This window comes from Sus scrofa, chromosome 18, assembly GCF_000003025.6.
Source record: "Sus scrofa isolate TJ Tabasco breed Duroc chromosome 18, Sscrofa11.1, whole genome shotgun sequence".
NCBI classification, from domain to species: Eukaryota; Metazoa; Chordata; class Mammalia; order Artiodactyla; family Suidae; genus Sus; species Sus scrofa.
This window is the reverse complement of record NC_010460.4, coordinates 50601452-50726653: the sequence shown is the minus strand read 5'-3', so window position 1 is coordinate 50726653 and position 125202 is coordinate 50601452. Positions and strand designations below refer to the sequence as shown.

The 125202-nt window shown below is 52.1% G+C and overlaps 3 protein-coding genes across 12 annotated transcripts; 1 reads left to right on the top strand and 2 right to left on the bottom strand.

Moving 5' to 3' along the window:
* DDX56 (DEAD-box helicase 56) lies at window positions 11687-21041 on the bottom strand. Its single transcript, NM_001244543.1, is given in 14 exon segments — window positions 11687-11953; window positions 12355-12428; window positions 14086-14191; window positions 15309-15398; window positions 15516-15589; window positions 16593-16687; window positions 16777-16890; window positions 17478-17603; window positions 17914-18158; window positions 18758-18848; window positions 18967-19137; window positions 19405-19565; window positions 20695-20856; window positions 20947-21041. Coding segments are annotated over 14 exon segments (1641 nt in total). The 5' UTR covers window positions 21007-21041; the 3' UTR covers window positions 11687-11881.
* On the bottom strand, window positions 24321-27835 carry TMED4 (transmembrane p24 trafficking protein 4). 2 transcript variants are annotated; one of them, XM_013985830.1, is made up of 5 exons: window positions 27337-27835; window positions 26685-26785; window positions 26397-26522; window positions 26041-26187; window positions 24321-25338 (listed from the first exon to the last, which is right to left on the bottom strand). In XM_013985830.1, the coding sequence occupies exons 2-5, from the start codon at window positions 26766-26768 to the stop codon at window positions 25189-25191; spliced, it is 507 nt and encodes a 168-aa protein (XP_013841284.1). In that variant the 5' UTR covers window positions 26769-26785; window positions 27337-27835; the 3' UTR covers window positions 24321-25188. The 2 variants fall into 2 exon arrangements, with proteins under 2 accessions (XP_013841284.1, XP_005673406.2); XM_005673349.3 differs by lacking the exon at window positions 27337-27835 and adding an exon at window positions 26962-27179.
* OGDH (oxoglutarate dehydrogenase) lies at window positions 41664-117239 on the top strand. Of its 9 annotated transcripts, XM_021079058.1 has the most exons (25): window positions 41710-41774; window positions 50343-50461; window positions 61339-61587; window positions 76798-76989; window positions 78929-79031; window positions 84857-84901; window positions 93555-93670; window positions 97245-97399; window positions 97530-97676; window positions 98077-98167; window positions 98503-98682; window positions 101550-101678; window positions 106709-106888; window positions 107201-107353; window positions 108199-108301; window positions 108454-108582; window positions 108863-109013; window positions 109261-109388; window positions 109527-109705; window positions 110130-110201; window positions 111067-111195; window positions 111790-111862; window positions 115575-115738; window positions 115875-116029; window positions 116127-117239. In XM_021079058.1, the coding sequence occupies exons 3-25, from the start codon at window positions 61366-61368 to the stop codon at window positions 116245-116247; spliced, it is 3117 nt and encodes a 1038-aa protein (XP_020934717.1). In that variant the 5' UTR covers window positions 41710-41774; window positions 50343-50461; window positions 61339-61365; the 3' UTR covers window positions 116248-117239. The 9 variants fall into 9 exon arrangements, with proteins under 9 accessions (XP_003134939.5, XP_020934719.1, XP_020934720.1 ...); XM_003134891.6 differs by lacking the exon at window positions 50343-50461 and having other exon boundaries at window positions 41664-41774; XM_021079060.1 differs by lacking the exons at window positions 50343-50461; window positions 78929-79031 and adding an exon at window positions 78716-78806 and having other exon boundaries at window positions 41664-41774.

The following is a 125202-nucleotide window of genomic DNA, read 5'->3' as shown; positions in this document are numbered from 1 at the left end:
CTCCGAGCCCCCCACTCTCCCCAGTGCTCTCTTGGGTCCAGGCCAGCTCTGGTTGGGACACACCCTCGCTCTGTCATCCTAGCAACTGTTGTTAATTAATATTAACAACCTGATAACAGAGGGGACAGGTGGGGTGGGGTGACAGTGACAGCAGTTTCCTCCTCTGGGCAGGAAAACTCAGGTCTCATCCAGGTCTGACAGTGCACAGAGACCCCACGCATGAGAGCCACGGCCTCGCTCTTCAGCCCCCTCCCCTCCCACACATCCTTTGCCCAGGTCGGCTGGCAGCCACAGGTGGGCAGCCCCACCCCACCCTACCCCCACCCCCACCCCCCGGGGCCCTGAACTCACCTTCTGCTCCCTCCAGATAGGGATCTCTGAGGCCTCCGTTGGGCTCTCGCTATCACCAGAATGGGCCAGACCTTGGCCCCCAAGTCAAGGCTGAGCTGATAAGGGCAGCCGTCGGGACAATCTGCCGGTGGCCGCCTGCCAGAGGCAGCTGCGGGAAGGAACCTGCAATCTCCCTGGTCCAGTGTTTGTGTCACGGACCCTGCCTGACTCAGAGGGAGCCACCCAACACGTATGGGGAAGACAGAGACGCGAGGAGGGGAACCAGATGCCAAGGGGGGGGGGTGGCAGGGCAGGGGCAGGGGACCCCTAAGCCCTGAATCAGCCACGGTGGAGAGGAGAGCCAATGGCCAGGGCCTGCCTGCACTGACCTCCATCCCGCACCTCCAAGGCCCCGCCCTGGAGACTCAGGAGCAGATGCTGAGCCCCCGGCCCCAACTCGGAGTCTCTGTTTTCTCTCCTGGATGTCCTCCCCCAGAAGCAGACCCCGAGACAAGGATCGCAGTGCCACTCCTTTGTTTGGAAGGTGACCCCTAGCAGGCAGCAGGGATGAGCCGGAGGATGAAAGGGTGCAATCAGAGGGCACAGAAGTCCGGGCTCCTTCTTGGGCAGCTGCAGGCTCACGAGGAACCTCCGAGAGATGGTGGGGAGCCTGCTCCCTAGGGTCCCCTCCAGGAAAGAAGGGCACATGTGATGTTCTCGCCACAACGGCGGCTGAGGACACCACCCACAGCTTCAGCCCCAGGCCGCCCCCGGTGGGCACGGAGCCAGGCCCCAAGGCACACAGACTCCCTTGATGGAGTTTGTCGGGGGGTGGGGGTGCATAGAGACGGAGCCCGGATGTGTCGTCTGTGGGGTCGTCTCTGACACATGCTCAAGATGAGAATGGCCCCATCCACCTCTGAGCAAAACGCAGCCACCGTCTGACCACCAGGCTGCTGGCACACGTGGGGTCGCGAAGGCCACGCCCCTGGCACAGACTTCAACTGTGAGCACAGGACGTGTACACGCCTGTATCCTGCTTTATCCCCTGACTTCTAACACAGATGCAGCACTGCCTTCACCGTCGGACTGGCACGCTTGTGCCCGGGCTGCGTCCCTCAGAATGACGGGTCATCCACTCTCCCGGTGCAACGCCAAAGGTCAGACGGGTTCGCATATTTCGTTATTAGAAAAAAGTTTGGGGGAATGTCTTTGTGCCTAACTCTATTTCCTCTATTTTGTGTTTCTCCCCTTTAATCCAGCATCCAGGGATGAGACTGGAGGGTTAAAGGGTGTCTCACGTTTACAACCCTAAGCGCATACTTCATCAGCTCTTCCCTGGGGCTAATCGACTCCAGGGCGTATTGAGCCATTATCTGAGTCTTGCTTATTGGTGTCTGGTGAAGGACTCAGAGAGTGGACACACATGGGTTCCCCAAGGGTTTTGACCTTTTTCACTGACACCAGCAATAACCCAAAGTGCAAAGTCACCAGCCTCACCTGCACTGTGGGTTCTATCTGTAATCAATGCAAAAGGATGTCGCATTTTCAATTTTTCCTTGTTACTAGTGGGATGGACTGAAGGTGCCTGAGCCGTCCCAGAGAAGGGACTGGGATTGAACACAGCCACTAAGCTAGGGAGGCGGCAAGGGGGGGCCAGCCGCCAGCGTGGGAGCCTCCTAGAATCAGGTCAGGTGGCTGTCTGACACTCAGGACCCCTCACTGGCTGGCCACACTGCCCCCCAGGAGCAGGCAGAGAGTGTGCAGTCTCGGGGGAGAGGTCAGGGTAAGGCGGCGATGCTCTGCCAGTCACTGGCCCAGGTCATGGCACCTGCTAGGTGTGTGTGCCATGCTCTGAGCACCAGGGATATGAAGAGTCTATGGTCATTTCCAGCTCGTTGGGTTAGACCTACAGGTTGAGATTTGGAGCCTGGTCTCCTAGTGGCACCCTTCATCTTCCTTGTCACCAGACCTTGCTCCTATTTGGCGAAAGACAGTGTCCACTGTCCAAGAGAGAGAGGCTGTTCCTTGCTTTCCCAGCCGCCTTTGCAGTCGGCAGCGGCCCTGTGATCCTGTTCTGGCCAATGAGAAATCTTCTTTTAAAAAAAAAAAAAGAAGAAGAAGAAACTTTATTTATTTATTTATTTATTTATTTTGCTTTTTAGGGCTGCACCCTCGACATATGGAGGTCCCCAGGCTAGGGGTCGAATCCGAACCACAGCTGCCGCTACCGCCACCGCCACGTTTGCAACCTACACCACAGCTCAGAGCAACACCGGATCCTTAACCCACTGAGCGAAGCCAGGGAGCAAACCCACATCCTCGTGGATTCTAGTCAGGTTCATTAACTGCCGAGCCACGAAGGGAACTCCAGAATGGGCTTCCTTTTTGAGCAGTCTCACGTCTACAGAAAAACTGCGCAGGAAGTGTAGTGTCCCTCGTGCCCCTTCGTCCCCCCAACAGTTTCATCTGTTATGAACATCTCCCGTGAATGTGACGCATTTGTTGCAATCAATGAACCAATGTTGACACGCTATTACTCACTAAAGTCCATAGTTCACATTAGAGTTCCCGCTTGGTGTTGTGCCTTCTTTGGGATTTGAGAAATACGTGATGACATATACCCACCATTATATGACCCAGAAGAGTGACTCTTCCTAAAAATCCCCTGTGCCCCACCAAGTCCCCCCTTCCCTTCTCCCAGACCCAAAGGACAGAAAACCACATCTCTTCGTGCATACGTTGTTTGTGTTTGTAAAATACACATAACAAAATTTTTAAAAGCATAGTTCGGTGGTATTAAACACAGTCACATTTTTGTGCTACCATCACCAGCATCCATCCTCCTACCTCGTCTTGTGAACCGGAAATTCTAGACCATGAAACATTGACTCCCACCCTCTGGCTACTGCCATTCTACTTTCTGTCTCTGTGAGTTTGACTGCTCCATGTTGCTCCCGTAAACAGAGCCACGCAGTATTTGTCTTTTTACTACTGGCTTATTTCACTTAGCATAATATCCTCAAGATTCATCTGCGTTGCAAAATTCCCTCCTTTTACAAGGCAGACCGACACTCCATTGTGTGTATACACCACACTTAGCTCATCCATCCTTCTGTCAATGGGCCCTGGGGTTGCTCCCACTATTCGACCACTGTGAACAATGCCGTCATGAGCGCGGGTGTTCCCTGTCTCGTCTGGACCTGCTCTCGTTCTTTGGTGTATAAACCTCAATGTGGAATTATGGGACCATAAAGCAACTCAGCTTTTAATTCTTTGAGGAACCCCTAAATTATTTGCCACAGCAGCTGTTCCATCTTACGTCGCTCCAGCGTCTCCATGTCCTTGCCAACACACGCGTGGCTGGTCTTTGACAGGAGCCACTGTAATGAGTGTGAAGTGGTAGGTATCTCCCACTGCAGTTTTGATTTTCCCTAATGATCAGTGACGTCAAGCATCTTTTCATGCTCATATTAGTCATTCATGTCTTCTTTGGAGAAATGTCTATTCAAGTCTCCCGCCCTTTTGTTTTTTGTTTGTTTGGTTTTGGTCTTTCTGTCTTTTCGAGGGCCACACCTGCAGCACATGGAGGTTCCCAGGCCAGGGGTCCAATTGGAGCTACAGCCGCCAGCCTATGCCAGAGCCACAGCAATGTGAGATCCAAGCTTCGTATGTGACCTACACCACAGCTCATGGCAAAGCCAGATCCTTAACCCACTGAGCAAGGCCAGGGATCGAAGCCATGGCCTCATGGTTCCTGGTTGGATTTGTTAATCACTGAGCCACAACAGGAACTCCTCCCACCCATTTTTTAATTAGTTGGGTTTTTTTGGGGTTTTTTTTAAATGACTTTTATTTTTTCCATCATAGCTGGTTTACAGTGTTCTGCCAGTTTTCTCCCGTACAGCGAGGTGACCCAGGCACACACATATATACATTCTTTTTCTCACATTATCCTGCTCCATCATAAGTGACTAGATATGGTTCCCAGTGCTATACAGCGGGATCTCATTGCTTATCCATTTTTGTGTTGAGTTTTGGGAGTTCTCTTTAGATTCTTTTTTTTTTTTTTTTAGGGCCACACTTGCGGCATGTTGAAGTTCCCAGTCTAGGGGGATGAATTGGAGAGACTACAGCCAGCCTACGCCACAGCCACAACAACACAGGATCCGAGCCATGTCTGTGACCTACACCCAGCTCATGGCAACGTCGGATCCTTAACCTGCTGAGTGAGGCCAGGGATCAAACCCACATCCTCATGGATACCAGTCGGATTCATTTCTGCTGCGCCACAACAGGAACTCCCTGGATATTAATTGTCAGATATGTGGTTTGCAAATATTTTCTCCCAGTCTGTGGATTGTCTTTTTACTATATTGACAGTAACTATTTTTTTTTTAAGTTCCTGGGAAAGGGACTGAATTTGAGCTGCAGCTGAGATCTATGCCACAAAAGTGGCAACACTGGATCATTTTAACCCACAGCGCCAAGTTGGGGATCAAATCCGTGACTCCACAGCGACGCAAGCTGCTGCAGTCAGATTCTTAACCCATCGTGCCGCAGCAGAACTCCAACGGTGACTTTTGATGCAAAAAATTTAATTTTTGTGACATCAAATTTGTCTATTTTTCAGAGTTCCCGTCGTGGCTCAGCGGTTAATGAATCCAATTAGGAACTATGAGGTTGCCGGTTCTATCCCTGGCCTCGCTCAGTGGGCTAAGGATCCAGTGTTGCCGTGAGCTGTGGTGTAGGTCAAAGACGCAGCTGGGATCCCGTGTTGCTGTGGTTGTAGTGTAGGCTGGCAGCTACAGCTCCGATTCAAGCCCTAGGCTGGGAACCTCCATTTGCCATGGGTATGGCCCTAAAAAGACAAAACACCAAAAAAAAATTGTCTATTTTTCCTCTTGCTTACTCTGCTTTTGGTGCCATATCCAAGGAATCATTGCCAAATCCAATGTCATAAAAATTTGTCCTGTTTTCTCCTAAGAGTTTTACAGTTTAAGCTTTTAAATTTAGGTCTTTGATCCATTGTGAGTTGACTTTTGCACGTGGTGCTAGTAAGGGCCCAAATTTATCACTCTAAGTGAACATCCAATTTTTCCAACATTTGTTGAAAAGACTGTTCTTTCCCCCTTGATGGTTTTGGTACACTTATCAAAAATCATTTGAGGGAGTTCCCGTTGTGGCTCACTGGGTTAAGAGCCCAGCTTGTATCCATGAGGATGCAGGTTTGATCCCTGGCCTTGCTCAGTGGGTTAAGGATCCAGTGTTGCCACAAGTTGTGGTGTAGGTCACGGATGCTGCTCGGATCTAGAACTTCCATATGCTGCAGGTATGGCCCTAAGAGGAAAAAAAAATTCATTTGACCATATATGCAAGTGTTTATTTCTCAACTTTCCATTCTGTTCATTTAGTCTACATCTCTGTCTTTATGCCAGTACTACACTATCACAGCTTTGTGATAATTTTTTTTTTTTGTCTTTTTGTCTTTTTAGGGCCACACCCATGGCAAATGGAGGTTCCTAGGTTAGGGGTCCAATCAGAGCTGAAGCCGCTGGCCTACGCCACAACCACAGCAATGCAGGATCCAGGCCGTGTCTGCCACCTACACCACAGCTCATGGCAACACCGGATCCTTAACCCACTGAGCCGGGCCAGGGATCAAACCCTCGTCCTCATGGATGCTAATTGGGTTCACTAACCCTGAGCCACAAAGGAACTCCTGTGATAACTTTTGAAATCAAGAAGTGTGAGTGCTCTAACTTTGTTTTCTGTCAAGATTGTTTTGGCTATTGAGAGTCCAATTTAAATTTTAGGGTGTATTTCTCTGTTTCTGAAAAAGTGTCATTGCACTTTTGTTAAGAATTGCAGGGGAGTTCCCGTCGTGGTGCAGTGGTTAACGAATCTGACTAGGAACCATGAGGTTGCCGGTTCGGTCCCTGCCCTTGCTCAGTGGGTTAACAATCCGGCGTTGCCATGAGCTGTGGTGTAGGTCGCAGACGAGGCTCGGATCCCGTGTTGCTGTGGCTCTGGCGTAGGCTGGCGGCTACAGCTCCGATTCGAGCCCTAGCCTGGGAACATCCATATGCCACGGGAGTGGCCCAAGAAATAGCAAAAAGACAAAAAAAAAAAAAAAGAATTGCAGGGAGTTCCCATCGTGGCTCAGTAGTTAATTAATCTGACTAGGAACCATGAGGTTTCAGGTTCCATCCCTCGCCTTGCTTAGCGGGTTAAGGATCCGGCATTGCCGTGAGCTGTGGTGTAAGTTGCAGACGTGGCTCGGATCCCGTGTTGCTGTGGCTCTGGCGTAGACCGACGGGTACAGCTCTGGTTAGACCCCTGGCCTGGGAACCTCCATATGCTGCGGGAGCAGCCCTAGAAAAGGCAAAAAGACCGAAAAAAAAAGAAGAAGAATTGCATTGAGGAATTCCTGTTGTGGCACAGCAGAAACGAATCCGACTCTGGGAACCATGAGGTTGCAGGTTCAATCCCTGGCCCCGCTCAGTGGGTTGATGATCCGGTGTTGCCATGAACGGTGGTGTAAGTCGAAGACGTGGCCTGGATCACGCATTGCTGTGGCTGTGGTGTAGGCTGGCAGCTGTAGCTGTGATTTGACCCCTAGCCTGGGAACTTCCATATGCCGTGGGCGGCCCTAAAAAGCAAAAAAAAAAAAAAAAAAAAAAAAAGATTGTCTTTCCTTGGAGCTAAGCCACAGCCAGGATGTCCTGGTGAGGAAAACTGAAAGCTCAGCGCTCTCTGGCCTTTGTCCCTCCCCACTGTGGGGCAGCCACCAGTGTCTCAGAAGTCTGCTCCCCCAACTCACTGCTCAAGTGGGGAAGGGCCTGCAGGCCCACAGAGAGGACAGCCCAGGCGCATCACCCAGTCTCTGCCCTGAGTCACAGAGGTGACAGGGAGGGCGTGTCTGGCCCATCACGTCGGGGGCAGAGGCCGCCTGCTGGGCACATCATTTTTCCCTTCACTTTTACCTGGAAACAGTGCTCAAGAGCCTCGGGCAGCAGAGGCGGTGGTGAAAATGAATTGCCCCCAAGGTATCAGGGACACCGGGCAAGAAACTCTTCCCTTTTAGTTTTACTGAAGTAGTTGATTTGCAAGTTGTGATCATTTCTGCTGTGCAACAAAGTCAGTCAGTTAAACACATACGCACATCCACTCTCTTTCAGATCCTTTTCCCACCCAGAGGGTCACGGAACATTGGGTAGAGTTCTCTGGCTATACAGCAGGTCTCTGTTGGCCAATCACTCCGCATACCTCAGTGTGCATGTGCCAACCCAAACCCCCCCAGCACATCCTTCAGAAGTTTTCATGAACACCAGCGAGTCCCGGTCAGGCCCAGGGACACACCAAGAACTCAGCACGGTGCCTGCCACCAAGAGCTCCCAGGCCAGGTGTAGACCAGGCCCCAGAGATGAGCTTGATGAGGTCAAGGCAGTGACAGAGATACACAGAGAGAAAGATGCCCAGCTCAGCCAGCGGGTCGGGAAATCTTCCTGGAAAAGAGGCAAGAAGGGTTCCACACGCGAAGTTTTTGCCAAATTCAGTAAATAAGAAAGAGGACAGCCAGCTAGACTGAAATTTCAGAGAAACCCATGGCATATGGAAGTTCCCAGGCCAGGGATCGAATCCAAGCCATGTCTGCAATGTACACCACAGCTGCAGCAACACCAGATCCTTATCCCACCGTGCCAAGCCTAACATCAAAACAACGTCACAGGGACAAGCCGGATCATTAACCCACTGTGCCACAGCGGGAACTCCTAGAAAGTTACACCCTTTATCACTGCATCTCACACATGAGGTTGGACTCAGAAAGGAAGGACTGGGCTGGACCTTGATCCAGAGCAGAACCCAACAATCTGAACACCTTCCTACTCTGCCACTCAGCCAGGTAGCACTGGGTTGGCTACTTATTCTCTCCAAGCTGCAGGGTTTTTTTTTTTGGGGGGGGTGCTTTTTAGAGTTGCACCCGCCACATATGGAAGCTCCCAGGCCAGGGGTCAAATTGGAGCTGCTGCCGCCAGCCTACACCACAGCAATGCAGGATCCAAGCCATGTCCTCAACCTACACCACAGCTCACAGCGTCAGATCTTCAACCTGCCGAGTAAGGCCAGGGATCAAACCCACATCCTCATGGATACTAATCAAGTCCTTTACTGCTGAGACACAGCGGAACACCCAAGCCGCAGTTAACCAATCTGTAAAATGGGATGGTTGTGGAGACATTAAAGCTTTTGCCTCTCAAAGGCCAGTCTGAGGTCCAGCAGCACTGGCTCCCTCAGGAGGGGAACTTGTTAGAAATCTCAGACCCTGCCCCAGACCTGCCTTCTAAAAAGCCTCTGCCAGAGAGTTCCTGCAGTGGCACTGTGGGTTAAGAATCCAACTGCCCCAGCTTGGGTTGCTAAGAGGTGTGAGTTCAATCCCAGCGCAGTGCAGTGAGTTAAAGGATCCAGTTGCCACATCTGCGGCTGGGATTCAATCCCTGGCCTGGGAACTTCCATATGCAGCGGATGAGGCCATAAACATTTTTTAAAAAGAAGCTTCTACCCTCCAGTGTGCATCACAGTTTGAAGGGCACAGTAGCAAAGCCACCCCGACAGGATTGAGGGGCCAGCACAGGGCTGGGCACAGGCCCCCGCATGAATTCCGCTTGGTCTGCAGTGCTTCCCTGAGACACTGGCCCTGAAGACCAAAGTCCCAAGAACAATTAATTCCCCAAATGCTGAGTCACCAATCCTCAGCAGATGGAGGAGAGAATTAGCTGGGATGGGAAACGCACTTCAACTGGCCCATGATCTGGGTCCAGAGGTTTTTAGGGGCTCTGTTCTGTGTTTACCAGCATGGCGCTCAACTATCTAATCAGGGTGCTCCCCACTTAAAATCCACCGGCACCTCTTTGTAGCCTTTGAATTGTATTCTCTCTTCTAAGTGATTTAGTTTCTCAGCTTTTGCCGACTATGGTGACAACCGCTTTGGTTTCCGTTTCGCTCCAGGATCCCTCCCGCCCAGAGGACTCACACATGCTGTCCCCTCTCAGGACTGCTCTTCCCGCCCAGCGTTCGGCTCCCCCGATTCCTTCCGTCGGGGGAGGCCCCAAGTGCCTGGTACCCTCGATGTCCCAGGAAGGTGATGGCTAGCCATCAGTGCGCTGGCTGGAGGGCACTGCCCCCTTCCTTCTGCCCCAGCCCAACGTCTACACCTGGCAGCCCGAACAAGTGTTGGCAGAGCACACAGAGGCTTCATGGAGTCTGCAGCTTGCGGGGGTCGGGATGCATTGAAAGCATGATCCCTGACCCCTCGAAAGCCCCTGGCATGCAAGGGGACGCTCTGTCCATCTCCCCTAGGTCCCAGCACACAGCTGGGACACAGCGGTCCCACCCAGGCCTACGTGTGCGTGAGACTGACAGCCAGGGGCAGAGATGGTCAGCACTTTACTGACCCCTTGCCAGGAGCCCTGTGCGTCAGCCAGCCTGGAAACCGCCGCAAACAGGCCAAGTTTATCTGTTGCTTGGTGAAGCTGAGTTTATGGCACGCTAACCCCACCTCTTAGCTGCCAGGCCCAGGTCACTGATCCTGTGTCCCAGGGCCTGTCCAGTTGTTCCAGACATGCTTGTCAAGGACAGAGGTTTTGGTGTCAGTTAGACAAGTCCAGCTCCTGGGCCTGTTTCCCACCCAGAAGTGGACAGCAGCGCCTGCACCCAGGGCTGTGTGGGGACTGAGTGGGACACGTGGGTCCCTCTGCGCATCCAGGACATGGGGACACACTGATCTCTAACCCACGCAGCTCAGATTCCACTGCCAGGGCCCATCCCGGCTCAGGGAAGGTTACATATACACAGCTCAGCTCCCAGTGCCTGGTGGGGGAACCTGCCCCGTGTTGAGAGCGCACAGGCAGCATCCCTACCCCTCTGTGGGTCACTGGAGCAAGCCTGTGACGATGTCCGAGTCCTGCCCAGCCTTCCCCTGCCCTGTGACTGATGCCAGCTACGTTCTCTGAGCCTCGGCCCCCTGCCAAGAAATCGGCATGGCCTTATGTCAGTACAATGCTCAGCACAGGTCTCAGCACTCGGTCCCCAGCTCTGTCCCCAGGGGAGGACACAGCCCGAAGTCCTCTTTGACAAGGGACACCACTGGGGAAACACAGGGCGCCCACTCTGTGGCATCAGGGCTGATTCTGGATAGAAGCGCATTGGCCAGGATGCCTGGGGGGCGACAGGGTCAGAGGGACAAGGAGGTTACAGCAAGAGGCTGGCACACCACCTTAGAACAGGCGGCCTCCCAGCATCCAGGGCTCTCAGGTCCCCAGAGCCAGGTCTCAGCTCCTCATCCTCCTGGCAGAAGGTCTGACAGGAACTGAAGCCAGCCGCCAGGCAGGGGAGCGGGGAGCTCTCCGTGCCGGCTCCTTCCACAGCCCGGCGCCGTGCATGCCGCCCCGATGCGGTGCAGGGCCCACAGGCGCCCACACAGCTGCCATCTGCGCAGCTCTGATGCCCCGAGGCACAGCCCAGGGATCCTGGCGGCGTCATGCTCTCACCCTCGCTGCTGATCCCACCTGAGCCAAGCCCCTGGCTCCCTGACACCCTCGGAGCAGGGGCAGGAAACGTGGCGACGCGCCACCTGACACCCAAGCCCGGGTCCGGCCACACCCTAACAGCCCCGGGCCCTCCCGCCCTAGGGACCAGGACCCGGGGTGCCGACCCCACCGCCTATTTTTCTTCCTGAGGGAAACATCGAGCACTCCTGACCTTCTCCCCAGCTCCCCCACCCGCACCCCAGGTACCCTCACCGCCCGGCCTGGCGAGGCCTGCTAAGCAGGTGATGGTGGCACTGTGATTCACGGGCACAGTCAAGGGCACTGAGTCATCAGTGTCCCCCTCCTGCAGACAGCCCCCTCCTCCTGCGGGCTGGGACCCTCTCCCGTCAGCCTGGCAGCTGAGCGGAGGGCAAAGAACAGGGCAGGGGCATGTCACGCTGTCGCCAGGGCATCACAGCACACACAGGTGCACCGAGCAGCCTGAGGGAGGGCAAGGCCGACCTGCCAGCACCCCGCCATGTAGGTCTCATCAGGAGAGCCCGCCTTCCCCGCTGATGAACTTGTTTCCAGGCCTCAGGGAAGGGAGGTGGTCAGCGCAGCCCCAGACAGAAGGCCACGGAGCAGCCAGGCCAGGGACCCAGGCCAGGGCTAAGAGGCACCAGGTCGCAGCACGGCACGGCTGACCCCTTCTGACCAAGGAGGCACTGTGCAGAACGGGCAGAGAGCCAGGCACGGCTTCCAGGAAGCAGCTTCAGACTCCCACGGTTTCCAGGGATGGTCCCTTCCTCCAGGCAGGAGGCACAAACCAGGGCAGCTAGAACCTTTATTCTGTTAAAGGCAAGGCGCCATCGGGCCGGGATGTGGGAGGCCACAGTTCTGCCTGCCCCGAATGCAGTCCGCCCAGGCTGGGAGTCAAGCGCCCTCCAGGCTCGGGAACCTGCTCCACCCTGTCCTCCGCCCCGGGAGAGGCCCGAGATGGTAGCTGAGGCCGCCCGACCACCTCAGGAGGGCTCGGCTCTGCGTTTCTCTCCTCGGTGCTTGAAGCTGCGCAGTGGGTTCTGGGTCTTCACCTTCTGCAGGGGGAAGGGGTAGCTTAGCTGGGGGGCCAGTCCATCCACACAAGACAAGACAGACTCGGATGAGCAGGTGGTGCTGCCACCTGGCACGTTCTACGGGCCCCACGCCAGGGACAGACGCTGCTTCGGGCGCTGCAGAGGCCCACCTTCCTCCTCCTGCAGCCTGGAGGGTCAGGAGGGCAGTAGGGACGGGCCAGCAGGTCCTCCTTCGCTCCTGAAGCTGCCCATGGGTGGCCAAGGGAGACCCTCAGGCCCCACGACTCTGATCTGTGGCCAGGAGCTGGGGGCCGGTTCTTGGGACCTCACTCCTCCCTCCCGGGGGCGAGCACACCCTGGTGACAATGGAATGAGGTGGGAAGAGAGCCCTGCAGCCATTGCCAAGGCCCCCGGAGACATACCTTGGCCTTCTTAGCGGACAGGGGCTTCTTCCGCTTCTTGTGTGGGCGGACGAGGCCGCGAAGAGCAGGAGGAACTGGAAGAGACGTTGGGCTCAGCTTTCGGCCTGGTCCCCCTACCCCTCAGCCTGCCTGTGGCAAAGCCCACCAGCGCCACCCTGCGGTGGCCCCCAGCGCACGCTCCCACTCTGACCCGGTGCCCAGCTCTCCAGTCCTCGCTCAAAACACCTAAGGACACACAGCTGGCCCCAGGGGTGGGATTATGGGGACGTCAGTTGTCTGTTTTAATTTTTTTTAAGTCTTTTTGCCTTTTCTAGGGCTGTTCCCGTGGCATATGGAGGTTCTCAGGCTAGGGGTCAAATCGGAGCTGTAGCCCCTGGCCTACATCACAGCCACAGCAATGCCAGATCCGAGCCACTTCTGGGACCCACACCACAGCTCACGGCAACGCCGGATCCTTAACCCACTGAGCAAGGCCAGGGATCGAACCTGAAACCTCATGGTTCCTAGTCGAATTCGTTAGCCACTGAGCCACGACGGGAACTCTATGACGTCAGTTGTCTATAACACTTTTCTACAGGGTTTAAATCTGTCACAATAAGTGTGTAACAGGAGAAAGAAAATAACATTCAAGAAAGAAAATGCTGCTAAAAAAAGCCTACGTGTAATTTCCTCCTCTGCAGCCCCTCCCCCTCCCCCTTCTCCGCTTGCCGGGCGCCACCATCAGCAGGCGCCACCATCACTGCTTATGACCTGCACAGGGTCCTTGGCCTCTGCCCCCTCACCCGCCCGGGGCACAGGGTCCCATCTGGCCAGGCCGAGGTCCTGACAGGCCTCCCGGCACCACACCAACGGACCCTCCCACCTCACCTTGACCCCTTCAGGCCTTCCGGCCACTCGCTCTTGGCAACGACTTTGCTCCCAGGGAGATGGAGGTCCCTCCCACCCCCCTTCCCCGTCTCCCTCCTCAGACCCGGACCCCCGCGGCTGTGCAGCTGTCCCCTCCAGCTCACTGTCCTGGGGGGAACTGGCACCCCCGCCAAGCCCTCTGGCATTTTCCTATCTCTTCGGGATCCCTCCCTTCCGCTTACTCAGGCCTCTCCTGCCACACCTGCCAGCTATGCCAGCCCGAGGGGATGCGGGGAAGGAGGTTGGCACTCACCACCCTTCTCCCTTAACCCACTTTCAGCATCTTCAGCATCAAAGTCACAAGCGTCGCACAAGGGACATGGATACCCAGGTGTAAAGCGGGCCAGGCTCCTGAACACCCCAGTTGGCTTTGGCCTCGTCCACACCACAGAAACCATCCTCTGGGCCATTCTTGACCCCACAGCTGCAACCAGGACATCCCATGCCCACAAGGCGCAGGCAGGCCCGCTCTCTAGCCCCATGGCCAGCTGTTCTAGAGACTCCAGCCACCCCACCCCAGCGTGGCCTGGTCACAGCCCGTGTCTCCTCCAGCGCGAGCAGCACTGCCTCCCCCGTGTGACCCCCCCACACCGTCCGCACAGGCAGCTGCTTGGCCAGGGACTGGCTCTCTTCCATCGGGCCGGGCTCTGGGGCGAGACCCCCCCGGCCTCCAGTGCTGGGTCTGCCGCCCCGCGAGGCCCAGGCCTCCATACGTGCCCAGGTTTCCTGTCTCCTAGTTTAAGCAAGTGCGTGCCGCCTCGTCCCCGTGGTCCTGTCTGGCGACAGCCAAGGAACAAAAGCCACCCTGCCCCGGGCGCTGCTCACCCAGGTAGTCGGGGACGTTGCCCAGGTGAGGCTTCACCACGGCCGGGTGCAGGGGCAGGTCGTGCCGCAGCAGCTGGAGGTCCCGCGGGTTGTCCTCAAAGTACGTCTGCGGGGGGGAGAAGCGGGCCCTGCACAGTCAGTGTCCTCGTGTGGCTTCCCAGGGCAGTTTGGTTTTTCAGTTTGTTTGTTTTTCTGTTAGGGCCGTTCCAGCAGCACATGGAAGTTCCAGGCTAGGGGTTCAATTGGAGCTGCATCTGTGACCTACACCACAGCTCACGGCAACGCCAGATCCCCAACCCGCTGAGCGAGACTAGGGACTGAACCCGCGTCCTCAGGGATACTAGTCGGGTCTATAACCCACTGAGCCACACACGACAGGAACTGCTCACAGGGCAGTGTTTGACCGGGTGGCTGAGCTTTCCTGCCACTGCCTTCATCTGGGGTCACCCAGGCCCCTCCCAGGGTGGATCCCGTTCTGGTTTCCCTGCAGGTGCTCGGTGCACGTCTGAGGGGGTGACCTGGTCCCACTGCCCTTGCTGTGAGGGGGACAGGAGCAGGCCGCACCCTCCTCCCTGGGTGTCCACCCCATGGGCCACTCTGCACTGACACACAACAGCCGCATCTCCTTTTTCATGTAACATGCGCTGCACGGATGCACCCCTCTGGGGTTCGCCACGTTCCTGGAACAGACGCGCAGGCATTTCCACCTTTGGAATCACAAGGAACACGCGCGTGAGCCATCATGCACCTCAGAAGTGCATCAAGAGAAAAAACGCCAGGAGTTCCCTTCGTGGCGCAGCAGAAACGAATCCGACTAGGAACCGTGAAGTTGAGGGTCCAATCCTTGGCCTCCTCAGTGGGTTAAGGATCCAGTGTTGCCGCGAGCTGTGGGGTAGGTCACAGGTGCAGCTCTCATCTGGCGTTGCTGTGGCTTTGGTGTGGGCCAGTAGCAACAGCTCCGATTAAATCAACCCCTGGCCTGGGAACCTCCATATGCCGCGGGTGTGGCCCTAAAAAGACAAAAGATGAAAAAAAGAAAAGACAGAGAATAAACTCTGACCGCAGCCGCTGTCCACCTCCCAGCGGGACAGCTGGCTTCCTGCACCTGCTCCTGGCTGTCCTCCCCGCCCGGCTGCTGAAGGCAGAGCTCACCTCCCAGGCCACACTCAGCGTGGCCGGCCTCTGGGAAGGGCGCCGCGCTCCCGCCCTCCCACGGCCCTCACCTTGAGCTTCTCTGAGTGCAGCAGCTCCTCCTTGATCTCCTTCAGCCGCGCCTCGCGGATGGCTTGTTTGGTCACAGAGCGCATGGCGTCCTGGGGGCAGACGGCGAGGGTCAAGCACCCGCTCTGGCCTGGGTGCTCAGCGGCAAAGGCCTGACCCCGGGTCCAGGAGGAGCCGCAGGTCTCCCGTCCCCGTGGCGCCCCACTCACCCTGCAGCGGTAGCGGAAGCCCTCGATCTCCTCCATGCGGAACTGGTAGGGAAGCAGGGCGGGCGCCCCGTTCTCTGTGGAGAAGGCGGCACTGAGGGCCCCTTGGCTGAGGCTTAGGTGGGGTCTACGCCCGGTGCCTCCTGGGCCCACCGCCCAGGTGAAGCAGCCAGGGGCCCAGCGCTCCTGCCCCACAATGCACACGAGCAGCTGAAAACCTGGCTCTCATGGACAGCTCACGGTAGGCGATCCACTGGGCTGTGGCTGGGGCGGCTTGGTGTCCCCAAGTCCTGGATTCCTGTCACAGCTCTCGGAGGACCTGTCCACTCGCCCACTTTCCTCCTCTGAGGCCACTGTGGCCTCGAGGTACCCGGGACGACATCTGCGGGGCAGTGGGGAGCACCAGCCCCTCGCAGACTCGGGTACTGGTCTAGGCACCGTCATGGCAACACACCGGGTCACTCAACGTGCACGACAAGCAGTGACGGGGTCATCACCCGTTTCAAGTAAGGAAACCAGGGCACACAGACGTGAAGCCCAGAGTTGCTCCCTCACTCCCCTGCCAGGCAGTGCCCCGCGCCCCCTTCCGCATGAGCCTAGAGATTGCAGGCTACACAGGGAACACATGCTTTCACACCCGCCTGGCGTGCAGGAGTGGGGCCCCGGGGGAGCCCTGCCTGGACCCTCCGCCCACATCCTCCTGGCGGAGCAGGCCTGCACCCCTCACTGTCCTCTTCTCGCAGCTGCAATGCAGCCTGGCTGCCCCACGACAGCATAAGCTCCTGAAGGCGCCGGGCAGAAGCCCTCCCTTGGCCCTTCTGCCCCATGAGGGAGAGAGTAAATGTGACTCTGGCCGACTACCTGACAGCTCCGGGCCTCAGCTGGCTTGGCTGTGATAAGGGACAGTGCCTGCCACCCAGGGCAGGACAGGGACAGGCGGGGGGACATGGTGCCCAGCGGTGCTCAGCATGCAGGTGGCTGCTGCTTGTGTTCGTGTCCCCGCTGCCATCACCTCCACTGCATCTAAGCGCCACAGCCGCAGCCTGGCCCTGCCCCGGCCACTGAGAGCTGGGCTCTTACCTCCGCTGAGAAGCTCCTCGATCTTGCCCAGGTGGGACTGCTCTGTGGGCAGCACGAAGGTCAAGACTATGCCTGGGTTGTTGGCACGTGCCGTCCTGCAAGGGGAGACGGGCCGGCCGATGTCTCCAGCTGCGCATTCGGCCGCGTGCCCGCAACCCAGGTACCCAGCCTGCCCCAGTCCTACCTGCCGGCGCGGTGTATGTAGGCCTCGGGGGTCGGGGGGAGATCAAAGTTGAGCACAGCACACACGTGGTGGAAGTCTATGCCACGGGCCACGCCTGCTTCCGGATCAGAAGCCCTGCAGGAAATCGCCCCACCGCAGACTGACCTCCCCTCTTCCAAGGTGATGCCCTCGTGTTTAGTTCATCCGCAAGGTCTCTAAACAAAGCCTTGTGTGGAACTACCCGGCCCTGGTACGTACAAGCCTCTTAAACATGGAAAGCCTTCCAGGGGTCAGGGTGGTGCGGGCAGCCCCGCCTTGCCCTGACCTCAGCTCGGGGGCAACAGCAGAACCCACTGGCCACAGGGCACTCTGAGAACCACTCCTGGCCAGACAACCTGTCAGGCAAATGGAGACGGGGCTACGCTCTCCCCCTAAGAAATATCCTCCTGCAAGTCACAGGGGCACGCCCGTCTGTGGGCCACCTCCCCTCACAGACGGCCCGCCACCCGACCAAGTTGTCCTGCTCTTCATGCTGCTCGTGGAACACATGACCGCATGCCCTTCACTCCCCTTCTCCAGACCAAGGCGGCCAAGGGCCCCGCGGGCATGGCAAGCTCTGGGGGCCCAGCTTGCCGCCCCTGCACCCTAGTTTCAGAGTCTTCTGAAAGGCGGAAAGACATGTCTCCCTGAGGAGGACCGGGAGGAGAGAAACGTGGACTTGCCTCTCTCCCTTGGGTCCTTTGCCCCGCTGCTTGCCCTTCCCCTTGACCGGAGGCCCCAGGACTTCAGCATCTGTCGCTATGACACAGTCATAGAGGCCTTGGTTGAACTGGGAGATGATGTGGCACCTGTGGTCCAAGAGAAGATGGCAAGTCAGCCCCAAGGGCAAGTGGGAAGCCCCGTCCCATCCCCTGCTCGGTCGTAACCACCACTGTTCCAAAGCCTTCCCTCCTCAACGCTTCCCGTGCTCAATCCATGCACCTCAACCTCCTCAGGGAAGATGGAATTACAAGAGGGACCACAGGGTGGTGAGAAACAAAGTCAGCAAGACTCAGCCAAGCCCACGGCCCAGCCTCGACCAAGCGCTTGAGACACCGGAAGAGCAGCTGTGTCACCTCTGTTCCACCCCATCTGCGACCAAGACACGGGGTGGCACACCTCGAGCGCAGTGGGAGCTCTCCGTTGAGCACGCAGGCGGGGATGCTGAACTGCTCCAGGAAGAGGCGCAGCCGGTAGCTCCGCTCCAGAGTGTTGACGAAGAGCAGAGACTTTCCCCGAATCAAAGACAGCTTGAGCAGGGCGTACAGCAGCAGAAATTTGTCTTCCTCGGTCTCACAGACCACCTGAAACTGCTGCAGCTGGTCTGGCCCTGGCAGCTGGGACTCCTGTAACTTGAGGGTAACCTAGGGGAGGACAGGCCTGTGGTCAGGAAAGAAAAGAAGACAGAAATGCTACTGCAAGCCGCTGGCTGGCCAACCACGGCGCAAACGCGTTCGTGCAGGGCAAGCCGGATCCCCTCGGACTGCGTCATCTACAAGCGCAAAGCACACCAACTGTTGTAGGGCCGGCGGTGGACATGAAACTACACACAGAGCATTTGGGGCACAGAACCCAGAAAAACAGGAAATAAATGGCTGCAGGGAAGAGAGACCCTCTGAACAGCAACCTTTCTAAAGAGTAACGTTCACATGTGGTGAGAGCTTTGGCCTGAGAACTTTGGCACTGCTGTTCCAAGCAGCCTTTCTGCCCCTTGGGGGTCACTGCTTGGGCCTTTGGGCAAAGATGGTTTGAACCCCCCACCAGGGGACATCTGGAACTGCAGAGCAATTTTAGATGGCAGAGTGTGGGGGGTGGTCAATGACTATCGGCTTCTAGGGCCTCAGAACCAGGAATGGCAAACCCATAACTTCCCACCCAAAAAAACCAAAGCATTCCTTTGAGACGGGAGAAGGGATCCATGGCGTATCACCTCACTGACACGAGGCTTCCACAGGGCCCTTACCGGGTTATGCAGCACCAGCTCCTTGAGTGCCTGTACATCCTCGTTAAACGTGGCGGACATCAGAAAAGCCTGGTAAATCCGGGGCAAGTGGCTAAAATGAAGCAGAGCCCCATGAGACTCCAGCTCCAAAGGCCTCTACTAGGGGCAGCTGAACGGGCTGGCCCCCTCGCTCCAGGCCCTGGTGTCTGTTCACAGCCCCTCTTCCTTACCAGAGAAGACTCTTGAGCTCTTCCTCAAAGCCAAAGGAGAAAAGGAGATCAGCCTCATCCACCACCAGCAGCTCCAGGGAGTCGCGCAGTTTTAAGTTGTCTTGCTGCAAGTGGTTTAATATCCGAGATGGGGTCCCCACCACTATATCAGGCTTCTCCATCAGCACAGCTCTGCAGGTGGGCAACACCTCAGTATTGGGAAGAGGGTAGCAGCTGGGACCTCACCACGCATTAGCCTTTTTTTGGCGGGGAGCAGGGAGCGGCACTCCCAGGCCAGAGACTGAACCTGCGCCACAGCAGCAACACAAGCCACTGTGGTGACAATGCTGGATCCTTAACCTGCTGCACCACAAGGGAACTCCTAGCCCTCTTTCTTGCTGCGCACAAACCCAATCCCACATCTCAGGGCAGATTCACTCCCCCACGGCTTTCACTCACCTCTGAGAAGCTGAGTCTTCAGCCGCTGAGACGTTGGCCACCCGGATATCTCGAGCACAATAGGCAGCCAGCTGCTGAATCATGGACTGGGCCTGCCGAGCCAGGTCCTTGGTCGGCACAAGGACAAGGCCTCTCACAGCCTGCTCGACCGCAGGGCCTATCTGCGAAAGAAGAATTCAAGGCTTCAGTCAGTTCGTGTCACCATGGCAACTGGATGCTTTTCCTCTACCTCCTCCAGGCAATTTGACACAACTGCTATGACTTCAACACAACAATCTTTTTTTTTTTTTTTTGCCATTTCTTGGGCCTCTCCCGCGGCATATGGAGGTTCCCAGGCTAGGGGTCTAATCGGAGCTGTAGCTGCCACCCTACGCCAGAGCCACAGCAACGCGGGATCCGAGCCGCGTCTGCAACCTACACCACAGCTCACGGCAACGCCGGATCGTTAACCCACTGAGCAAGGCCAGGGATCGAACCCACAATCTCATGGTTCCTAGTCAGATTCGTTAATCACTGCGCCACGACGGGAACTCCAACACAACAATCTAGTTGTGCTTTTTTTTTTTTTTTTTGTCTTTTTAGAGCCACATCTGTGGCTTATGGAAATTCCCAGGCTAGAGGTCCAACAGGAGCTATACAGCTGCCAGCCGCAGCCGCAGCCTCGGCAACACCAGATCCTAGCTGTGTCTGTGACCTACTCCACAGCTCATGGCAACGATGGATCCTTAACCCACTGAGTGAGGCCTGGGATAGAATCCACTTCCTCATGGATATTAGGTTTGTTACCGCTGAGCCACGACAGGAACTCCCTAGTTGTCCTCTGACCAACCCCCCACCTGCTTCTAGGCACTTCAGAATGTAGACCAGAGGACTCTTCTCCCAGACACTCACCACAAAAAGGATAACTCTCTTTACAGCTACAAAGTTACAAAAAATGTATCCGTTAGGAAACCAGAGTTTCACAATAATCTATAAGTAGGAAGGGAAGAGGTGCCCCCTTTTAAAGTAGGAAAAAGAGAAACCCCATTTACTCAGGATTGTACAAAGAGTGGTGGTCGGAGGGCCTTGACTAGAACCCAAGTGACCTGAATTCCACCCCAGAGCGTTTACAGCAAGAGCACCAGTTTCTTTCAGACCAACCTTCACGTGTAAGAGGCCATAAGGAAACCCGGTACTTGGGAAAGACTTCGGTGGGTGGCGATGGGGGACACAGTCTTCCAAGGGGGCACAACGGAACTCAAACGCCTGCATCTCCCTTCCCGGCCTTTAAAGGCCCCTCCCCCGACTCACCGCCTTCCTGTGGAGCAGCAGCTGCAGCATCGGAATGGCATAAGCAGCGGTCTTCCCTGACCCCGTGCGGGCCCGAGCCAGGAGGTCCTTCCCCTCAAGGGCCAAAGGAATGGCTTTTTCCTGGATCAGCGTGGGTCGCGACCAGCCCAGGTCGGTAACGGCCTAGGAGAGACAAGGGACGGCTCAGGCGGCGCGCTGCCCTGCTGCCACCTCCCCTCCACCTCGGACCGGCTCCTCAGCCCTCCCCAGTACCTGTAGGAGCCGGGGGTCTAGGCCCATGTGTTCAAAACCCAATAGCTCTGGATCCTCCATGCTGCTGTTCTGTAGTGACAGCGCGCATGCGCGACAGGAAGTGCACGCGGGGCCGCGTAGGCGGGTCACAGCAGCAGCCAATCATCTTAAAGGATACGTCACCTCCCGGAAGTATCGGAGCCCCGGCTTCCGATGTTCTGACGGAGGACCGCTGCCGCGGCGGCGGCGCGCAGAACCCGGTGTCTCCGGGGAGAGGGGACGGGCGAGGGGCCAGGGTCGGCTGGGAGCTGTCTGGTCCTCGCTGGTCCGCTGACACTGCCTCCTAAAGGCGTGCTGCGCTGGGATTGCCTGCGGCGGGGGCGGGGCTGCGTGGAGGCGGGTGAGATTCCCTCCTGTGCCCGCCTCCGCCGACCCACAACGGGTCAAACAACCAGCAGGACTGTCCCCCGGTTACATGCTTAGGGCTTTCCCTTCACCTCGAGGTTGGTTTTAACAGCCTCACCCTAGTATTTATTCGGCGTTAGTTATACTTGCATTGACAAATACATCAGTGTTCAAGCGTGCTCGCCTGTGTTCTATTTAAGAACAGGCGTGCGGCGGATGGTAGCTCACCACGTACGAGAAACACTGGTGAGTCCCGCGCCCTTTCTTATGCATCTGGGGAATCTGTCGGATTTGTGTGTAAGCACTAATTTCTCTGCCACTTACGGTGCTCAGGAAAAGTGCACCAACATATGTTTTACAGGGCTGTTTGGCTGTAGCACTGCGGGGAACTTGGGAATCTGAACCGGGGCAACAGCTTTGAGTAGAAAGACACTTGGTGTACCAACACATGATAGAGGCAACCGAGGCTGGCTAAGATTCAGGGTCACAAGCAGTCCAAAGGACAGGCTAGAGCGATTGGACTGTACAAGAATGATGTTTGGGAGAAGGAGATGAGGAAGGTAGGTTGGTCTGGGGTTCCCAAACCTGGCTGCCCCGATGTTGCCTGCACAGCTTGATTAAAAATAAGGATTCGGAGTTCCCATCGTGGCGCAGTGGTTAACGAATCCGACTAGGAACCATGAGGTTGCGGGTTCGGTCCCCAGCGTTGCCGTGAGCTGTGGTGTAGGTTGCAGACTTGGCTCGGATCCCGCGTTGCTGTGGCTCTGGCGTAGGCCGGTGGCTACAGCTCCGATTTGACCCCTAGCCTGGGAAACTCCATATGCCGCAGCCCTAAAAAGACGAAAGACAAAATAAATACATACATACATACATAAAAATAAGGATTCTTGGTCCCCACCAATTGCTGCTGTTAACAAATTCCCATAATCTTGGTGGTTTAATGCAAGTTTATTATCTTTGAGTTCTGTAGGTCAGAAGTTTCATGAGCTCTCACTAGGCTGAAATCACAATGCTGGCGGGGCTCACTGGAGGTTCTAGAAGAATAATTCGGATTTTGCCTTTCCCAGCTTGGCTTGAGGTCCCCTTCCTCTATTTTCAGAGCTATTAACAGAGGGTTGAGGCCTCACATGTCATTACAGCCTTCTTTTGCCTCCCTCTTCCATGTTTAAAGACCCCTGTTACCATAGTGGGGCCCACTCAGATAATCCAGGTACTTCTCCACTTAATGTCAGATGATAGCAGCCCTAATCCCTCTTTGCCATGTTTGGTAACAGTCACAAGTATCCAGAATTAGTACATTGAATTGGACATTTTTGGGGGGCTTATTCTGTCTACCACACTACCCCAAATGTAAACCTACATAATCAGACTGGAACTGAGCATTTGCCAAGGATCCATGTCGATGAGTTTCTCGGTTGACCCCGTGCACCTGCTCTGTCATAGACCCAGCTTGGGTGCCTTGGGTTAGGCTTTCGCTGTTGTTAGGGTGAGAACAGAGAGCAGTTCATGCACCACAGATAAAGTGGGGCTGGGACCAAAAGATGGGAGATGGGGACTGCCAGTCCTACTGAGAGCTGGGGACTAGGCCAGGGATGCTGGGATGAGTAAAATGGCTCCTACCCCCACCCCCTTTTTTATGGTAAGGAGGTAGAAGGCTATTTGGTAAGAATGTTATATGATCTAAGAAAGCAAGAATTTCGGAATGGAATTAGGGTGTCACTGGATGGGAAATCACTAGAATTCCTTGGATGTAGCTGAACTGTTGCTTCTCCTTTCTTTTTAGGGCTGTACCTACAGCATATGGAAGTTCCCAGGCTAGGGGCCAGATCTGAACTGCAGCTGCTGGCCCGCACTACAGCCACAGCAACATCAGCTCCTTAACCCACTGAGCGAGGCCAGGGATCGGACCCACAACCTCATGGTTACTCGTCAGATTTGTTTCCACTGTGCCACAATGGGAACTCCTGAACTTTTTTCTTTAAACTTTCCTAGGCCATAGCGTATCTGTGAACACCACACACAGCCACCACCTGTCAACCTGTCCTCTGGTGATGGAGCTTCCAACTGCCCGTCAGTGGAAAAGTGTGATATTTTTCCACCTTTGTCCTTACTCCAACCCCCTTCCTATCAAACTGATAAGAAAGCGAGGAGATTCTGGCCTCCGAGCCTGAGTTGCACAGCTGGACATACCGGAGGCCATCCCAGCACTTCCCTGCATCTCCTGTATTCCTTCATTCCAGGCTCCAGTGTGGGCTCTGCTGGATAGGTTTCTAGGGACAGCCACAGAGCAGAACGTGTCCCCTCCCTTACACGTCCCATACTCCCCGAGAGCCCAAGCCAGAGGTCCACACAGCTAATGCCAAGCCATCTGACGCTCCTTGTGTTAATTCTTATATGAAGAAAACTGAGAACCACTTTAAACAGCCGAAGAATTTTGGCATTTCACCTCACTATTAACATGGCCATCTAGAACTTAAAATTTTTAAATAGTTATAAAAATATGAAATGGCAAAGCCTATAAAACTAAATGGCATGAACTTTTCTAAGTAAAAATAGGTACATATATGGAATAGTGGGGAACACAAAGAGAAAAACAAAAGGGGAGAATTTAGTTTTGTACATCAATTAAATAATGTATTTTTAAATAATAAGTAAAACTGTGAAACAAAATGTCACGAATGGGCAACTAACAGTATTAAGTTTTACACAGCGGAAGAGTATGAGGGACACATACCAAGACATGTTTATATTGATTTCCGGGAGCTTAGACGCAGACACTTACTGTCCTCGCAGGGTTCCTTGCCGACAGGGCTAACGGCGGACCTCTGAATGGCTGAGCCATCACCCTGTGTGTTCCCACACCCCGAGACCCCGTCGGGCCAAGCCCTGGCACACCACGCCCACATGAGGGCCATTCTAGGTCGGCCGCCAGGGAGTCCAGAGCAGGAGCCTTTCTGCCACTTCCCTTCTGATTTCATTTCAAACACAACTACTACAACACATTTTTATTTCACTGGCAAAATCTGTAGAAAGAACCAAATCTGGTTCCCATGAAGAAAACATGTACAACAGCTTAAATAAGGGCAAGGGAAGGGGGGTGAGCGTGGCCTGCCTTGGGCTAGCTCTGTCACTACCTCAGTCTGCCGAGGGCCTGAGCGATGGAAATCCCAGGCGTCCCAGGGAGGTCCTGCCTGGCCCTCTGATGAGGCCCTGAGAGCCGAAATGCTGAGCGCTGCCGCCCTACTTATCAAAAATGGGTGGATGACGCAGTGCAGAAGGGGCTGCTCTGGTGTTTTCAGCTAGTCACACAAAGGCAGTAACACTTCAACTAGCAAGGAAAATATATAATTTTATCAAAAAATAGTTCTAATATATAGAAAAACATTTCGATCCTCTGGGGCCCCTGCCCCTTATTTACATTCACAAAGCCACTGAGTGAACCAGGACTGACAGGGCAGCAGGGACGTGGGGCCTCCGCGGTGAGGCATCTGGGTCGCCTGCGGCAGGAGCAGACGGAGAGAGAGGTTAAAGAAGGAGGAGAGATTTTTCATTGGCTCATTTTGTGATATGATGGAGGGGAATCACTGGAGGCGAAAGAAGCAAGACTCCGTCCTAGGCCAGTTCTGACTCTGCATGAACCCCAAGACAGATCTGTGAGAGCCTGGACCCATGTCCTGTGTCCTCCAAAACCAGTGGGAACAAGTGGCTGATCTGAATGCTTTGTTGCCATGGAACCAACGTGGCTTATATTCTTTTTTCATTTTTTTTTTTTTCCCTCGAAATTCAGGTGGAGAAGGTAGTGGGTGGGGAAAGTACCAAATAACTGAGGTGAGCGGAGAGGGCCGTATGGAGAGGACACTACACCAGCTTCTTGGCCTCGAAGAAGCTCTTGAGGTGACGCATCTGCCAGATGCCCGTGAGGATGAGGATGACGGTCTGCGCGATGGACCACCACAGGACTCTCTGGTTGGTGCTCTCGCTGGTCAGACGGAAGCGCTCTTCACGATACTGCGTCCAACAGTGGACCCAGGATTAATTGTGCAGGAGAGACAGTCCCAGCTGTTTCGAGGCCCCCTCCCTCCTGTGTGACTACTCGACTGTGGGATCAAATGCTCTTTTTTTTTTTTTAAGGGCTGCACCTGCAGCATATGGAAGTTCCCAGGCTAGGGGTCTAATAATCGGAGCTGTAGCTGCCCCCTACGGCAGAGCCACAGCAACCTGGGATCCGAGCCATGTCTGCGACCTCCACCACAGCTCACGGCAACGCCAGATTCTTAACCTACTGACTGAGGCCAGAGATTGAACCTGTGGCCTCATGGATACTAATCAGGTTCGTTATGGCTGAGCCCTGACAGGTACGCCATCAAATGCTTTTTGAAACACCGCCTCTGATTCCACTGGGAGTACCCCAAGAAAGTGACATGCTGCCCCTGAGAGTTGGCGGTTAGGACAGAAACCATGCTCTTACCATTTCAAACATGATCCCAAGGTAAAGAGGTAAGCAGTGGCTACTGCCAGAGGGTGAACTGTTGTCTCTCCGTTTTATCCTACCGAGCTGAAAGACGCCTAGCTAAGACTGATACCCTTCATCTCTCTCCCAACAGCTTATCTCCCAAGTAGGGAAGGCCCTGAGCAGAAACTTCCAGCTTACCCAGGGATAACGGGTATGAAGGTCAACTGCCATGTCCAAATACAATGACATGCCCTTACCCTTTGGTAATCCTGCTCCTTCTGGATCTGTTCCACCTGATCAAGCAACTGGCGGGCTCGGAGCTGCAACTCGGTCAGTTTATCCTTGGCAGCAATCTCAGGGTAGTTGTTGGCATGTTCTCCAACCTGGATGTCTAGGTGCACACGCTGGGAGGAAACAGGGTTAGACCCTAAGGTCATGAGGTCAGAGACACTGAGGGGTCGAAACTCTGTTCCAGACTAAGGAGCCCACTCTTGTCCCTGGCTGTGGGACACAAGGGCAGCATCTAATTCTTAACTGTGACTGTGCCACAAAGACAAAACTTTGAAACCAAGTGAGAGATTCTGAGCCGCGGCTAAAGAGAAAACACTCTTACCAGTCTGCCACCAGCAAAGAGTGTCATCCTGGTAGAGTTGGAGTGCAGGCAGATCTGATGGTCACCCGGAGTGTGGGAAGTGAAGGTGAAGCGGCCCTCTGAGCCATACTGCCGGGACAGCACCACCTGCAACACAGCAGTGAGAGGTTCTCCTTCTACTCTGACCTCTCCAAGTGCAAGCGCACGTCTTCAGAACTCTGTACCCCCCAGAGAGCTGGTGAAAGACGGCCTGATGCGGTCTGCAATGCGCCTGTGCCACGGCCTAAGCGCGGCCAGCGGTAGCCCTACCTTGCCTTCGGGGTCCTTCACCTCCACGTGCATGCCCAGGCCGGGGGTCGAGGGCAAGAAGACCTCCTTCTGCTTATCCCACATCTGTGTGCGGTAGTTCCCTGCGGAGCAGACAGAGCTGTCACAACCCGCCTAGTCCGCCGGGTTCCCACACCCCACACTCCGCTGGGGCACTACTCGCCAGGCAAGGCCTGGCGCCTTCGGGGCAGTGCTAGAGTGGGGAGCCCAACCGGGTGTGGGGACAAACAGGGCCCAGTCCACCCTCGCCCCGCCTGACCGATGACCATGGTCTCGTCGGGGATTTCCTCGATGAAGCAACGCTTTTCGGTCTCGCCGATGTGGAAGTAGAGCCCCCGAGCGCCCGCCGCGCAAAGCGCAAGCAGCAGCAGCGCCGGCAGCCCCATCGCCCGCCGACGCCCGACCCAGACACCTGCCAACGCGCGCCCGCTAAGCAGTGCGCATGCGTGCACCTGCGTCGCGCTCCCAGACGACGCAACGAGACCAGGCACGGAGCGCGCGTGCGCAGTGACGCCCGCCCCGCCTCCGCCGAACTCCTGCTTTTCCGGCCCCGCGGCGCGGCCGAAGGGCGAGGGCGCACGCGCGAGACGCGCAGGCGTGGTCTCCTCTTCCGCGGCGCTGTCGGCTCGCTCACCCGCCCTCGAGGGCTTTCTGTCCGGGCGCGTTTGCGCCCCGCTCGCCGTATACACTGGACGGCCGATCGGGCACGACGCACGCGCTAATCCGCTCGGCCACCCTCCCCTTCGCCCCCCACATCCGGCGTTGCGCCCCGCTCGTCTGGGCTCCGGGTCCACCTCCCTCGCTGAGTGGAGGGTTGGTTAGTGGAAGGTTGGGTCCACGCGGGCGGCCGGACTCGGGGTCCGCCCGAGGTGGGAAGGGCGGAGTCCAGGCGCCAGCGGACCCTTCGGAGATCCCGCCGGGCAGGTGCCTGTGTGAGAGAGCCCGTTTGGGGTGCAGGAGTGCCTGGAGCGGCCTGCCCGGGCTTTGGGGGCCGGGACTCGGCGAAGATGCAAACCAGCCGACCGGAGACGACATTCCGAGCCAGTGGGAATTCTCGCAGGCCGAGGTGTTCCTGATTTTAGGAGTTTGTCGGTTTTGTTGCTTATGATGACGGTGTTGCCGTGGTTGTTTCTCTGACACTCCCCTACTCGGGGTACACACTAAAGTATTCACAAGTAGTCACCCTGGGGTGTGATTCAGGGAAGCGGAGGCGGAGATTGAGTCCGAGCGAGGGATGTGTGGCAGGAGGGAAGATGCGAGAAGGTCTAATTGTCACTAGACTGTGCTCCCAAAGTGCGGGGCTCGGCGGCGTCTCGTGTGTGTACTCCAGCCCTATGGTTCTCTCTCAACTTGTCGGACACTGACTGTCCCCTGGGTGAAGATTTGGGACCTGCGGTCGCTTGGGCTGTGGGTCTCGTCCGCTGGCCCGCAGTGATTTAGGTCTCAGAGTGGAGAGCGATGTGGAGTAGAACGAAACCTGGCCTCGTGGCTGCGATGGGCCTGTGCCAAGTGCACGTGGGGTCCAGTGCTTGCTTTGCTACCTGCCTTCCTTGCTAAACACAAAGAAACCCTACAGAAGCTCTCTTAGAGGGCTTGGTGGTGTGTGTGCTGCTCTTAATCTCTTAAGAAGGCAGGTGGACCAAGGCAAACATGCTTGTACTTTTAAGGAAATTTTATGAGGCAAGCCTCCCTGAGTAGCAGCAGTTCAAAAAAAGCCTCTTTTAAGATCTCTTTTCAGGAGTTCCCTGATGTTGCATAGCGGAGACAAATCCAACAAGTATCAATGAGGATGCGGGTTCGATCCCTGGCCTCGTTCAGTGGGTTAAGGACCTGGCGTTGCAGTGAGCTGCGATGTAGGTCAGAGATTGAGCTCAGATTCCACGTTGCTGTGGTGTAAGCTGGCAGCTGTAGCTCCGATTTGACCCCAGCCCAGGAATTTCCATATGCCGGGGATGCAGCCCTAAAAAGCAAAAAAAAAAAATCTCTTTTCAGAAGCTGGAAATGTGGGTTTTGTTATGACATCTTTTCTTTTTTCTTTATTTTATTTTTTTTTTTCCTTTTTAGGGCTGCACCTGCAGCATATGGAGGTTCCCAGCCTAGGTGTCCAATCCAAGCTGTAGCTACTGGCCTACACCACAGCTCACAGCAAGGCTGCATCCTTAACCCACTGAGCAGGGCCAGAGATGTAACCCTAGTCCTCATGGATACAGGCCGGTTTGTTACCGCTGAGTCACAACGGGAACGCCTGAACTCTGACTTTTAAATATTGATGTACGGCTCAGCATTTCTGTTACAGTCTGGCCACATTCATCAGTCAGTCATGATGACAACCTGTGATCTCACCCAAATCCAATGGGGGACAGGCTTCCCATTTCAGTGACTTAACCGGTTTGCTGTTGACAGCTCCTCCTTTCTCCAAGATTCTCTGTCTCCTTCTCCTCCCTACGGACTTTGAACTGGTGCAAGGTGAAACTGAGGACCTGGGCTTGGGAAACTGAGGAAAACTCGGAGTGAGGCAGGCCATGAGGCCTGTTTAGCTCTTCTGGTTATAGCACCCCTCTTGGTGGACAGAGAAAGGTGAAAACCAAACCCGAAATTTTCTTACTGGGCATGGAACTAGAGCAAAAGAAGGTTGCAACTTTGTTTTAAATTCTTTTTTAGAATTGCCTGAGTTCCCACTGTGGTTCATTGCTAAGAACCCAACTAGTAACCATATGCGGGTTCCATCCCTGGCCTTGCTCAGTGGGTTAAGTATCCCACCTTGCCACGGGCTGTGATGTAGGTTGCAGAGGAAGCTGGGATCTGGCATGGCTGTGGCTGTGGCATAGGCGGGCAGCTGTAGCTCTGATTCATCTCCTAGCCTGGGAACTTCCATATGCTGCAGGTGTAGCCCTAAAAAGAAAAAAAAAATCATTACACTGGGTTTTTGACATAATTCCGTTAGTCGTTAGGGGCCACCTTGCATTCCATTTTGTACATTTCCTGCCCTAGACGCAGAATCAGCCATTTATCCAAGGAATCCTAATTGACAACAGAAGCAAGGTTTTTGCATCCCCCCCCCCTTTTTTTTTTTTTTTTTTTTTTTTTTGCTTTTTAGGGCCACATTTGTGGCATATGAAAGTTCACAGGCTAGGGGTCAAATCGGAGCTACAGCTGCTGGCCAGAGACATAGCAACCTGGGATACAAGCCACATCTGCAACCTACCACCAGAGCACACAGCAACCCAGGATCCTTAACCCACAGAGCAAGGCCAGGGATTGAACCTGTATCCTCATGGATACTAATCGGATTCCTTTCAGCTGTGCCACAAGGAGAAATCCTTGTATTTCTAATTTTTTTTTCCGTTAAAGAGAACCCTGAAGTGTGTCCTCATTGATGGGTAATCTTAAGGAGATTGCATTCCTACAGGAAGAAACCTGCTGTAGGTAATCTAATACCCCACATCCAACCTTTTCCCCTCAAAGGAGGGAGAGGGAATTTCTGCCAGTATTTACCTAGGCTAGCCACCCCTTCATTTAACCAATATCCGCTGAATAGCCATTTATGCCAGACAGTGGTTTTTTTTGTTGTTTTGTTTTGTTTTTGTCTTTTTGCCATTTCTTGGGCCGCCGTGGCATGTCGAGGTTCCCAGGCTAGGGGTCGAATCGGAGCTATAGCCACCAGCCTATGCCAGAGCCATAGCAACGCAGGATCCGAGCTGTGTTTGCAACCTACACCACAGCTCACGGCAACACTGGATCGTTAACCCACTGAGCAAGGGCAGGGACCGAACCCGCAACCTTATGGTTCTTAGTCGGATTCGTTAACCACTGAGCCACGATGGGAACTCCATCCAGACAGTATTCTAAACCCTGGAAACAAAGCAGGCAAAAATGCTTGTCCTCATGGATATATTTTGATTATTGTCTGTCAATAAACAAGATAATAAATGAGTAAATATACGTCAGATGGAATAGGTATCAAGCAGGAAAATAAAGGGAGAATAATGGGTTGAAGGGTGGTCTCCCAAAAGATACGTCAATGTTTGAGTCCCTGGAACCTGTGAATGTGACCTTACTTGGAGAACTGGTCTTGCAAATGTAATTAAGGATCTTGATGAAATAATCCTGGATTATCTATGTGGGCCCTAAATCAGTGACAGGTATCTTTGTGAGAGACACGAAGATAACCTTACAGCCATCAGGATGGCTACTATTAAAAAATTAAAAAAAGGAAAAAAAGAAAATAAGTTGAATTGCCACTATAAACACACACACACCCACACCCACACCCAGAAACTGGAACCTTTGTGAACTGTTGGTGGAAATGTAAAATGATGCAACCACTGTGGAAAACTCTGTGGAAGTTCTTCGAAAACTTAAAAACAGAATTGCCATATATCCCAGCATTCCACTTCCGGGTAGATCTCTAAAAGAATTGAAAGCAAGATCTTGAAAAGATACCTGCACCTCCATATTCACAGCACTCTTTTTTTTTTTTTTTTGTCTTTTTGTCTTTTTAGGGCTGCACCCGCGGCATATAGAGGTTCCTAGGCTAGGGGTCCAATCAGAGCTACAGCTGCCAGCCTACACCACAGCCATAGCAATGCCAGATCTGAGCCACGTCTGCAACCTACACCACAGCTCATGGCAGCGCCGGATCCTCAACCCGCTGAGTGAGGCCAGGGACCAAACCGGCAACTTCATAGTTCCTAGTTGGATTCATTTCCACTGCACCATGACGGGAACTCCTACAGCACTCTTAACAGTACCCGAGAAGTAGAAGCAACCCAAATGTCCATTGATGGATAGACAAGAGAGAAACGAAATATGATATATATGTACTGTGGAATGTTATTCAGCCTTAAAAAGGAAATTCTGCAATATGCTACAATATGGACGACATTGGGGACATTACGCTAAGTAAAATAACCCAGTCTCAAAGGACAAATACTCTATGATTCCAATTATATGAGTTATTTAGAGTAGTCCAATTCAGAGAAAGTAGAAGGGTGGTTACAAAAAGCTGGGGTAGGGGAAGAGGAGTTGCCTAATGGGTACATAGTTTCAGATTTGTAAGATGGGAACTGTTCTGGAGAACTCATTTCGCAACACTCTTAAGTGCACTTAAGGCCACATGCCTGTACACTTCAAAAAAGAGATACACAGAGAAAAATAGGTGACCATGTGACCACAGAGGCAGGCATTGCAGTAATGCAGCCATAAGCCAAGGAACACCTGGAAGCTCCAGACACTGAAAAAGAGGAGCAACGAAATCGCTGCTAGAACCTGTGGAGGGAGCACCGCCCAGCTGACACCTCGATTTCAGACTTTTGCCTTCTCTGATGGTGGCAGATTCAATTTCTCCTGTTTTAATCCACCATGTTTGTGGTCATTGTTATGGCAACCACAGGAAACGAATAGAGGGAGTGTCTGGTCAGAGGTGGGGTGCGGGACAGTAGGGTGAGCAAGTAAGGCCCACCGAGAAAGCGGCCTGTGAGAGAGGCCCTTAAGGAACAGGTCCCGTGGATACCGGAGGAACAGTGAAAGCCCCAAGGTTGGCGTGTGCCTGGCGATTTGAGGAAGGGCAAGAAGGCCAGTGTGGCAGGAAGGAGAGTGAGGGGAAGGGAAGCGGAAGCAAGGTCCGGATGGGAGTGGGGGCCGGGCAGGGCTCTTCGACCACTTTGAGGACCCTGACAAGTAAATGAGAACCCCACAGGGGATTTGTGAGCGAGGGATGACTTGAACTCACTTAGACTTTTTTTTTTTTAATCTTAAACTTGTAGTTTTATTCAGGTTTGATTCTTAGCAAATGTGTTGGGGAGAGAGCCCACAGGAAAGGGTGAAACCTATGGGGGGCAGGGCCCTCCCAGATGCCTGAGGAGGGGGCAGGGCCCCTTGAACTAACTTAAAACTTTTAAATGATCCTGTTCGGAGTTCCTGTTGTGGCTCAGCAGAAACGAATCTGCCTAGCATCCATGAGGACGCAGGTTTGATCCCTGGCCTCACTCAGTGGATTAAGGATCCAGCATTGCCGAGAGCTGTGGTGTAGGTCATATCCACGGCTTGGATCCTGTGTTACTGTGGCTGTGGTGTAGGCCAGCGGCTACAGCTCCAATCGGACCCCTAGCCTGGGAAGCTCCATATGCCGTGGGTATGGCCCTAAAAAGACAAAAAAATAAAATAAAAAGCAAAAAAAAAAATAAATAAATGATCCTTGTAAAACATAAGGATGATCAATGAATAAAAAATATTTTTGTTGGGAGTTCCCATTGTGGCACAGTGGAAACAAACCTGACTAGCATCCATGAAGATGCGGGTTCAATCCTTGGCCTCGCTCAGTGGATTAAGGATCCAGAGTTGCTGTGAGCTGTGCTGTGGGTTGCAGACTTGGCTCAGATCTGGTGTTGCTGTGGCTGTGGTAGGCTGGCAGCTACAGCTCTGATTCAACCCCTAGCCTGGGAACCTCCATATGCCATAGGTGTGGTGCCTAAAAGACAAAAGACTATACACACACACACACACACACACATATACATATATATATATATATATACATAAATATATATATATTTCTTGGGAGTGGCCCAAGAAATGGCAAAAAGACCAAAAAATATATATATATACATATATATATGTGTGTGTATATATTTTTATATATATATATATATATATATATATATATACATATATATATACATATAGTCTTTTGTCTTTTAGGCACCACACCTACGGCATATGGAGGTTCCCAGGCTAGGGGTCGAATCGGAGCTACAGCTGCCGGCCTACACCACAGCCACAGCAACGTGGGATCTGAGCTGCATCTGCGACCTATACCTCAGCTCACGGCAACGCTTGATCCTTAACCCCCTGAGTGAGGCCAGGGATCAAACCCGCAACCTCATGGTTCCTAGTCTGATTCATTTCTGCTGCGCCATGACAGGAACTACCTGGAAAGTAAAAATCAATTTGAAAAGATCAACAAAATCAACAAGACTTTAGCTAGACTGACAAAGAAAAAAAAGAGAAGACACGAATCACTAAAAATCGTAAATTAAAAGTAGACACATTACTACTAAACAGAAATAAAAATAAAAAGAAACTACTGTGAAGAGCTGAACACCAACAAATAAGATAATTTAAATGAAATGGGCAAGTTCCCAGAAATGCACAAATAACCTAAACTGCCACAATAAGGAAAAGTCCAAGAATTCTACCAAGTATTTAAAGAAGAATTAATAGTAATCCTACTTAAACTCTTCCAACAAATTGAAAAGAACACTTCCCAACTCATTCTATGAGGCTAGCATTATACTAAAGCCGGACAAAGATATCATAAGAAAATTAAACTAACATCCCTTATGAATATAGATGCAAAAATCCTCAACTAAATACAACAAACCAAATCCAAGAGTATATTAAGATTACACCACATGACCGAATGGGGTTTAACCCATGCATGCAAGAGTGGGTCCACATACGAAAAATCAACCCATGTAATATATCAGATTAATAGAATGACGGGGGGAAAACACATGATTACCTCAACTGATGCAGAAAAGGGACTCAACAAAATCCAACACTGTATTATCACCAAAAAAGAACCCCTCGGAAAACTAGGAATAAAAAAGAACTTCCTCAGCACGATCACGAGCACGTGTGAAAGTCCCACCGCGAACATCATACTGGATGATGAAAAGACTGAAAGCTTTTCCCCTAAGATCAGCGATAAGACAAGGACGGCTGCTTTCACCATCGCTATTCAATTCTGTACTGGATGTTCTAGCCAGGTCAGTTAGGCAAGAGGGCATCCAAACTGGAAAGGAAGAAACATATCTACTTACTGACGACACCATCTTAGACATGGGGGAAAACCCCAAAGGACCTAAAATAAAGCTACCAGTGCTAATAAATGAATTCACTGAAGTTGCAGGACCCAATATCAATACACAAAAATCAGTATACAAGTAATGAACAATCGGAAAAAGGAATGGGGGCTCCCATCGTAGCTCAGTGGTTAACGAACCTGACTAGCATCCTTGAAGATGCGGGTTCCATCCCTGGCCTCACTCAGTGAGTTAAGGATCCAGCATTGCCGTAAGCTGTGGTATAGGCACAGATGTGGCTCGGATCTGGCAATACCGTGGCCAGAAGCTGTAGCTCTGATTCAACCCCTTGCCTGGGAACCTCCATATGCCACAATTGTGGCCCTAAAAAGCAAGCAAGCAAGCAAGCAAGGAGGGAGGGAGGGAAGAAAGGAAGAAAAGGAATGAAGAGAGCAATTCTACTTACAAAGGCATTTTTATTTTTTTATTTTTTTGTCTTTTCTAGGGCTGCACCTATGGCATATGGCGGGTCCCAGGCCAGGGGTCGAATCGGAGCTGTTGCTGCCAGCCTATGCCACAGCCACAGCAACACCGGATCCTTAATCCATTGAGCAAGGCCTGGGATCGAACCCGAAACCTCATGGTTCCTAGTTGAATTCATTAACCACTGAGCCATGATGGGAACTCCCACAAATGCATTTTTTAAAACCTAAGAATCACTTAACCAAGGTAAAAGACTTGTGCACTGAAAACTAAAAACATTCCTGAAGGAAATTAAAGAAGAGAGAAATAAATGGAAAGACATCCTGTGTTGCATGGACTGGAGGACTTACTATCATTAAGATATTTTTACTCAACCAAACCAGGTTCATCTGCTCAACAAGTAGCAAGCCAAGTGCCAGTACTCGGAGCTGTGCAGTAAAGGGATTATTCACAAGGCAGCCAGGTGAGGAGATGGGAGAACAAATCTCAAATCCACCTGTCTGAAGCCAAGGGGCTCAGGATATTTATAGGAGAAAGTTGAGGCATGGGGAGTGTGGGGAAAGCTGCCTGGAAATCAGAAGGTGAGAGAGGCTGCTTCACAGGATACATTCAGAAAATGCCAATGTCAGCAGGTTCTGAAGGTGGAATTTGGGGTCAAAAGCTCCCTGGAACTCACCTGGTGGCCTTAACCAGTCTTTACCAGCTCAAGATCAAATTGGACATAGCTGACTCAAAGTTCCTGAAAGATAACAGGCAAAAAACATCTTACTGTTTGGGCCACGTGACAGTTGTTGGACATGGAAGTTTTTTTGTAGCCATGATTAAAGTGAGCTTGATAAGTGAAGGCAGGTTGCCCATCTAATGGATTTGACTGATGAATACCCTTGGTTTCGATGTCAATACTACCCAAAGAGATTTGCAGATTCAATAAAAACCCCTATGGAAATTCCATCATTGCCACACGCGCTGCCCTAAAAAAAAAGACACAAAAAAATTCCAACAGGCTTTTTTGCAGAAAAGGAAAAGCCAATGCTTAAATTTCTACAGCAATTGTAATGGGCCCAGAATAGCCAAAACAATCTTGAAAAAGAACTGAGTTGTACAAATCGCTCTTCTGGATTTAAAAACTTACTCCAAAATTAAAGTAATCAGGACAGTGTAGTACTGGCAAAAAGATAGCATATACACCAATGGAATTGGATTGAGAATAGAGAAATAAACCCAATGTATAATGGCCCATAGATTTTCAAAAAGAGTACCAAATCCATTCAATGGAGAGAGAATCATCTCTTCAACAGACAGCACAAGGACAACTGGAGTTCCACATGCAAAAAGATGAACTTGGACTCCTACTGCACATCATATACAGAAATTAACTCGAAACGGGATATCGACCTGGATATAAAAGCTCATGCCATAAAATTCTTAGAAGAAACACACAGGTAAATCTTCATGATCTTAGATTTAGCAATGGATTCTGGACTATGACACGTAACAACACCCTATGCAACAATAACAACAAACAGGGATAAAATGGACTTCAAAATTTAAACATTTGGGGAGTTCTGTGGTGCCATGGGTTAAGGGTCCAGCGTTGTCACTGCAGCACCTCAGTTCCCTGCGTGGTGTGGGTTCGATCCCTGGCCTGGGAACTTCTGCACACAGCGGGTGTGGCCAAAAAAGAAAACACAAAAAACAAAATTTTTAATTTTTGTTCATTGAAGAATACTATACAGTAAAAAGACAACCCATAGAATGAGAGAAAATATTTGCAAATCACATATCTGATAAGGGATTCATATGTAAAGAACTCCTCCAAACTCAATAAAGATACAAAACCCAATTCAAAAAAGCCCAAATAACTTCAATAGACTTTCTCCAAAGAAGAGATACAAATGGCCATTAAGCACGTGGAAAACTCCTCGGCATCAGTAGTCATTAGGGGTATATGCAAAACAAGACAACAATGAGATCGCCTCACAGATATTAAAATGGCTATAATAAGTTTTTTTAAAAAATAAGAAGTATTGGAGTTCTTGCTGTGGGGCAGTGGGTTAAGAATCCAACTCCAGCAGCATAGGTCACTGTGGGTTCAATCCACAGTCTGGTGTATTGGGTTAAGGATCCAGTGTTGCTGCAGCTGTGGTATAGGTCGCATTGGTGGCTCGGATTCAGTCCCTGGCCTGGGAACTTCCATATGCCTCAGGTGTGGCAAAACTTAGCAAAAATAAGTACTGAAGAGGATGTGGCAAAACTGGAATCCTAATTCATTGCTGGTGGGAACGTAAAACCGTGTAGCCACTGTAGGAAACAGTTTAGCCATTTCCTCCAAAAGCTAGACATAGAATTACTAACTGCTTCCACTCCTAGGAAATACACAAAAGAATTGTAAACAAGGAGTTCCCATCGTGGCTCACAGGTAACAAAACTGACTAGTATCCATGAGGGTGTGGATTCGATCTGTGGCCTCACTCAGCAGATTAAGGATCCGGCATTGCTGAGATCTGTGGTGTAGGTCGCAGACATGGCTCAGATCCCAAGTTGCTGTGGCTGGGGTATAGGCTGGCAGCTACAGTTCTCATCCGACCCCTGGCCTGGGAACTTTCATATGCTACAGGTGCAGCCCTAAAAAGACCAAAAACAAAAAAACCCCCACAAAACCCCAAAATAGAATTGTTGAAAAGTACTCGACAGATAGTTGTAAGGCAATGGTCATTGTAGTGAAACCAAGCAGGACTCGGGGACAGACCCCAGTGTCCCCTGCCTCTAGTTTATAGAAAAACTTTAGCCTCTTAGGCCTTCTCCAAGTTTCAAAGAGCAAATTAATTCAGAGATGTGAGAAAATGCAGGAACAAAGGAAAAGAGTTAAGCAAGACAAAATAGTAATAGTTTAGCTATAAAACTAAGTCAAGGATCTTTAGTTCCTCCTCGAGGAACAAGACCCTTCCGTTGTTTTACAGATACTAAAACCTCCACTAAGTGGAAGAAGTTAACTGCACTCTGCCCACAAGTACACAGATCCCAGACCAGCTGAAACCAAAAGGTTGATGTTGTTGGCTCTCGAAATGCCACCTGGTTATCTCACCACCAGCCAATCAGAAGACTGTCCATTAGGTAATCAGGTACACTGCGACCCTCTCCCCTAATGTTGCCTTTAAAAACCCTTCACTTGGAGTTCCCATCATGGCTCAGTGGTTAACTAATCCGACTAGGAGCCATGAGGTTGTGGGTTCGATCCCTGGCCTTGCTCAGTGGGTTAAGGATGCAGCGTTGCTGTGAGTTGTGGTGTAGGTCGCAGATGTGGCTCAGATCCTGCATTGCTGTGGCTCTGGCGAAGCCCGGCAGCTACAGCTCCGATTCAACCCCTAGCCTGGGAACGTCCATATGCCCCGGGTGCAGACCTACAAAAGCAAAAAAATAAATAAATAAATAATAAAAAAAAAGGAGTTCCCGTCGTGGCGCAGTGGTTAACGAATCCGACTAGGAACCATGAGGTTGCGGGTTCGGTCCCTGCCCTTGCTCAGTGGGTTAATGATCCGGCGTTGCCGTGAGCTGTGGTGTAGGTTGCAGACACGGCTCAGATCCAGTGTTGCTGTGGCTCTGGCGTAGGCCGGTGGCTACAGCTCCGATTCGACCCCTAGCCTGGGAACCTCCATATGCCGCGGGAGCGGCCCAAGAAATAGCAACAACAACAACAACAAAAGACCAAAAAAAAAAAAAAAAAAAAACCTTTATTGACATAACACCGTAAATCAACTAAATTCCAAAATAAAATTAAAATTAAGGAGTTCCCTGGTGGCTCAGTGGTTAAGGATCCAGCATTGTCACTGCTGTGGCTTGGGTCAGTACTGTGGTGTGGGTTTGATCCCTGGCCCAGGAACTTCTTCATACCATGGGCCAAAAAATTAAATTAAATTAAAAAAAATTTTTAATCTCTGAAAGCCATTGGGGAGTTCTAATTTTTGAGCATGAGCTGCCTGCTCACCTGGCTTAACCTTGCAAAAATTACTGTACTTTGTTACACCATAACCCGGTGTCTGTAGATTGGTTTTGCTGTGAGTCAGGTGAGTGGACCCAAGTTTGGTTCAGGAACAAGTAGCACTATTCGCAAAAGCCAAAATGTGCAAACAACACAAATGTCTATCCAAGGTGCCCATACAACAGAAATTCATTTAGCCATGAAAAGGAAGGAAATTCTGACACATGCTACAACATGGCTAAACCTTGAAAACATGCTAAGTGAAATAAGCGAGACATAAAAGGACAGACAAATACCATATGATTTCACTTGTATGAAATAGCTAGAGTCATCAAATTTATAGAGACACAAGGTATGATGGATGTTAAGAAGAAGGGAGGGGAACAGGAAGTTATTGCTTAATGGTTACAGAGTTTCTGTTTGGAGTCCTAAAACAGTGGTTATGGTTTCACAACATTGTGAATGTGATTAAGGCTACTAAATTGTCTTTTTAAATGGTTAAAATGATACATTTTCTTCTTTTATATATTTTACCCCACCACCACAAGAAAGAGAGAAAGAAAGAGGGGGAGGGGAAAAAAAAAGACATACTGAGGTTTGTTCCTTGGTTCCTTCACTTTCTCCCAGACTTCAGGTCCTCATCCCATATTTCAGACCAACTTTGTTCTTATAAGCCCTTATATTTCCTACTTAAAAAACAAAAAAGAGGATTTCCCATCATGGCTTAGTGGCTAATGAAAACGACCAGCATCCTTAAGGATGCAGGTTCGATCCCTGGCCTTGCTCAGTGGGATGAGGATCCAGTGTTTCGATGATCTGTGGTGTAGGTTGCAGACGTAGCTTTGATCCTGCATTGCTGTGGCATAGGCTCACAGCTACAGCTCAGATTCAGCCCCTAGCCTGAGAACCTCCATATGCTATGGTGTGGCCCTAAAAAGCAAAAAAATAAAAATTAAAAAAACCCAAATTGCAAAAAATCAGGAAGGAAAAAAGTGGCATCACTACCAACCCTACAAAAATGAAAGGATTATAAGAAAAATGAAAAAACACCTCCCACTTTGCCTTTCCCTTTCAGAAACTGCTCTAAGTCTGTATCACACTTGTGAGCAGGTGGCAAACTCCTCAGTCTGATTCCCATCTCAGATTCCTACACTTGTGTTCTCTATGTAACTCTCATGGTCAGATTGCAGCCCTTTGTCACCCCAGTATCTTCTGCTACACCACATGACTCAGCCCTGGTCTTCAAGTTGTTGGGAATAAACACTGAAGAACAATTCAAGACAGTGTGGAACAGCATTTCCCAAACATCAGCCATTTGACTACCACTTTTCGATACTAATATCTAGTTATTACAGATTTGGGTCACAGATGCTGCTCGGATCAGATCTTGTATTGCTAGGCTGGCAGCTACAGCTCTGATTCAACTCCTAGCTGGAGAATTCCATATGATGCATTGCAGCCATTAAAAAAAAAAAAAAAAAGGAAGGAATAAAAAGTAGAGTTAAAGATATGTTATCATGATATGAAGCTTTCTTCTTGCTGTAATGAAAACTGAAGAAATCTTGAATAAGGACTGAAGTAAGGGCTTCCTCAGTATGTGATTGAATACAGCCTACCATGCTTCATCAGTTCTGAGTTGCTTTTTCTCGTTGTGAACTACAGTTGCCTCTGACTGTGAACTGGAGATTGGCACTTGCCATCTGCCTCTGCAGAGCTTGACTCATGAGCCACTGCAGCTGCTGACCCTCCACAGCCCCTTCGAGGAGCTCAGGGGGGAGCTCAGGAATGAGGCACTTTGTGCTCTGGAAAAACTGGCAGAACAGGTCTTCAGATGGTTAGATACTTTCAGAAAAAGATTTTATGAGCCCGGTTCGTGCATCTCCTCATAGCTAGAAAAGCACTGAAATCCTTCATGGTGACGTCTGCTCCTCCTGTCGAGCAGTAACCCTCAGACTTCTGTAAAACGTGTGCTGGGTAGCATGTACCTCCCTCCTCACCAAAACCACATGTATGCTGACATTTCCCTCCCTCCTTGCAGCGGTATCTCAGAGCTAACTGCAACAGCTGCCTCCCCAGTTGTAGCCCTCATTTCGTCCGCAATAAAACTTAACACTCAACCTTCAGGTTGTGCGTATTTTTCAGGTCAACTTTAAGATGGAGCTATCCTAACCCTTTTTTTTTTCTCTCTTTCTTATCAGGTCGGTATCACACTTGTGAGCAGGTGGCAAAGTAATATAACCTCTTAAAGCAGACGACCGCTTTTAGTCCATGAAATGATACACCCGTCCATGCACCAAGTGAAGACCCAGGAGTCCCACTTGGGAAACCCTTAGGTCAGCGCTGGGCCCCCCTGATTCTCACTCCGCCCGGCCGCTGCCCCGCAGCGCTCAGTCATGCAGTGCTGACCAAGGTTCCTCTCAGTCTGACAATACAGGCCAGGTCAGCTTAGCTCTGATCAGAGGACGCCTAAAAGCCCACTGCAGGAGGCATTACTAGGCAACGCGAAGACCCTCTTTTTCAAAAGACCCGGCATTCAGGCCGGTGGGGACCAATCCAGGCACCGCTTAGCTGTGGCCCCGGACGCACAGCCAGGCCCAGCGAGGTGCCCGAACCGAGCACAAGAGCGCCGCGGGCGCAACTCTGTGACGTCAAGCCCCGGCCCGCCCTGCTCACTGGGCAGAGGCGGCCCCTTTCTTCCCAGGGCGGGGCGGCGTGCTGACGCCACACGCCGGGGCGTGGCCGAGAGTTTAGTACCCCGGAGTGGGGTGTCGGCGCCTCATTCGGGTGGAGCTGAGCCGAAGACAGGTAGGCGCGCGCTGCCGCCGGGCCTCGCTGGGTTTGGGAGGTTCCGTGCTGGTGGGGCAGGAGGCGGGGGTCACGGCTGAGGACAAGGCCGCTGCGCTCTCGTTGTCGCTGGCTCCCTGATGACAGGGAGTGAAGCTGGCTGGAGCAGGGCGTACTGGGGGAGGTGGGTGGGACGGGGCCTGACGGACGGGCGTGGCAGCCAATGGTGCGCTGGGCGCCTGCAGGCGGGCGGAGATTGGCGGGTGCGGGCGTGCGCGGAAGTTGCGCGGGGCGCGGAGCGGCGCCCCATTGGTGGAGGCGGAGGCGGGGGTGGGCCGCGCGGCGGATGTGAGAGAACGGGCGCCGCTGCCGGGGTGACCCCCAAGGTCGAGGAGGCGTCACGTGGGAGTCACCCGGCAGTGTCCTCTGCCCGCCTGGACGGATGGAAGGGTGGCGCGCCCTTGAAGAAGCGGCTGCGAATTGTGGGCAGTACGCCTTTCCCACAGCGTGGACGGCACGGGTCGGCTTCTGATCGGACTGTCCCTACGCTCCTGGGGTGAACCCTTGAGGGACGGATTACCCCGCAGGCCCCCCACTCTCCCCTGTAAGCCTCCCTGTATTCTTTGGGGTGACGCCGTACTCAGTAGCCTACAATACTCAGCACCCCTTCTTACTCTCCTCCCTGCACTCCTGGGGTGAGGTCTTAAGTGGATCACCCTGCAGTATCCGCAGTATTCAATACTCCACCGTACCCATCCTCTCTGCTCACTCTTGGGGTGGACCCTTGAGTGATTACCCGCAGCACCCACTGTATTCGTCACCTCCACGGTACTCAGTAAGTACCGCACTGTTGAGCACCACACCACACCTTCTTTCTCTGTGCTCCTCAGGTTGATGCCCTGGATGAGTGGATTGTTCTGCAACACACTGCTGTACTCGGTATCCCTCCTTACTCATGTTTGTACCAGACCTCCCTGTGAGCTCTTTAGGGTGGTACCCTTGAGTAGACTACCCTGCAGTACCCTACCGTACTCAGTACCCCCACCATACTCCTCCTTCCAGGTGTTTGATAGCTCATGTTGCAATGAAGGATATCTCTTGGAGGAACATACTAATCCGTGCACCCTTCCCCTTTGGCAAAGCTCCCTGACCTCAGTGCAGATTGTGTACTGAGACAGTAGAAAAGACTGCGTAGATAAGAACCTGCTATCTCTGCCCTTTGCCCAGAACAGGGGAGCGGTGACTCAGGCCCAAGGAATGAACAATGTCTTGGGGTTTCTTGTGCCTTGTTTTGCAGTCCTGTACTTTGAAGCGAGGGCCAGAGACCCACTTCCAGGTATAGTGCTCTGAGCAGTGTTAGGATGAACGGCCTAGGTTGAAGCCTTGTTGGCACTGTGGCAGGAGGTGAAACAGTCAAACCACAGTTTTTTGTGGAAGACCTTCGCTGTGTGATGATACATAATACTGTTCTACCTTTGCAAGTTAGCCCTGGACTAGATCTTGGAAAGATGGAGAAAGATCGGAGTATCCTGATGATTATTTTGAGAGCATTTTCTTGATGGCTAGTGATATTGAGTGTCTTTTCATGTGTTTATTTGCAGTCCCTATACCTTCTTCAGTCAAATGTCTGTTCTGATCGTGTGTGTGTGTGTGTGTGTGTGTGTGTTTTAGCCACCTCTGGGCCGGGGATTGAACCCAAACCACAGCAGTGACAATGCTGAGTCCTTACATGCTAGGCCACTGAGGAACTCCATCTTTTGCCCATTTTGTAATTGGATCCTTTGCCTTTTTAAAATTTTTTTTTTTTTGAGGCGTTCCCGTCAGGGCGCAGTGGAACCGAATCCGACTAGGAACCATGAGGTTGCGAGTTCTATCCCTGGCCTCGCTTAGTGGGTTAAGGATCCAGCGTTGCCTTGAGCTGTGGTGTAGGTCACAGACATGGCTCGGATCCGGAGTTGCTGTGGCTGTGGTGTAGGCTGGCAGCTGTAGCTCCTATTGGACCTCTAGCCTGGGAACCTCCGATGCCGCAAGTGCGACCCTAAAAAAAAAAAAAAGCAAAGAAAAAAATTTTTTTTTCTTTTGAGAATTTCTTAAACATTCTAGTCCTTGGTTGGGTATGTGGTTTGCAGATATTTTCTACAGTCTGTAGCTTGTCTTTTCATCGTAACAGGGTCTTTTGCAGAGCAAAAGTTCTTAATTTTGGCAAAGTCCTGTTTATGAATTTTGTCTTTTATACTTTGTGCTTTTAGCATCAAGTTAAGGACTCTGCCTAGCTCTAGTTCCTGAGATTTTTTTTTTTTATCTTACATATTTTTCTAACAGTTTTATAGTTTTGTGTTGTACATTTAAATTTATAATCCATTTCAGTTGATTCCTCTATAAGGTATGAAGTCTAGTTTGAGTGGTCTCTTTCTTTTTCTTTCATTCTTTTTCTTTCCTTTTTTTTATTTTTTATTTATAAGCAAATTTATTTATAAATAAATACAAATTTGTTTGTAAATAAATATAAGTTTATTTATTTTTATCGCTACGCCTGTGGTATATGGATATTCTTGGGCCAGGGATCAAATCCGAGTCACAATAGTGACCTATGACACAGCTGTGGCCATGCTGGACCCTTTAACTCACTGGACTGGGCTGGGGAATGAGCCCACACCTCCACAGCAACCTGAGCCACTGCAGTTGGATCCTTAACCTAGTGCGTCACAGCAGGGACTCCTCTTTTTCTTTTCTTTCCTCTTTTTTTTTTTTTTAACCGTCTGTGGATGTCCAGCTGGCAGCATTTGTTGAAAAACTGTTCCTCCTCCATTGAATTGTTTTTGCTTTGTCAAAAATCAGTTGGTTGCGCATGGATGAGTCTGTTTTAGAGTTTTCTGTCCTGTTCCATTGGTCTTTTTATCTCTCTTACCATCAATAGCATGCAGTCTTAATTACTAGAACTACATAATAAATCTTCAGACTAGGTGTATTTCTCCTTCCCCCTTTATTATTCTTTTTCAAAATTGTTTCAGCTAATTTAGTTCCTTTGGTCTCCCATGTAAATTTTAGAGTAGTAATCTTAGCTATATTTATGAAAACTGAGATTGTGATGGGAATTGTGTTAAAGTTGTATATGATTTTGGAGGTAATGTCTGCTGTGTTTAATCTTCCAATTCATAAAGTATGTCTCTCTTATTTAGGTTTTTTATTTCTTTATCCAGTGTTCTGTAGTTTTTAGCATACAAATCCTGCATGTTTTGTTAGAATTACACTATTTTCTTTTAAAAATTTTGTGTTTTGGGGAGTTCCCGTCATGGCGCAGTGGAAATGAATCTGACTGGGAACCATGAGGTTGCAGGTTCAACCCCTGGCCTTGCTCAGTGGGTTAAAGATCTGGCATTGCCATGCGCTGTGGCGTAGGTCTCACACGCAGCTCAGATCCCACTTTGCTGTGGCTGTGACGTAGGCCGGCAGCAACAGCTCCAATTAGACCCCTAGCCTGGGAACCTCCATATGCCGTGGGTGCAGCCCTAGAAAAGACAAAAAAAATAAATAAAATAAAATAAAAAATGTGGGTTTTGTTTTGTTTTTGTTTTCGTTTTGTCTTTTTAGGGCCACATCTGCAGCATATGGACGTTTCCAGGATAGGGGTTGAACTGGAGCTGTAGCTGCTGGCCTACACCACAGCCATAGCAACTCCAGATCTGAGCTGTGCCTGCAACCTATACCACAGCGCATGGCAACACCAGATTCTTAACCCACTGAGTGAGGCCAGGGATCGAACCTGCATCCTCATGGATGTTAGTCAAGTTCATTACCACTGAACCACGAAAGGAACTTCTGTACACTGTCTTTCTGTTGTTCATCCTTCTTGATTCTGCAAGATTCCTTCCTTTGTCATTTACTCTAGAGGATTTCCTTTAGCCATTCATTTAGGGTCTTCTGGCAACACATTTTTTCACTTTGTCTTCATCTAAGAATGTTTTTATTCCCATCTTATTCCTGAAGGATATTTTTGCTGGGTACAGGATTGTGGATTGACGGGGTTTTTTCGTTCAGCACTTGAAAAGTGTTGTACTACTTTTTCCTGGACTCCATAGTTTCAGTTGAGCAATAAGCTGTTCAGGCTGTTTGTCGTTTTCAAAAGCTTATGGAGTGTCTTGGAGTGGATTTCTTCGGATTTATTCTGTTTGGGGCTTCTCTCAGCTTTTTGAATCTGTAGATTTATGTCTCTTGCCAATTTTCAGCCATTATTTCTTTGAATATTTTCAGCCCCTCCCTCTTTCTGCTCCTTGAGATTCTGTTGACATTTATATTCACTTTAGATCTTTCGTTATAATCCCACATGTCCCTGAGACCCTGTTCCTTTTTTTTCCCAGTCTGTTTTGTTTGTTGTTCCCATTGGATAATTCCTTTTTTTTGGCGGGGGGGCACAACCCTAGGCATATGGAAATTCTCAGGCCAGGGATCAAATCTGAGCCTCAGCTGCTACCTACACAACTGCAGCAATGCTAGATCCTTAACCCACTGCACCTCAATGGGAACTTCATTTGGTTCTTCTTATTCTTTTTTTTTCTTTGGTCTCTTTAGGACTGCACTCACGGCATATGGAAGTTCTCAGGGTTGGAGTCTAATTAGAGCTGCAGCTGCGGGCCTACACCACAGCTCATGGCAATGCTGTATCCTTAACCCACTGAGCAAGGCCAGGGATTGAATCTGTGTCATCATGGATACTAGTCAAGTTTGTTACCGCTGAGCCACAATAGGAATTCCTGGTTCTTTTCTATATCCCTTCCTTCTCCTTTTTCTTCATTTTTTTGGTTATAGCGTGTAGTGGCTTGACGTGGGATCCCAGTTCCCAGACCAGGGGTTGAACTTGGGCCACAGCAGTGAAAGTGTTGAGTCCTAACCACTAGACCACCAGGGGACTCCCTATATTTTCTGTTTATTTGCTGAGGCTATTTTTCATTTATTTCAGGTATGTTCATGGTTGCTTATGGAAACATTTTGATGCTCGCTCTTTTAAAATGTTTGCCAGATAATTGTGACATCTGTGTCACCTTGCTGTTGGTGAGCACAACAGAACAGGCTTCTTTTGATACTGCTGTGGGATAGGAGGTGCTGTCTGCTTCCTACTGGGTGGGGGTGGAGGTGCCACACCTGGCCTCCTTGGTGTCTCTAGGGAGGGACTCCTTGTTAGTGCTGAGTGGCTATAATTTCCCAGTTAGACCTTTGTGAACCACCCTGCCTGGTAAGGGAGAGGTGCTGCCCTGACGCTGCTGGGCAAGAGTGGAATCCAGGCTCCCTCCTGGCCTCCACTAACGTTGGTGGGGGTGGGGGAAGTGGCTCTTTGTCATCTGGTGGAGATGAAGTCCCTCATGTCCTCTGACACTGCCAGGTGGGGTGGGGGTGGGCCACAGTGTTTTCTGTGGTTGGTTGCAGTAGAGTGGTTGCTGTCTAAAAATATACTGTCCTGCTAGTCTGCCCCATTCCCAGTCCTCTGGCCAGAGTGGAGAGACTTTAGTTGCAGCTTTTTTTGTCTACATTAGTTGGTATTTCTAGGTTGCCAGCTTCTTCAGCACCTAGTCTGGGATATGTGAGGTAAAAAGAAAACCAAGAACTCAATGCTGAGTCTTTGGGGCCCCAAAGTCCCTTCCCAGTCTGTCTCTTTCTCTCCACTTGTCAGAGTGTTTTGTTTTGTTTTACATGGAACATCTTATGTTTTCAGTTGCACTTACTGGGAAACTGAAGTTCTGTGTGTCTTTTTAACTTTTCAGTAAGTATTGACAGGTGGCCTTGCTTTCTGTAAAATTTTAATCTCTACTTTAAGCAACACCTTTAAAAAGTGCCTGTTCACCTCCACCCTAGACCAGTGCAGGCAGGGCACCCCTGGTAACACAGCGCTGGTCTGGCGGGTAGGTCAGTCTTCAGACTCATGCACTGAGGCTGATTTGAGGTTCCCACTTAGAGGTGCAAGTCCTTCCCAACAGTCCGGTCAGCTCTCCACTCCAAATTTACTTCTCTTTAGGTTTGTCTTGGGAACTCCAGCTTTTTAAGAGAAAGCATCAGTTGTTGTTGTTGTTGTTACTGTTGTTTATCTGGTAAGTTGTAGTCCTTTAGCCCGAGAAATACCTTTAAAGTGCGCAAAGTTCTTTCACGTTTGTATCGTGATTACAAGAAACATTGTGAGGGAGCAGGAGTGATCACTCCCTTCACTCTGTGGCACAGGAAACCGAACACAGATCAGGTGACACATTCAAGGCTCATGCAACAAGGAAGAGTCACTGCAGACTATCCAGTAATGGCAGGATCCTTTTTTTTTTTTTTTTTTTTTTTTTTTTTTTGTCTTTTTTGTCTTTTCTAGGGCCGCTCCTGCAGTATATGGAGGTTCCCAGGCTAGGGGTCTAATCCAAGCTGTAGCCACCGGCCTACACCACAGCCACAGCAATGCGGGATCCGAGCCGTGTCTGCGACCTACACCACAGCTCACAACGCCGGGTCCTGAACCCACTGAGCAAGTCCAGGGATCCAGCCTGTGTCCTCATGGTTGCTAGTCAGATTCATTTCCACTGAGCCACAACAGGCATTGTCTTCTTGATTCATTATGAGACTCTTAAGGAGTCAGAAACAAACAGAAACTTTTCGAGAAAAGTTGTTCTTCTAAAATGGTTGTCAGGCGACACACAATGGTAATAATCATTTAATGACACATGTGCTTTTCTCTCAAAGACTCATGTCCTGAGAAACTGCCAGGCTGTTTTGGCCTCTTAAATTGCTCTTCTGCGTCGCCAGATGTCTGTGGACGTCAGGAGTCAGCTTATCTCCCCATACTGCGAATGGGGAGGTGGCCTTGGGTAAGCTGTGTGCTGCCCAAGGGGGAATGTCCAGGCACAGATAAAGTTCTGTTTTATTTTCCTAAGGGCAGGTCACCAAACCCTTAAAAGCAAATTTTGCTTTTGCTTTTTTTTTTTCTTTTAACCATCATTTTCCTCAAATGTCTAGATTTATACTAGCGTCTTGAAATTTATACATTATAAATTGTGCCATTTTTTGTCTATGTTATTGATATTGATAGACTTACTCATATTTTTCTTAGACTTTTTAAAAAAACAACTGTATTGGGAGTTCCCGTCGTGCCTCAGTGGTAACAAACCCAGCTCATATCTATAAGAGTGCGGATTTGATCCCTGGCCTTGCTCAGTGGATTAAGTATCTGGTGTTGCTGTGGCTGTGGTGTAGGTCACAGCTGTAGCTCCAGTTCAGCCCCTAGCTTGGGAACTCCCATTTGCCGCAGGTGCAGCCCTAAACAAACAAACGAACAACAACCCAAAAACCCCACCAACTTTACTGAGGTATAATTCACATACCGTACAATTCATGGCATATAATTGCACAGTTTAGTTTTACAATTTCATGTTTAATAGCATATGAGAAGGTTGTAAAGCCCTCAGCATAATCTAATTTTAGAATGTTTTCACCCCCCCCAAAAAAACCCAAAAAAACCTATGCCCATTCGTAGTCATGTCTTATTCTTGCTAGATTTGCCTCTTCTGAGCATCTCATATGAATGAAATCATATTCTATATTGTGGAGTATTTTCTTTCTTTGTTTTTTTTGGCTGCCCCTTGGCATGTGGATTTCCCAGGCCAGGGATCAGATCTGAGCCACAGTTAACACTGGATCCTTAACCCCAGTGAATCAGGCCAGGTATCGAACCTGTGTCCCAGTGCTCCCAGGACACTGCTGGTCCTGTTGTGCCACAGTGGGGACTCCTTCACTTAATATTTTCAAGCTTCCTATATGGTGCAGGATGTATGAGCATTCCACTCCTTTTTATTGCCCCACACTGTGGCATTGTATGGCTGTGCCGCGTTCCGTATACCTGCTCATCAACTGATGGACATTTGCGTTGTTTCCAGTTTCTGCCTCTTGTGAATAAGGCCACAGTGAACATTAGTGTACAGGGTCTCGTGTGGACCTGTGTTTTGAGGCCTGTTGATTGTATATCTAGGAGTGGAATTGCTGAGTCATAGGGTAACTTATGTGTTTAACTTTTTGAGGAACTGCCAAAATGTTTTCCAAAGTGGCTGCACCAGCTTACATTCTGATGAAATGAAATTTGTATTTTAAGGCAGGACAAGAGAAAAATTAAACATAAAATCCCCTCCGTGTGTTTGTGTGGGCCTCCTGCCTCCCAAAGATGCCAGGTGCATCTGCATTACGCATCGACCAGAGCTCCTCAAAGATGGGAGGCTGCTCAGCCATAAAGATCAGGTTGTTTTTCCTTCTGACACTAGCAGTGTAACTTCTTGAAAGAATAGCCCCGTAAGGGGTCATGATAATTTGCTGCTCACTTTGTACCTGCTTGCCAGGACTGTGTATCCTTGGTGAGCCTTATGTAAAGTATCCCCATGTCATTTTGATGTATGATCCTTTGTCTCAAAAAAATACATGACCGTGCCTGCCTCTTCTAACAGACAGGCCAGTTCTCAGAGCTTTCTGAGAATCTCCTTCCTGAGTTGTAGTCCACAGTTTGGCTTGAATAAAATACCCTTTTTTTCTTCTAACTTGATAGTTAATTGAATTTTCATCAGCATTTTCTTGGCATAGCCAGCAGGATATCAGAAACACACACCAGAGGACACCTGGAGTCTCCCCTGGACCAGTGCTTGGTGCCAGCCTGGGCCCTGTGAGCCCCACCTGCTTCCTGGTATTCTTTAGGTGTTTTGGTGAGTTCTCCTGATATCCAGACATCGTTGCTTTAAATGACATCTTGAATTTTACTTGCTCTGTTTTTCTTGGGACTTGGAGTCCTAAGGGGGTACTGGTAGATTTCCTAGGCAGGGACCTGGAGAAATTCCTAGGTGGGGACCTAGGGAAAACTTGGGAGGGAGTTGGGTTGGCTGACCTTTTTAAAATTTGGTTTAGGGAACTATAGCTAGTCCCTTATGGTGGAGCATGATAACGTGAGAAAAGAGACTGTATGTATGTGTGTAACTGGGTCGTCTTGCTGTACAGTAGAAAATTGACAGAACACTGTGATGGAAAACAATAAAAATCATTAAAAAAATAAAATAAAATTTGGTTTAAATTGGAAAGGTTTCTTATATGTGGTCCCAACAGACTATTTGTCAGTGAAATGAGAGACTCGAGCCTGCTCAGCTCCAGAGAAAAAGGGACATCCGCTCCTTCCAGCCAAAGGCGTTTTCAGGTGACTGAGAACCTAGCAGAACTGTCTGAGGAGCAGTGCTCGTGATGAGTGGTGGCCCCGCAGAGGACCCACTGCAGTCACTGCACACATTCTGTTTGCCAGGGGACGTCAGGGCTGATCGCCTAGTGCCCGAGCATCCCCAGCGGTTTTAGCTTGTGGGAGGGAGAAACTGAGACACCTAAGAGCATCCAGCTGACCCAAGGGTCCCTCCTTGGGGAGCCACATTCAGAAGCAGCACACGTTTGATCCATCACACTGTCCTCAGAAAGTTGTTCAGCTCCTATCTGAATTTAGCAACCCAATTAATAATAGGAAGCTGTGCCTCAAAGGCCAAACAGCCCCTCACTGGAACTCCAGCTGGCTTCAAATACCTTAACTCTTAAATGGCCGAGATGGGGCTTTAGACATTCTAGAGAAAGCCCAGCTTGACAAAACACATTTTCAAAATTCTAACCCTGAGAAAATAAATATTCCTGGGAGAAAGCTTGACATTAAAACATTGCCTAAGACTACAGCCTTAGCTTAATTAGTAGAATGTAAACATGAAAGGAATGTGGGGAGGGGGAGAGGCTTTTTAAAACTCAAGCAGAAAAATTAAGAGATTTTTTTCTGTGTCTGGGTGTATGTATGCCCATGTGTATGTTACAAACATGATGTATCTCTACCTCTGGACGGTGTTATCAAAATTAATTAATGCAAGAGCTCTAGTCAACTGATTTCAAAGTAAGTGCTTACAAATCACACATTTCTAAAGGTAGCTTAAACTAGCTCAAATTTTTAAAGGATCAAGTGACCTAGGAGTAATCTTTATTGAATAAAGTTTAAATTGATTATTTAATTACTGTAGACATGTCTTTGGGATCATCAACATTAAGTATAATATTTTTATTGCACCTAGGTTTTCTGAAAATCAGTAAGCTCAAATTATGTTACAAAAGTCAACAAGATAGAAGTTATATTTCACAAGTAATGAAATAGAGTAAATGGGATAAAAGCTTTTGGGTTAACTCTTTAAGAATAATATATTGTCTACCTAAAAACAGTTTCTCTAGATTTTTGACAACTTGAAATTTTAGAGTTCTGCTAAATTAAATTAAATGATGGAAATTCATTGAATGTCTAAGTCATTTTTAATAAGGTAAAATATTGAAACATTAATTACTAAAGAAATCTATGATTGCCTACTTTGACCTCTTATTACAGAAAGACTAATAAATATACTTGGAACTATTAATATATTTTGTGCTGTACTGAAAGATTGTTCTATGAAATGGTATATATTTCTAGAAAATAACTTTTCAAAGGGAATCTTGGGGGGAGTTCCCGTGTGGGGCAGTGGTTAACGAATCCGACTAGGAACCATGAGGTTGTGGGTTCGATCCCTGGCCTTGCTCAGTGGGTTAAGGATCTGGCATTGCCATGAGCTGTGGTATAGGTCACAGACGCGGCTCGGATCCCGCATTGCTATGGCTCTGGCGTAGGCCAGTGGCTACAGCTCCGATTCGACCCTAGCCTGGGAACCTCCATATGCTGCAGGAGTGGCTCAAGAAAAGGCAAAAAGACCAAAAGAAAAAAAAGGGAATCTTGGGGAAAGAGTTTTCTGCATGGTCCAGACTGACAAAGATCAGATTGAATTTCGTTAAATAAATAAATTTTAATATTAAAACTAGAATTTGTTTTTTTCTCTGTTGAGAGGACACAATTTTCTTTTTCTTTTTTTTTTTCTTTGGCTTTTTAGGGCCACATTGTAGCATATGGAGGTTCCCAGGCAAGAGGTCAAATCAGAGCTACAGCTACCAACCAGCCTACACCACAGCCAGAGCAACGCAGGCTCTAAGCCATGTCTGCAACCTACACCACAGCTTAGGGCAATGCTGGATCCTTAACCCACTGAGAGAGGCCAGGGCTTGAACCTGCGTCCTCGTGAATACTGATCAGATTTGTTTCTGCTGAGCCATGACAGGAACTCTGAGGACACAGTTTTCTTGAAATATTTATCTATTTTTGATAACAGATTGTAAATTTCTTTACTGGTAGCTTTCTGCACTTCTCTTTGAAATCTTTTATTGTTGTTTTGGTTACATGAATAAGTATTATTTTAGTGACTTAAGATCCTGCTTGGCCAAATGTTTAAACGTTTTCTGTCTTTGACAACCTGTCTCAGATCAAATTCTTTTTTTTTTTTTGCTATTTCTTGGGCCACTCCTGCGGCATATGGAGGTTCCCAGCCTAGGAGTTGAATCGGAGCTGCAGCCACCGGCCTACGGCCTAGGTCAGAGCCACAGCAATGCGGGATCCGAGCCACGTCTGCAACCTACACCACAGCTCATGGCAACGCCGGATCAGATCAAATTCTAAATGAAGTTATTTTGACCTCAGCTAAGCTGGGGTGCCTCAGAAGTCCCTTGAACATCCCAAAGAGAGATAGTAAACTAATTAGGCTTTTTTGGTATATTAAATTACATGGGCAACACTGTCAAATGAGTAATAATAAATCTTGTTATATAGATAAGTATTACTAATTTAAGTGTTCTAGAAATTATATGAAATTCCCGAATTTTAAAATGTTCTTGGAGTTCTCATCGTGGCTCAGCGATAACAAACCTGACTAATTCATGAGGACACAGGTTCGATCCCTGGCCTCCCTTAGTGGGTTAAGGATCCATCATTGCTGTGAGCTGTGGTGTAGGTCGAAGACATGGCTCAGATCCCACATTGCTCTGGCTATGGTGTAGGCCAGCAGCTACAGCTCCAATTAAACCCCTAGCCTGAGAATTTCCATAGGCAGTGGGTACGGCCCTAAAAAGACAGAAAAAAAAAAAAAAAAAAAAAAAAAAAAGAAGCAGCAGCCCGTATTGTTAAGGCTAATCTAATTTAATTTACAGATGGATTCTACTTAAAGGATGAGCAGGGACATCGAGCTGGATATGTAATAATGTCCACAGTGGACATAAGTGGAAACTTATTTACCAGAAACAAAGTCAGCACAAAAAGCCAAATTAGTTGCCTTAACTCTAGCTTGTCAACTAGCTAAAGATCCAGTAACAAGTACTTCTACTGTCTCTGTGCTTTTGAAGTGGAACACAACTTTGGAATACTCTGAAAACAATGAGGCTTTTAACCTCTTTAGAACAACCTGTAAAAAATGTAAAAAGTACATTTCAGAGTTAGTAATTAGTATACAACTGTCAAAACAGTTAGCAATGCAAAGCAGCAGACATTCCAAATCTGACATGTTGGAAGCTAAAATCAGTTTGCTGATGCTGCAGCCGAACAGCTTCAGGCCAGTCTTGAGAATGTCCACTGATCTCCATTAACTCTGCTAACCTAATGAAAGACTTCTTCCTTCAGGCTCAGGAAATCACCGCTAAAGAAGAGAAACAGCAACAAAAAGGGAGAATCTTGATTCCACCACATGAATATAATATTTAGACCTTATACAACAAACAAAACTCTTGAAGCCCAGTTGCCATTACTCCAGCATGTACTCCAGCATCTTTAACCCATTGGGCATCTGAGGAAATAGTTTTATGGGGAAAACAGTATTTTGGAAACTTGTAGCCACAGTGGTTCAAAGGAAATACTTTGCTGACAGGTTGTTATTGAGACACTTTTAAAAAGTGCTAACTGGGAGTCCTGTCATGGCGCAGCAGAAACAAATCCATGAGGTTGCAGGTTTGATCCCTGGCTTCACTCAGTGGGTTAAGGATCCAGCGTTGCCATGAGCTGTGGTGTAGGTCGCAGAGGTGGCTAGGATCCTGTGTTGCTGGATCCTGTGGTGTAGGCTGGCAGCTGTAGCTCCGATTGGACCTCTAGCCTGGGAACCTCCATATACCATGGGTGCAGCCCTAAAAAGCAAAAAAATAAAAAAAAATAATGAGAAGTGGCAACTGGTTTTACAGCAAGACCTCAGGACATGAAAAGGATCATGGATTACAACCTAGAGGTTTTGTTAATTGGAAAGGACACCAGATAAAAGATTCTTTGCAGACATGATGGAAAGAAACTTACTAGGTATCACTAACATACTAGTCCCTGTGTCGCCAAGTTGAAAGACATTAATTCATAGATGCACACATTCTCACTTTATTTTTTTTTTTTTAATTTTTATTTTTTTGTCTTTTTGCTTTTTCTTGGGCCGCTCCTGCGGCATATGGAGGTTCCCAGGCTAGGGGTCTCATCGGAGCTGTAGCCACCGGCCTACGCCAGAGCCACAGCAACACGGGATCCGAGCCGCGTCTGCAAACTACACCACAGCTCACGGCAACACCGGATCGTTAACCCACTGAGCAAGGTCAGGGACCGAACCCGCAACCTCATGGTTCCTAGTCGGATTCGTTAACCACTGCGCCACGACGGGAACTCCCACATTCTCACTTTAAAAAGACCCCTCCACCTGAATGGACTTTAACCCCTCTTTCTAGCACCTGGCTTCAACTAAGCCAAACATCACCAAGCTAAGATGAGATGACATAGACAGCTGACCTAAGAGTCCAGACCAGGCCCGTAAGACCCATCCTACCAGTTGAGTTGTGCTGTTTACCAAATATCTGCCTCCCTATCAAAATTAAAATGTATTGTTTTATTTCTAGCTTTTTTTTTTTTTTTTTTTTCCCGCTTTTTTAAAGGCTGCACCTGTAGCATATGGAAGTTCCCAGGCTAGGAGTCGAGTTGTAGCTATAGCTACCAACTGAAACCACAGCCACAGCAGTGCAGAATCTGAACTGCATCTGTCACCTACACCACAGCTCACAGCAACACTAGAGCCTTAACCCACTGAGCAAGGCCAGGGATTGAACCCACATCCTCACAGATACTAGTTGGGTTCATTACTGCTGAGCCACAATGGAACTCCATATTTCTAGCAAAGTTTTTTCTCCAATGCTTAGGATGGGGGGAAAAAAAAACTTCTTAGTAACACTAGCACAAAGTATAACTACTGGGGACAGTTTAACTGTTGGATTTGTCGTCATATTCCTTGGTCAATATAAGGGCAATGTAAGCCCCTCAGATTTGTTGTTGCTGACTTCAGAGGTTCCTATAACCTATAAAATGTTTTCCCATCAGCATATACCTCCATGTGTGTTTATTACATTCAGGTAATCTACCCAATTCTGAAGTTTCTACAATGAGAAAGTGACAAAACCAAAAGGCTCTTGATTTTAAAACTGCTTCACAGGGAGAAATTTATGCTGCAGGCCAAACAGTGTTGTGCTTTCATATTAGATGTGGCCTCTAAGATATCCATGTAATGACTCACATGCAAGATCAAATTTCTTCATTGAAGGATCCCCTTTCTGGTCTAATGAAATCTTGGGTAAATGGTTCAGTTCTGGGGATTCATGGCTTAAATCTCTGCTTCTGACTTTGTTATTGTGTTCTGTATCATTTATAGAATAACAGTCTCTTGTACCTCTCAATGTATGTTCAAACTCCTGCTAAAATAATGATGTCTCAATTACTGGAAACTGTTGATCATAGCTGTGGTTCTGTATGGGCATGCACAGTGCACGTATAGAATACGCTTGGCATTAGTCCTATTGAGCAACCTAGAACTGACTATCAGTCCTTGCTAAGCATTCTACTAGATGAATCCCCTAAGAGAAAAGAAAGAACTGGGCTGTTAAGAGCTGGCATTGAGGGACATGATGGATCCAGGGCAGATAAGCAACCACCCTGGCATCAGGGTGCCAAATATTTGATCAACTAATGCTGTCTATTGAAAGATTAATGATCAAAAGGGGGAAATGATGAAATGAAATTTATATTTCAAGGCAGGACAAGAAAAAAATAAATGTAAAATTCTCTGTGTGTTTATTTGAGCCTTCTCCCTCTCGAATGTGCAGTGTGCATCTACATTACGCATTAACCAGAGCTTTTCAAAGATGGGAGTGCCTACTCAACCATAAAGATCTTTTTTTTTCTTTCTTTCTTCTGATAGTAGCAATGTAACTTCTTAAAAGAATAGTCCTGTACAGGTCATGGTGACTTGCTGTTCACTTTGTACCTGTTTACCAGGACTTGGTATCCTTGGTGAGTTTTATGTAAAGTATCATTATGTCGTTTTGATGTATGATCCTTTGTCTCATATGACTATGCCTGCCACTTCTAACAGACAGGACAGTTCTCAGAGCTTTCTGAGACTCTGCTTCCTGGGTTTTAGTCTGCAGTTTGGCTCAAATAAAATTCCCTTTTTTTTCTTCTTAATAGTTAATTGAATTTTTGTCCCACTAGAATTGTATGAGGGTTCTGATTCTTCACATTCTCTCCAACACTTGCTTATGTTGATTGTATCTATTCTAGCAGGTGTGAAGTGGTATCTTAATTGTGATTTTGACTTGCACTTCTCTAATGACTATGATGTTGAGTATCTTTTTTTTTTTTTTTTTGTCTTTTTAGGGCTGCACCTGCGGCATAGGAGATTCCCAGGCTAGGGGTCTAATCGGAGCTGTTACTGCTGGCCTACGCCAGAGCCACAGCAACGCCAGATCTGAGCCACGTCTGTGACCTAAACCACAGCTCATGGCAACGCCAGATCCTTAACCCACTTAGCAAGGCCCGTGATCAAACCCGCAGCCTCATGGTTCCTAGTCAGATTTGTTTCCCCTGTGCCACAACAAGAACTCTGATGTTGAGTATCTTTTACTGTGTTTATTGGTCATTTGTGTATATTCTTTGGAAAAATGTCTACTTGTATCCCTCGGCAATTTTTTTTTTTTTTTTTTAGGGCCGCACCTGTGGCATATGGTGGTTCCCAGGCTAGGAGCTGAATGGGAGCTGTAGCTGCCACCCTACACCACAGCATACAGCAAAGCTGGATCCTTAACCCACTGAGTAAGGCCAGGGATCGAACCCACATCCTTGTGGGTACTAGTTGGGTTCATTAACTGCTGCGCCACAATGGGAACTCTTCCTTTGGCAATTTTTGATTGGATTATTTTTCTTTTTTGTGAGTTCTGGGGGTTCTTTATATATTCCGTATGCAAGTACCCTATCAATTATATGATTTGCAAATATTCCTTTTATTCTTTCTCTTCTCTTTCTTTGTGGTGTCCTTTAGAGAACAAAAGTTTTTGTTTCAGTGAAGTAATTTGTCTATTTTGGTTTTTGTTTTATGTTTGGTACCCTAAGAATCTGTTGGTTGGCTCAAGACCGCTAAGATTTACTACATTTTAACTTGGTAGTTATAAAACTTCTTACAGTTTTAGCTCTTTGATCCATTTTGAGTTAACTTTGTCTATGGTGTGAGATATTGGGTGATTTTTTTTCCCATGTGAAACTCCAGTTGCCCCAGCACCATCTGATGGAAAGACTATTATTTATTGAATATGTTTGGCACTCTTTTCAAATATAAATATTGTTCTAAACTAAATTAGAGCACTTGGACTTCTTGGACAACCCAAAGCTGTCATGAAAGTGTTTGAACAGTTTGTCTCTAGGGAAAATAATGCACTATTCTTAAAACTGACCCTGCAATTGGAAGGATGAAATCTGAACTTACCAAAATCTGGACTGTAATGTCCGTTCTGTGGGTCCGTCAGATGGAGGACAAAGAACAGCTGTGCTTGGTCATCACTGGGTGGAGACAGGAGGATGTTGAACTATGGGCTGAAGAGCACGTCTCCTGATGATGAGTCATTTTAAGGGAAGTTTGAAAATTACCAGTAACCGTGCTGAGCAGCACAGAGCTATTTGTCAATTCATTGACTGCAGACAGCTAGATAACATGGTTTATTTACAGTGTCATATTGGAAGGGTTGTTTTGGGAAGAACAGATGAAATGAGCTGTTTTGTGGTTGTCAGTGTGGTGCCTGTTAATTGGGTGTTGCAGCAGCTGAATAATGACAGTTAATGGAGGTGATGATACTGCTGTGTTCTTGGAGGAAACCCCAATTCAGAGGCATTCCAGTGTTTCAAGCTGCCTAAATAATAATGACTTTGGAGGGAAAAAATGAGTGTTTTCTTTTGGACCTGAATTTAAATCAATTAACGTTGAAATTACTACACAGCAGTCGTCATATTTTTGCCGTCAGTGTCTGTTATGCCTCTTTGTCTGCCTTGAATTTATTAGCAGAAAGTGTAATTGGAAGTAGCAAGAACTACTGAAGTTACTTAAAACTTTTGACTTCTTAAGTTTAAAAAAATTTAGGGATTAAATTTGCACCCTATAGCAAAGTATATGCTTTTTGATCTTTTTTTTTTTTAATTTTTAATTTTTTTGCTTTTTTTAGGGCTGCATCTGCGGCATATGGAAGTTCCCTGGCTAAGGGTCCAATTGGAGCTACAGCTGCTGGCCTACACCACAGCTCACGGCAACACCAGATCCTTAACCCACTGAGCGAGGCCAGGGATTGGACCCACATCCTCATGGATCCTAGTCGGGTTCGTTTAACAGCTGAGCCACAAAGGGAATTCTCCCCTTTTTCATTTTTAAGGAGCAGGTTTTGCTTGTTGTTTAGTTTGTTTTTTAGGTATCTGTTCTGCTTTTCCCTTTTGCTGACCTGTCTTTTCTGAGCAGCACAGCAGACCAGGCACCCTCTCTGTCGGTGTCCTCTACGCATATTCCGAGCAGATTTGGGTCAAGAGGAAGGAAGGGTTCATATAAACAGTATAGAGGAGCGTTTATGTAACATTTATTTCTGGGTGATTCTCAGCCTGTGCTCAGAGCTTGGATTTCCTTCAGGCAGGCTTGGAGGTGGAGTGTAATTCCAGCGATACAGCCAGGGCGCTTGCTCTGAGGCAGATTTGAGGCAACCACACTTTAGGCCAGCAGGCCCTGTATGGGGCAGAGGGCGGTGGTGAATCTTGCCTCTGCCCTGGGACCCCCTCCCCACCCACGGCTCCTTTGGCTATGACTGGCAGGTGCTGCTGGGCAGCCAGGATTCTTACAAGAGAGGAGCAGCGCAGCGTCCGTGGCTCCTCCTGGCTGGCCCGCACCCGGAGGCATGCTGGAGTCTTCCCGGTGATTGAAAGTAGCTCAGGACCCCCCAGGAACAGTCTAAATTCTTTCATGGTCTGCCAGATGCATCAGCTGCTTTTGTGAAACAGCTAGTGTTGATTGCGTGACATAATTAGATTTAGTAACGTCAGAACCCAGCTCAAGGTCACTTTTAGCTGTGGGGCAAACTTAAACACAGAAACAGGAGAGCTGGTACCTGCCTTCTAGGGAATCCGTGGAGAAGCCTGCCACGTGCGGGTGCTGACCCGGCTGGCCGGGCTGGGTAGACGTTTCTGTCCGGGTTGTTGTAGGTACTTTGCTTTTCTCTCGCTCCCTGGTCACATCTCCCCTGGCTCCCCAGTTGCATGAAGCGTGGCCTCGGGACCTCGGGCCTGGCCCTGGCCCTGTCCAGCCTGGCCACTCCTCTTGTCAGACAAGACCTTCTTGCCCCTCCCGCTTCTCCACCTGCCGAGTCTTAAATTTAGGATCCCTGCTCTTCCCCCCGCCCCGTCCTCCAGGCCCTTGCCAGAGCTTTCCTGGCTGCTGGAGAGAAACACCTGGAAGGAGCAGGTTCTCCCATGAAGTTTTGTTGGCATTTTCTGTGCCTCTTAGGCACTAAATTCTTTCCCTGAAATTAAAAAAAATTTTTTTAATTGCTCTCAAAAATAAATTATTTGCGAGTGACAAGATATTCTTCCATTGTCTCTGTTCTCCAGATTACTGCTGAGTCTGGCAGGTGCTCAGTAGTCTCCAGATAGATTAGAAAATATCTTTTCTTGGTGCTCCCGTCGTGGCGCAGCAGAAACGAATCCGACTAGGAACCATGAGGTTGCGGGTTCGATCCCTGGCCTCACTCAGTGGGTTCAGGATCTGGCATTGCCGTGAGCTGTGGTGTAGGTCGCAGATGCGCAGCTTCGGATCCCACACTGCAGTGGCTCTGGCGTAGGCCCATGGCTACAGCTCCGATTCGACCCCTAGCCTGGGAACCTCCATATGCTGCGGGTGTGGCCCTGAAAATTGCAAAAAAGAAAAAGAAAGAAAAGAACATATCTTTTGTCATTTTGTAGCTAATGCTAATCTAATCCGTAATTAATCCTCGTTGCCTTTCCTAGAATTGTCTTATACCCCGTGTAAATATGAAAGGTGTCACGTTTATCATGATAGGTAGTTGTGTCGTGTCCTCACACTGGATTGCAGCCCGGTGGTCAGGACTGTAACCTCTGTGGCTGGGTTCTCGCCTCCCCGTGGGGAGCACAGCCCAGGACGGAAGCGCCTGGCTGGTTTGCCTGCATCACACTGTGTCGTGCTCTCCGAACGCGGACCCAGGCTGAAGCAGGACACGCTGCCACACATGCACTGTAGACGCTCCTCCAGCCAGAGTCCGCGAGGTTTTGTCCCAGTAGCCTTGTCTGCTGAGATGCTCTTTCTAACTTGCTTTTTTTTTTTTTAATGCACAGGCAGGCGTGAGAGGCGGCAGGGCAAGAATGTTTCACTTAAGGACTTGTGCTGCTAAGTTGAGGCCTTTGACGGCTTCACAGACTGCGAAGACATTGTGCCCAAACAGACCAGCAGCAGCCAGGACGTTGGGGCAGGTCCGGTGCTATAGCGCCCCTGTGGCTGCCGAGCCCTTTCTCAGCGGGACTAGCTCCAACTATGTGGAGGAGATGTACTACGCTTGGTTGGAAAACCCCAAAAGTGTACACAAGGTAAGCTCGCAGGAGCAGGGGTCTTCGTGTGTTGGGAGGCTCAGCTGGTGGAGGCTGGCCGTCCAGGTAAGTGCGTGCGCAAGGAGGACCCTGGAGAAGGAAGGCAGGCAGGCACTGCCCCCAGTTCTCGGCATCCGCCCCGCGTGGCCAGCAGCCAGACCCGGCAGGATCCACCTTCGCTGGAGGGCCGTTTCCCCCTCTGTCCACCTGTGGCGCGTGCAGAGCCTCGCTCCCTGGAGTAGACTACGTGTTAAACCCGCGAGGATGTGGAGAAGCACCTGCACCCTCCCGGACCTCACCCAGGCCTCCGCCGGATGGAGATGCCGAGGAAGGGACGCGCTCTGAAGAAGGGCCCCGCGGGAAGCTCGGCCGGCTCACTGTCCTAAGAGCACCTTGCGACCGCCTCGCAGGACTTCTCCACACCTGACCTTGGAGACCAGCGTGTTCGTGTTTTTCTCCAGTGTCCACAAGGCGATTGTGGGAGGGCTTCCTGCTCATCTCTCCACGTGGCCTGTGAGGCTTGTCCTTCGTGGGGGCTCTCGTGTCACACGCTTACCTGACACGGGGCTGCCGAGTGGCAGCATTTCTTCATGGCATTTGGGCCAGTGATGCTTCTGGGTTTGGATAACCACGTCTTGGTTTTCAGGTCAGGCAGCTGGCCCAGTGCAGAGGCTGGAGGGTGGGTCCCCAAGCTGCTCCGGCTCCTTGTGCGCACCTGCAGGCTGTGGGGAGATCTGGCGGAGAAGAGCATGCGTGAGGTGCTCAGGGCCCGCCCGGAGGAGACGCCTGGCAGAGGCTGTCATCACTGTTGATCTGGCCTTTTCCTTACTTGTGAATCTTGGGGACTTGTCCTCAGAAGGCAGCCTGCTTTCGTTGAGCCCCTGAGCATAAGCTTTACCCTTCTACCCCGAAGTGTCTGTGGCATTTAAGATCAGATATGTTTGTGTGACTGCTGGGGCCACCAGCCCTGTTTCAGCAGGGATGCCATCTCTCGGTCTGAGCCTCGTTGTCCAGCAAAGGAAGGCATCTAGCTAGGTCCTTCCCTTCCCTGTTTCCATGGCAGCCTGGAAGCACCATTGCTCCCTGTGCAGCGTGAGACCTGGTTCCCTGTGCAAGGAGATCTAGGGTGTGTTGCCCTCATCTGTAGACAAGTGGGCTGCTCAGAAGGAAATGCCCCGTCCAGGAGTTCCCGTCGTGGTTCAGTGGTAAACGGATCCGACTAGGAACCATGAGGGTCCGGGTTCGATCCCTGGCCTTGCTCAGTGGGTTAAGGATGGGGCATTGCCATGAGCTGTGGTGTAGGTCGCAGACGTGGCTCGGATCTGGTGTTGCTGTGGCTGTGGTGTAGGCTGGCAGCTACAGCTTCAATCCCCCTAGCCTGGGAACCTCCATGTGCCATGGGTGCGGCCCTAGAAAAGACAAAAAGACCAAAAAAAAAAAAAAAAGGAAAGAAAGAAATGTCCTGTCCAAATGCCCTCCCTGAGATGCCAGGTTTTAGAGGTTCCTGAGAGCAGTTGCTGCAAGTTTCTCTCTAGAAGAAACCTAGCCCAGAGTTTTCGGAACCAGATTCATCGCACATCCCGGCTGTCCCCTGCTTTCATTTCCTCAAACATAATCTGTTTGTGGAACCAACCAAGTCTTCTGAGGCTCTGTTTGGTTTTAGAGAGAATAGCCCCTGGACGAGCTGTTGCGAGGTGTCAGGACTTGGGAGCCTCTGTGCGTGAATGCCTGGGATGAGGGGAATGGGTTGCGGTGCAGAAGCGCGGGAGGCGCTGTGGTGCAGGGCTCTGAAAAGTGGGACTGACGCTGTCACAGTGGCTCCTGCTAGAAGCTTTCTGAAGGGGTTTTGTAATGGGGGCCTGATGCTAGACCAGTGGTGCATAAATGCTGCTGGTTGTCCTTGAAAAGTTTTTTTTTCCATTCCTTAGGTTTATTATTATTCCAATTATTAGTATTTATCATTAGTATTATTGCTTTAAAAAAATTTTAAGGCGTTCCCTTGTGGCATGGCAGGTTAAGGATCCGGTGTTATCACTGCTGTGGCACAGGTTTGATCCTTGACCCAGGAACTTCCACGGGCTGCAGGCATGGCCCCCCAAAAAAATTTTTTTAAGACTTCTTTAGAGTTGCTGTAGGCTTACAGCAACATCGAGGGAAAGGTACAGAGATTTGCCATATGCCCCCCCCACCCCACGTGCATCCTTCCTCCAGAGTCTGTTACAGCTGATGAACCTACATGGACACGGCTTCACCACCACGGCCCACAGCAGGGTTCGCTCTTGGTGGTGTGCAGTCTGCGGTTTTGGACAAATACACAATGACGCTTCCCCCGTTATCACATCCCACAGAGTATTTTCACTGTGCCAACAGCGCTCTGTGCTCCACTTATTCTTGAGAAGTGTTTTCGCCCCATGCTATCAAGGAAGGTGACACGTGACGACTGGGGGGCACTTGGGGATGCTCAGGCCAGGTGGGATGGTCCCCCGTCCATCCGCCCTGGGTGAGGACAGCACAGTGAGAGGCCACCTGACAGGCACAGGCCCTGCCTGCAGGGGAACAGTCCAGAATGAGGACTGAGTTGGCGCAAGCGCCTCTTCGGGAAGTTCTGTTGGGAAAATGGATAAAGGATCGCGAAAAATGACTTTTCATTAATAAGAATACATGCAGGTGAGCATCTTTCAGCCTGATTATATGTGCTGGTTTCTGTTGCCTGGGGTCTCAGGGGCCACAGCGTCCTCTAGAGGGAGAGGGACAGGATGGTGTAGGTCAGTGGACATGGACAAAGGCAGCACCCCTGCTCCGCCATCCCAGCAAAGTGGACTCGATTGCCTGTCCAGGCTGAATTAGGCCTCATACCTGATGTGCACTCATTTTTCAAGGGACGTGGTCCAGAGCTTCCATCACATTTTCAGAGGCGTTTGTGCCATGCAGAAGGCCTTGGGAAGAGTTGGCTATATTAAGAATTCTTTGGGCAGACCAAAAAAAAAAAAGGAGGAGTTCCTGTCGTGGCACAACAGAAATGAATCCGACTAGGAACCATGAGGTTGCGGGTTCCATCCCTGGCCTCGCTCAGTGGGTTAAGGATCCGGCGTTGCCATGAGCTGTGGTGTAGGTCACAGACGGGGCTCAGATCTTACATGGCCGTGGCATAGACAGGCAGCTGTAGCTCCCGTTGTACCCCTAGCCTGGGAGCCTCCATATGCTGCAGGTGCTGCCCTAAAAAAAAATGGATTCTTCGGCAGTTCCCTACATGGTTAACAACCCCAACTAGGATCCATGAGGTTTCAGGTTTGATCCCTGACCTCGCTCAGTGGGTTAAGGATTCAGCATTGTAGAAGTGTAGGTCACAGACGTGGCTTGGATCCTGTGTTGCTATGGCTGTGGTATAGGCTGGCAGCTGTAGCTCCAATTCAACCCCTAGCCTGGGAACTTCCATATTTGCAGGTGTGGCCCTAAAAAGCAAAAAAAAAAAAAAAAAAAAAAAAAAAAGAATTCTTCACTTGCACTCTGTATTAGAAAAAATAGTTTAGGGAGAGAAAAAGAAAATCAGATTTTCAGACTTGGATTGATCATATTTCTGATGTCCCATTTCCGCACCAGGTAGGGCCGTCCAGCTCCTTATCCTGAGAGGTGGTTCTGTCACCAGTCTCTACCCTCTGTTTGCAGAGAGCTTAGGGGGAGCGCTAGGACTGAGCTTTTGCATATCCAGCAGAAACATGAACGTAGCATCTCTCTGTCTTCGCCCCCTGCACTCTGGTCTCCAGTTGTTTTTTAAACGTTTTAGGACATTTTCAAACATTGAGTAGAGAGAGGCGTGTAGAGGAGACCCGTCACCCAGCTTCAGCAGCTCTCTGGTTTGCCAGTGTTTAAACATCTCTTCCTTCCCCACGTCTCTGATTGTTGGTTGGTTTGGGTGGGGACCCCTGGGGTTCTTTAAGGCAAATTCCAAACCATTGTCATTTCTGCTCTAACCAGGGAGTGGTTTCTTAACCACACCTAACAAAATTAACAAGATAATTCTCTAATAGTACCACCTAATTCTCAGTCTACATTCAGCTATTTGCGATTACCTTAAAGTTGCCTTTTCACATTTGACTTTACAGCTGGTGGTTCTATTCCTATATATTTTTTTTTCATATATTTGCTTTTTAGGGATGCACCCGAAGCATATGGAGGTTCCCAGGCTAGGGGTCGAATCAGAGCTACAGCCAGAGCAACACAGGATCCGAGCCTCGACTTTGACCTACACCACAGCTCACGGCACCGCCAGATCCTTAACCCACTGAACGAGGCCAGGGATCAAACCTGCAACCTCATGGTTCCTAGTTGGATTTATGTAGGCTGCACCACAACGGGAACTCCTGTTGTATTCCTGTTTTTATAGAAACCCTTTATTTTTAAATGTTTAACTGACGGTTGTGTTTGCAGTAATCAAGCAGTTCCGGGGTGCAGACCCCTGTGTGCTCCTGGTGCCCGTGTGCTCAGGTACCTGGCCGGCCCAGAGTTTGCCCGTGCCCTCCGTCTCCCTGTCCCACTCCCCCTTGTCCCTCGGTGTGGTTCTCTCCTGGACAGACTGTCTCTTCCTTGCCGTTTTCTCCAGGCTGGCCTCTGCGCTCCAGTCTTAACACCTTGTCAAGTGCAGCTCCCCACGTGACCCCTTTAGGAACCTTCAGCCAAGACCTGTTCTGTCAGCCTGCGAAGCCCTCCCTCCCTAGGGTCCTGGCCATGTTGGGGAAAAGTCTGATGGTGACATCTTCTTTTTATTTATGTCTTGAAAATACGGAAAGTCAAAGCCAGATTGCCCTTGTTAGTGTTTCAGACAGACGGGTAATTGAGAATTGCTGAGCCTAGGAGCTCCCATCGTGACTCAGCGGGTTGAGAACCTGACATGGTGTCTGTGAGGATGCGGGTTTGATCCCTGGTCTCTTCCAGTGGGTTAAGGATCCAGCATTGCCGTGAGCTGTGGTATAGGTCACAGGCGCAGCTCGGATCCAGCATCGCTGTGGCTGTGGTGTAGGCCAGCGGCTACAGCTCTGATTCCATTCAGCCCCTAGCCTGGGAACTTCCATAAACTGTGGGCGTGGCCTTTAACAAAAGAGAGAATTACTGAGCCCTCACTGGACCCCACTTGTTCAGTAGAGGCAGGTGTAGCGTGGGGTCACCCCTGCTGGGGAGGACCCAGGCTTGGTCCCTGTGCTGGAGCTGGTGGAACGGGCCTGTACCCTCTCCACCCCCGGGGTGCCCTCTCTGCCCCTGCTCATCGGCCCCCCCCGGCCGTTCTTGGTGCCCAGGCCTTCCCAGTGACCTGTGCCCACCGTTAAAGCCTGTCTTCCTCGTCTTGCTGACGGTGTCCGTTTCATCTCCTGCCTTGTGCAGGCCAGCTCCTCCGTGTCGTGACAGCTCTCTGGTCCAGCGCGGTCACGCTGTGCCACACTCGAGGTGCAGGATCCAGACTCTCGGCCCCACCTCTCTGAGCTTGGCCACGCTGCCCTTCTGGCCTGGGCAGTTCTGCTGCTTCCTTCCATGCTTATTAGACACAATGCGGCGATTTTCTGTAACTGACCAGCCAAGCGGAGGAGAAACAGACACGTCGTCCCCAGCATGGGGCGACACCGTTCCTTTTCATTCCGCAGCTTTGAACTGCCTTGGCTGTGCTTTAAACACTCAGCCGCAGCTCACCCGCCTTCGGTCCTGGCCCAAAAAGACAGAACTGGTTCTGAAAAGAGCACACAACTGGGATTGGAGTGGTCAAGGCTCTTAAACAGCCTTTTGAAGGTCCGCTTCCACCCTCGGCTTCCTACCTCAGGAGGAATTCCACCTGCAGTGCCTTTCTGTGTTAGAGCCACAAAGGCAGCTCAGAATCCCGTTCCTAAATTCAGTATCGTGTTTTACTCGTCGAGTATTTGTGTGTGTACAGTCAGTTGGGGAGATAAAATTAACACCTGTGAGAAGGCTACGGCTCATGAAGCGGGGCCTTCCGTTTTCGTGTGTAGCAGTTGGCAGCTCGTGGCAGCTTTGCTGGAGGACCGAGGGGTGGCCCGTGCAAGGCCCTCCGCACACAGGCCCTTGGCAGCCGAGCAGTCAGCATAGGGAGGGAACCCGGCCGGCTTCTGGAGGGAGGTGCCTCGTGTCCAGGGCTTTGAGGGGTGAGGAAGTGGCCTGACACTGTGCTCAGGAAGGGCACCTGTGCAGGCAGAGAGCCGCTCAGGCCCAGGAGGGCCATGGGGACCTCGGCGCGGGGAGCAAAGACAGTAAGTGGAGACCAAAAGTTTGTGCTTCCACGTAAATGGAGAGGCCCTGAGATCAAACCAAGGGGTATTTACCTATTTTGTGAAGCTCTGCGGGGGAGCACACCCCTCAGCGGTTGGCAGTAAGAGCGCCAGGCCCTGACAAAGAGCCAGCTAAGCCCTCAACGGCGGGAAGAGCCGATCTGGAAAGAGGGGGCTGTGCCATTGGGAGCACAGTTACCCTCTTCTACTGTGCTTTAAGCAAAGACTGGGAGGAGATCTAGAATAAGCTCAAGGGCTGGGTGCACACCGAGTGAGAAAGGCTGGGCCGTGTCTGCACCTGGGAGAGGCACAGCGAGCTCCCACCCCAGCTGCCCTCCTGGCTTCCCCTTGGCGACAAGAAGGAGCGCCTTGTCAGTGGGGAGGTGACTGCGGGGCCTTGCACAGAGCCACCAGGCCGCTGGCTCCCCACGCCACCTGTACCAGGCCCCCCTGCGGGGTCTGAAGCTCTGCTGGCCAGGGTGGGTTGTGAGATTAGGGCCTCCTTTCTAAGTGGTCGTAACTTGCAGACTCAGAATTCTCTCTGAGCCCCAGGCCTTGCTTAGCTGGGCAGGGATCCTCCAGGTGGGGCCCCCCACTGGGCACCTGGAGACCAGATGCCCCGCCGTGGTCCCTCACAGCCTCCCTCAGGAGCTGCAGCTGAGTTGACACGATGCCAGGCAGAGGGCAGGGGTCTCGCTTCCTAAGGGATGCCCAAAAGACTGCTTACAGGGGTCCTGGCTATACTTTCCTGCAGTAAAAGCCTGGTTTCTGAGAGCGTTTGTATACAAACCACCCCAGAACGTGGCAGCTTGAAACACTACCAGTGGCCTTCCCCTCAGGGTTCCTGGCCCCCGTGCAGCTGAGATGCGGCTGGGCTGCAGCTCCACAAAGGACCCTCTCATGGCTGCTCGCTGCTTGGGGGGTCCTGCCATCCGCCAGGCGGCCAGAGTGACTCCACAAGGCCTCAGCGTAGCTCCCAAAGGAAAGGAGAGGCTGCGGGCCTCGGGTGCCCCCCAGAACTCACACCGCCACTCCCTTCCACGGCCAGGGTCCAAGCAGGTCTCAGGCCAGCAGCTCCCAAGAGCTCACCTCCAATAGGGGAGCCATACTGCCACCGCAGGGGCCTTTGTGGACAGCCTGCCGGCATCCTTTCTAGAGTGGTCCCATTGGGCCACCACCTTTAGTCAGGGACCCAGAGAGGCCCCTTCCTCTGTCAGCAGGTTCCACAGGGCCGAGCCGAGGCAGCTTTGCTTGGCTCATTGTGGGTGTTGTTGACACTCGGCCCGCACATCCGTGCAGAGGGAAGGTCGTGGAGGCAGTTCGTTTGGAGATGTCCTCTCAGCTGTTTTTAAAGGACACCTGCCTGTGCTGTAAAAACACCTGTGTGACTGCAGATTCCTTGGGCTTCTGTTGCTGACGAATCCCCCCAGCAGAACCCCCAGTTTTTATTGCTTCCGATGTGAACAGGTCTGTGGTGATGAGTCAGAGGCCCAGAGCCTGGTGTCTCCCGGCCAGGGTGGTGCCCAGCGGCCTGCGGATGGAGGCCCTGGAGCCCAGCACTGCACCACTTTCGAGGCTGCTTAGCCTGAGAGCAGGAACCTCTTGTGAAGCTTCTGGGGGGGCCTCCTCTCCCCCGTGCCCCCCGAGCATCATCCCGGCAGCGCTGCAGGGTGAGCACACCTTCTGTTTTCCGGGAGGCCCTGGAGCCCAGCAGTTGCCACGGGTGGGGCGCATCACGCCACAGCAGGGCCGGTGTGCACAGAAAGCTGAGCGCTTAGGAAATAATGCACCATGTGCCGGCGCGCTTTCTAAGCTGGAAGGACCCCTGTGCAGGGCAGCCGGGAAGATGTGCTGCTTAGAACAGCGCCATCAAGTCTCCGGTGACCATCCTTGGCTCGGGGAGTCGCTGTCTGCCCATTTATTTGACTGCGTTAGCCTGAGCCCACCAAGCCTCGTTTCAGGATGGCCATGCCTCTCTCGTGTGTGGCCCTGAAGTTCTGTGGCAGTGAGAAGGAAAGCACCACTAGCCTCAGAACACAGTTGTTTGTGACAGTGCTTGGTCTGACGTCCAGACCTGGCAGTCATTTGTGTATCAACGGGGCAGTGGCCTTTGACCCTGGGGTTTAGTCCATGCAAGAGGTGGCCAGAGGCTGCCCCACCCACTCCCCGGGGTGGTTTTGCATCTGAGTCCGTGGCAGGGTGCCGGCAGAGGGTGGTGGTGTCTGTTAGGTGACGTCATGTGCCAGGCCAAAGTACATATTGCTTGTTCCATAGCTAAGGTGGAGACAGACAGCCGGGCGGCTGCAGGAGTGGCATCTGAAGGGGACTTTGGACACAAGAAAATGTTCTGGTCAGTCCAGGGCCCAGAGCCATAGAATTTAGCAGCTAGGATAAGCATGAGTTACCCCAGGGTTAAGCTTTGCTCAGCAACCCCTTGAACAGATACAAGTACACCCGCAGGTACTTTCTAAGGTGCAAAAAGCTCCATAGATACACGGGCTCCAGAGTAGCCCATGCCCCCCCCTTTCATAGGCATGGAATCAGGCACCGAGAGCTAACGTGATGTCCCTGGCCCTTGCCCACCTTCGGGAGGCAGGACAGGGGCTCCAAAACCCCATGAGCCGGAGCAGCAGGGCCACTCTGGTGGGCTTGGCCATGTGGCCCATGTGTTCAACACATTGGGGCCTTTGAGACAGGAGGGGCACCTGGTAGCATGTTTGTGACCCCTCCACAACTGAACCCTCATGAACGGTCTCTGTGTGACCTTGACAGTCAGGACTCTGGCCCTGAGACTCCTGTGATCTGCTGACGACAAACAGGGTGAGGTCTGCTTGCTTCACTGAAACTCTCATGCCCACACCCCCTGAGGTCAGCTCCTTCTCTGAGTGAGGACTCTGGACGCTCCCCGTTCTCAGAGCTGACACCCCACCTAGCATCATATCTCGCACAGCACCTAGTATCACCTTGACACCCCACCTAGCCCCGCACCTAACACTTCCCTCAGCACTCCACCTGACACTCCACCCAGCACCGCATCTAATACCTCACCTGACACCCCACCTAACACCAACTAGACACCCCCCAGCCCCACATCTGACTTTCCACCTGACACCCCACCTAGCACTGCACCTGACACTCCACCTGCTACAGCACCTCATATAGTACTGCACCTGACACCCCACTTCTCAGGCTGTTTGCCCTGTGAAGGAGTCTGAACCTGTCTGAATTTAGCTCAGCAGGTGTATTGAGTACCTACTATGTGCAAAGCATGGGACCAGCTTCCTTAGATCCTTACAGAGGAAAAGGGCCGTGTTTGCAGCCTTTGAAGAGGACCAGCTAATGGGGGAGAAGAGGACGGGCGGCGGTGGGAAAGCCCCTCGCGGTTGTGAGAAGTCTGGAGGTTTCTGGGGGAGCAGAGAGGTGACGGCTTTTGGAAACAGCTCCGTGTTCTACGGCGAAGTGCTTTGGGTGACCTAAAATGAAGAGCTCCGGCTTCACTTTAACCAGAATGTTTCTCTTCTTGATACTCGAAATCTGTCATGTTTTGGTTTAAGCCATTTCGGCAACAAGTTGATGGCCTTAAGCCACTCGTGGGCAGTGGGGGGCAGCCCGCACCTCCACTCGTGGCTGTCGCCTGCCTGCCCGTGCACCACCCCTCGTGCCTCTCACTCGGCCCCTGGCCAGGCTCGGGCCTGCTCCCAGTAACTGCTTCCTGAGAAGGAGCACCGAAACCCAGGCTGGCCGTGCCACTGCTCGCTGCCAGGCCACCTCCTTGGGTTCCTCATACCCAGCTGTGGTCCAAGGCCCTGCCTCTCCGAGTGCCGCCGGCCGCCTCTCATTTCTCGGCACCTGTCCCTGCTCTGACGTGGCCCTCCACCATCTGTCCTCCTGCTCCGGAGAGGAGCTCGGGGCAGTCCTCTTTCTGTCCCCAGACCTCAGCACCCCGTCTGCAGCCTCAGTGGAAACTCGCAGAGTTGAACTCCCAGGGGAAGCACTCACCTTTGCACTGGGCGCATCCTGTGTGCCTTTGGGAAGGCTGTGCAGGTGTCGCGAGAGCCTCACCGGACCCTTTAGGCCCCGCTGGGGACAGGCCTTCCCTCGCCCTCCACGGGCCGAGGTCCCACCACCTTCAGGCCACGGCTCCCGCTCACCTCCGGGCGACAGAGGGCAGGATGCCTGTGTGTCCGGCCCTCAGTACATTCAAGGCCACCCAGGGGGACAGCCCATTCATTTCTTTACTGGCTCAGTTGTGTGACGGAGGCGGATGAAGAGCTTGGCAGCTGTGAGCGTGATTGGTGCCCTGATTCTCAGCGTGAGTTCGTGGCGGCTTCAAGCAGGTTATAGTCAAATCCGCCTTGAGTTGCACTTGAGGGAGGCGAACTGGTGCGCGGCTGCCTGGGGGGCACTCGGGCCTGTCCCGGCCTGACGCAGAAGGCCGTGCTCTGGGCCCAGGAGCCACACCCGCACGCAGAAGCCCAGCTCCGACTGCCTTGTTTCCCACGAATGACAAACCATTTTCCTACGCAGAACCTCCTCAGTCTTTCGACACCGTGTCCTGTCAGGTACTGAGCTGTTAACCCCAGTCCCCCCACGAGCCGATCACAGCGCTGCCTCTTTTTTATTTCTGCTTTGACACTTAAAATATTCCTGGAGGTAGAAGTCGCCCCCGCCCACGCCAGGCCCGAGGTTCTGGGGCGTCCAGACAACAGCAAGGGAGAGTAGGAGAGTTTGGCTCAGACAAACGGGCAGCTCCGCTCAGGTGGCTCACACAGACGGGGCGGCTTTCTCACGTCACCAGGAGCCGGGACTGCTTGGTCCCACGACACAAAGGCCTGGAGGCTCCAGGCGCAGGGGTCCCCAGCAGCCAGTCCCTTCAGCCCCATGGTCTCCTGTCCCTGCAGCGGGACTGTAGCCACTTGGACCCGGCTGCAGGGAAGCGGCCGCCAGGGAGAGACCAGAACTGGTGGCGGGTGACACTCGGTAAACAGAACCTCCAGCGACCTGTGTGCAGACAAGGGCTGCGCTGATCCGAGCCACACGTTAAAGATGACACAAGCCAGGGCCTGGAGGGGGCGTGCGCCCCAGGCAGCAGGAGTGGGTGGACAGGGAGGGCTTCGAGGAAGCCCAGCCTGGTGGGGGAGGTGGGGTGCAGGACGAGGGGGGCGGTGGGCACAGAGGGGCGGGAAGCTCGGCGCAGCGTCCTGGGCTGGTGAAACCTGCCAGCCCAGGAATGACCCTCACTCTCACAGCCTTCTTTTGAGAATCGGCATTTTTGAGGTCCGGCTAACAGGGACGTGCACCTGTCTTAAGTTGCAGGGCGAGGGTTCAGCCAGAGTCTGCCGTCAGGAGCATCCTGGCACCCGCGTGTGGGGAGCGCTCAGAGCTGGCGGGAGGGGGCTTGCCGGGCTTGGGGGGGGCCCTTGTGGGAGGGCCTGGCTGAGCACAGGGCCCCGCGTGTGGTGGGGGTGCATTCCAGGAAGCGGAGAAGCTGCATTCCTGGCATATTCTTTCCCAGTGGTTCCCAGCGCTCTGCAATACCGGTCTGAACCAGTTTTTTCTGACTGCCTCCAGCTCCAGCAGAATTTCCGTCTGTGCAGTGTCCTCAGCCAATTGAAAATCACCTGGAGTTTTATCCCAAGCACAAAAGAAGGTCAGAGAGAGGAGGCCCGATGACTGCGATTCCCCCGCCCAGGGCCTGGGCTGGAAGGTGCTGCGGCCTTTGTCTGTCTGCCGCCGGCCTGCGCCCTCGGGTCCCAGCCCCAGAAACCCTCTGACTGTACTGTCTCTTCCCTTTGCCCAGGGTCGGCCAGCCCGAGAGATGCTGTGTGTGGGGGCGTCGCCCTGCCCCTCCTCACTTCACCTGATCAGAACCCCTGCCTGGGGACCGCCCGTGTCAGTCCCGCTGCCTGACCCTCTCCCCACCCCGGGGCGGGGGGGGGGAGGGGGGGGCGCCGTCGGCCTCCAGGTGCTCAGAGCATCTGCGGGGCAACTTCTGCCCCCGCCGCCACCTGCAGTTCCTGCTACTCAAAGTTGATTTTTCTGAAAAGAGGTGAACTTGGGGTTTTGCTGTGCCTTTTGGCTCTGGGTCTCTAGGCCGCTGGTACCTGTCAGGGTGAGAGGTCATCAGGGTGAGGCTCAGTGTGCAGCCAGGGGACGCTCCACCCGAGGACTTGGTGTCAGGCGACGGCCACCGCATTTCTGGACACGTCTTCGTGGCTCCATGAGGCAGAAGACGGCTCGAAGGAAGTTGGGATCCTGCGTGCTGCTCTCCGGCAGCTCCTTGGTTTCAGGGTCATGCCCTGCCCTTCATTCCGGTCGTGGCCCCCAGGGTCCGTGTCCAGAGCAGGACTTAGGGGGGACACAGGCAAGGGCAGGGAGGCCGAGTGCAAACTTGGCAGGGTTTTCCAGCAGGAGCCACGTGCTGTCGGTCCTCGCCAGGCAAGGCTGTGCCGGACCCCACCCTGGTCCCAGCCGCATCAGGGGCTCCTTTTAGGTTGGGCCCTCGGCTGTGGTTACGAGAGGCGGGAGGGGGGCTAGGGAGACCCTGGGCCAGAGCTGCTCCCACTATGGTGGGGTGTGCATGGCCTGCTCTGAAAGCTCCCCAGAGCCGGCAGTGTTTGGGGGTGTCCAGTGTGTCCGCTCCTTATGGTGTTGCGGTTAACCGGGGTGCCGGCAGGGCCAGCCCCCCTTCTCCAGGCTGTTGATCTGAGGCATCGTCCTCTCCTTCTCTGACTAGAGTAGGTCGGGCGCTTTCTCTGGCCGAAGTGCTTTTCCCTGTGGCCGAGCAAGTGTCGGTGGGAACCAATTTGATGGAGGAGGCGGGGGGGGGGGAATGGTCTCGGGTTCCAGGCCGCAGATGCAGGACGTCCTGGCTTGTCAGGTTGCACAGTTCGAGGCGCTCTAGAGTTGGGGTCACGGCCAGTGCCGGAAGAGAGCCCCAAGTCTCTCTTCCACCCTCAGTTGATGCCCTAAAAATGAACCAGCAAGGAATAAGCAGTAAGACCTTGAATGGTGAGATTTGCTAAAACACTGAAAATTGGTTATTGAGATAGAATTCACATCGGAAGTGTACAGCTCTGGTTTGTAGTCCATCCACTGTGTTTATAGTCCTCTCCCAATTGCTTTGCTTTTTTTTTTTTTTTTTTTTTTGGTCTTTTGTCCTTTTAGGGCCACACCCGCGGCATATGGAGGGTCCCAGGCTAGAAGTCTAATCAGAGTTGTAGCCGCCGGCCTACACCACAGCCATAGCAATGCCAGATCCAAGCCGCGACCTACACCACAGCTCACAGCAACGTCGGATCCTTGACGCACAGAGTGAGGCCAGGGATCGAACCTGCAGCCTCATGGTTCCTTAGTCATTTCTGCTGCGCCATGACAGGAACTCCAGGAATTCCAGTTTTAGGACCCTAATGCTTTATTTTTAAATTAATTTCTCTGACTATGAAAGGAGTCTGTTCTTATTATAGAAGAATGTGAGCCTGCTGCAGAGCTCGCTCAGAAACACTGTGTGTGTGAGTCCAGACTGCCCTGTGTGACGCTCCCAGGCCTGTTCACGTCCCAGGGGGTTTGTGACCAGTGGCAACATGCAGCAGTCTCTCCAGGACAAAGTCAGCATGTCAGCACATCATCAAAGAGCCTGCCTGAAAAAGCCAGAAGACCTTCAGGACACGTCTCAAGGTTTCTGTCCAGACACGGACAGACCCTTTCAGTACCTGCCCAGGCTCCGGCCAAGTGCCCTGGGATAGCATCGCGGTAGCACCTTCAGGGGTGGCAGACACAAATCTAGTGGAGTTCCTCCTTGCCAGATTTTTCAAGATGTCTAATCCGTTTATTGACGGGAGAAGCTTAGACACTGGAAAATAAATGGCAGAGAAGAAAGACAATGTTTTCCCCTAGACTTTCCGAGTTGCAGTATATATTTTTTTGCTGTGGAATTTTTAGTTTCTCTGACCTCTAAAATATATTTTTTAAAGACCTCACATTGTTGTATGAGGTGATTAAACTCCTGTAGTTCACAGTATCTATGCAAATTAGAGGTTGAGTATTTCAAACGTGAAACAGCCAAAGATGGAAGGAAGACGAGATAGTTCACAGGAGCACAAAGGAAATTGAAACCAATTGCAGTGTCAGTCACTCCCAGCATACCACACCCGTTGTCTACCAGACTGCCGAGTGCCTTTCGTCTTTGCAGAAGACCCGTGAAGAATATCGATTTTTTTTTTTTGTCCTCATCTTACAGAGGGAAAAAACTGAGCGCAGAAATGTAGGCAATTTGCCAAGATGTCAGAGCTGAGATTTGAAGTTCTGCCTCTATACCCCTTGGGCTCTTCGCTCCCGAGCTGCCCTCTTGAAGTTCGATAAGACTCTTTCCCTAGCGGTCCGTGAGAGAACACTTCAGGCTCACAGATCCCAGCCCTGCGCTGACTCTTCTATAAAGACCTCGATTCTGCTTTGTGTTTGGGGAGCAGGCATGAGCAGGCAGCCCCCAAAGGCTCTGCCAGGCTTCCGGGGTCTGGAAAGAGGGTCTAGATCCCTCAGTGCCCCTGGGGAGCACCAAGAGCACTGGTCTCCCAGATCACCAGGCCAGGGCGCAGATGGGGCAGGAGGGCCTCTGTTCACCGGCCTCCTGGACTGCCTGCCACGGAAGCAGTGGGCACGCACACACGGGCCTTTGGGGTTTGATGCGAGAGCATCTGCGTCATAGGGGCGGGGTGGGCGCATCCTGAGGGAGTAATGGAAACGGGGGCCCAAGCCCTGAGAGACCCGCCCTGCGGGGGTAGAAGCAGGCCCTCCGTGGTCGGAAGGAGTCAGCCCAGCCGGCCTGCTCGTGCATAATCAAGACTTGACCTGCCTGCCAAAACCGTGCTCCTTTTGGCTAAAAATGAGTCCTAGGGCTGAAGCGAGCAGGGGAGTAACCCAGGTATTCCTCCTTTGTCTTCAGTCATGGGACATTTTTTTCCGAAACACCAATGCCGGAGCGCCCCCGGGCACCGCCTACCAGAGCCCGCTCCCCCTGAGCCCCGGCTCCCTGTCGGCAGTGGCCAGAGCGCAGCCCCTGGTGGGAGCCCAGCCCAACGTGGACAAGCTGGTGGAGGATCACCTGGCGGTGCAGTCTCTCATCAGGGCCTACCAGGTAAGGGGGTGGCGGCCGACCCGCCACCTGCGGAGGGGATGTTGTCGCGTAACCTCAGCCCCACCAAACACTCGGCCCCTCTCCCTCCTCTGGGGTCGAGGGCAGCAAGACTGAAATATGACAAGAGAGAACGTGCCAAGGCCATCGCACCCCGTTTGAGCAGATCCTCTTCCACCTTCGGCACCTGCCCTGATTTCTTGCCATAAGTTGGCAAGATGCGTGCCAGGGAGAGCAGGCGGTGCCTGGGCGTCAGGGGAAGTGCCCATCACCAGGCAGGAGTAGTGACCACGAGGGGCGGCTGCCCCTTGTCACTTGCTGGGGCCCAAATACAATAAGAAAAAATGGACCTATAGGGTTTGGGGACAGAGGCAGAGCCCACGAAAGCAGGTGAGGGACAGGGAAGCCTGTAGAGGGGCCATCTCTCCACGAGCACTGCCGTTCCACCAGCCCCGCTCGAGGAGGATCTTGTAGATGGGGCTACCCGGGCCTTTCTCAGAGCCCAGGAGCCCCTGCCAGGCTGTCTGCCGCGTGGAGAAGAACCCAGCATGCAGACCTTACTGCCTGGCGTGCGAGTAGTTCTGAGTTGAAAGGAGGAGAAGTCAGGCCCCGGGCAGCCTTCTGGGAGCCCCAGGATCTGGGCTCTCCTGCTGCGTCTCCCAGCATCGCTGCCCCATGGCAGGGGAGCCGCCCCTGGGGTTCTCCCCCTCTGATGCTCCAGGTCCTGGAGACGGCGAATGGACCACTCTCTGCCCATGGGGACAGTTGCCACAGGTGGCACTGGGGACACGGTGGATCTGTCCTGTGGAGCCTGGCAGGTCAGGCTCTCCCTAGGGCAGATCAGTGCCCGCAAGTGCTGTTCACCATGGGTGTTTCTGTAGAAAAGAGGCACAGTGGCCTGCACTTTTTCAGCCTCAGTCATTTCCATTGGTCTTTCAGTGACTTCTCAGCAGCTGCTCCCTTTCTCAGGTTGCCAGCAAGAAACTATGGGTGAAATACCCAAGACTTGAAGAAACAAAATTGAAAGGGATTTTTCTCTGTCCTTTGGGGTTTTTTTTTGGGGGGGGGGATTATTTTCTTTTTTCCTTTTTTTTTTTTCTTTTTTTTTTTTTGTATTTTTGTCCTTTGGTTTTTAAACAGTGTAGCTCAGATGCTGAAGCCCCCGATGCAGCTCTCTTCCGCTGTGCCCACGGTGCCCTGGCTCACTCAGCAGGGCCAGGACTGGCCTTCCCTCCCCACACCCACACCTGCCCTTCTTCCTCAGGGACGTTCGCATGTTCTAAGCCGAGTGGGCGTGCTGGGGTGAAAGTCCCCAGCGTGTCCTGTTTCTGTTTATCCGGGAAAACTGGGTAAGGATCCCGAGAGGGGGTCCTTTTAGACCGCCAGGTTCATCGTAACGTGAGAGGTTTACCCCTTTTTTGTAGGAGTGCGCTTGTGCACAACAGGGCTTTAACAGAAACCATTCTGGGGCTTCTAAAGAACAACTTGGCGAGTTCCCTTGTGGCCTAGAGGGTTAAGAAGCCAGCGCTGTCATTGCAGTGGCCCAGGTCAACCCCTGGCCTGGGAATTTATGCATGGCGCAGACACACACACACACACACACACACACAGAACTGACTTTGTTGTTTGGGGTCATTGGTACGCTCAGGGAAAGCTTTGACCAAGTGTAACTTTTAACCCCCCCAGCCCGCGGGACCTGCTTAATGACTGCTTGTGTTATTGCTTCCAGGTCAGGGGTCACCACATTGCAAAACTTGATCCTCTCGGAATTAGTTGTGTAAATTTTGATGATGCTCCAGTAACTGTTTCTTCAAACGTGGGTGAGAATTAATCTGTAAACGCTAATTTTAATGTAATTTTACTTTTTTTTACCCCTTCCCTCTTTTTTTTCTCCTGTCCTTTTGTGTGTGTCCTTCCCTCTCCATCGCTGGCCCATTCGTAGATACGAGGGCATCATGTAGCACAGCTGGACCCCCTGGGAATTTTGGATGCTGATCTGGACTCCTCCGTGCCCGCTGATATTATCTCATCCACAGACAAACTTGGTGAGGGTCTGAGAGCAGCCAGCGCTGCGCTGCTTGGCTCCTCTCTCTCTGTCCCAGCTTGTGGCAGCCAGGACGTCCACAGGCGGAAGGGAAAGACGCTTAAGTTTCCTTCGTTCTGATCACTTGACATTTATCGGTCATGCAGCCTTAGCGTGTTTGGGGCGCGTGATGTTTACCTCCGCTTTGCAGCCAGATTGCATGAGCTCAGTTGTCTGAGTCTCAAAATCGGAAAGTAAAATTGGGGTCGGAAAAGGTGTGTGGCCCAGAGAAAAAGACGACCCACCCGGGCAGGCGGGTCAGAAGACATTGCAGAGACTAGCTCGTCTGGCTTCTGGTTCCAAATCTCAGGGCAGTGCTGCCTCCGCCCAGACGGGGCCTCGCACCGAACCGCTGTCACACGCCGTCCGTCCGCTCCGAGGCGCGGTGTGGCCTGCCTGTGACAGGGCCACCTCCAGAGCAGGAGGTGCCGTGTGGTGTCTCGATGCTCAAGTGCTGGTGATCATACTGAGGAAACTTTGGAAGGCGTCCCCGGCGTGCAGGGAGGCACACGGTGGCACCCAGGTGGGGGTTGTCCCCCTCGCCGCACCCTCCTCTGTCTCGAGCACAGGGGCGCGGCCGGGCTCACCCCTGCGGCCGCGCTCTCCAGTTAACCTGCTCCGGGTCACCGGCTGCTAACCCGTGCTAAAGAAATGACGTGACTAATTTTAAAACGGCCAGGTCGTTCACGAGAAACACTCTGCATGCTAACCAAACTGCTGATTGCCTCTCTGCCTATGCCGCTCTCGGGGAGGGGCCCCGTTCGCCCCCCCCGAATAACCGTCTCTAACGCTCTGCACCGCCCCAGCGCTGTGGGCTTTTCCGAGTTGTGACGTGCAGGCCAGGCGCTAGTCAGGTAAGGCTGGATCCCAGGCAGCCGTGGCTCTGGGCTTGCTCTTGGAGCTTTGTCTTCACTTCAGAAACAAGCCCAGGTCACGCAAGGGTGTCCCTACGTTGTTCTTTCCTTGGGGGAGAAAGACGACTCCTGAGTCCAGTTGAGCAGGGCCAGGTCCGATCGTCCGCAGGAGTTGAATCCTGCTGCTTTATTGAGTAGGGACAGCTCCGCGCAGCCCCGAGACGGGCTTCTCGTTGCTGCGTCCCGCAGGCACGTGGAGCCTCCTTCCTCCCCCTCCCACGCAGCTCCTGCAGCCTGACCCCACCTTGGCAGGACAGACCCCCTTCCCCGCACCAGCTGCCCAGTGAAGAGCACACGGTTCTGCACCCTGGGACCCTCTCTCCAGAGGGGCCCTGGCTGCTGAGGCGACGGGCCCCGGAGGCTAGTGTCCTGTGCACAGGAAGGCATTGAAGGAAGAAAGGCGCTCAGAGGCGGGGTCCCCTTCTCCCGGCCGAAACTGCACCGCCCCTGTTCCTTTCTGCAATGGCATCTCTGGTTGGCAGTGTCTTGGAATCAAAATGGACCTTTCTTGGTGGTTCCCGACCCCTTAGAAGTACCTGGGGAGCCTCAGGTTCTTCTCCAGCCCGCTTCAGACTGTTCGGGTCAGGACAGCGCCGCGGCCAACAGGCACAGGCAGAGGTTTCTCGGAAGCCCCCCCAGGCGATCCCACCCAGAGGCTGAAGGCTGAGGGCCCCCAGACCTGCTGACACTGCCCAGCTGGTCCGTTCACAGCTGTCAGCTGGGCCAGAGGCAAGGCCTCTGTCGTCCTGTCTAGTGCTTTTCTTGCCTTAGTTCCACCATGGGGCAGTGTTCCCGAGTGTTTGTGCTTCTATGAGGTTCGGCATCAGCACGATGCAAGTGAGCAGGCAGGGGGACCTTATAGACCAGAGACACACAGAGGTGGCCTCGGAGCTTCCGGAGCTCATGTGAGGAGGACGCGGCATCCTCTGGCTGGGAGCCCTTCAGAAGCACCAGGAGAAGGTCGGGAGCAGCCCCCCCTCTGCAGGAGAGAAGTGCATTTCATCCTGAGAATTTGAAATAGCGGGACATAAAAGTCCTGATAAATGAAGTAAGGTAAACCCAGCATGTATTTGAATCTGTAGGAGAGATCGTCCTGAATTTTCTCAAGACCTTGCATGTAAGCCTTTAGGAAAACAGCTGGTCCAACAGGACCCCCTGCTCAGGGGGACACTGGACAGTCCCTAAGGCACTTCCCTGTCCATCTCCTCCGAACCTCAGGGCCTGGCCTTAGAAGAGTGCCCGGCACTGACTAAGCCCCGGGAAGGTTTGAGCTGCTGTGGTGGTTAATCTTTTGAGATACGCAGCTTTCTGGTAAAAGCTTTGAGCTAAGTCTTCCTGGTGGAGATGGATGTGTAGAACCTGCGAGAGGGAGCGGATAACCCACAGATAACCCACAGGAGTTGACGGGAGAGAGGACGTGGCCCCAGCCTGAGCAGTGAGGAAGCCGGGGAGCTCGGTCGCAGGAACCTGCCCGAGCAGGGTGGTCGGCGTGGCCCACGTGTAGCTGGGGTGAGCATGTGACCACAGCCGTGGCCTGTGTGCACAGCGGCCTTCCCCACGCTTGCGTCCCTCTCGTGGTGCCTCTGAGCCATCCGTCCTTTTGCCTTGTGGACGCAGGCAGTTCTCTTGCAGGGAAGCCTAGGCCCAGCTGCAGCTCCCTCCCCAAACACCTGAGAGCACATCCTGCTGTTCCCCGAGGAGCAGCTGCGAGCCTGGGAGACAGCAGGAAGCCCATCCCAGGGCAGCGCTGGCCAGGGCGTGTCTGCACTGCCAGCCGTCCTGATGTCCCTGCAGAATTGATTAAGGTGCCCCATGTAAAGAATTTGCCCTTTCCTGACCAATTTTGAGAGAGGATTGGGACATGCTGGCCTAAGGTCCCTGTCCTAGCATCTTAGAAATAGCCCCGGCCCCTGGCCTAACAGGTGGAGAGAGTTGCCAGCTCTGGAGCTCCTGGATGGTCCCGGAGCGTTTGTCAGGGTCACCATCAGACGTGCACACAGATCACACTGCAAGTGCAGCAGAAATAGCATTGCAGCGGTGGGCTCAGTGATGATTTTAACGCAAATTTATTTTATTTCATTTTTTATTTTTGGTCTTTTTGCCTTTTCTAGGGCCACTCCCACGGCATATGGAGGTTCCAGGCTAGGGGTCTGATCAGAGCTGTTGTTGCTGGCCTACACCACAGCCACAACAACGCCAGATCGGAGCCGCGTCTGCAGCCTACACCACAGCTCACGGCAACACCGGATCCTTAACCCACTGACTGAACCCGCAACCTCACAGTTCCTAGTTGGATTCGTTAACCACTGCGCCACGATGGGAACTCCTTTAATGCAATTTTAAAAATTAATATCAGAACAGTTTCTCCATTAGCTTTGGGTCATGCTTCCTAACTGTGCGGGTGATTGCTAGGTACGGGGGTGCCTTTCCCAGCGAGTGTTTGTTGGGGGCCAGGTTCCAGGCGGCAGAACCAGAGAGCGTCCTCTGATGTGCGCCAGGCCGTGCCATTGACCCTGTTGGGGAGGGGAGGGCTGGGAGGCCACCCTGAGATGGCTGGGCACCCGTTCCTCATTCCTCCCCAGGGAGGCCGGCGAAGGCTCCAGGCGGGATTGGGTTTCCTAGCGAGGCCTCTCCTGGTTGGCCCTAAAGAAGGTGTGGCTTTTGACAGTCCCTCGGGGTTGGGGTTTTTGCCCTCTTAAGCAGAAACAAATCTACTGCCGACAGCCTGTGGCCTCTTTCGCCTTCTCAGGTCCCATCCCGCGCTGGCATCCTGTCCTTGCTTCGCGGGGAAGGGGTATCAGGCAGTCTTGTTTGTGGCCTGAGCTAAGCTGCCCTTGGCCCCGTGGAGATTTGGAGAAAGTTCTCATTAGTTCTTGCCCCGTTTCCTCTCTGAAAGTGCAGCTTGAATTCGAGTTGAACTTCAAAATGCCATCGTCTGTGGCTTCTGTATAAATTCTGTAGCGTAACTATGCCTGGGGCAAAAATGTTTGAAATGTACTTGAATGTGACATTTCAACATAATTAAAGGAGAACTCAAAACATAAGTTCTTTAAATCAAAGGGAGGGAGGCAAGAAACTTCTGTTTACCATTAGTATTTGCAGATTGGCAGTGGTAGGAAATGAACCTGAGTTTAATAGGTCAAAGGGCAATCCCAAAGTCCAAATTAAGGCAGCGGTTTAGCTGCTCTAAGTGAACTGGCTCGTTGGTGGTGCAGCGGGACATCCCCACCCTTCCGACCTTCCAGAGCATTCTTTCGGCTCACGTCCTGCACCCTTGCCAGCTAGGAAGAAGGAGCTTAAAAAATAGCATTGAATTTTTATCAACTTTCATGATTTCAGAGCAAGAGAGAACAGTTGACCTGACATTACTGGCTGCGGGGGGTGCAGGTGTGGTGCCCCCAGACCACTGAGTGAAACGCTGGGGTCGGGGTCCCCAGTTGACTCCGGAGGGCAGGCCTAGCCACAGTCCTGGTATAAGTCCCTCTGCAGGCGTGTCCTCCCTCCTGGGCACCCAGGAACCCACAGGCTGAGGCAGACCCAGGCTGGCGTCACATCCCTGCTTCTGGCCCGCAGTGGCTTGGCGGCTACGGCCACATCCCACCTGCTCTGTCTGTCCAGCAGAGCATCTTGTGCTCATCAAGGAGTGATTGTTTAGACGGCTTAAAGTGCTCCGGTGCTGGGACTCCTGTGCGCTCTCTCTAAATGACAGCCAGAATATCTTCTCTTCTCTTTCCACTTTCCTGGGGTTTGCGTGTTTTGTTTGCATTTTGTTTAAAAAAAAAAAAATGCAGACAAAAATAAAAGCATCTTCATACCCAGTACCCAGAGTGAACAGATGTAAACATTGTGTCATACTGCCTTTAGATTTTTGAACAGATGTGCGCCTGCAGTTCCATTTGAGGCTGGAGCGGGAGGTTTCCACAGGCAGCGCTGGTGGTTGCTTGGCATGGTTTTGATTACAAGGATTGAAGGAGAAGAACGAAGATTCTTCATCCCTGCCTTAAGCAAAGCAGCCATGCTCTTGCGCAGAAGCTGGAAGTTCCATTGTCTTAAGAGCCACTGGCTCTGAGGGTGAGGAGAGCTTTACCACCCAGAGCAGGAGTCCCTGCATCTTCTCCGGTCAGGCTTCTTGCCACCAGCATCCAAGGATGCACTGGCCAGCTTTCTGCTGCCCTCCCAGGCTGCAGTCACAGTGCCCATGCTCTGACCTCTCGGCCATCAGACCCACGCTCCCAGGGAACCAGGGTCGGAGGGGATTTTGTGTGTCCAGATCAACATCTTGGTTTTCAGCACCAGAGACGCTTCTAGGCGTGGGACAGGATCGGGTGCAGCTGTGCGTGGCACGGCTCCTCCGTTCTGGCTCTGCCTTCTTGGGAGGGGAGACCAGGGACCCTCTCCCACTCTTCAGAATCCGGCAGGATCTTGAGCTTTCGGGTCCAGGCTGCTGCCTGGGGCTCCAGTTCTGAGGAACGGGACTCTAGAAATGAGGCTTTTCCATTGCCTTCCCCCCAGTTTTTCCCTGCCGAGGCGGTCTAGACTGCGTGGATCTGACTTCCCGGGGCCACTTCTGCAGGACGGATGGGAGGTGACGGTCTCAGCCGCCCCTCGGGGGCGCCCGGGTTTCAGGCAGCGGCCTCGCCCTCGGTCAGGTTCACTGTCTCCCAGGTGTCCGTGTGCCGTTTCCACGAGCACCCGCATAGCTCTCCGACCACGTCACCCACCGTGTTCTCCTTCAGTGTCCGTGTCTGTGTGACGGTGTCGTGCTGCCCGTGGCTGCGGGAATGGTGCAGGGTTGTGGGCGTGCGGGGTTTTAACTAACTCTCACCTGTCTTTTTCCCTCTCCGCTCGCCCTCGCTCCCACTCTGCCTCTCAGACCTTGCAGTTTTCAAGGAACGACTTCGAATGCTAACCGTAGGAGGTACGAACGTCACGAGCCTTCCACTTTTCTGGAGCCGAGGACTTCATTTGAGCGGGACGTGCACCTTCCCCAGCATGCAGTGTGGGGAACGTTGACACGGCTCTGTCAGTGCTTTGCCGTTTGTCCACTGTTTTGAAATACATTGTTCCTGTCACGTAGCTGTTATCCAGCCGGTAGAGCTCCTTGCCCTGTCATTTTTGTTTCTGTTCCTTTGTGTTCGGAAGAGCACCTTCACCGTCGCGTGTGTCTCACTGTCCCGCTGCTGGGCTCCCGTCTTTGGCGGAGACGGTCCCGAGCTCCTGCTGCAGCCAGCGGGGACCCCAGGCCACGCCACATCCTGCATGTCGGCACGTTCTCTCCCGCACATTCTGCGCTGTGCACATCTGACTCGACTCTGGATTCTTTCAGATTCTGCTTCCTGGGCATTTTTGACACGATTTCCCTTTTGATCTGCCCGTGTTTGATGGACAACCAAAATATCAAGAAAAAGTTATTTAACGACCCCTGGTTCTGGGCCGAGCCCCTTCGAAGAATCCAGAGTGGGGTGCCGGGGGTCATCTGCCTGCTGTCACTCACCGCAGTGGCCAGTCTTCCTTCCATGCCAGGCATCACTCAAAAGTCCTCTTTTTCCTCCATCTTACTCATGATAATCTGTGAGACTCCAGCTTGGATTAAACTTTTTTATGTTGACGTCACGATAGAGTCACATGCAATTGTGCAAAATAACAGGGAGATTCTCACATGCCTCTCAGCCAGTTTCCTCAGTGGTACCATCACGTAAATTGTGGTACATTACATCAGGATGCTGACACTGTCCGCGGTCAGGCCACAGACGTCTCCATCACTGCAGGGGTCATTCCCGCTGCCCCCCGTACCACACTCCCCCCCCCACCCCTGTGGTAGACCCCTGGCAACCCCTGTTCTGTGCTCCACTTTTATAATTTCGTCATTTCAAGAATGTTACACAAATCACAATATGTAACATTTTGGAATTGTGATTTTCTAATCAGCATGGTTTTCTAACACCAGTTTTTCCCTTCCTGATTGCTGAGTAGCATTCCTTGGCATAATTGTCCCATCGTTTTAACCATTCACTCATTGAAAGACCTTTGTGTTGTTTCTGTTCTTTGGCTAATAGGGTCTTTTACAGAGCGAAAGTTTTAAACTCTGATGAAGTCCAGTGTATCAATTTTCCCTTTTATGAATCATGTTTTTGGCATCACGTTTAAGAGCTCTTTTCTTAGTTCTAGATCCTGAAGATTTTTCTCCTCTGTATTTTTCTAAATGTTTCATTGTTTTGCATTTTACATTTAAATCTGTGGTCCATTTTGAGTTCATTTCTCTGCAAGATACAAAGTTTAGATCAAAGTTTATTTTTGGCCTGTGGACGTCAAATTGCTCCAGCACTGTTAACTGTAAAGTTTGTCTTTCTCTCATTGAAGGACTTTTATCAAGAATCCGTTGGTCTATTTCTGGGTTCTCTGTCCTTTCCCTTAGCGGATGTATATTTCTTCGCCAGTACCACACTGGCTTGGTGACAGTAGCTACTGAACTTTATTTTCCTTTTTCAGAATTGCCTTGGCTGTTCTGGGGCCTGTCTCTTTCCATGTAAATTTTAAAAGAAGCTTGTCTGTGTTTACAGAAACTCTTGCGACATTTTGGTAGGACTTATGTTAAACCTGTACATCAGTTTAGGGAGAATCGACATCTTTGCTGTGTTACCGTCCAATCCATGAACATAGTATGTCTCATTATTTAGATCTTTGATTTCTTTCATCAGCTTTTTGTAGTTTTCAGCATACAAGTTCTGTACATGTTCTGTTAGAGTTTTGTAGTATTTCCTTTAAAAAAAAAAAATGTTAGTGCTTCTCTTGTGTCCTGTGACCATGGTCAGCTCACTTATTCTAGGCCTTTTTTTTTTGGTAGATTCTTGAGGATTTTCTGGATAGACAGTCATCTCATTTGAAAATAGAACCGATTATTTCTTCCTTTCTAATCTGTATGCCTTTTATTTCCTTTTCTTGCCTAATTGCCCCGATTGGACCTTCCAGCCCTGTGTTGAATAAGAATCATGAGAATGAACGTCCTTGCCTTGTTCCTGATCAGTGGTGGATTACATTGATTGATTTTTCAAATACCAGACCGAATTTAACATGTGTTGCTGGAATAAACCTCAGTTGGTCGTGGTGTATAATTCTTTTTGCATATTGCTGCATCTTGCCCCCTCCTCCCCCACCTGATAGATAGATAGATAGATAGATAGATAGATAGATAGATAAATAGATAGTGCATCTGTATTCATAAGGAATATTGGTCTGTATTCTATTTCTGCCTTTTTCTGCTCTTGGTATCAGGGTAATTCTAGCTTCATATAATACACTGAAAAGTTTTCTTCCTATCCTGTTTTCCAAAAGAGATTGCGTAGAATTGGTATTAATTCTTCTTTATACATTCAGTAGAATTCCCCGTCAAAACAGTCAAGGTTTAGAGATTTCTTTTTCAGAAGCTTTTTATTTATGAATCAAATTTCTTTAATAGTTAGAGAGCTATTCAGATGATCTGTTTCGTACTGGATGGAGAACAGCCCTTTGTGTTGTGCTGGGAATGGTTCGTTTCCTTTGAGCTGTCAAGTGTACGCATACAGAGCTGTTCATGGGTTCCCTTCGCGTCTTTTCAGTACCTGCAGGGTCTGCATTGATGCCCATCTTGTTCCTGATGCTGGTGATTCGTATCGTCTCTGTCTTTGTTAGTCCTGTCAGGAAGTTGTCGATGTTATTGATCTTTCAAAAGAACCAGCTACCTGTTTTCATTGATTTTTTTTTCTTTTGTTTTGCTGTTCTCAGTTTCTTTGATCTGCTTTTATCTGGGTTATTTCCTTACTTCTGCTTTCTTTGTGGGGTTTTTCCTTCCTTTTTTAGGTTCTTATGCTGGTTAAATTCCTGATTGGAGCCCTTTCCTCTTTCCTAATGTGTGCTCTTAACTGCTGTAAATTTCCCTCTCAGAACCGCTTTAGCTGTCCCACAAACTTTTGACAGGTTGTGTTTTTGTTTCCTTTCAGTTCAGTGTGTTTTTTTGATACTCCTCAATATTTCCTCTTTGAGCCATGGATTATTTAGAAGGTGTTGTTTAATTTCTAAGACTTTGGAGATTCTCCTTTTATCTCTCTCTCTCACTGATTTTTTTCTTTTTTTTTTTTTTTTTTAGAGCCGCACCTGTGGCATATGGAAGATCCCAGGCTAGGGGTCTAATCAGAGCCTACGCCACAGCCACAGCAACACCAGATCTTAAACCCACTGAGCGAGGCCAGGGATCAAACCTGCAACCTCATGGTTCCTATTCAGATTCGTTTCCACTGCACCACAAGGGGAACTCCTCCTGATTTCTAGTTTGAGTCCATTGTTGTTGAGAATACACTCCATGTAAATTAATTAATTAATTTTTCTTGCTTGCTTGCTTGCTTTGCAGGGCCACACTTGGGGCATGTGGAAGTTCCCAGGCTAGGGGTCAAATTGAAGCTACAGCTGCCAGCCTGTGCCACAGCCACAGCAACATGGGGTCTGAACCGCATCTGGGACCTACACCACAGCTCATGGCGATGCCAGATCCTTAACCCACTGAGTGAGGCTAGGGATTGAACCCACATCCTCATAGATACTAGTCAAGTTCATTACCACTGAGCCACCATGGAAATTCCCCACATAATTTCATCTCTGCTAAATTTGTTGAGGTATTTTTATGGCCCAGTGTATTATCTGAATGGGCATAAGTTCCATGAACATTTGGAAAGAATGCATATCCTGCTATTGGGTGAAGTATTCTATAAACGTCCATTAAATCCTGTTGGTTTTTGAGTCCTTCTAGATCCTTGCTGATTGTCTGTCTACTTTTAAGTCAATTACTGAGTGAAGGGCTTTGAAGTTTCCAGACAAACTGTAGGTCTTCTTCTGTGTTTCTTTTCAGCCCTCATTTTTCGGTTCACATACTTTCATCTCTGTTGTTTGATGCGCACACGCAGTTAGGATTGCCGTGTCTGCTGTATGGATTGGTTTTTTCGTTATGATACATTATATTGTGATTATACGTTCCGCTCTGTCTCTGGTAATTGTCTTCGATCTGATGTCTACTTTATCTGATAATACAGCTATTCCTGCTTTTGTTTGTGTTTACATGACATACTTTCTTCTGTCCTTTTTCTTTCAGTCTGCTTAAATCACTGTATTTGAAGTCCAGTCCTGTAGACACGCATGGAGTTGGGTCATTTTTTTAAAATCCACTCCGTCAATCTCTAAGTGATAAATGTAGATCATTTATATGTAATGTAATTATTGATATCTTAGGGCTTAAGGCTGCCATTTTATGGCCTTCTTTTTTTCATTTCTGTGCTTTATTTCGTTATTTTTACTTCCCTTGGATTTTTAAGCCTGTACTTTTAAAAAGTTTTCATTTTAAAATGTAAACAATTGGTTTAATTCCACTTTCCTTTAGCTGTAGTCTTGTTGAGATCTCTTTGTGTTTTAGCGCTTTTTAGCCTTCCTAGTGCTTGTTTGGGTGTGACGGCATATGCTGAACTTCCCACAATCTATGGGTGTTGTCGTTGCAGCAGTTCAGGCGAAGTGTGCTGGCCTCTCTTCACATCCCTTCACGCTCTCCGCGTAGAATATTTAAGTGTCTTAAATGGTTCTTCTCCGTATGGATGGAGCTGCTTTAGACCGTGTTATAAACTTTGCTTCAGCCGTCAGACGTAATTTAGAAGACCCAAGAGAAGGAAAGTCTGCTTACTTCTATTTGTTAATTTCCATGTTCTTTCTTCTTCCTGAGATTCCTTCCGATATCATTTCCTTTCTGTTAGAGCACAGCTTCCTTCAGCCCTTCATTTAGGGTGACAGATTCGCTCAGTTCCCTTCCTCTGAAGACGATTTCATTTCGCCTTCATTGCTGTGGGATATTATCACTGCATATAGGATTCTGGGAAGACAGTTCCTTTCTTGCAGCTCTTGGTAAACGCAGTGCCGCTTCCTTCTGGCCTCCATGGCTTCTGTTGAGAAATCTGCTCTTGGAGTTCCCATCGTGGCGCAGCAGAAACGAATCTGACTAGGAACCAGGAGGTGGCAGGTTCGATCCCTGGCTCGCTCAGTGGGTGAAGGATCCGGCGTTGCCATGAGCTGTGGTGTGGGTCGCAGACGCGGCTCGGATCTAGCATTGCTGTGGCTGTGGTGTAGGCCGGCGGCAACAGCTCAAATTCAGCCCCTAGCCTGGGAACCTCCATGTGCCTCAGGCGCAGCCCTAAAAAGACAAAAAAAGAAATCTGCTGTTACTAAGTTGTTTGGCTGTCTAAGCAAGGTGTCACTTTACTCCTTTACTGTCTTTGAATTCAGAAGTTTAATTGTGACGTGTTTTGACGTGGATTTCTTTGGCTTTATTTTATGAGTTCACGGAGCTGCTTGACTCTGTGGGTTAATAAGTCTTTTGCCCTATTTGGGACGTTTTCAGCCTCCCTCTTTCTCTTATTCTGGGATTCATCAACACAGACGTGAAATTTTGTGTTAGAGCATCACGTCCCTAAGACTCTCTTCGCTTTTTTTTCTAGTCTGTTTTCCCTGTGTCCTTCAAGTTGGTTCATTTCTCTTGTTCTGTCTTCAAGATCACTAATCCTCTGTCCCCTGATAATGGCATTGTGACTGTTTACTAGTTTTACTGGTTGTAGTTGTATTTTACAGTTTCACAGTTTCTCACTTGGTCCTTTTTTCTGTCTTCAGTTTTTGCAGCAGCTTTTTATTTCTTTGCTGAGACTTTTTTTTCTTCCCACGTCTCTGTGATATTTTAATTGCTCACTGAAATCATTTGATAATGAGAATCATAGATAACTCTTAACATCTGTATCGTTTGGGTGTTAGTGTCTAATGCTTGTCTTTTCTCATTCAGTCTGACATATTTCTGGTTCTTGTTATGAGTATATGTATCAGGACATTTTGAGAATTATCAGACTTGGGATCTTACTTAGATCTTTTTTATAGCAGGGCTCAGCCACTACTCTGGTGGGGAGGGGACATCCTACCTAGTTACTCCGTGGGGATGGACATCCTGGGCCCCCAAGGTCTCTGCTGACATTGGAGTTGGAGAGTGGGCTAGGACCTTGCTTCCCAGAGGGAGTGAAAGTTCTGGCTCCCTCTTGGGCCTTCTCTGAAACCTTGGGGCAGGGTTGGAAGTCAGGGTGCATTACAGCCTGGCAGGGGCGTCAGTGGGGCTGCGGTGTGTCCTGTGTGTTTGGGCAGAACAGAGCAGTGATGGTCTGAGTTTTCTGTCCTGTGAGGCTGCCCTTCTCCTGGTCCTTTAAAGAGAGCAGCTTTTGTTGGGGCTTTTTTTGTCTACACCTGTAGAAGTTTCTGAGTTCTTTGCTCTGAGTCTGGGATCCCGGAGCCCAAAAGGACCCTCAGGGACCTCCCTGGCTGTCTGGCCTTTTCTCTGCTTCTCGGCCTCGTCTCATGCTTGTTTTCTGTATGGTCTCTGGGGCTTTTAGTTGCACTCAGTGGGGGATAGGCCGAGAGATGAGATGTCTGTACCACCTTTGCTAGACGCAGCCGTCTGTAATTCACGGTCCCAGATGACTGGAGAACTGAGGCAAGGCGAGCAGTTCTGAGCTTTGGTCGTGAGGTTTGGTGGTGCAGCCCAGGCATCTCGAGTTCAGGGGGGTGGGGGTGAAGCACTGCACACGGGGGGGAGGCCGAGGCTCTTTGTGCTGAAAGGTCACAATCAGCCCACACTCGGTCCCGCCACAAACACCCCACCAGTTAACCCCACAGTCACAACGTTCAGAAGGTTCCCAGCAGAGTGTGCACTCTGTGGACACGCTGGTTACCTGAGCCTTTCCACCAGCAAGGAGAAGTGCCCCCCAGAGAACCTCGGTTTTCTTCATGAGCCCTGAGAGCCAGGCTGTGACTGGCCGGAGCCATGCGCTTTACCAGGCCCACCTGACGATAGAATAGCCGCAGGACACGGGTGCAGAGCTTCACCAAGCCGCTCTGCTGCCATCGCCACTGCCCCCAGGCGAAAAAAGCCAGATGGCTTCATTTATTTATTTATTTATTTTATTTATTTTATTTTGCTTTTTAGGGCCCCACCCGCAGCATATGGAGGTTCCCAGGCTAGGGGTCGAATCATAGCTACAGCTGCCAGCCCCAGCCCCAGCCCCAGCATCGCCAGATCCGAGCCGTGTCTGCAACAGCTCATGGCAACACCGGATCCTTAACCCACTGAGCGAGGCCAGGGATCGAACCCACAACCTCATGGCTCCTAGTCGGATTCGTTTCCACTGTGCCACAACGGGAACTCCCAGATTGCTTTTGTTGTAATAAAACAAAAAGGGTTGAAAACGTAGAATTTGCTTTTAAAACTTAAAAACGAGTGTCCTAAGGCGTTAGATGGATGAAGGCTGTCGTTCCCAAGCAACCTTGGGTAGGAGCCGCTGGGGAGGAGGTTCCGGGCCCACCTGTGACCAGCCGAGTCAGTTCTGGTGTTGGAGCCTGAAAATGTGCATTTTTACAAATCTCCCAATCCCCCCTCCTTGGAACTTGGATACATAGCTGTGTTAGCAAGCGGCTGCCTGAGTCCCGTACTGATCCTTCGGTCTTATTTACACACTTAATTAGGCCAAGAAACAGGAGAAAGCTGATCTTGCACAATCAGGTGCAGGAGCCTGGGGTGCCCGGTTTAGAGTTTCAGCATCCATCCGGGCACCTGGAGTCATGAACTACCCCTTGCCTCCCTGCAGCTGCTGTTTTGTTTCAAGCTGGGCTGGATCCTAACCTGTGGCGTCACCTGATGATTTTCCTCCAAGTCTCTTCCTCTTTGATAATTACCGCAGCCCGGGACAAGCCTGCGGTACCCAAGAAGGAGCCCCTCCGTCACATGCTTAGCAGCCTGAGGCGGACGAGGTGGCGCCGTGCCCGTGGTGCTAATGGCATTGATGGGGCAGCGATCGGTTCTTAGCGATTAGTCAGGAGCGAGGGTCAGGGTTGCAGCGGGGAGAGCGAGAATCAGACCTGGGACTGCCGAGCGCCGTCTGGACGAGGGTCTTCGTGGGCAGCTAGGTGTTCTAGAAGGACGCCGTCCTGCCACCCTTCATCAGAGATGGCCGTGGGGTCCTCTGCCCAGCAGCTCACCCGCAGACCGCTCTTGGGGACCATCCGTCACTTCTCCGCCTCCTGGCTTCCTTCCCTCACCACGTACAGACGCTCTGGCCATTAAGAGCTACAAGACCTGTTCTAATCCAGCTCCTTTTCCACTCAAATTCTCTCCTTAACTGCGTTTCATCTGCTCTCTGATTGCCTCACCCAGTGCCTTTTCCAACCTACATTGCTTTGTGTCTTTGGGGCCTTGAATACATTTTTCTCTAAATGATGAATAATTGGTGCACTGGACTAATACATGCATAGTATGAATTTTACTCTTATTTACCTATGATGCCAGTAATATACTCAGCTTCTCTTTGTTGCTAAAGTTTGTGTTTCTGGCTGTGACAATAGTGTTGACTTTCCTATGTAGCAGAGGTTTTTATGCCTTTTCTCTTCTCTTTTCTCTCCCCTGGGGCGTCCCTTCCCTTTTGCCTGAACCGTGGCCCCCGTGTGGCTGTGCCCGTCTCTCCTCACCCCCGCAGGGTTCTACGGCCTGGACGAGTCTGACCTAGACAAGGTCTTCCACCTGCCCACCACCACCTTCATCGGGGGGCAGGAGTCGGCCCTTCCTCTGCGGGAGATCATCCGGCGGCTGGAGGTGAGAGAACACACAGTGGCCAGAAAACTCTAGTGGACCTGCTAAAACCTCGTGTTGGCGGGAGGCCTCCAAACGAGGTCGTTTATTTTCCTGATCCTGTGTGTGTATGTATATGTATATTATTGTAAGAAGGGAATCTTTGTTGTTGTTGCTCTTCTGATGAAAATCCATGTTTTTATCCTTATAGTCAGCCATTAAAAAAAGTAGAATTGGGGAGTTCCCTGGTGGCACAGTGGGTTAAGGACCTGGCATTGTCACTGCAGTGGCCTGGGTCGCTGCTGTGGCTCAGGTTTGATCCCTGGCCTCGGAATTTTCATATGCTGTGGGCACAGCCACCCCCTCCAAAAAGTGGAGTTTGCTTCTAAGAGTTAAAAAAAAAATAAATGTGTCCTAAAGTATTAGGTAAATAAAGGCCGTTGTTCCCAAACCACCTTGAATAGGACCAACTAGGGAGGGTCCTGGCCCACCCAGGACCAACTGAGGCAGTTCTGGTGTTGGAGCCTGCAAATAGGCATTTCTACAAATCTCCCAGAGATGGGATACACGGCTGTGTTTGCAGGTGACTGCCTGAGTCCCCAATCGTCCTGAGCCAGCATTTGAAAGGGACAAAGAGCCCTGTGCGGCTCTCATTTCAGCCAGGCCCGTGCCAGAGCCAAGGAGTTGGGCTCTTGCGGACTCCAGGGGCCCCAGCCATAGTGCCCCTTAGCCCTAGAGGGCCCCACGTCCAGGGCTCTCCCATGGGAGCCTCCTATTCTAGCTTGTGCCAGCTTGGAGTACCCCATTCTCACGGATTACAGATACTTGTGTAAATTCATCTGACGATGGCGCGTTAGATGTATGCGCCTTTGCACGTGATATGCGCGTGCACTCAATTGCTGTATCCTCTGACGGCTTAAGGTATGCCCTTGGTCCTGTGACATACCATGATGAGCTTGTAGCTCTTTGGAAAGTTAGAGCAAGTGCAACTTCTTGGCTTCCTAACACTCGTCTCACTAGACGGAGAAGCCGAGAATCAGCACCTCAGACTCCCTGCCCTTTCCTCCTGGGGCTTGAGCCAAGAACAGGAAAAACAAAACATGATCCAGGGGCCCAGGAACTGTGTGTCCAAGTTAATCGCTGAATTCATGCTGTGTTTTTGGGCTTTTAATTGTTCAGTAACAGAAATACTGCCTCTGTCAGGCATAGTAACAAGATTCTGCCCACGTCAGGCATGGTAATAGTAGTAATAGTAATACTGCCCCTGTCAGGCATAGCGATAGCAAGAATGGTAATACTCCCCCGCCAGGCATGGTGATGGTGATACTGCCCTTGTCAGGCAATGGTAACAATACTACTGCCTTTATCAGGCAGTGGTAATAGTAGTACTGGTAATACTACTCTCGTTAGGCGCAGTAATAGTAGTGACAAAGTTGGGTGTGGTAACAGTAATGGTAGTACTGCCCCTGTCGGGCGTAGTAATAGTAGCACTGGTAATACCACTCTTGTTAGGCACAGTAACAGTGGTAATAGTAATGCTACCCCTGTTGGGCATAGTAACCGTAGTAATGGTAGTACTCCCCCTGTCGGGCGTAGTAACAGTGGTAATAGTAATACTGCCTGTCAGGTCAGGCGTAAGGAACCCCAGCTGTCTTCTCCTGCCTCCCTGTGGAAAGATGAGACGAGAGCTCCTCTCCCTCCCCCTCCCCCTCCCTCCCCCTCCCCATTTCCCCTTCCTCCCCCCCTCCCTCCCCCTCCCTCCCCTCCCCATCCCCCCTTCCTCCCCCCCTCCCTCCCCATCCCCCCTTCCTCCCCCCTCTCCCTCCCCATCCCCCCTTCCTCCCCCTTCCCCCTCCCTTTCCCTCCCGCCCCCGCCAGGCTTGCAGCTCAGATTCAGGCCCCAGAGAAGGTAACGATGGAAGGGTGAAGGTTCACATAGCAGACACCATGCTTTCCCAGATTTGTCTGTGCAGAGATTCAGCTTCTCCTGCAGGTCAGTAGGTCAGGGCACCGTGCAGCTCAGAGGAGGCTCGCGCTGGCTCTGAGGTCAGGCAGGGAGGCCAGCGTACCCCATCCCTGCCTTGCTGTCATCCAGTTTAGAAGCTGCCCGTGTGAGGGTTCATCGGGGAATAGGGGCCGGCGGTTTCCTCCGCCTCCGTGCTCTCTTCGTCCCCCGGCGGCTAGGCTGACAGCAGAGCCTGGGCCCGGCCATGATTCTGAGTTCAGGGTTTCATCGTCCTGGGGCACACGTGCAGAGGTGCCCACCCTGGGCTGGAAGGCGGGATCCCCGGCACATCCTCACCCAGCACTGGGCTGGCCGTTTCCATGTCTCTTGTGAAAACCAAAGGCAGGGACGGAAGCGCCGAGCAGAACCCCACCCTCAGTGGCTGCAGTGGAGACGATTAAAGGCCTTGGGAGGCTCACAAACGTCCTGCGGCACCAGGGCGTCTCTTTAATTCCAGCAGGACGTGAGGCTGGGATGTGTGGCTGGCTGGCGGCCCCTCCTTCCGCCCCCAGGTCAGCTGGCAGGCGCAGGAGGGAGCGGAGAGTGAGCGCTTGGCTTGGGAAGGTGCGGGCCCCTGCTGAAGGCTGCCCAGCGGGCTCCTCTGTCTGGTGGGAGTCGGGAGAGACGTGGAGAGCGCCCGGGGGCTTTCCAGAGAGCCGCCTCCCCACCCCGGGCTCTCCTGCGGCCTCCCTGCCTCTCTCACTCTTAGCTCCTTTCCCACTGAGCTCTGCCCGTCTCTGGGCTTCTGCCTGCACGAACCTGGCCAGGTCGTTGCGCGGGTCACCGTAGGCTTCCAGCGGGACTCCTGGCCTCCTCCCCAGCGTGGGAAGTGTCTGCTCTCTCCAGGGCCCTTTCTTTTGTATATGCGTGATCACGCTTCCGCAGGACCACAGTTCTCAGGGGGAGTCAGCTCTTTCTTTTTTTTTTTTTTTTTTTTTTGCTATTTCTTGGGCCTCTCCCACGGCATATGGAGGTTCCCAGGCTGGGGTCGAATCGGAGCTGTAGCCACCGGCCTACGCCAGAGCCACAGCAACGCGGGATCCGAGCCGCGTCTGCAACCTACACCACAGCTCACGGCAACGTCGGATCGTTAACCCACTGAGCAAGGGCAGGGACCGAACCCGCAACCTCATGGTTCCTAGTTGGATTCGTTAACCACTGCGCCACGACGGGAACTCCTAGGGGAGTCAGCTCTTAAAAGTAGAATTCAGCCTCTCAGAGCCTGCGAACCCTAAGTGGCTGTGAACCACCAGTAGCCTCAGGCTCTTCTTGCTCACGGTGCTGGACACGGTCTGACCTTGAGGTCGAGAAGCTGCCTCCCCCAGAGCTCCCCAGTCCCTGGTCCAGTATGTCTGTCCTCCTGCCGTGAAGGGAGCGTGCCGTGATCCCGCGGCTCTCCCCGTGCCCTCCCTGCCCCATGGGCTCTGTGCAACATGCAGGAGGCTTTTCACGGCCGGGTTCCCAGTGAGAGGAGGTTGCGGGCCCAGACCTGGTGCCAGGCTTGATTTCTGGCTAAGTGAGCCGTCGACCTCCGTGGGTGAACATCCCCTGATTGTGCGTGTGTGTGTGTGTGCGTGTGCGTGTGAAGAACAGATGGCCTACTGCCAGCACATCGGGGTGGAGTTCATGTTCATCAATGACCTGGAGCAGTGCCAGTGGATCCGGCGGAAATTCGAGACGCCTGGGGTCATGCAGTTCACCAGCGAGGAGAAGCGGACCCTGCTGGCCCGGCTCGTGCGGTCCACCAGGTACGGGGCACCCTGGTACCGGTGGCGTGGCACAGCCTGTGGACTGCGGTGGGTGGGGTGTGGCCGCCACCCCGTGAGAGCAGGCTTGGCCCCGGTGACCCGGCTCCTCGGGTGGCTCGGTTCCGTCCAGGTTTGAAGAGTTCCTGCAGCGGAAGTGGTCGTCGGAGAAGCGCTTTGGCCTGGAAGGCTGCGAGGTGCTCATCCCCGCGCTCAAGACCATCATCGACAAGTCAAGTGAGAACGGAGTGGACTACGTCATCATGGGGATGCCCCACAGGTACCCGGCCTCCGGGAGGGGCACTGGGCACGCAGCGGCACCCTCGCCCCAGGACGACCACTCCCCCCCAGGCAGTCACTGTCACACTCAAGCCACAAGCGACTGCAGACCGGCACCTTGCCCTCCTGCCCTGGAGAGAAGGCTGCTTGGTGACACGAGCAGAGGCCTCGGCTCGGGGGAGGCAGCAGAGGCTGAGGGGGCAGCGTTGTTCCGATTTCTCCCGCCCACCGCGGCCTTGGGTGCCAGGCAGGCAGCGGCCCGGAGTCCCCATCAGCTCTGGCCTCAGCTGCTCTCGGGCTGCGCACTGAGGCACTGCCTGTCCCTTGGGGGAGACGGGGATAGACTGGCCTCGCCTACTGCCTGGGCACAGCTCAGGCCCTGCTCGCACCGTGTCCCCCAGGGGGCGGCTGAACGTACTGGCCAACGTCATCAGGAAGGAGCTGGAGCAGATCTTCTGCCAGTTCGACTCAAAGCTGGAGGCAGCGGATGAGGTGAGAGCCCTGATTTCTCTTAGAAACATGTGCAGCCCCAGCCCACATGAGACCCTGGCTCCGCTCGGGTCTCGGGGAAAACCAGGGCCTGGGGTCATCGTGCTGCCCCCGGAGCAGGGCGGCCCCCGGGGCGCCTCCCCCAGGAGAGGCCAGAGGCCTGGCAGCTCCCACAGGCCTCCGTGCTGGGGGTGGGGACGTGCCTCTGGGACCCGTCTTGGAAAAGGCCTTCCCGTCCTTCCAGAGTGGGGCTTCTGGGAGTCGACAGGACGCAGGACGGGGCTGTCGTGGAGCGGAAGCCTCTCTGCTCAGGGTAAAGCTCGCTGTTGTGTTGCCAGGGGTCTGGCGACGTCAAGTACCACCTGGGCATGTACCACCGGCGGATCAACCGCGTGACCGACAGGAACATCACGCTGTCGCTGGTGGCGAACCCGTCCCACCTCGAGGCCGCCGATCCCGTGGTCATGGGCAAGACCAAAGCGGAGCAGTTTTACTGCGGGGACACCGAGGGGAAGAAGGTAAGGCCCCGGGGGCACTGAGGCCGGAGGGTCCAGGACAGGCGCACAGCCCCCGACCTCATGTTCTTGGAAGTTAACAGAAGATTGAGTGGGCTTTGAAAGAGGAGGGGTAGTAAAATAGGCCCAGGTAGAGACGGTGCTTTCACCCACGCTGCCAGGGCTGGTGGGCAGGGTCTGCCCGCGCTGCCCCTGCACAGGTGGAGAAGCCCGTCTTGCAAGACGGCATGACGGACAAAGAGGCATTGTCACTAAATACGAGGAGAGAGTCTTACGGAAAAGGCGTGGGCGAGCCTGTGGGCGGAATTGTAAAACCGACAGATGCGGGGAGAGGTGGCCGAATTGATATCGGGGTGGCCCCACTTTGAGACGGAGGACAGCATGCGGGCCCGGGGCCCCGCCCGCTCCAGGCGAGTGATGGTGGTGCTTAGCGTTGGCCTGCCAGTCCGGTTGTGTGTAGACATCCCGGATGGGTTGTAACTGTTTGTTCTTTTTTAACCTCAAAATAGAAGTCCGTCTGTAACAAGTTACATGATTCTTATTACTTACTGATAACGCTCAAAGCCAAGCAATCAGAAAAACCAGGTTTTTGTAGTGTCTGCTTGTGCGTGCTGGGGAGTATCCGAAATCAGCATCACCGCCCTGCTCTCAAGCATCTCTTGGTCTTTCTAGAAATAGGTCCGATGTCAGGTCACTAAAAGAACATACGCACTGTGGGTAAAGCTGCAGGCTAACTGGTAAAGAACTTCAGAAGAAGGAGGTACAGGTGTGGCCTAGGGAGAGGAGTGAAAGACAGAGCTCCCGTCGATGGAGCAGCTAGTCATGTAAGAAACATGGAAGGAAAGAACGTTCCCTGAGGTGAAAGATGGGCAGAGATGGAGGCGGTGGGAGATGCTGTGGGCAGAGCAGGGAGGAGGCAGATGGGGGAGGCCGTCTGGCCTGGGAGTGCCCTGGAGAAAGCATCCCCGCACCCACCAAGGCAGGGCATTTGGGGACCTGCTAAAAAAAAAAAAATCTAGATTTTATCCTTGAAAGTACATGGACCTTCCCTTCCTGGTGCTGAGGCCCAGGGAGGGGACAGGAGTTGAGGAGCTGAGGCCCCACAGCCAGACCCCACACTCGTGCCACCACCTGCCTGTCCTAGAGACCTGCTGGAAACATCCTGAAAGGGAGGGAGATGACTGGGGACAAGCGGTGGGGGGTGTCTAACGTGCTGCAGACGACCCACCAGTCGGTCCTGTGAGGCCTGGAGAGGCTGGTTGACGCTGTGTGGTTGCCTGGCACTTGTCTGAGGGAGGGCCCTGTCCATGAGTGTGCCTTGCTCCAGGCCCCTGACCCCACCCCCTCTCTGAGCCCACCCCCCCATCCGAGCCCCCGCCTTGCCTGTGCTCAGCAGCAGATCCAGAGCCCACCACCCCATCACACCTGCTCTCTGTGCGACTCTTTGCACATCTCTAGCAATTATCCTATTTCTCTGAAATCTGGAACCCAGGGAGCTGGTGTGTTTGTCACTTAAGCTTTGGCATTTCAGAGAAACTCTGTAATTTCTATAAATGGTGGCTGAGGTTGCTCCACAGCCTGGCGCAAGACTGAGCCTGACCCAGCTTGGCTCCGGGCTGACCTGGCCACATTTATGTGGGAAAGCAGCCCCCTGGTGCCACAGAGGGCCAGCCACAATTGGAGACCCGCTCCCACACAACAAGAGGACATCAAGGAGGAGGGACGGCAGGGACATGGGGGTACCAAGCAGAGGGGCAGTGGGCACAGTGGGTCACAGTGAGGGAGGGTTGATAGGTTTGGAAGGAGGAAGACACGGGAAAAGGATTGGAATCGGAGGTGTCATAGTCACACAGCGTGTGCACAGAGCTTTAGAACTAGCTGTGCACGTGAACCTGTACATCCTGCTCTGTGCCGAGAGGGCCTAGAAGCAATGACGCTCCGGGAGCATCGAGCACACAAGCATTAGTCCTCAAGGCCACCCTCCCCCGACAGAACCAGGCTCCTTAGGAAACGGCAGGTTCCAGGGCTGGGCAGGAACAGCGCAGCAGGAGACTGAAAGCGCTTGCACCAGAAAGCAAGGAGGCCCCACATGAAGCACGGGGCTCCCACGCCAGGTCTGGGATAATGGGAGCATCAAAACAAGCCCTGATACTGGTCAGCTACAGCCTGTCAGTAAAACAGGAATCCACGAGCACATACAACACAAATTAATAAAAGGCAAGAGGAGGAGGCGTTAGGGAATGCGGGCAGGTGCGCAGAGGGAGGGGTGAGCCCTGGTAGCACCCAGCGGTGCCCGGAGGCTGCTGGGGGCGGGGTGTGGTGAGCCCCAGGGAATGGAGTTCTCCTCGCTGTTCTCCTCACCAAGGAGAAGGGGTGAGCTTGCAGGGAGAAACAGCCTGCTCTCCAGCTGATCCACAGAACCATTCGTGTGGAGCAGGCCAGCCCGGCCTCTCCTGCTGTGGAGTGTGCCCTTGCACCAGAGCCTGGTCATGAGGCCATCGAGGGTCAAGGGGCTGCCCCGGGTTGGAGGGGCTGAGGGCACGTGGCCCTAGCAGCACGCGCACCTGGGGTCTGGGGCAGCATTGCTTTCCTGATGCGAGGGTCCTGTGGGGCAGGTTCAGGGGCAGTGGACATTGGCCCTGCAGCAAATGACAGCAGGGTGGCAGGTGGCAGGCGTGGGCTACTGGTACGTCTGGGGCCGGGAGGGGCCTGGGGTCTTTGTGCTTCCCTGCCATTTTCTTCCGTAATTTGAAGTTATCTCAGAGTCCGTCATTTTTGGAACAGCAGACCGTGGCTTAATCTCCAGCGTGCCTGGTGCATGTGATGACCAGGACCACGTTGGGGCTGAGGTCTCCTTTGCGTGTCTGCAGGTCATGTCCATCCTTCTGCACGGGGACGCCGCGTTTGCCGGCCAGGGCATCGTCTACGAGACCTTCCACCTGAGCGACCTGCCGTCCTACACAACTCACGGCACTGTCCACGTGGTCGTCAACAACCAGGTAACCTGGGCTCCGGAGCCCACAGCATCGATGAGACTTTCCCGAGGCTTCCGTGCTCACGTGGGTCTTGCTTAGAGTGACTCGGCTGTGTTATTTATAACACATGCTATTACTCAGACACCACAGGAAAGCTTTCTTTAAGAGATTTAGGAGTTCCCACTGTGGTCAGCAGGGTCAGTGGCATCTCTGCAGCGCTAGGACGTAGATTCAGTTCCCATCCTGCATAAAGGACGCGGCGGAGGCCGCAGCTGAGGCTCAGATCCGATCTGAGGCACCAGAGACTTTTACATCTTGTTTCAAGGAATCAAATGTATAATTTCTAATCCCTGAGAAAAGACTCGAATAGATTCTCAGCCTAGTTGAGGTGTCCCTGGCACAAAATGCCACCCAGGCTCTCGGTCAGGTCCTTCATTTCGTCTTTGTGCACACGGTCCTGAAATGTGATCTGACAGTGGTGTGGCCGTGTGGCTTCTCGCCTGATCCCCACACGCCCACTCAGAAAGCCCTGCCTAATGAGTCGGTGGCAGCAACACGTGGTTCTCCCCATGGCCTGACAGGTTCAGCACCTGGTCAGTGATACACGGGGGCACAGAGAATGACCCAGAGCCAGGGTTTCAGAGTCAGGATTCAGGATTCAAGCGTTTAGGATGCTGAGGCGCAGCCAACAAGGATTAAGTCTAGAGACAAGTATTATATCAAACATTAAACTTTTTCATTAGCGTTTTTGGTTATAATTTACATTCAGTAGAATTCACCCGCTGTGTTGTGTAGTTTCCTGGTTTTAACAAATGCATGCAGTCATGTAAGAGGGGCTTTTGGGGTTTTTTTTTGTCTTTTTGTCTTTTTAGGGCCGCACCTGCAGTATATGGACGTTCCCAGGCTAAGGGTCGAATCAGAGCTGTTGCCGCCGGCCTACACCACAGCCACAGCAATGCCAGATCCAAGCCGCGTCTGTGACCTACACCACAGCTCACAGCAACTCCGGATCCTTCACCCACTGAGCGAGGCCAGGGATCAAACCTGCAACCTCATAGTTCGTAGTCCAATTCGTTTCCGCTGCACCATGACGGGAACTCCAATATCTAAGAGTTTAATCACTGCAGAAAACACTCCTCTCAGCGTACCTGCTGGCAAACACTATGATTTTGCATTTTCCAGAATGCCCAATAAACGGAGCCCTAGAGCCTGTGGCCCGTTGAGTTTGGCTGCTCTCCTCCAGCATAACTCGGCTGACTTTGATCCGTGATCTCTTGTGCTTGTTCCCTCTGGTGGCTGCGTAGTGTTCCACTATATGGCTGTGCCAGTTTGTGTAGTCATTCAGCCATCAGAGGGAGTTTGGATTCTTTGCAGCGTTTGGCCGTTATGATTAAAGCCAGTGTGTTCACGTGCAGATTTGAGTGTGTCCATCAGGTGTTCTGACTCTTTGTAAATACCTAGAAGTGGAGTTGCTGGATTATGTAATAGGCGTGTGGTGTGTTCCATGTGCTTACTCTGTGTTTCCCTGAAGGAAACTGGGGCTGTGTGGTTTTCACTTTCTTGATGTTGTCTTTTGAAGCACAAAAGTTGAAGGGTCTTTGTTTATTGTGTTTTCTGGGTTTGGTTGTGTGGGGTTTTTTTTTGTCTTTTTGCTGTTTCTTGGGCCGCTCCCACGGCATATGGAGGTTTCCAGGCTAGGAGTCCAATGGGAGCTGTAGCCACTGGCCTACGCCAGAGCCACAGCAACGTGGGATCCGAGCCGTGTCTGCAACCTACACCACAGCTCACGGCAACGCCGGATCATCAACCCACTGAGCAAGGGCAGGGACCGAACTCGCAACCTCATGGTTCCTAGTCGGATTCGTTAACCACTGCGCCACGATGGGAACTCCTGGTTGTGTTTTTTAGGGCCGCATCTGCAGCATGTGGCAGTTGCCAGGCTAAGGGTCAAATTGGAGCTGCAGCTGCCGGCTTACACCGCAGCCAGAGCAACGCCAGATCTGAGCCATGTCTGAGACGCACACCACAGCTCACAGCAATACAGGATCCTTCACATGGATGCTAGTTGGATTCATTACTGCTGAGCCACAGCAGGGGCCCGGATTGGACCCCCAGCCTGGGAACCTCCATATGCCATGGGTGTGGCCCTAAAAAGACCAAAAGACGGTAAAAGATGCAGCAGTCATTCACAGTGGGATGAATACTGGGACGGGCGATGGGAGGCTGAGGTCTCAAACCTCGAAGCAGTGCACTTTCCGTAAGGTTCTGGCTGAACCGAGCGTATCATGATCACTGTCTTACGGGGTCTCCACCCTTGTTTCCCTACGTGGAGAAACACCGATGGGCCTTGGGACGGTTCAGGGTCTCTCTGAGTGTTCGCCAGAGTTCTCCCTGGCATATCACTTTTTCACGTTCTCATCAGTTTCTGACTATTTCTAATATTTCCTTTAGTATGTATGATAAAAGAGATTATGTGAAAGCAATTCATCAGAAATAAAGGATTCTCAGACTGGAGTTCCCTGGTGGCTCAGTGGGTTAAGGATCCGGTGTTGTCACTGCTGTGACTCAGGTTGCTGCTGTGGCATAGGTTCGATCCCTGGCCTGGGTACTACCACGTGCCGCAGGTGCGGCCCTAAAAAGACAAAACAAATAAATAAAAATAAAGGAATCTCAGGCTTCTGTAAGAACTGCAGTTTTGCTAACGTTTTCTTTAATCTTTTTACTGTTTTTGATACCATGGATCACGGCATATGGGGTCAGTCAGATCTGTAGCGGGAAAAGAAAGGCCTGCCGTCCTGGGCTCAGAACCTACCTAAGATTTCCCCTTCCAACCTTCTCTCCCAAGGGAGTCCTCAGACGCTAAATATTTTTGGAGAAGAATGTTTATCAAAACTGTATTTGTACTCCTATGAAGTTAGGAAATAAGCCGTATGCCCAATACGGAGGAGTCTTTGTATAAATTTTGGCAAAGCACAAGAAGCAGTCTTGTATAATCACTCACATATGCAGTCTCTCGGGGAAGAGGTAACAGCGTGGTGAGTGGAGATGCAGGGTTCTCGTGCCACTGGGAGGAGGGCGCGTGGCACAGCCACTTTGCAGGCAGTTTGATGCTAGGCAGGTGCGGCGCCCGTACCCTGCGGACTAGTTTTCCCTTCCTAGGAGTCCACCGCAGATTAACTCAGTGTTTGCGGGAGACCACCTGTGTGAGAAGGTGTGCAGTAACAATGCATTAATCACGAGCGGGAAGGGCAGCAGCAGGAGAGGACGTGCGTGCACTGTGCTGAATGCTATTCAGTACCTGGACGGCACTGCCAGGCGTTGCTGCAGGACCAAGAGGTGCATGTTTTCAGTCTTGGTCGAGCATCAATACAGACGGTGAACAGACAGCAGGTTGGGAAGGATTTGCAGAGCAGGTAGAGGCCGATACCGTATACAAGGCACATGGAGTGTCCCGCTCTCGCGTTTAAGAGGCATGCAAATGCTCTGTGCTCTGCAAGGCCAAGAAGAGCAAGGAACCCTCCAGATTAACGGGGAGTAGACAGAGATGGCAGCTCACGCAGGCGCCTGTGCGGGATTGGATACGGGTGAGAAAGACTGGCCATCGTGAGGACAGTGGCTGGAGCGTGTACACTGAGGGTCAGATACCGTGTTCTTTCGTAGTGAGTTGCTCGGGCTGAGAACTGCACTCTGGCTGGTAAGGAGACGTCAGTGTTTGAGGAAATAAGGACGGTCCACAGCTTAGCTGTAGATGGCTTAGGAAAAACGTGTGTCTGTGCACATGTAGAATGGAAAGAGCATGACTAATAAAAGGGGCGAATGGCAACAGTTGGTGAATCCAAGTAAACTAGGGAGTTCTCTGTATTCTTTCAGCCTCTTCCTAAGTCTAAAATTAGTGACCCATCAGCCTGAGAGATACGGTGTATCGTTCATGGATATGTGGGGTACATGTTAAGTCCTCTCCTTTCAGGGCCGTCTGGGCTGTGTGAGAGTCAGCCATAGCAGAAATGTCTCATTAGAAGAGGTGTGAAAAGTCCGGAAACTTCAGATGTGTTCATGTTGGGTTGTGAGCTCATGGGTCATCATTGTAGTGTTATCATACTTGTTGCATGTTTGAAGTAGTTTTAAACTTTTTTTAAAAAAAAAGTTTTAAACGCAGGTTATCAAATTATGAATATGCAAGTAAGTTTAAGCGGTGAGGGGTATTATGAAGTCTTCAGATTTTCTTTTAAAGAAAAAAGGCTTGGAGTTCCCCAAGCCTGTGTTACTGTGGCTCAGCAGTAACGAACCCAACTAGTATCCATGAGGTCGCAGATTCGATTCCTGGCCCTGCTCAGTGGGTTAAGAACCTGGCATGGCCGTGAGCTGTGGTGTAGGTCACAGACTTGACTCAGATCTGGCATGGCTGTGGCTGTGGTGCAGGTCGACAGCTGCAGCTCCAATTCGACCCCTAGCCTGGGAACCTCCATATGCTGCAGCTGCGGCCCTAAAAAGACAAAAATGAAAAAGGCTTGTGTTAAATGAACAAAACGCAAAATTATAGAGATAACAGTATCTAGAATGTTTTAAATATATATTTCATGTGTATGCATTCAAAGAAAATCGTCTGGAAAGGAAACATCTAAATACTTACACTGAAGTTAGGGGAGTATAGGTGGCTTTGTTTAATTTTTCATACTGTCTTCCAAACAGCGGGTTAAGGATCCCAAATTGTCACTACTGCGGCTCAGGTTGCTGCTGTGGCATGGGTTCAGTCCCGGACCTAGGAACTTCCACATGGTGCAGGCGTAGCCAAAAATATATAGAGAGCCATTTGGGGTTTATTTAGAGTAGGCCAAGTGTGGCAGAGGAACCTCCCACGAGTGGCCTTTGGCTCCCTTCTTCCTGCCCTCGTCCTCATCCACATCCATTCTTGCCCCGAGCCCCGCCCCTTCATCCCGCTCGGCCCTCGGCTCCGCCCTGTGATTGGCCAGGCCCACCCCCGGCTCCGCCCTGGCCTCCACCCCCGCCCCCAGCAGCCTGCCCCCGCCCCTGGCCAAGCTCTGTGTCCCTTGCAGATCGGCTTCACCACAGACCCGCGCATGGCCCGCTCCTCGCCCTACCCCACAGATGTGGCCCGAGTGGTGAATGCCCCCATTTTCCATGTGAACTCAGACGACCCGGAGGCCGTCATGTACGTGTGCAAGGTGGCCGCTGAGTGGAGGAGCACCTTCCACAAGGACGTGGTGGTGGACCTGGTGAGTGACCTCAGCCCGCGGCCCGGAGAGCGGGGTCGGGGCTCCCTGGGGTCGGGGATCACCTCACTGCCCTCCCACGAGCTCCTGCATCTTCAGCCTGGATGAGCTGACTTGGGAAGAAGGTAGTTAGGGTCCTGTCCCAGATACTCCCAGGTCACTGTCACTGCCTCTCTCGTGTGTGAGGAGAGTCAGGACCCCAGCTCTAGAGGAGGTAAACTGAGGCGTCACGTGGAAGAAACAGGCAGGTCCTCGCGGGTCCCGAGTGCCCCCCCGACATGGTCCCTGATGCTGAGACCTCCCTGCCGTGTCCAGGTGTGTTACCGGCGCAACGGCCACAACGAGATGGATGAGCCCATGTTCACGCAGCCGCTCATGTACAAGCAGATCCGCAAGCAGAAGCCCGTGCTGCAGAAGTACGCCGAGTTGCTGGTGTCGCAAGGCGTGGTCAACCAGCCCGAGTACGAGGTGCGTCCCCGGGCTCAGGTCCCGTGCGGCCTCTCCAGAGCCGGCAGAGATGGAGAAGACCAGCGCAGGGCCGGTGCTCCGTGTTGTAGAGGAATTAGATCCAAGGGCGCAAGCGGGATTTTACAGCTACCGCGTTTCAGGGCATAACCTCTCGGAGGGCTGGGGCTACCGAGGAGCCCCGCGAAGGAGGCAGGGCCTGGGGGCCTTTGGTGCAAGGCGGCGGCCTCCTCGTTTTATACAGTCCGCTGCACAGGGATGAGCGGGTCAGAGGTCGATGCGGGGTCCAGCTGGGTCAGGAGCCTTCTCTGATCTGGCAAAGAGCCGTCTGCTGGTCGTGAACGGGAAGGGCGATGGCGATGGAGGGAGATGAGCAAGCTCAGCGGGAAGCACGGCCGTTCGGGTGGTGCCAAGATCAAGGGCAAGAGCCGGAGGTGGCACCTCCGTCCTCCTGGGGCTGTGCTGGGAGCCATGAGAACCGGCTCAGTTCCTAAGAAAGAATATAGGGGGAGGTAGGCGGGGACGGGGGCTCCAGCTTTCAGGAAGCGCTGAGCCAGCAACTGTGTGGAAGGAACTACTGGGGATGAAAACCATAAGCTGTGGGGTGGGTCTCAGATGTAGCCCTCGTTCGATGCTCGGCCCGGAAACTTGCATACGCTGCAGGTGTGGCCCTGAAAAGAAAGAAAAAAAAACCAGTCAAACGTAGGCTTCCCACAGATCTCAGAGAGGTGATGCGTGTTGAAGCTGAGGGACTCTGCCCTCGGGCCGGCGGGCCGTGTGTGCGGGCCGTGTGGCCGCCTGCCCTTTGCAGAGCCGCCCTGACGGCTGTGCCGTGCCCGACCCCCCAGGAGGAGATCTCCAAGTATGACAAGATCTGCGAGGAGGCCTTCGCCAGGTCCAAGGACGAGAAGATCTTGCACATCAAGCACTGGCTGGACTCCCCCTGGCCTGGTGAGTGACGAGGGCCACCAGTGAACCCCTTCTCCCCGCCCGCCAACGCCCCCGTGGGCCCTGGCACCAGACCCCCGGCAGCCGCTCCCACGGGGAACGCAGTGCCGGCCACCTCGCTGCGGTCCCCGGTGTCAGCCAGCCCTTCTCCCCAGGCTTCTTCACGCTGGACGGGCAGCCCAGGAGCATGTCCTGCCCTTCCACGGGCCTGACGGAGGACGTTCTGACGCACATTGGGAACGTGGCCAGCTCTGTGCCTGTGGAGAACTTCACCATTCACGGAGGTAACGACCCCACCCAGGCCTTTGGTGGGCCAGGTCCAGTGCCCACCTGCCTCCAGCGTGAGACGGGCCCCACCCACCTCAGATCCCACCTCGGTCAAGCCAGGAGCGGGGCGAGGAGGGATGCCCTGTCCTCACCGTCCCCTGGCCCAGCGTGGTCCTCAGCTAGGAGGTCCCAGCCTCCCTGGCCTGGTCCCCACTTGCTCCCGGCCAGTCAGGACCCCCAGAAGCTGGGACCGAAGGAGGGCGTGCGGGGCGGCTGGTGAGCACCCTGGTTCCGCAGGGCTGAGCCGGATCCTGAAGACACGCGGGGAGCTGGTGAAGAACAGGACCGTGGACTGGGCTCTGGCGGAGTACATGGCCTTCGGCTCCCTCCTGAAGGAGGGCATCCACATCCGCCTGAGCGGCCAGGATGTGGAGCGGGGCACGTTCAGGTGACGGTCTTGCGGGTTCCTGGGCCCTCCACGCGTGGGCAGCGCGCTGTGTTGCTCTTCCAGAAGACCGCTGCCCAGAAAGTCCTTAGAGCCCTGGTCTGGGGCCCAGGAGCAGCCTTTCCCTGCCCCGATGAGGCGCCTCTGTTAAGCCGGGGGCCGCGTGCTCCCCGAGGCTGCAGCGCGGGGTCTGCCTCTAAGCAGAGCGCAGGGCCGGCTCCTGCCACTCACCTGTGCTGTTCTGCCGCAGCCACCGCCACCACGTGCTGCACGACCAGAACGTGGACAAGAGAACCTGCATCCCCATGAACCACCTCTGGCCCAACCAGGCCCCCTACACCGTGTGCAACAGCTCGCTGTCCGAGTACGGGGTCCTGGGTGAGCGCCCCCGCCCCCAAGACCCTCCTCTCCCCGCCGCCAGTGCCCACAGTTTCCCCGGCACGCTTTCTCCAACCCCCGCCCCCACCCCTGCCCACCAGCTGATGCTGTCTGGTCTCCCCGCTTCCTGCTCTGTAGGCTTTGAGCTGGGTTTTGCCATGGCCAGTCCCAACGCCCTGGTCCTCTGGGAGGCGCAGTTTGGTGACTTTCACAACACGGCTCAGTGCATCATCGACCAGTTCATCTGCCCGGGACAAGCCAAGTGGGTGCGGCAGAACGGCATCGTGCTGCTGCTGCCCCACGGCATGGAGGGCATGGTGAGCCCCCTCCCCGCCCACCCAGGGCCCCCGAAGGGCCTGCCTTGGACCCTGGCCCAGGGACAGCAGGGTACAGGCCCCACTGGTGCTCCCCATGTCCCCTGGAAGAAGTAAGGGTGCGGGTGGGTCCCTCCCAGGCTCAGACCCTCCCTGCTCCCTCCCCCAGGCGCCGGGTCGGGGGGCCTGTCTTAAGACTCGGCTTTGGAGACCACGGGGAGCGGGAGTGCAGGGCCCGGTCCTGCCATGTAAACGCTCCCCCACGCTCCGTGGGCAGGAGGAGAAGGAACTGAACTGCCCGCAGAAAAGAATTGGGTGCTTTCCAGACCAGAAAAGAGCAGTTTGGTTATGGAAGAGGAGTGCTGACTGCGGCTGTCAGCACGGGGAATGCGCCCGACCTGTAACTTGTGTGTCTGGTTCCGACCAGGGCCCCGAACATTCCTCCGCCAGGCCCGAGCGGTTCCTGCAGATGTGCAACGACGACCCAGACGTCCTGCCGGTGAGTGGGCATCTGTGGGCCCTCTGAGATGCCCCACGCTGTCCCTCTCGGCTGTCATGGGTGGGCCCTGTGCCTGCTGGTCTCCCTGAAAGACAGGCTCCCTCACAGCTCCGACGGCAGTGCCAGGTGCCTCCTGCCGCCGTGGGAAGCAGGGAAGCTGAGAGCTGCAGCAGAAGCGTTGAGGAGTGTAATACTGTGTACTTGGAGTCAGGCAGCATTTTATTTATTTGTTTATTTATTCATTTATTTATTTTGATGGCTGCACCCAGGCATCTGGAAGTTGCTGCACCAGGGATTAAATTCGAGCCACAGCTGCGGCAACACCGCATGCTTAACCCACTGTGCCAGCCAAAAATCAAACTCTCGCCTCCAGTGGATGCACCTGCCATGCTACAGTGGGAACTCCTGAGGCAAACGTTTAGAGGAAAAAACTCTTGACTGGTTTGAGTGAAACGAACATTCGAAAGGAGGGAGTTCCCTGATGGCTCAGGGGGTTAAGGATCCGGCATTGTCACTGCTGTGGCTGGAGTCTCTGCTGTGCTTTGGGTTCGGTCCCTGTCCTGGAAACTTCTGTGTTTCCATGGGCACGGCCAGAAGAATAGAAAGACCTGAAAGCAAATTACTGGAAGTCAGTTTCTAAGGAAAATCAGAATTGGTTTCAGGTAGAGGCAGTGGTTTACAGAGACGCAGGGACTACGTGGGACTGAGAATCCCATTCAGATCGTGGGGCTGGCGGGGTGGCTCGTCTGTGTCCGGTGTGTGGTCTCCAAAGGAGTGGTGCCTTCTGAGGCCCTCTGTCCTGATGCCTCCTGCAGCAAGGCGCTCAGTGCCCCCTGGCCTCTGGCCCTTTCCCTCTTTGCTGCAGGACCTTAAAGAAGCCAACTTCGACATAAATCAGCTGTATGACTGCAATTGGGTTGTTGTCAACTGCTCCACCCCCGGCAACTTCTTCCATGTGCTGCGTCGCCAGATTCTCCTGCCCTTCCGGAAGCCGGTCAGTTGGGGTGTCCCAGCTCAGAGAGGCCTGGCCTGAGGACTCCAGAGCCCCGGCCCAGTGGGAGGGTGGACGTGTGAGCGGGTGGTCGTAGGTGGTGCATTGAGCTTGGAGGAGAGGTGAGCCCCACAGGGGCCACGGGAGCCGAGGGTCCCAGGAAGCAGGTTCCTGGGAGGGGTGTTGAAGGGTGAGTAGGGGAGAGAGAGTGTGTGGGGCGGGGGGCTCACAGGCACAGTGCCCTCTGCTGCTGGCGGTCATGGTGTAGAGCCAAGCAGGCCTCTGCGAGGACGGCCCTGGCCACAGGCAGGGACGCCGAGGAAAGGCTCAGGGGTTTTTCCAGGTATAGGGTGGGGGGCGCCCAGGGCCCAGAGCAGGCTGGGGCGGGCCCGCCCTCAGGGAGAGGACAAGGGCGAACAGCGTCAACCTGGTTCCTCCTCTTTTCACCCGACCCGCGGCTCCTCCTGACCACAGAGCTGGGAGGGCAGCAGCAGGTGCCCGTTCGGAAGGCGAGGCCCGGGCAGCCCCTTGCTGTTGGTCCTCCTCCTGGGATCCTTAGAACCTGGTCCATCATGAGCCTGTGCTTCTGTGTTTCAGTTAATCATCTTCACCCCCAAGTCCCTGCTGCGGCACCCCGAGGCCAGAACCAGCTTCGACGAGATGCTTCCAGGTAGGCGTGAGGGGTCTGAACTCTGCGGGGCTTGGGGGCTCATACTTGTCCGTTTCACCGCGATCCTTGCCACACGTCTGTCGTTGGGTAAAGACCGCTGAATGTCACAGCCCGGACGTATGTGCTCGTGTGCGGTTTGGTCAAACAGCCTGTCCCGCCTGCCACCAGGGCCCGCGGGCTTGGCCAGTGCCTTCCCGGTCTCCTTGAGGGGCAGGGCAGTGAGTCTGAGGTTAGAGTCCACCCTGCTGCCTGGGCACTGCTGCTGGAGCCTGAGGGCAGCTGGCCGCCCGGGACAGGGGACAGGCACCGGGTGAGCAGGCCCTGCCGAGGAACCCGCCAGCTCTGTGGTGTGAGGCGAGGCCCACAGCGTTGAGGTTTCCACCCGGACAGCAGGTGGCTGGCACAGCGCACAGCAGCCCCACACACCGCCAGGCTGACGGGGCCAAGGGAGCCCCCCTGCTCCCAGCCGTAGAGCTCCCTGTAGTCTTCCATCAAGGTAAACCCCTTCTTTGTTTGGGTTTTTGCCCTTTTTTATTACGATGATGCAGTATGCATAATGGAAAGTTTACCCCCTTAGCCATTTTTGCGTGTGTTCAGTGGCATTAATACGCACATTCACGTCATTGCACAGCCGTCAGACCCCATCCATCTCCAGACCGTTTTCATCTTTCCCAGCGGAAACTCTGCACCCATTAAACAACTCCCCCAACCCCTGGCACCCACCACTCTGCTCTGTCTCTGCGGGTTTGACTCCTCTAAGAACCACATATAAGGGAAATTGTATAGAATTTGTCCTTATTTCACTCAGCATAATGTCCTCAAGGTTCATCCAAGTTGTAGCAGGTGTCAGAAGGTCCTCCCTTTTTAAGGCTGAGTAATATTCCATTATCTGTATGTACCACTTTTGGTTTATCTGCTCATCTGTCAGTAGACACTTGGCTGCCTCCGCATTTTAGAATGAAAGGTGGCCTTAGGCGGCCTAACCTTTTTTTTTTTTTGTCTTTTGTTGTCCTTTTTAGGGCTGTACCCGCGGCATATGGAGGTTCCCAGGCTAGGGGTCGAATCGGAGCTACACCAGATCTGAGCCGCGTCTGCAACCTACACCACACCTCACGGCAACACCAGATCCTTAACCCACTGAGCAAGGCCGGGGATCAAACCCGCAACCTCATAGTTCCTAGTCGGATTCGTTAATCACTGAGCCACAACGGGAGCTCCTCTATATTCTAGACAGTAATGCCTTATCAGGATTTCTTGGTGGCTCAGTGGGTTAAGGATCTGCCATTGTCAGTGCAGTAACTTGGGTCGATGCTGTAGTGTGAGCTCGATCCCTGGCTCAGAAACTTTGGCATGCAGAAGGCCTGGCCAAAAAAAAAAAAAAAAAAATGTAACTTTATTGATAGGCCTTACACGCAGTAAGATGCATCCATTTAAATGTATGTTTAAAAAAAAAAAAATGTCTTATCAGGTATATGACTTGCAATGATTTCTTCCCATTCTGTTTGTTGTCTTTTGATTTTCACAAAGTCCACCTTATCTGTTTTTTCTTTTGTTGCCTGTGCCTTTGGAATCACATCCAAGAAACCACTGCCAAAGTCAATGTCATGAAGCTTTTGCCCCGGGTTTTCTTCTCAGTTGTGTAATTCCAGCCCTCATGTTTAAGTCTTTAATCCATTTTGTGTTATTGTGTGTGTGTGGTGTGCGGGTCAGCTTCACTTCTGAGTGGATGTCTGGTTTCCCCAGCACCTTTTGTTGACAAGATTGTCCTTTCTTCATTGAGTGGCCTTGGCTCCCTTGTCCCAATCACGTGACCTCGCATGTGAAGGTTCATTTCTGGGCTCTCCGTTCTCTTCCATCGGCCTCCGTGTCTGTCTTGGTCCCAGTATCACCCTTTGATACTGTAGCTTTGTAGTAAGTTTTGAAATCATGAAGCATGAGTCCTGCAGCTTTGTTTTTCCTTTGCAAGATAGTTTTGGCCCTTCAGGGTCCTTTGGGATGCCATGGATTTTAGGATGGATTTTTTATCTGCAAAAAATGTCGTTGACATTTTGATAAGGATGCCATTGAATCTATAGATTGCTTTCTTAGTAAAAACATAACAGTCCTAAGTCTCCCAGTCTGTGAACACAGATGGCTTTCCACTTACTGCTGTCTTTAATTTCTTTCAGTAACATTCGATAATTTTCATTGTGCAAGTTTTTCATTTTCTTGGTTAAGTTTATTATTAAGTATTTTATTTGATGCCTTTTTTTTTTTTTTTTTTTGTCTTTTTCAGGCCACACCCATGACATATGGAAGTTTGCAGGCTAGGGGTCGAATTGGAGCTACAGCTGCCAGCCTATGCCACAGCCACAGCAATGCAGGATCCAAGCGGAGTCTTCAACCTACACCACAGCTCACAGCAGTGCCAGATCCTTAACCCACTGAGCAAGGCCAGGGATCGAACCCGCAGCCTCATGGTTCCCAGTCGGATTTGTTTCCTCTGTGCCAAGACAGGATCTCCTATTTGATGCTATTTTAAATGGGATATTTTTTCTTAATTTTTGAATTATTAATTGTTACTGTATAGAGATACAGTTAATTCTGAGTATTGATTTTCTGTCCTATAATTTTGCTAAATTCATTTACTAGTTTTATAGGGTTTCTTGGCATGTAGAGTCTTTAGGGTTTTCTACATATAAGATCTACAAACTGGTAATTTCACTTCTTCCTTTTGTTTTTTTTTTTCTTTGTTTGTTTTGGGTTTTTTTGTTGTTGTTTTTGTTTTGTTTTTGCTTTTTACGGCCAAAAAGCATATGAAAGTTCCAAGACTAGGGGTCGAGTTGGAGCTAGAGCTGCTGGCCACAGCAACCTGGGATCTGAGCCACATCTGCAGCCTCTACCACAGCTCACAGCAACACTGGATCCCCAACCCACTGAGCGAAGTCAGGGATCAAACCCGCATCCTCATGGATGCTGGTCGGGCTGGTTACTGCTGAGCCACGACAGGAACTCCCTACTTCTTCCCTTTCAATTTAGATGCCTTTTATTTCTTGTTGCTGCCTAATTGCTCTGGCTGGAGACTCCAGCTCTATGTTGGATAGAAGGGGGGGGCAACGGGCATCCTTGCCTTGTTTACAGTCTTTCACCACTGAGCGCGTTGCTTACAGCGGGATTTTCACATCTGGCCCTATCGTGGGAAGGTGCCTGCCTTCTAATCCTAGCATCTGTGTGTGTGGCCTGAGTGTGAGCATGTTGCGTGTTGCTTGTGTGTCACGGAGTGAACCCCTCATTTTGAACGCAACCTCCACAAATCGCCTCCGTCCCGGGGGAGTGGTCCTGGCCATGAGCCTCTGAACATTTGCCGCAGTTGTGCGGAAAGTTTGAGTGTTTGGAAACTCATGAGGAGTCTGGCAGAGTGGTCCTGGGATGCTCTTCTAGACATGGCTCTCCCCGAAGTCTGAGACAGGTCCTTCTAGAGCATGAGCCCTTGCTGTCCGCAGCTGGCCTTGCCTACTGTGCCCTTCAGGCTCCCTTGGTGTGCATTCGTGCAAGGGCATGGCCGGCTGGAGGAAGGGAGGGAGCCAGAACCCTCAGAAACCGCGTGTTCTGGTGGCCGCCTTGTCACAGCCCCATCTGCGGGCCCCCGCGTGTGCACAGCCACAGCAGGGGGGCCCTGGGTGTCCTTGGCCAAGTCCCGAGCGAAGCCCCCGGCCATGGGGATTCTCTCCAGGGACCCACTTCCAGAGGGTGATCCCAGAAGACGGCCCTGCAGCCCAGAACCCAGAAAACGTCAAGAGACTGCTCTTCTGCACCGGCAAAGTGTACTACGACCTCACCCGAGAGCGCAAAGCGCGAGGCATGGCCGAGCAAGTGGCCATCACCAGGCTCGAGCAGGTGAGGGTAGCCGGCGCTGGCACACCCTCCCGCGGGAGCCGGGGTCCCTGGGCTGCCCGCCCGGAACGCCAGCTCCTTGGAGCCAGGCTCGCCCAGCTCCTGAGCCTCTCGTGACAGGGGCCCCGTCTCCCCGCAGCTGTCGCCCTTCCCCTTCGACCTCCTGCTGCAGGAGGTGCAGAAGTACCCCAACGCCGAGCTGGCCTGGTGCCAGGAGGAGCACAAGAACCAGGGCTACTACGACTACGTGAAGCCCAGGCTGCGGACCACCATCAGCCGCGCCAAGCCCGTGTGGTGAGCATGCGGCCCTGCCCTCGGGCGGTGCCCCGGGGCCTGGGGCGCGCAGCCGGGCAGTGGCCGTCACCGTCGCCGCTTGCTGTCACCCTCTCAGGTATGCGGGCCGGGACCCAGCGGCGGCTCCGGCCACCGGCAACAAGAAGACCCACCTCACAGAGCTTCAGCGCCTCCTGGACACGGCCTTCGACCTGGACGCCTTCAAGAACTTCTCGTAGACGCGGCCCAGGCTGCGGGGGCCGCCTCCACGTCCCCACTGCCCCTCGCTTCTCAACTAAAGAATAGTGCCTCGGCGCTGCCCGCACCTCTGCCCGCCCGCTGCACCGCACACTCCCCCTCGCTCACCTAGGCATCAGGCTGCCGACCCCCTCACATGCGTGGCCACCCCCAAGCCAGCAACTCCCCAGGCTCCGTGACTGCTGTCCAGTGGAGCAGCTTCAGGGAGGCCTTGGGGAGCCAGGGGAGAGGGAGCCCCCGCAGGTGTCCTGGGGGGTCAGATCTGCACCCACCCCCCAGCTCACCCAGCAGGACGGGCCTCACGTGGCATCCCCAGGTGCTGGCCGTCCTCGTCACCCAGCAGGGGGACTCCCGCACCTGGACTTGGGTGGCTTCCTCTCCCCCATCCCAGCCCCAGACCTCTCAAAGGAGCCACCGCTGTCAGAGGCTTGGCGGGGTGGGCCGGGTTCTGGCGGGACCCTCGCGTGCAGCGAACCCTGGGCACTGCTGAGGGGCGGCTGGCGGGAGAGGGCCTGAGGCTGACCTTGCACAGAGAGGGCAGGTCCGCTCTCTGCAGAGTCCATCTCCCCCCTCGAGGGTCCCGGGCGGTGGGGGGGCCCGCAGCCTCCACCCGCCTAAGGCTGGGCAGGGAGGCGGGCCGGGCTGTGCATGGCCAGGAAGCCCCACCGGGGCTCCAGGGCCAGGGTGCCAGTCGCTGGTCAGGTCCTGCTCTCCCTTCACCTCCAGCTCCGCCCCCTTTCCTCGCTCCCTCTCACACGAAGGAGACTGAAGCCTTCTTCTCTCTGCTGTGCCAAAGCTGGTCAGAAGGGGGAGAGGAAGGGCAGGAGTGAGGGGCAGCGCTGGGCCAAGGGGCCAGCCCCCCCGACCCGTCACAGGGACAAATCTGATTTATTTATTTTGGTTAAAAAAAAAATAATAGAAACAACTTGGCATTGCATTTGGCTTGACCCATAAACTAAGTTATCCTTGGGCCCGTCTGTGTGGTGTCATTCTTTCTGTTCCCCCTGCTCCCCAGCCGTCCACCCTGCCTGGGAAGCTCTGCCCGCAGGCATGCGCAGGACTGAGCAGAGGTGGCTGAGCCTCTGGCCTCTCTGTCGTCGTCTTTGCAGGTGACATCTGGTGCATGCTGGTTTCTGAGTGTCGCCTGCCCCAGGTCCCCCAGTGCCCTCCACCTCAGAGAGGATCCTGTAGTCTGGGCTTGAGCCAACCCGCTCATGGCAGGTTCGCCCTAGGGCATGCTAGCACCCTCTGGAAGCCTAGGCAGCTCATCGCACCTCTGGAGGGAGCCAGCCTTGCCAGCAGAGCCTTCATGAGGCCGTGTGTTCCCTTGGCAAGTGCCCGACTGCCTTGAGCCCACAGCATGGCACCCTCAGCTGCCCGGGTGTGCACCTGGGGGTACCTGCCAGCAGTGGGGCCCCCAGTATTCACCCCATCCTTTGGGCTCTGCCCAGGTCCCTTGTCCTTGATGCCATTTCAAAATGTTATTTTGGAGTTCCCGTCATGAGTCAGCAGTAATGAACCCGACTAGATCTGGCGTTGTCATGCACTGTGGCTCAGATGCAGCTCAGATTCTTCGTGGCTGTGGCTGTGGCATGGGCCGGCAGCTATAGCTCTGATTTGGTCCCTAGCCTGGGAACCTCCATATGCCACGGGTGTGGCCCTAAAAAAAAAAATCTTCATTTTGTCCTGTGGCTGTGGCTTGCCCAAGGGGTGCTGCAGTCATGGCATGCCTCAGGCAGATGGGGCAGGGAGGGACAGCAGGACAGCGGGACAGCTGCTACCTGCCCCCCTGCTTACAAAAGCATCTCACCGTCCCCTCATCTGATGCGGTCAGCCAGGCAGATTAGAGCTGACAGAGGCCAAAACTGTCAGGAGCCGCTTCCCTTCCCTGTGTGGTGAGTTAGGGCTCCATTCTCACCCCAGTCCAGAGCCCGTTTGGGGTGAGGTCTGAGATGAAAGCTGGGTGCACCCCTCTCACAGCTTCCAGTCTGGTCAGGGGACACACGGAGCCAAGAGTGCGGGGGTCTGGACACTTCCTGGAGGGGCACCTGAGGGAGTCCCCGGTCCCTCCGCAGGGCCTGGGGCCACAGGGGTGGGTGGGGCTTCAGCAGGCCCCTCCCACACCCGTGGGTCTGCAGTCCTGCCCACGTCCACAAGGTTCTGGAAGGATGAGGAGCAATCAGACCACACTGGACCACACTCCCTACAAACGATTCTTTGGTCAGCTCTGTTCTGCTTCCACTCCCAACTGCCCCTTTCCTAAAATTGGAGGAGCGGATGGTGAGAAGGGAGCCCAGCAGGGTGCTTAAAGGATCTTGGCGTTGCCAGAGCTGTGGCATAGGTTGCAACTGCAGCTTGAATCTGACCTCTGGCCAGGGAACTCCGTATGCCATGGGGTGGCCAAAAAATAAAAAAATAATAATTTTTTAAAAGTAGGAGCTCCTGCTGTGGTGAAGCAGGATCGGTGGCGTCTTGGGAGCACTGGGATGCGGGCTTGATCCCTGGCCCGGCTCAGTGGGTTAAAGATCCGGTGTGGCCGCAGCCGCAGCTTGATTCAAAGCTGTGGCTTGGATCTGATTCCTGGCCCAGGAACTCCATATGACACGGGGTGGCCAAAGAAAATTTTTTTTTTAATTTTTTAAAATGAAGGAGTTCCTGGAGATCCTGTCTTGGCGCAGCGGAAACGAATCCAACCAGGAACCATGAGGTCATGGGTTTGATCCCTGGCCTTGCTCCGTGGGTTAAGGATCCGGCGTTGCTGTGGCTGTGGTGTAGGCCGGCAGCTGCAGCTCCTATTCAGCCTCTAGCCTGGGAACTTACATATGCCGCGGGTGTGGCCCTAAAAAGACAACAGACAAAAAAAAATTTTTTTAATTAAAGAAATAAAGGAGTTCCCGTCGTGGCTCAGTGGTTATCGAACCTGACTGGCATCCATGAGGACTCAGGTTTGATCCCTGGCATTGCTCAGTGAGTTAAGGATCTGGCATTGCCATGAGCTTCGGTGTATGTAGGTCACAGACTCGGCTCAGATCTCACATTGCTATAGCTGTGGCGTAGGCCTGTGGCTACAGCTCCTGCAGCCTAGAAACCTATATGCCACAGGTTATAAATAAAAATAAAATTGGGAGTTCCCATTGTGGCACAGCAGAAACAAATCTGAAGCGTATCCATGAGGATGACAATTCAATCCCTGGCCTCACTCAGTGGATTAAGGTTCTGGTGTTACCGTGAGCTGAGATGTAGGTTGAAGACGTGGCTCAGATCTCTGTTGGCTGTGGCTGTGGTGTAGGCCAGCAGCTGCAAATCTGATTCAACTCCTAGCCTGGGAACTTCCATATGTGGCAGGTGCAGCCCAAAAAACGCAATCAATCAATCAATGAAATTACATCTTTGTTAGATAATTCTAACATTTCTATCATCTTGGCATTAGCATCTGTTGATTGTCCTGTGTCTTTTGTTTGTTTGTTTTGGCCATGCCTGCAGCATGTAGAAGTTCTCAGGCCAGGGATCAAACCAGAGCCAAGGAGTTCCCGTTGTGGCTCAGGTGGGTTAAGAACCTGAGTCGTATCCACGAGGATCTGGGTTTGTCTTTTTTTTTTTTTTTTGGTCTTTTTAGGGCCACACTTGTGGCATATGGAGCTTCCCGGGCTAGGGAGTGGAATCAGAGCTACAGCTGTCCGTCTACAGCACAACTCTTGGCAATGCCGGATCCTCAACTCACTGAGCGAGGCTGGGGATCGAACCCGCATCCTCATGGATACTAGTCAGATTTGTTTCCCCCCCACAACCAGAACGCCATGTCCGCTTCCTTGACACAGAGAAGCCGTTTTTGGCCCGAGCCGGTTCGAGGTCTAAGCCTGGCCTCAATGCTTTTGCCCTTGAGCAGGTCTCAGTGGTGATTATCCTAAGGGAAGAAATGACAGCGGAGACGACACAGCCCTTGTAAATTCTTTCGATGGCAAAAGACGAGCCTGAAGCGCTTTCTCAGCTGTTTTGCAGAATTTTAACCCCCCCCATGAAACCATTTTCTGACCCTCAAGACTTAAGTCAACTAAAACGTGGACTCTGTCCACTGCCCAAACCCCTCATGAACATGCGTGCCCACTTAGCCTAAAACTTCCCCAGTTTGGGGAGTTCCCGCCGAGGCTCAGTGGTTAACGAGTCCGACGAGCATCCATGAGGACTCTGGTTCAATCCCTGGCCTTGCTCAGTGGGTTAAGGATCCAGCGTTGCCATGAGCTGTGGTGTAGGTCGAAGATGTGGCTTGGATCCCGAGTTGCCGTGGCTGTGGTGTAGACCAAGCAGCTACAGCTCCGATTCACCCCCTAGCCTGGGAACCTCCATGTGCCGTGGGTGCGGCCCTAAAAAGACAAAAGACAAAACAAAAAAAAAAAACAAAAACAAAAACACTTCCCCAGTTTTGCTGTTTGGGGAGACACTGAATGGTCAGGCTACTCAAGATGGCTGCTCTCTTGCTCACTGTCCATCCTCTGCTCACCAGTGTCTGCTTCACCTACCCAGGGCTGACCTTCCTACTTACGTGCCCCAGGCCCCAGCTAGTGATTATTCTTATCATCAAAGAGGCCGTGAGGGGCCTGCCCCTTTGCTAGTTCCCTGGGTAATCAATGAGCCAACTGACTCACCAACTCCTCCTATAATTGGCAATCTCCCCTGCCCCCTCCTCCCCCCCTCCTCAGAGCCACAGATCTATGATGGCCTAGATGTCCTGCCTGCTGTCCTCTGCACACAGTAGGGTGTCACTCTAGGACCTTGCTTCAGACAGGTAAACTCCCCCATGCATTAAACCACTGATGTCTCTGTTTCTGACTCCAGGCTTTTGTTTTGTTTTGTTTGCTTTTTTTGCTTTTCAGGGCTGTACCCATGGCCTATGGAGGTTCCCAGGCTAGGGGCTCAAATCAGCGCTATAGCGCCAGCCACAGCCGCAGCCACAGCTCACAGCAACACCAGAGATCCTTAACCCACTGAGCGAGGCCAGGGATTGAATCCGCAACCTCATGGTTCCTATTCATTTTCTGGCCCTCCACTTGGGAACTCCTCTGACTCCAGGCTCTTTCTTCACTCTTGTTTTGTTCTGTTTTCACTGCCATTCCTCTGGCACATGGAAGTTATAAAAGAAAGAAGCCATCCAGAAAGCCACGCCTGGTTCTCTTTCTCTGGGGACACCCTACCCTATCTGCTCACACTGTGAGTCTGACAGGGGCTCCCGGCTGTGGGCCCCCTTACCTGGTGGGTCAGAAGGATTTTGGTGTGGCGCTCTGCTCCTCTGGTTTTGGTTTCCTGTTGCCTCCAGAGAAAATCATCCTGTCCTATAAAATAGAGTGGGCAGTCATCAAGACTATTTTAAAGATTTATTCTGGAGTTCCCGTCGGGGTGCAGCAGAAATGAATCCAACTAGGAACCATGAGGTTGCGGGTTCGATCCCCGGCCTCACTCAGTGGGTTAAGGATCCAGCGTTGCCGTGAGCTGTGATGTAGGTCAAGGATGTGGCTCGGATCTGGTATTGCTGTGGCTGTGGTGCAGGCCGGCTGCTGTAGCGCCGCTTTAACCCCTAGCCTGGGAACCTCCATATGCCATGGGTGTGGCCCTGGAAAAGACAAAAAGACCAAAAAATTGTTTAAATTAAATATTTATTATTATTATTATTTTGTCTTCTTAGGGCTGCACCGTGGCATATGGAGGTTCCCGGCCTAGGGATCCAACCGGGGCTGTAGCCATCAGCATACCCCACAGCCACAGCAACACCAGATCCAAGCCACATCTGCAACCTACACCATAGCTCACAGCAACCCTGGATCCTTAACCCAATGATCAAGGCAAGGGATCGAACCTACAACCTCATGGATACGAGTCAGATTCGTTTCCACTGAGCCACGACGGGAAGTCCATTGTTTAATTAATATTAAGTAGTTTTGTTGTTGTTTTTGGCCTTGCCCTCAGCATTGAGAAGTTCCCTGGCCAGGGATCGAACCCGCCCCACAGCAGTGACAACATCAGCTCCCAACCCACCAGGCCATCAGGGAACTCCTTAAATAGTTTTTACCAAATCTGCAAATTTGCCAAATCTCCAAATAATGCATCCTTATTCATAATTTGGTGCATTCCTTCCTGTCATTTTTTTGTGCCTTTAAAGATAATTTTTAGGGAGTATCATGGCTCAACGGAAATGAATCTGACTAGCATCCATGAGGATACGGGTTCGATCCCTGGCTTTGCTCAGTGGGTTAAGGATCCAGCATTGCCGTGAGCAGTGGTGTAGGTTGCAGATGCAGCTCGGATTCTGCATTGCTGTGGCTGTGGCACAGGCTGGCAGCTACAGCTCTGATTCGACCCCTAGCCTGGGAACCTCCATATGCCGCGGTTGTGGCCCTAAAAAAACAAGACAAGAACACTTTGCCACATGTCTTTACTTCTATCTATACACCCTTACTTGCTTTGGATTAAATCACGTGAGGCTGAGTCGCTGACCCCGTGACCCTTCACCTTAAATACTTCTCCTTGACAAGCTCCTAAAAACGAGGATATTCTCCCACACCCACAGTGCAGCCACCACACTCAGGAAATTTCACGTCCATTCAGTGCTCTTACCTCTGGCCCATATTCGAGTTTCCCCAAGTGTCTTCATCCTCCATCCAGAGTCCGGTTGTGGCCTCGAACTTACTTCTCGCTCTCCTTGGTCTCCTTGAAATGGAGCAGGACCCTGTGAGGCCCTCCCTGGTACAAAAGATTTTGTGTCCCATTTCTTTTCTCTCTCTCTCTCTCTCTCTCTTTTTTTTTTTTTTTTTGTCTTTTTAGGGCTGCACGTATGGCATATGGAAGTTCTCAGGCTCAGGGGTAGAATCGGAGCTACAGCTGCCGGTCTATACCACAGCCACAGCAATGCTGGATCAGAGCCATGTCTGGAACCTACACCACAGCTCATGGCAATGCCAGATCCTTAACCCACTGAGCAAGGCCAGGAATCAAATATGCGTCCTCATGGATGCTAGTCAGGTTCCTTTTCCAATGAGCCACGGTGGGAACTCTCCCCATTTCTTATTTGTAGAAAGGCCTCAGCCTCCTAGACCTTCCCTGAGTTTCAAAGGGCAGATTCAAACAGTTACTAGTCTGGGGAGTGAGGGAATGCAGAAGCCAAGGAAAAGCAGTCAAGAAAGACTAGTGCAGTGATGGGACAGATCCTGGTTCCTTCTGGGGAGGCGGGGGATGGACAGAACAGTCTGATACAGAGTTCTGGATTCTTCCACAGGAGCTGAGGCCCCGCGGTGGAGATGCTAACTTCAGGCTGAGCCGTAACTAGCCCTTGGAACTCAGATTGGTTGGAACCAGAAAGCTGATATTTGAGATTCCTGAAATATCCCCCTACTGCCAACCAATCAGAAGAAAGTCACACACGCTGCAGCCCCCACCCCCAATTTTGCCTATGAAAACTCTCCTGCAGTTCTGGTAGTGGCTCAGCAGAAAAGGAATCTGACTAGCATCTATGAGGACACAGGTTCAATCCTGGCCTCGCTCAGTAGGTTAAGGATCCGGCATTGCTGTGAGCTGTGGTATAGCTTGTGGATGAGGCTTGGATCCAACATTGCTGTGGCTGTGGCGTAGGCCGGAGGCTACAGCTCTGATTCGACCCCTAGCCTGGGAACCTCCCATATGCTGCTGGTGTAGCCCTCAAAAGCAAAAAAAAAAAAAAAAAGAAAGAAAAGAATATTTTGCCCAAGAGCTCCCATCGTGGCTCATTGGAAAAGGAACCTGACTAGCATCCATGAGGATGCAGGTTCGATCCCGGGCCTCACTTAGTGTGTTAAGGATCTGGTGTTGCCGTGAGCTGTGGCGTAGGTCCCAGACTTGGCTTGGATCTGATGTTGCTATGGCTGTGGTGTCGGCCAGCAGCTATAGCTCAAATTTGCCCCTTAGCCTGGGAACCTCCATATGCCGATGGTTCAGCCCTAAGAAGACAAAAAAAAAAGAATACTTTGCCCAAATAAGTAGCAGCTGTTTTGGGGGGGCGTTCCGTTGTGGCTCAGTGGTAATGAACCCGACTAGTATTCATGATGACACGGGTTCAATACCCGGCCTCACTCAGTGGGTTAAGGATCTGGCATTGCAGTGAGCTGTGGCATAGGTCTCAGATGCAGCTCGGATCCTTTGCTGCTGTGGCTGTGGTGTAGGCCGGCGGCTGCAGCTCCAATTCAACCCCTAGCCTGAGAACTTCCATATACTGCAGGTGTGGCCCTCAAAAGACAAAAAGATAGAAACAAACAAACAAAAAAGCACCCAGTGATGTGCTAGGCAGGCCACATTTAGGATATTGTGCTCTCCTCCTGGTGTTACTTTTGTTTTGTCTTTTTAGGGCCGCACACATGGCATATGGAGGTTCCCAGGCTAGGGGTTGAATAGGAGCTGTAGCTGCTGGCCTACACCACAGCCACAGCTATTTGGGATCCGAACCACATCTGTAACTTACACTACAGCTCATGACAAGGCCAGATCCTTAACCCACTGAGTAAGACTAGGGATCAAACCTTCGTTCTCCTGTATGCTAATCAGATTTGTTTCTGCAGAGCCACGATGGCAACTCCTGGTGTCACTTTTTTTTTTTTTTTTTTTTGCCATTTCTTGGGCTGCTCCCACAGCATATGGAGGTTCCCAGGCTAGGGGTCTAATCAGAGCTGTTGCTGCCAGCCTACTCCAGAGCCACAGCAACGCAGGATCCCAGCCACGTCTGCGACCTACACCGCAGCTCACGGCAACGACGGATCGTTAACCCACTGAGCAAGGGCAGGGATCAAACCCGCAACCTCATGGTTCCTAGTCAGATTCGTTAACCACTGCGCCATGACGGGAACTCCTGGTGTCACATTTTTAAAAGGATACTGTCTAACTGTCTTACATCCGAAAGAGAGTGGCCAGTCGGCATGGGG

Coding starts and splice junctions, on each gene's coding strand:
- TMED4 (XM_005673349.3), bottom strand. CDS start 27,088: ATGGGGCTGCCGGCGCTGCTGCTGCTTGCGCTTTGCGCGGCGGGCGCT. Junction 26,523..26,684: donor TGAAGGACCCCGAAGGCAAG/GTAGGGCTACCG, acceptor GCTGTGTTGCAG/GTGGTGCTGTCCCGGCAGTA. Junction 26,188..26,396: donor TCTTTGCTGGTGGCAGACTG/GTAAGAGTGTTT, acceptor GTTTCCTCCCAG/CGTGTGCACCTAGACATCCA.
- OGDH (XM_003134891.6), top strand. CDS start 61,366: ATGTTTCACTTAAGGACTTGTGCTGCTAAGTTGAGGCCTTTGACGGCT. Junction 76,990..78,928: donor CTCTCATCAGGGCCTACCAG/GTAAGGGGGTGG, acceptor GCCCATTCGTAG/ATACGAGGGCATCATGTAGC. Junction 109,389..109,526: donor GTCCGAGTACGGGGTCCTGG/GTGAGCGCCCCC, acceptor CCTGCTCTGTAG/GCTTTGAGCTGGGTTTTGCC.